Source organism: Myotis daubentonii, chromosome 3 (assembly GCF_963259705.1).
Source record: "Myotis daubentonii chromosome 3, mMyoDau2.1, whole genome shotgun sequence".
NCBI lineage: Eukaryota > Metazoa > Chordata > Mammalia > Chiroptera > Vespertilionidae > Myotis > Myotis daubentonii.
Window position 1 is genome coordinate 49599876 of NC_081842.1, and position 144179 is coordinate 49744054.

The following is a 144179-nucleotide window of genomic DNA, read 5'->3' on the forward strand; positions in this document are numbered from 1 at the left end:
CAGAAAGATCCTCATGGAATGTAAAGGGGGTCCTGTCTAGTCCTGGATGAGGTCCCAGCTGACAGTCAATACCACATTACTGGAAATATTAATGAGCCATCTTAAAAGTAGTGAACTCAGCTAGCTGAAGCCACATCAAGAAGAGACAAGCTATTCCCAAGATGTCTTCCCAAATTGCAAATGCTATTCTGTAAAATGAAAGTTGTTTTTTCAAGCACTTAAGTCCTTGGGTGTGTGGTCATGCAGCAATAGTGAACTGACACAAAACCATGGCTAACTAATCTTTAATCCTTTCTCCCTTCCTTCCTCCCTTCCCCCCTTCCTCCCTTCCCCTTTCTCCCCTTCCCCCTTCCCCCCTCCCTCCCTCCCTTCCTTCCTTCCTTCCTTCCTTCCTTCCTTCCTTCCTTCCTTCCTTCCTTCCTTCCTTCCTTCCTCCCTACCTTCCTTCTTCCCCTGCTTCCAATGTACCAGATTTTATAGGCACTACAAATAAAATTTACAAACAAAGCTTCAATAGTTTGTAGTTCATTGTGTAACACTGCTTTGTGTGTCAACCAATAGTTAGAATACAGCTTTTTAAGTATTCTAATGGTGGTTTGCCTAATATGCAAAGGGAACTTTGGGGAGGGGGATTCTAGTTATACAGTTCTTTGAATAAGTGATGAAATGTAATAATCACTAATATTTTCTGACTGCCTACTATATGCATGCACTATTTATAGCATTTTTAATGTATTAACAATTTAAACTTTATATAACAACTCCCTAAGTAAGATCCTATCCCCCCATTTATAGTTGAGAAAAGTTAACCAATTATCTGCAAATACACAGAGAGATTTGCCTAAACTCAAGAGTCAGAAAGTAGAGATTTGAACCCAAGAAGTTTGAATAATTCAGCAATGCTGTAAAAACATCAGAGAAATGACTTTTCAGGAAGGGAAAAAATGTAATGAATCAGATTTCTATTGATTTCAATTATACTTTATATTCAACAAGGGATCAGAATGTACTAGTCAGTGACTCAATAATAGTTTAATAAGAAAACCTTTTTTTCTGTGCCCATGTTTGTTTTGTGTGTGTGTGCTATAAAATAACTATAATCAACTGTCTATGATGTATTAATCTTTCTAGAGGGTATTTAAATATTCCCATCATATATATGGTAGAATTAACTTGAATTGTGAAATATATTTTCTTGCATACAGCCTGTTTTCTTTTATAGTAGGGTCTCTAAAGAATATATGAAAATCTTTTATTCTGAGGAGGATGAACATCACATTTGACATAATAACAAAATGCTAAGTTAAAAGTTTATCTAGATCAATTGCCATTAGTACCTTTATAATGGAAGTTCCTTAAAATATTAGATGAAATTTAAAATTGATTTTATAACCAGGGCTCTGAGTCATTCAATCTAATAACACAAAACATGCCAATACTTGTACCTGAAATCTATTGGACACACTGTCAAATGCTTTAGTCTATAAACCTAAACAGTCAGCAATATTTCTGACAAAGAAATATGTGTATGCATAAATACATAGACAGAGAAAAATTACACATATATAATCCATTCATTTTCTGGTCTTCTTTTTCCCTTTATGTGTCAAAAAGCAATATAATTTTAGTTTATGTTTTTCCCACAGGAAAAAAAAATACCTAGAATATCACTAACAGCTTTTGAAAAGATTTATCTTCCTTAGCTATCTCTAGACATCTTATCAAGTATAATTTGTCTGGTTATTCTCCTGAAAGCACAGCTTTTATCATGCCACTGCCCTCTACTGAAACTTTCAAGAGCTCCCCATTTCCTACCAAGTTAATCCCCAAACCTCAATCAATCAATCAATCAATCAATCAATCTGGGGCCTATATCAGTCGGCAACTTCCTTCTCAAACTGCCATATATACTATTTTTCTTTATTCATCCCCCTCTGTAAACGTAACAAGCCACCTTCCGTTCCTGGGCAAACCCTAAAATGTTCAATTTCTAGACCTATGTGTTCTTCTTGTCTGTAAGGCAACTCTCTGTATTTGAACTTTATTCTTCTACATCTAAATGCATTATAATCATCTTGCCTAGCATTGTAGTAGATTATAGGAAGGAGATCTATACATCTTAATATATAAAAACCAGGGGCCGTCACAACCTAAACGACCAGACAGATGACCAAATAGCAGGCTGCGTGGGGTGACCAGGCTGATGGTGGTGGTGGTGGGGGGCAGTGAGGGACGACCAAATGACCAAATAGCAGGCTGCGTGGGATGACCAGGTCGGGGGGGGGGCAGTGAGGGGCAACCAGGCAGGTGGGGGGGCAGATAGGGAAGACCAGGCCAGCAGGGGGGTGCAGTTAGGGTAAATTTGATGGATCTCAGCATGGCGGGAGGGAGCTCTGGGCCCCAGCCAGGGTGTGGCGGAACTCTGGGTCTCGCATTATATGGCCGTGGCCGGCCTTCAAACCGGACCCTGATAGGAGGGAGGAGGAAGTCCCATTCCTCGTGGAACCAGCAGTTGGTCAGCTTGCTGTCAGTGGCCTGCCAGCCAGGAATCCCATTCACCTGCACCCTGGGCCCTAAAATATTTTCTCTAATTAATTCCCTTTCAATGTGCACAAATTTCATGCACTGGGCCACTAGTTTGTTTATAAATTGATATAAAATGCCCCATAGTATTTACTAAAGACTTATAAATAAAGAGCCAGATAGTCATTTCAGCTTCTTAAGGGAAACTGAAAAACTGTTCTACATGATTCTGTATAAGTTCGTTTCTCTGGAAGTCAGAAGTTCAATGAAAATAAATAATCATGTCAGTTTGTTCCTTTAAAAATGTTGACCCTCTATGGACTCAGACAATAGTGCAGTGAAGGCCTGGGGATGGTAGATATAGGGGGGGAATGGTGGGAACTAATGGGGGGGAGGGGAAATCTATAATACTTTCACAATAAAGATAAATTTTATTTTTTAATTTTATATATTTTATTGATTTTTTTACAGAGAGGAAGGGAGAGGGATAGAGAGTTTGAAACATTGATGAGAAACATCTATCAGCTGCCTCCTGCACACCCCCTACTGGGGATGTGCTCGCAACCAAGGTACATGCCCTTGACCGGAATCGAACCTGGGACCCTTTAGTCTGCAGGCCAACACTCTATCCACTGAGCCAAACTGGTTAGGACAGGGGTGGGCAAACTTTTTGACTCGAGGGCCACAATGGGTTCTTAAACTGGACCAGAGGGCCGGAACAAAAGCATGGATGGAGTGTTTGTGTGAACTAATATAAATTCAAAGTAAACATCATTACATAAAAGGGTACGGTCTTTTTTTTTTTTTTAGTTTTATTCATTTCAAACGGGCCGGATCCGGCCCGCGGGCCGTAGTTTGCCCACGGCTGGGTTAGGACAATAAAGATAAATTTTAAAAAAAAAATGACCCTCAAAGACTAAAAACAAATTATATAAACAAATAATCATATTTACATATTCCACAAACATTTATTGAACACTTTCTATGCATTTGAAATTATAGAAGGCAATAGGAAATGATCAAAAAATGGATAGTTAGTGAGAATTTAATTATTTAGGAGTAATAAGGCCTAAATATGGTAAAGGTAAAAAGTGACACATTATAAAATAGAGAGACAGACAGACAGAGAGACAGACAAAGAGACATGGCTTTGAAGTTAAAAGGAAGAAGAGAGATTGCGCCTTGTGCCTGCTTGGGAGGATCCCAGAAAGTTTCATGTTAAAACAAGATGTTTCCATTTGTCTTCAGCAAATGCCAACCACAATGGAAAAACATTAAGACAGCTAAGTATAAAACCCTTCAGCATGAATCTGTTTCCATGGTGTCAATTCTATATGTTTATATTGATTTTTTTTTCTTGGTCTCATGAAAAAAGGATTTTAATAAATCTTTGCACACAAAAGTATTGAAAGCCACATTTGCCACAAAATACCAAAGTTCTTAAATATTAGTAAATTGGAATATTACTGTGTATATTCCCACTCTGGACTAGCTCTCATTTGGAGATTTGAGGAATTATTTTTAGACTGTTCCTTCTTAGAAATTACCAATGCTATATAGCTTCATCAGCACAAAATAGTTTCATAAGTAAGAAGGAAAATGCTCATGAAATAAATGTGAAGAGGTGACTTAATGAATCAATTGCAATTTATTTCAGGACTTCTCTTGTGGTTAGTGTTTCTCTGAAAAGACATTCTCCAAAAGGGGTACTTTCCTTCTTTATGTGGATATATGGATTCCTGAGATGAAGGGAGATGCAACAAAGAAGCCCTGCTCAATTAATAAACTCTAGAATGCTGCTATTAATGAAGGATAAATAAACCAGTATAGTCATTATTTGAAAAGTCAAATAAAACAATGGATTTTTTAAAAATAAGAAATCTTTATTTCTTATATAGTGCACAGTTTTAGGCATGATGAATACAACAGTGAAAAAACAAACCAAGTACATGCTCCTCACACATCTCATGTTCCAGATATATAAATTATGAGTAATGGGGCTAGGGAAGGCAAGGTGTAGGAGCAGAAAGAAGATGAAATATATGTGATTAACAAGTAAACAATATTCAAAACATAATTTCAAATAGTGCTAAGTGCTATGATGATAAATAGTAGGATGATCTGATAAAGAGGGAATTAAGACTTGAACCTTAATTTAGGTGGGCAAGGAAGGGAGCCATATATGAAACTTTGATAAATGAACTGATACCTAAGTTATCCATTTACAAAACAATAGACGATGTAAAAATGCAAGCAGAAAAACAGTAAGGGCTAAGGCCTAGGATGGAAAATAGTTTCAAAAATTCTAGAAAAATCAAGGCTAGTAAAACAAATGACTGAGGTTGGGGATGCCACAAAGTGAAATTGTAGGGTTTGTAAATTCATAAAAGACTTTTCAAGGAAGATCATTTAAGTTTGTGTAATGTATATAAGGGGTTTGCATTTTTTTAAAATTAAAATCCTGATTTAAGGCTATTGTAAGGACTTCTGTATACTCTTGTATACATTAGTAAAAATGAAACTTTATTTTTTTTTAATTTTGTTTTATTGCTTAAAGTATTACAAAGAGTATTATATATGTCTCCTTTTTTTTCCCCTTCTTGACATCCCCCCCGGCTTCCCCTACCCCCCAGTGTCTTATGGCCATTGATTATGCTTATATGCATGCATACAAGTCCTTCAGTTGATCTCTTACCCCTCCCCTTCTGCCCCACAACCCTTCCTTAGCCTTCCCACTGTAGTTTGATAGCCTGTTTGATGCTGCTTTGCCTCTGTATCTATTTTTGTTCATCATTTTATAATGGTCTTTATTATCCATAAATGAGTGAGATCTTTTGGTATTTTTCTTTCATTGACTGGCTTATTTCACTTAGCATAATGCTCTCCAGTTCCATCCATGCTGTTGCAAATGGTAAGAATTCCACCTTTTTTACAGCAACGTAGTATTCCATTGTATAGATGTACCACAGTTTTCTAATCCATTCATCTACTGATGGGCACTTAGGCTGTTTCCATATCTTAGCTATGGTAAATTGTGCTGCTATGAACATAGGGATGCATATACCCTTTCTGATTGGTGTTTCTGGCTTCTTGGGATATATTCCTAGGAGTGGGATCACTGGGTCAAATGGGAGTTCCATCTTTAACTTTTTGAGGAAACTCCATGCTGTCTTTCATAGTGGCTGCACCAGTCTGCATTGCTACCAGCAGTGCATGAGTGTTCCCTTTTCTCCGCATCCTCTCCAGGACTTGTCGTTTGTTGATTTGTTGATGATAGCCATTCTGACAGGTGTGAGATGGTACCTCATTGTTGTTTTGATTTGCATCTCTCAGATGATTAGTGACTTGGAGCATGTTTTCATATGTCTCTTGGCTTTCTGAATGTCCTCTTTTGAAAAGTGTCTATTTAGGTCCTTTGCCCATTTTTTTTTATTGGATTGTTTATCTTCCTTTTGTTAAGTTGTATGAGTTCCCTATAAATGTTGGAGATTAAACCCTAATCGGTGATAACATTGGCAAATATGTTCTCCCATGCAGTGGGCTTTCCTGTTGTTTTGTTGATGGTTTCTTTTGCTGTGCAGAAGCTTTTTATTTTGGTGTAGTCCCACTTGTTTATTTTCTCTTTAGTTTCCAATGCCCTAGGAGCAGTATCAGTGAAGAAATTGCTTCGGCTGAAACTTTCATTTTTATATTTACTTAAAAAGCAGTTATTGAGGAACTCCTATATGCTATATTCTGGATTTTGGGGAAAAGGTAGACAGGAGGAGATATTTGGTACTTACTCTCTAAAACTTTATAGGATGATAGGAGAGAAAATATTAAAGCCCCAAGTAATTACATTTGTAAAGTATTTTTGGATATTCTAAGGATCTTTGCAGATAATACAATGTGTAAAATGAGCTCTGAAATATAGGTATGAGTTGAGTGTGTGGAAATGGGAAATGAGGAGTGCTGAAAAATGAATTAAGACAGGAAGTAAAATACAGGGCCTTCTATAAAGTCAGGAAACAACAGTTAGCCAAGTGTTATTGTTACTGTCCATATATGTGAGGCAGTGAAGGGAAGTTATTTCATTTATTCAGTGAATGTTTATTGAGCAAGTACTATGTAGTAACATCCAGCTGCCAGTGAAGAGGGGTGAATAAACTACAAAACCCTTGTTCTTATTATGTAGCAGTCCAGTAGGGGGAGACAAACAATGCACAAATAATACAGACTACAACATGGTGATAAGTGCTTTGAAGGATAATAACACAGGGGAAGGGAAGGCAGTTTGAAGTTGCTAAACTTTAATAAAGAGTGACCAGGGAAGGCTTCTCTAATAAGTGGCAGTACAGCAGAGATCTGAAGGACATGAGAGAGTGATCAAGGGAAGGTCTGAGGAAGAGTCATTAAAGCAGATAAAATAATAGTGGAAATGTTCGAAGTGGGAACATGCTTGGAAAGTTCAAGAAAAAGTACAGAGACTGATATAAGTGAAATATTGGGGTGAATTGGAAAGTGACAGGAGATTAGGTCAGAGAGTGAGGGGATATAGACATGTTGCACCTTGTTGGGAAGTTGGGAAGCCAGTGAAGGGCAATGAACAAAATAGTAGAAAATTTTGACTTTCATTGTCAAGGGGCACTATGAATATTATGTTGAGAAAAGCCAAATAGGGATGGGACGGAAGCAGATATATCAAATAGGCTATTGAAGCTATCCAGCCAAGAGGTGATGATGGCCTGGAGCTGGATGGTTATAGATAAAGTGACGAGAATGATCAAATCATGGAAATACTTTGAACGGATAGGATTTTGTAGTTGATCAAATATTGGAGAAGAGAGAAGTCAAATTGACACCATGCATTTTCGCTCAAGCCACTCAGATGAGGAAGACTCCAAAAAAAAAAAAAAGTATTTGTTAGACAACCCAGGTGTCAGTTGTAGACATAATAAGTTTGGGGTTTATAAACTAAGCAGCTAAATGCATGGGTATAGATAGAGTTCAGGGCAAATGTCCGGGCTGGAAAAACAAGGAAGAAAGCCTTTTCTCCCTCTCTTATTCTCCTGGCCCCAGACCCATAGTTCATATATCTGGAATATGAGATGTATGAAGAGTATGACCTTGGTTTGCCTTTTCCACTGCTGTGTTCATGCCTTATGTGCACCATATAAGAAATAAATAAACATGTGTTATTTTTTAAATCTATTGTTTTACTTGACTTTTCAAATAACTACTGTTAGTTTGTTTATCCTTCATTAATAGCAGCATTCAAGAGTTTATTAATTGAGCAGGGTTTCTTTGTTGTTTCTCCCTTCATTTCTTGGGAGTCATTAGGAGATAATAATATTTAATGCCTTGTGACTAAATAACTCTATAGAGAGAAAAAGAGGGGGGGCTAGAATTGAGCCCTGCAGTCCTATAAAATTTAGAGGCCAGGGAGAGGAGAAAGAACTAGCAAAGAAGAGGCGTGCTAGTGGGGAAGTAAAAGAAGAGCCAAAGGAATTAGTGTCCTGATAACTAAATGAAGCAAAGAAAGAGTAATCACCTGTGACAAATACTTTTAAGTACGTAGAGAACTGAAAAGTGGCCATTGGATTTGGCTTTGGGAATTAACTAGTGACTTTGGCAAGAGCAGTTAGCGTAGACTGGTAATAAATAAAACCTCACCAATAGGACCTAGAGAGAAAATGTGGAAATGAACTGGTGAAAGTTAACTCCTCTGAAAAATTGTGTTGTCAAAGGTGGAAAAAAAACGGGACAGTAGATGCAATCAACCAAAGGTTTTCCTGAAAATGGGAGATAGGTTAGTCTATCGTATGCTGCTGACAGGGTTGAAATGAAAGAGTGAAACTGATGAGATAGGAAAGAGGAGAACTATAGAAGTGATGTATCTGATGGGTCAAGAGGGTTGGTATTCAATGCACCACTGGATAGATAGGGAAAGCAGATAGTATTGGTATTAATATGTGCAGGTGGGAAAATGTGGTAGTAAAAGCTTATAGAAATTCTTTTATAGCTTTTTTCTTCTTAGTGAAATGGAAAGTAATTATATCAGATGAGTATGAGGCTAGGAAGGAGGTGGCTATAGTGATTAAAGGAGAGAGGAGATTTAAAAGAGTTCTCTAAAGGAGTAGGATTAAAAACAAAGTTAATTTCCCTAAATGGATTGTAGATCAGGACAAAAGTCTGTTTGAAATTAGCAGGCAGGCATTTGAAAGTGATATCCTTAAATAAAGTGTGTATACTTTGAAACAAGTAATCAGAAAGGAGCATGGAGGGTAGCTAGAAGTAGGTAGAGATTGGAAGCAGGAGAAAAATTAGTCTGCTGGCATAATCCAGAGCAAAAAGACAAAAACAAAAACAGAAAAGACTGGGTTGCATTCTGTTTTCAGTGTAAACAAGCATATGAACTTTATGCACCATCCCAAGAATTTGTCATTCAAACTAGGTAGATAGGCATATACATAAACAATTTTGATCGGATTTAGTAAGTGCTATGCACAGGTATGAACAAGGTGTTAAGTAGACATAGAATGGATTCAATAATTCTGATGATTCTGCTACAAGCAAACATTAGGGATAAAGAAAAAACTTAATTGAAGCCATAAATTGTTAACTGAAAGATGAGTGGTAATTTTCTCAGTAAAGTAGGTGAAATTGGGTATGCTAAGTAAAGAGAAGAGTAGACTGAAGTTTAAGGAGCATAAAGATCATGACATGTTGAGTATATAGTTCTGTTTTAGATTAACTTCAGCATGGCTGCTAGAGGGGATCAAGCAGGAAATAAGGATAGACTTAGAAGTTGAAGCCAATTATGAAGAACTTTAAATGTCAAGCTAAGGGATTTGGACATTTTCCTGAATACAAGGACTCACTAAAAGGTTTAAGTGTATACTTTGAGAGGTTTCATCTGTGAGTGTGTGTGTTTATGTGCAATGAGCATGTGCACATGTGTTCATTTAAAACAGTGGCTAATGTTTTTTGTTTTTGTTTTTTTCATGAATGAGTCTGAACTAATTTGGTCACATTTTGATCCTCCATGAGATGAGTGACAACATATAGCTGGATTGAATTTACAATATTTGTACATCCTATATAATAAAAGGCTAATATGGAAATCAACCAAACTGCAGAACGACCAGTCACTATGACACACACTGACCACCAGGGGCAGATGCTCAATGCAGGAGCTGTCCCCTGGTGGTCAGTGTGCTCCCACAGGGGGAGCACTGCTCAGCCAGAAGCTGGGCTCACGGCTGGCAAGCACAGCGGCGGTGGCAAGGGCCTCTCCAGTCTCTGCGGCAACGCTAAGGATGTCCGACTGACAGCATAGGCCTGGCAGTCAGACATCCCCTGAGGGCTCCTGGCCTGCAAAAGGGCACAGGCTGGGCTGAGGAACCCCCACCCTGAGTGCACAAATTTTGTGCACTGGGCCTCTAGTTAAATAGAAAAGAACTAGCCTTCCTGTCTAGCAACCCAATTGGAAAACATTGACCGCATCACTATTGCACTTTACCAACTGAACGTGATTGACATTTATGGGATAGGAGCAAAACCAGTGCCTGGCCAATATCATCAGGGGTTTAGATTCTCCTTAAATCCAGTTACACATTGAATAATGGCAAGGGTAGTGGGTGGATATATTTGATAACTCTAAAGTATGTTTCATGTCAGAAAATGTGATAACTCTATTTTAAGAAGAAAAAAGACAAACTCTAACTAAAATGTTACTGTGAATATCCACATATCAAAAAATAAAAGTGGCTATATTATTGTTCCAACTCAGGAATAAATGTAATATCTAGTTGCCCAAAACAGAAGCTGGTCAAAATGTTAGTAGGACAACTTATAGAAGGTAAACAACTATATTGAATGCTAGCACATCTACGCTGATTTTCAAGAGTAGCATGGAACATTGCTGTCTACTTTATTTAGCTTTAATGGTGTTATTGTTTGGTTCAGAATTGATTTCATTTGCATTTAGAAGAATAAACCAAAACTTTAAAACAAAGGCAGCAAGTCTTTCCTCTGTTTATATGCTTATGTAATTTTTGTGACAGAATGTTGTGTGACAAAACCACAGCTTTCAGTGGGTGCATGAGGTTTAAGTGGTTTCATCCCAAACTGGAAGCAGATGTGAAAGCTGGTAAAGTGACCAAATGTCATATTACAAAACCCAAAGAAAACCACTGCTCAGTGTCTTTGTCTCTGCACCAAAATGATGTGTTTCAAGGATCAGCAAAGCAAAGGTCTGAATGAAACTTGTCTTCATTGGGAATTAGGATTTAATCCAAGACCAGCAGAGAATTAAATCATCAAGGGATTTGAATGAAATATTTGCATAGTAGAGTCAGAGGAAACTGTTAACTGTTGACCAAAGTCACAGAGCTTGATGATTCATCAGGTTGAGATATTTTCACTGTTCTACAAACACCATGCTCATATCCTCTTTAATATTCTGCTTCTATTATAAAAACTACCTTCTTCTTTCCCCCCGTCTCATTATAACTTATCACAAATGGTCCAGATCAAATTTATTCACAAAATAATACTTTCTATGAATACTACACCCTTTATTTAAAGATCATCTAATGATTAATCCTCTTATTTTATAAGTGGGAAAATATATCTCAGAGATTAAAAGATTTGTTAAAGGCATACTGTTTAATGGAGATTTATAGTTTCTCTAAATCTCTACAGTTTGAATTACTTATAGCACAATTATAATTTATCATAACCAGAGAAGGACACCTCCCAGTTTGTGAATATCCAATTGTGAACAATATAATCCTATGTTGAACATTGGGGATCTACCAATTAATAATCCTAGGAAATCAGAAACATTCCCCGAGTGGCACCATCTGTTCTCTTCATTGGTATTACCTTCATTGATCCAGAAATAAGGGAGGGAGCAGCACTATTTTTTAATATCTTTAAATTGTTTCAATATCTGAACTAGCATTTAGTTTGACAGGTGCTTTGTGTGTTTTTTTTCTATTGCACATATGCTATTTTTTCTTATCATATTCAAACACCCTAAGTTTTCTAACTCCTACACCTGATCTTAGCCAAGAGGCCAAGAAGTGATCTATTCTTTTCTTGTCAATTATTCAACCAAAGAATAGCAGGATAAGTTTTACTGTACCCTGTACATAAATAAAGTTTTCAAAATAGGTAATGTCAAGTCACTTGGAATCCAGTAGTGATCTAGGAGAGAAAAAAACCCAATAGCCTAATATTATTATTATTATTAGTAGTAGTAGTAGTAGTAGTTATATATATATATATATATATATATATATATATATATATATATACTGTATATACATGTGAACTCACATATCATATAAACAAATAATAACAAAAGAAATTCAGAAAAGTAAACTATTTGTACAAGATCACCCAGGATATAGATAAATTCAGGAACAAATGTGTTCCAATTCTAAGACCAATGCTGTTCCCTTTCCACTTACAAGTGTTGGTAGCAGTGCCAGTAGATTCAGTTTCCCAGGCCAAGGTTGTGCTACCATTTCATCAAGCTCCTCTCTACAGTAGTGATACATCCTTTTCATGGTTCCAACTGGTAAAAGGTTCTGAAAAAAAGAACAAAATAATTGTTTCCTCTCATGAAAATTTTAAAGGCTTTACAGGACATGGCGTGGAATCAGGACACCTAAGCAGCAGCCAAATGTCCCTGGATGAGTCGAGCCTTCTTGCACACATCCTGGAAGCCATGTTGTGAAGTATTCAGGATGTTGTTGAGTTCTCAAATACTCTCTAACCCGAACTCATAAAAGTCTCACAAGTGTTGGATTTCCTGACTTCCCCTAAGGGCTATTGGCTCTAATACACGATTTTAAAATAAATTAGCAGATTTTAAGTAAACACCAAGTTTGACAATACTCATGGATATCAGTATTTAAGGTAATAGCACCACCAACATTAGAAGAGGTCACATATGAGGTTTTCAGGAACAAGGATTAATAGTTTAGTAAATTGGACTCCCATCTCTTCTACAGTGACCTTTCCTTTCTCTAGATTTATAATTTTAGTGAGTATCATTATCATCACTAATATTCACTGTTCTTCAATAAGTGCCAGGTTCCATGCCATGATCTGAGAATATAAAAAAAAAAATTTGAGGGGTATACATAACAATAATTCCAGAATACTTAGAAGACAAGCATATACTTAGAACTTACATTTACTAATTAATGTCTAAATGAGACATGCAACAAAAGAAGTAACACTTTACTTCCATAAGACAAAAATTTAGTTGCAGAGATCGAATGCCTCCTGAATAATGACTTCATAAATCAGTTTATATAGAATCCAAATCCCAAAGCTACAAAAATAAAAATGAAATACAAATATGCAAGTTAAAATATGTGGGGATAAGGACACATTTGTAATACCTGAATCAATCAATAAAATAAAATAAATATGTAAATTATCATCCTTTCATATTTCTAAAGAAAAAAATAGTCACAATTGGGTCTTTATAATACTGATTCTATAGACATTTCGAATGGGCAAATAAGAAACTGGTTCTTGTCTTAACCAGTTTGGCTCAGTAGATAGAGCATCGGCCTGCGGAGTGAAGGGTCCCAGGTTAGATTTTGGTCAAGGGCATGTACCTTGGTTGCGGGCACATCCCCAGTAGGGAGTGAGCAGGAGGCAGCTGATCGATGTTTCTCTCTCATCCATGTTTCTAACTCTCTATCCCTCTCCCTTACTCTCTGTAAAAAAAAAAAAAAAAAAAAAAAAAAAAATCAATAAAAATTAAAAAAAGGAACTGGTTCTTAAACTTTATTCTAATATATTTAAAATCTAGAAAAACATATGCTTAAGAAATATATAAACATTGTTCCTTTTTATATATGTGTGTATACATATATCTGTATATAAATGACTTATTTTTATATAAGAAAAGACTCTAAAACACAAGAAACAAGATAATATATTCAAACATATATTCTGACCCAGAGAAACAAATATCACCTATGTTATATAATCTTTCCTAAAGCATAAAATGTAGACAAAAATCTCCTCAACTTATTATAAGAATCTAGAAACCATGTACATGCACACACATACACTCTAAACAAAGTACCATTTATATACTTATATTCAAAATATGCAAAACAGTATATTTTAAAATCTGGCAAGCAATGAACTAAAAGAGCAATATACTCAGAAAAAAATATAATTTTTACACAATGTGGTAAGAATATCTTCTTTGCTTCATTTGATGTTTGTATATTTTATTAGAATTTTTGAAAAATATATTAGAATTTGCTTGGTATATATTAGATTTTTACTTTATTTCAACTTTTAAAAGATATGTTTTCAGTGTCTCTTGAAAACAGTGTTTATATGCTTATTAATTTCTTAGTTTTAGCCATTTTGAAAGTATCTATCTTTGAAAGCAGAGAAAAACCCTTTTATATTTATTGTGATCCTTATCTATTGATCCTATTTCTGTCATCTTTCCCCTAATTATGCTAAATTTTTAGAAGAGGGGATTTTGATTTTTTGTTGTTGTTTTTTCTTTCAAATATTTTGATAAGATTTGTAGAATTTTCTTTTCAACATTTGTATGCCTAATGGTTTGAAATATATTCTGTTTGCATTTTTCAGTCATAATATTTAAATACTAGAGGCCTGGTGCATGAATTCGTGCACAGGTCGGGTCCTGAGGGGGCAGGGAGCTGGGATGTGATCGGCCCTCTGGGTGGGCAGTAGGATGCCCTTGCTGGCCTGGGATCTGGATCTGTCCCACTGATGTTCGCACCAGTGGTTGGGAGCCACGTAGCAGTTGCTTGTATATCCTTTCTTCCTTTCAGAGCATCTAGAGAGGGGAAGTGGCCACATTGCCCAAGGCCAACTTCTAGGAGGTTGGAGGTGCTGTGGGGATTGTGCCAGCAGTGCTGGTCAGTTGGTACCTGGCCCATTCTCTGGAGATTGGACCTGCAGGACTACTGAGGGAGTGAGTGGCTGCCACTGAGCTGGTGGGCCACCAGGACTGGTTGGTCAGCTGAGCAGCACTTCTGCTGTGGGAGCGCACTGACCTCCAGGGAGCAGCTCCTCCATTGAACATCTTCTCCTTGGTGGTCAGTGCGCATCATAGTAGTGACCAGTTGTTCCGGTCATTCCGGTCGTTCCAGTTATTCAGTTGTTCAGTCGCTTAGGCATATATATATATATATATATATATATATATATATATATATATATATATATATATATAGACTAGAGGCCCAGTGCATGAAATTCATGCACTGGTAGGGTCCCTAGTGGCTGCCAGCTGGGTTCTTCCTCCCTTCCCCCAGCCACCTGCCACCACCACAGACCTCCTTTCCTTCCCCTGGTCAACTGCTGCTGCCTCCACTACCACTGCTGGCCAGGGCCTCCCTCCCTTCCCCCTGGCTGGCCCCACCACTGGTCAAACTCCTGGACAAACTCCTGGTTGAGGGGACAATTTGCCTACTATGCTTTTATTATATAGGATAATTTCAATCAAGTTTTTAAAATATTCTCAACCCTTCATTTTCTGAAAATGTCTTTTACTTTTCCTCTAGGATGTTAGTTTGACTGCATGGTTCTAATTTCAAAATAATTCCTCTCATAATGTTGAAGATAATATTCCATGTTCTCTTAGCAATGGTTGTTACTGCTATTATGCTTCTCTGATAGGTAACCTATTGTTATTGTCACCATTTACTCTTATTGTGTTTACATTTTAAGTCCCTAAACATTACTGGTAATTTCACTATTCTAATTCTTAATCCAATTATTAAGTTTGGCACTTGACATTTTGTATCATCAGCTGTTTTATTTTCTTTTTCTCACTATTAATGATTTCCTCTCCTACATTATCTCTATTATCTCCTTTTAAAATTCCATTTGACTAATGTTAGAATTTCAGGATCTATGATATATTTCTTCTAATTTTTTTCTAATGCTTTCTGTATGTTTGACTTTAAGCATTGAGGACAATAGTTTGTGTCCATTCTCAAAATCAGCCTATTTTTTCAGGTAAAAATATATACATGTGTAAAAGTTCAAAGAAAAGTATAACTAACATTAATATTCCCACCAAACATTAAATATTTTGTCATATTTTCTTGCAGTCGTATTTTACGGATAGACTTGAAGTCTTTTCTAATCACAACCTTCTTAGTCTGTCCTTTCCTTACGTGCTGAGTTTACCACTACCCTGAGTGGTGCATATCACCTCAAACCACTTTACCAATTTTATTTAGGTATGTATCCATAATAATATATAGTTTGTATTTTAAATCTACATAACTGTCATTTTAAATTAGATACTATCTTGCATCTTGTTTTTAACTCAATATTGCACTTTAATATTTAGCTATTTTATGTGATTCAGTTGTTTAAAATACTATGTTATTCTACCATATAGATATACATTATTTTATAAACAGATTTTTTATGAATAGGCAACAGGTTTTGCTACTTTACAAAATATATTATACTTGCACAGAGTAGAGACAATGTTTTGTATTGCTATAGTTTTGCTGAATGAATATTAAAGTTACCATTCTATAAAATTATTGAATGTCTTATTTGCCTGAGTACACCCTACTACCTATCTCCTCAAAAGTATTCTCTTTTGCCCTAGCTAGTTTTGCTCAGTGGATAGAGCATTGGCCTGCAGGCTGAAGGTCTTGGGTTTAATACTGGTCAAGGGCACATGCTCAGGTTACAGGCTTGACCCCCAGTTGGGGATGTGCAAGAGGCAGCCAATCAATGATTCTCTCTCATCATTGATGTTTCTCTCTCTCCCTCTCTCTTCCTCTCTGAAATCAATTATATATATATAATTCTCTTTTGTGTGCTTTGGGTTATGGTTTTCTCCAATCTCATTCTGATTGTATGTTTTCTCTTTTAATAATTCATAAACTATTATTTTTCTTTAATTATATGTTTCCTATTTTCCAATGTTATAATAAGATGATTTTATACATAGAAACATATATACGTATTTTTTACTTATAAATTTTTTTCAGCCCCATCATTTCTGTCTTCTGAACATACAACCCTTTTCTTTAGTACTTGTATGATAACCTCTTAAAGTGTTTTACTGTTTTATTCTTATTAATTTCCCACTGCATTAATGTTATTTTAAAAATATGATGTAATGTTATATCACTGCTCTCTATCCTCAATATTTTTCCATTTCAATTAGGCTAAAATATGAATCTTTACCCTCTCCTAACTGGCCCAAAATGACCCTGTATACTGCTCCTCCAATCTTATTTCGCTCCAACTTTCCCCTCACTTAGGTTGTTCCAGCACTGTAGATTTCTTTTGTTACTCTGAACTCTTGTCTTATAATCTTTACATTTATCATGACCTATGCTTGTAAAACTCTTCTCTATCTTTCTCTAATTTCTTCTCATCATTTTATATCTGCAGAGGAGGAGCTCAAGAAAAGAAATTATTTTCCCTTTCTCCAGAGAGAAAAGACACTGTTGTGTTTTTTTATTATTATTATTTGGTTTTTTTTAGTATTTTATTTTTTTTTAATTTTTTTTTATTAGTTAAGGTATTACAAGTGTGTCCTCATCCCCCCCCATTAACCCCCAACCTCCCCCCCCACACACAAACTCATGCTCCCATCCCCCCGTTGTCCATGTCCATTGGTTTGGCTTATATACATGTATACAAGTCCTTCTGTTGATCTCATAGTCATAGTATTTTATTTTTCATTTTATTTTGTTTTATTGCTTAAAATATTACAAAGAGTAGTACATATGTCTCCTTTTTATTTTCCTCCTTGACCTTCCCCCGGCCTCCCCTACTCCCCAGTGTCTTGTGTCCATTGGTTATGCTTATATGCATGCATACAAGTGTTTTTAAGGACTGTGGCTTCCTGACTTTAGGGTAAAGGCAAATGGTTTTTATAAGTTATTAAGCTGAGCCTCTTCCTAATGGCAGAAAATAAGTTGGAAAAGTTCTTTTGTTTTAAGGACCTAAATGGGAAGAGTCATTGTGGAGGAGATTTAGGGAAAGATATGAATAAATAGAACTGGATCTCAAATTTGAATATTTGAGCCCCATCTAATAAGCAATGCAGATATCAGTCAGTTATCTGTAAACATCAGGACAATGGCCTGGAAGGAATGAAAGGACAGCATTCAGTTGCTTAAGTCTATGCAGGTGGAGGGCAGTAATACTTTTTAAATTGAGTTATGCTGCTTTTGTTTACCACTTAGGGCAACATGAACTGGAAATTTCCTTGGAAAAGGGTCCAGTAATGAGACTATTCTAGGTTGTTTCACCTTATTATCATTTTATCCTGTATTTGAGAAGCCAGAAATGTACCTGGTATTGTACTCATTATTTCCTGTCCCCTCAGGTGACTTTCAAATGACTGTACCAGACACATATTACAGATCCTGTATAAGCTTTCAAACAATAAAGCTGTAATTTTAGAAACAGCAGAAATGTTACCCTGTTCTTGTTCTTCAATTAGCTGGAATGTTTGGGGCTGGAAATCTTTTTGGAACAATCACTCACGCCTAGTTAGTCTTGCTTGTCAGTTTATATGAGAGGTATCTGGGTGCCAGAAGAACATGTCAACCCAGGAATATGATTTTATGAGAAAGCCCATTTAATGTTTATGTCTTCACCAGGATAGTCATTATTTCTACTAGTAAAAGGTTTCTAAATCGGCTTACAATGTCAAGCGTCGTATTCAGGGTACAAGTGTTTGGTGGTCTGAACAGTGAATAAAAGGGGTTAATAGGGATGTCCACTGAGCTGACTGGCTTGCAAGTATGACATACTTTTGAATGTCAAATCAACTTGTAAAAATAACTTGAACTTTTAAACACTTAGGTCTGTATAATAATTTATAGACATGAGATTAGAATCTCATCAAATGCTTTGGAAATTTATTTAGGTAGACTTTATTCCAGGAAAATCTCATCATGTTAGTTTGATAGCTAAAACAGTGTGTTAAATGTTCCAGGCAATTGCCTCCTAACTTGAAATCTTGTACACACAATAACATATTTTTAAATTTTTCTTCTTTTATTCTACAGGGTATTTACACTAAACTTACAGACCCAAAGAAGTAAGAGCAAGAATAAATTCAAATACCATCTGACCCATTCTCTATTTTTACTTGAGAAAACTGAGACCTAGAGTGGGAGAGTGGGTAATATACAGACATTTACTGCAGAGCTAAGAATAGAACACAACTTTCCCATATCCAGAGTTCTTTCAACTGCACCCCAATTCATACTAAGTCTCACTGTATAAAATGTGTTTTTGTCCAAAATGTAAAATTTCATTCATAGATTGTAAATCTCTAGTTCTGGAATATCATTTATAAAAATAAGATAAATTTGTTTTTCACTTTAAAGAGAGTAAAATAAATAAAAGTTTTGAAAGAAAACTGTTAACAATTTTCAACATACACTTAATCAGTAATAATCTCACTGGTTAATGAAAAAAAACACAACCAATTTAATCATTGAATTCTGATAAAAAACAGAGTTTTAAAATGATGGATTTTAAGTATGAAATGAAAAAAAACATGAAAAGATAGGAATCAAGTAGCCTTCTAGGTATACTTATTCAAATGTAAACAGAAATACTTTTATTTTTTTTATTTTAAAATTGTAATTTATTGATTTCTGAGAGGAAAGGAGAGGGAGAGAGAGATAGAAACATCAATGATGAGAGAGAATTATTGATCAGCTGCCTCCTACACATCCCTTATGGTGGATCAAGCCCATAGCCCAAGTATGTGTCCTGACTGGAAATCAAACCCCATGACCTCCTGGTTCAAAGATCGATACCCAACCACTGAGCCACACTGGCCAGGCAACAGGCATCCTTTAAGCATGAAAGGAAACTGGAAATGATGAGGAAAAACACACTTAGAAGAAAACAGCTTCTTCATTGAATCTTCCAGTTTATTGGGTTATGCTGTCAAGCATTATAGTTTAAAATGTCATGCTGAGCAATGTGTAAGGCAGGCAGAGAATTTTTTTGACACGTTATAGTTAAATAAATTAAATTTTAGTTTCATTCAATTATTCAACCTACAAATAATCTAGTTTGATTTGGATTCAAACATACTCAAAGTCAAATCAGTTTCTTCTTTAACAAGGGCTTTGAGGTAGAGAAGAAGCCACAGCAATAAATACCACAGATGACACTATTTTTGGTCACTTATAAACCTATATTTTATTTTTTTTTCTTTTGTGATTCATTGAAATGAAAATTACCAATTTGAAATGGTAAACACATTTAATCCTATCACTCCCCTTTTTCTTTTTTTGTACTTATGTTTAGACTATCTGTATTCTTATGTTTTTAAAGATAAAGGAGCCTGAAAAGAAGTTTATTTTAACCTGAAACACAAGATTCCATGGAAATTTTCAGAGAAAATTGTGACTATTTAATAAATTGTTTCACAGTAGTAGCACCACAAGGAAGGGCCTTTTTAAAGTAATCTCTTAAAGTTTTCAGGTTTATGACACAAGGCTGTGCTGAATTAGATTAAGATGTAAATTATGTAGCTCTATTTTCCATAATAGATGATATTAAAGAGCAAAACAAAGGAAATATATCTGAGTTTTTCAAATCCCTTTAATTTTATTCATTTTTAATATTTCTACTAATTGAAAGCCATTCATATTCAGATTTGTATAGCCTCATTTGACAAATGATCTCTTTTATAAAAAGAAAAATACCTAAATGTAAAGATGTTTGCATATGATTAGTGTATTAATTCATGGAAATCAGAAAACAATATTTAAAAATATTCTTATTATTTATTTTCTGACTTTCTTCCAGCCCATGAAACTCATGTAGAATCTGAAACATTATTGATGAAATAAATGGTCTTTTAAAATAAGTATGTGCCTAATATAGTTGGCATACAATATTATATTAGTTTCATGTATACAACATATTCCTTTTTGAATGAATGAACTCACATATGCTCAAGTTTAATATTAGAGAAAATCTTTATTCAAATTACCATCAATAATATTTTTATTATTGTCTCTTCTAAGTTATTCTTTTAATTCAGTACTTCATTCTTCTAGATGCAGATTCCTAAAAACAAATATTAGTCATGAAAACAGGTAGAGCTAAGAAAATAGCCACGTGCAAAATCTTTACCAGGGTCAAATTTGATAAGAACACAATCAGTGTTTATTGCATATGTATTCTGTATCAGATTATTTGTTAAAATCCTTCCATAGATTTTTTTAATTTAATTGTTAACATGACCTTAGTAGGTGGGTACTATTAAGTATAGTTATAATGAAACTGAGAAAGCTTAAGCAACTTGACAAATGTTACAGAGTTGGCAAGAGGTATAAGTGGTAAGTAGCAAATCTGGGATATAACTAAAATAGTATGATTCCAGTGCCCTAGCCTAGACCACTATATCATACTCCGTTTTAGGTCAGAGGATACAATATAATTCGGAGTGGTGAGGAAAGACATGGCAAATCTAGGTAAATTTTCTTTATATAGAATTTTGAGTTTTTTTCTCTTACATAGGAGTAAAGGGCATCCGCAGAATATACCAAACTGTATATTCTAAAAGAGAATTAGATAGCAATATGCACTATCTAGATAAAACAATTATTTTGTTCAACTTACCTTGATGATCAATTTACAGTTTCTGTCAGACATTTTGTCTTCCTTTCTTGCCCTCATAGTCTCTTCTCCAAACAGTAGCAGGATGATTTTTCAAACTATATTTTATTGATTTTTTACAGAGAGGAAGGGAGTGGGATAGAGAGCTTGAAACATCGATGAGAGAGAAACATCGATCAGCTGCTTCCTGCCCCCTACTAGGGATGTGCCCACAACCAAGGTAAATGCCCTTAACCGGAATCGAACCTGGGACCCTTCAGTCCGCAGGCCGACGCTCTATCCACTGAGCCAAACTGGTTAGGGCAACAGGATGATTTTTTAAGACATTTAACCAAATCATGTCCTTTCCATGCTTAAAATTCTCTATTGGCTTCAGTCACATTTAGAATAAATTCTACTCTTTACTAGGTTCTGCAAGGCCCTACATGAGCTAGCTCTTGCCTTCCCATATGACATCATATCCTTCCCTTTCTCTCCTTAGTCACTTTACCACTCACCCATTAGAATCATTGTTCTTCCTCAAATATGCCCAAATCAAGTGCTCCATGAAAACTTCTTCCCTCAGACAATTAAATGGTTCAATTCATCATTTCATTCAGGTCTCCACACATGATATATCCTTAGAGAAGGATTCTCTCACCAACTTATATAAAATCCACCCAAACTCATCACTCAGTCTCCTTCTCCTGATTTATTATTTTTTGGCTATTTATGTTAAATCATAATTTATTTGTTCTTTTATTTGTAAATTCTATGCAGGCAGGGACTTAAGAGCAGCACTGCTCACTGCTGTGTGTCCAGGGCTCTGACAATGCCTGGCACTTATTAAGCAGTCATTGGCTATACATTTGAAAATAAATTTTACAATCCTAACTTATTCTAAAAATTATATCACTAGGCCTAGGAAGGCACACTTGTTTCCTTTAAGTCATATTGAATACAATTTTAGAGTATAAAGATGTTTAGGAGATAGCAAATTATTTGACGCATACTTACAATCACTATCTTCTGTGCATCTAATATCTTTTCAAATAAAACAGAAACTAATCTATGCAAACAGTCACAGGTTTTATTTGTTCCCCTCAGTTAAAAAATCAGGTCTATGATTAGTTTCTAGTCAATAAAAACTAAGTCATGAGTGACCGAGATAGGTTTCTATTCAGCAATAACTTTCTAACCGGGCAGTTCTCATTGCAGCAAAGATGGGTTTATTTCTCCGCAAAGTAGATCCAAAGAAGCACCTAACGGGTGTCTTCTCTATCAGCCTTTAGGGCAGCCAATCCTTCGGTGCCAAATCTTGCATTACCCTTTTTATCACATCGTTAATAAGGAAAGATGTTTTAAATTTGAGGATCATGTATTTTGCAGCCAAAATATTCTCTGAACTTAAAAGGCAAGCTCAAACTTCCACTACACTGTGATGCTTTTTTTCATACGGAGACATTTATTTTGGGATGCATTCTTCTTGTTAGAAGATTTCTGTCAAGCAAATTAAATATTGTCTTGATCACTCTTAACTAGTTAAATTTGAGCAGAAACATTTTCAACTCAAGATAGGCTAAGAGGGCAGGGTGGAAGATATTTTCAACAAAGAACTGAATTTTAGATCTTATGTTAAAATTAGGAAGCATGCCATGATATCTTTCTTTAAGTAATCATTTTTACAAGAATTCACATAAAACCTGTGAAAAATTATGGTTCCTTTCAGTAGGGTTCAGCGATCATAATGCATTTTCATATTCTAGGCAAGATTCCTCTCTACCCCCTCATGATTTCAAATCTTCTATTCAAAACTGTAATTCATTATCTGCCTTCCTTACTCTCAGCCACTATGGCTTATCTCCTGGTATGAAAATCTGAAGATGAAGAGGTGCCTAAATAGCTCCACTTCCTGAAGATACATTTATATCCCCACACTGAATAGTCATTGAACATGGGCCACCACAGGAAAGGGTGCAACCTTGGACAAGAGAGCTCTTAGTAGCATCACTCTTTAAAAAGTAGGTTTGGGTGACATGATATTTACTGTATCAATGAATCACCTCACCTTGCCATTTTATTTCTTAAATAACTCTCAAGTAAATTCACTTCTTTGTGTCTTGACTTCCACTACCCTAGTCCATCACTAACATTTCCCTCTATAGACCTTATCATTATATCCAGTATATCTCTCTTCTAATTTATTTTTCACCAAGCTATGTAATCTTTATAAATTACTTACTAGACAACCTCTCTCCTCTGCTGAAAAACTTTCAATAGACTCTTATTGCCTTTATGATAAAACATCAGTTATTACTATGACCAAAAAGGCTCTACTGATCATTGCTCTGCATATATCCTCTTTAACATCCTGGAGCCACTAATGCAGCCGTGGGCAAACTATGGCCCGCAGGCCGGATCCGGCCCATTTGAATGAATAAAACTAAAAAAAAAAAAAAAGACTGTACCCTTTTATGTAATGATGTTTACTTTGAATTTATATTAGTTCACACAAACACTCCATCCATGCTTTTGTTCCGGCCCTCCGGTCCAGTTTAAGAACCCATTGTGGCCCTCGAGTCAAAAAGTTTGCCTACCCCTGCACTAATGCCTCCTCATACTATCCTCTGACAATGTTTGACTAAACAAAGACTCTCGAGGGCACCATACCTCACCTCTCAGATTTTCCATACACTGCTTTTCTTCCCATCTCAACTATTATGGCTCATTAGCTTACTCTTTTCCTTAGAGAGGTATTTCTTGAATTCTTTGAATATGCTTGATCCTCTCTTCTCCCTTAGCATCTTTTATTTTGTAATATTTGTTAGTAATATTCAGCATTTTAGTAACTTTTAATTAGTGATATTTCCATAAATATTAAAGTAATACTTAAACAAGTCAGTCCTTTGTGAATTTTATGTCTACAAATATACTTGTGCCTTCAAACTAGATAAGGTTCCCATTATTTAAAGGCACCTAAAATAAATGTTTATGAAAGGAGGAATATATCCTAATAAACAATAAAATCGCAGATTGGCTTTGCTTTTTAATCACCTACAGATAAATTGCTCAGAAATAAACGTAAGTTTAATGAAGCCTTATGGCCAGCTTTACCCATAGAAGTCCAGTCTAAAATATTATAATAATGACAACAAATAGGTTAAAAGAAAAAACACCAGGCACGCCAAAACAAAGCATAACACTTAAAATATTTTGAAATAAGTAGGCTTTTATTGGATATTTTTGGAGGAAGAGAGAAAAAACATGAAATTGCATTACAATGCAACATAACTTTTTAAAGAGATTTTTCTCCTTGTGGCATGGCAGCTGCTACTAAATCCTCCTCCTCACCCTCTCATTATTTATTCTCTCTTTAATTATCTTTATTCCTCCTCCTCTGCTTCCTCTTCCTCCTACTAGGTTTATTCCTTTCTCAATGAAAGGTAATTTAGTTCTATTCATCACCTTCCTTAAGCAAGAAAATAGAGCTGATATATTTTCACCCACCTTAAATAGGGACAGTAGGCATTCTAAAAACTGTAGGTACATTTGCAAAGCTTTATAATAGTATAAAATTTTCAAAACTATTATTTGACACTAGTGCAGATGGAAAAGTCTGTGAATTTATATAATTCCCAGAGTACCATCTCTTTTTCAAATATTTTAGAAATTATATTGAAATGTGTAGAAGTGTGGATGAGCTCATCATTCATTCATTAGAAAAATATTTAAGTGCCCATGTGCACCAGGCTCTCTTCTAGTTTGGGAGAAGACAGAGCAAGCAGCAGATATGTGATCTCAGGTTTTATAGAGATTTCTTTCTAGTGAGGAGAGAAGAAATACATAAACTTAAAAAAATTAAAAGGCAATGTTAATGTAAAAAAATTCCAAGAAGAAAATAAAACTGGATAATAAGTATGGCCAAGTGACTATTAGATTGATTGGCCATGGGAAGTGTCCTTGAGGATGGTCCATTTGAACCAGAAAGTTAAAGGATAAGATAGATTTGGCTTCCACAGATCTGGAAAAAAAAAAAAAAAAAGCACATGGGATATAGTGAGGTCATTGTGTTGAAACAGAGGCATCAATGGGAAAGTGGTTTTTAAACAGTATAAGATAGACAGACATTAGATAACTCATGGTCGGTAGTTCAAATTCAACCCAACATGAGATATAAAGTCGCTAAAGGATTTTGATCATGGAATCAAATGGAAGAAAGGCAGTATGGACTAGTTATTAAGAGCATGGATTTTTTTAACCTGACTGCATGACTTTTGAATCACAGTTCCAAAAAAAACGCTAACTGTATTATCATAGACAATTCGCTTAACTTTTCTGCCCTCAGCTCCCCCTAAAATAGAGATAAATATTTAAAAATCCATTACACTTTCTATAATTGCAGAGTGTTAGTAGCTGACTTGTCTTCAAAGGTCACACTGTATGAAGAAATAATTGCATGAAGGAAAGTCGAAATGGTGAACTAATTTGGAGGCTGTATTAGTTTCCATTGCTGGCATAACAAATTACCACAAACTTAGTGGCTTAAAGCAACACAAATTTATCATCTTTTAGTTCTGTAGGTCAGAAGTCAGACATAGGTCACACTGGGCTACAATCAGTGTGTTTGGCAGGGCTGTGCACCTTTCTAGAGGCTTTAGGGAAACATCCGTTTCCTTGCCTTTTCTAATTTCTAGAGGCCACCTGCCTTCCTTGGCTCATGTTCCCCTTCCTCTACCCTCAAAGGCAGCAAAATCACGTTGGTCTCTTCTCACATCGCATCTCCTGACTACCTACAGCTGGGAAAGATCCACTTTAAGGACTTGTATAATTAATTTGGACTCTCCTAATAATTCAGGCTAAGCTCTTCTCAAGGTCTGTTCCCTTAAACACATTTGCAGGTCTCTTTTGCCATGTAAGGTAACATTCTGATAAGTGGCAGAGGATTAGGGCATGGGCATCTGTGAGTGATTATTATTCTGTCTGACACTGCCTAACACTGATTGTTATTAGGATGACATCTTAGTAATATTTAAGTTAGAAATATTTAGTAATTTTTAATTTAGTGATATTTCCATAAATATTAAAGTGATATTTAAACAAGTCCTTTGTGAATTTTATGTCTGAAAATATACTCTTGGCTTCAAACTAGAAAAGGTTCTCATTATTTAAAGATAGCTAAAATAAATGTTTATGAAAGGAGCAATATATCCTAATAAATACTAAAATCAAACTTAGCTAGAGTTGAAATTAAATTCAGCTTATTTTGTTTCAAATGTAACAGCTCAAGCTGTAATACAATTTCACAGTAATTTTTAGAATAAAAAATGAAGCAAGAGTCATTTTTTAAGTAATTTTTCAGAAAACTTGTATGGTAGCATGATAGCACATGCTTTACATTGACCTTTCAAAGCAAAATAATACAGACATTTTGGTAATCAAGAGCCAATTTCTAATTAAGAAAAAATAGATAATTTAGACCAACCCTATTCTAAAGATAACTAGAGAAAATTTGGTAGATCAATGCATAGATAGATGATAGATAGATAGATAGATGATAGATAGATAATCAATAGAGATAGACAGACAGATAGCTAGGTGAGTCATCTTTTGGGGAGTCCTTGAAGAGCTACTAAGGCAGTGAAGAATTGCTTGCTCAATGTGACTAGGTAATCACGAAGGATATGAGGGTCTAGACGGTAAGCCTAGCATTTTAAACATTTTGCCTCTAGGAATCTATTTACTTTATCAAAGGCTACTAAGCAAAAGGCAATCTGAGTCACCTTTTTGACAATCTTACAGGGCAAGTAGATGTAAATTAGAGTTTAGGCCCTGCTAATGTGGCAGGTCTCTGATAAACTTCTGCTTAATTTTTCTTGAAATTTGGAAGAGATATATCCTAAGAGAAATGGTGCAGTAGCTATAGACTGGCACATCCAAGGACTATAGTCCAACTAAACATCATCTCAAACTTTTTCAAATACACATAATCAAAAATAATTAAGAACACATGGCAACAAGATTACATGAAGTAAATTAATCAGAAACAAAATATAATAGAAGCCTATTCAATGGGGCTCCAGATATTAGAGTTGCCAGACCAAACTTTAAATTATGTTTAATATGTTCAAATAAATAAAATATAAAACTGAAGTGCTATAGAGTACAAATTCTGCAAATAAAATATTTAAAAACTGAAATTGAAAATTTACTGGTAAGATTTAATAGTTTAGACATAATTGAAGAGAAAATGAAAGAATCAGTGACTTTTAAAATTGGTCAGAAGAATACATCCTAAAGAATCATGGAGAAAAAATAAATGAAAAAAAAATAAAGCAGTTTGATAAGAAATATAAAAGACATGGTGAGACAGTCTAATGTATGTATAATTGGAGTTTTAGAAGAAAAAAGTAGAAATACATGATGATAAAATACATGAAAATTATACTTTGCTAAAAGACATGAAATTTAAGAAGGTATAAGAGAAACAAGCAAATTCTTACCTAAGTATATTTTACTGATATTATGGAAAACTTGAGACAATCATAGTATGTAAAAGAAGCTAAAAATACACAAAATGTATTTTAATGAGGCAACAATACTCAATAGAAGTAATAAAATAAACAGTGAAACCTTTCTTTATAGTGCTAAAATAAAATAATGTAAATTTAGAATACCATACCCATAAATACAAAATGTTAAAATAAACATATTCAAGAATTAATAAAAATAATGGTAGCTTTATGTAAATAAAAATTTCCCAATAGATAAAATAAATTACGTTGAGTATTTTTTCAAGCATAAGGAAAATAGAAATCAAATAGAAAGATGATAGACTTTCATATAAATATATAAATAGTTATAACTGAACTAAGTGATCTAATTAAAGGGAAAAATAAAACAACTCAAAAATTAATACGTCAAAAATGTTTATAAAATGTAAGAGTATAACAAAGTTAAGGTTAAAAATATTGTAAAGATATACAATACAAATACTATCCAAAAGAAAGATTTTAAGGTTCATCGGTATCAAAGTAAACTTTAGTACAAATAATCATTATTAGAAATAAAGACATTAAAAGATAAAAGGTATCCATCAGAAGTATATAAAGACATTTGTATACACTTAATGTCATTGTTTCAAAATATGAAGTAAAAGATGACAAATTGCTAAGAGAAAAAGACAGATACATAATAGGTAGCTAGTTATTCACGAGCTCATAGAACAAGCAAAGAAAATAAATTCAGTAAGTATAAACAAAATATGAGCAATATGATTAGCAACCTTCACCCAATGAAATATATAAAGCCCTGCATTTGACACCTGCAGAATATACATTCTTTCAAGAACACATAGAATATCTATAGAAAATGGCCAAACAAAATAATTTAGAATATGTGCTAAATTATTTTGACATACTAAAGTTGAAGAAACATACCTTAGCATGACAGAAAATTTTCTCAGTATTATAGATATACAAATATCATACATATATGCACCAAAAGACATACACAAAATTGTTCATAGCAGCAGTATTCATTATGGTCAAGAACAGGGGGGAAATCAATAGCAGAAAAATGAATATTTAACTGACAACATATTTATATACTAGAATATTATATGGTAATGAGAATAAACTATAGCCAAAGGAAACAATATATATGAATATCACTAACCTAATATTGAATAAAAGAACTAAGTCAAAAATAATATATACTGTATGTTTCCATTTGTATGACATTCAAAAACTGAAGACTAATAAAGGCAAAACAAAAAAGTCACATTAGAATTTGGTACTATAGTTACATTTATTCAGAGGGAAGAAACAGTGAATAAGAAGGGGAATGGGTGCTGGCAATATTCCTTTTCTTGAACTGGGTGATGATTACATAGGTGTTTTCTTGTGATACTTAATAGAACTTTGCAAATATGTTTGTCTATATTCTTTTTCATATATGTATTATACATTATAATTATATGAGAATGTATAATTATATATGTACTAGAGGCCTGGAGCATGAAATTCATGCACAGGTGGGGTCCCTAGGCCTGGCTGGCGATCAGGGCCGATCCAGGCCGGAGAGGAGGTGATGGTTGCCAGGCTGGGCATGGAAGGAATGGATGCCGGATGCTGAACGCCGCCATCATCAGCACCCTGCCACCATGAAGTTCCCTGCCTCCCCCCTTCCTCCTCCTCTCACTGCTGCACCACCACTGAGGCAGGCAGGCTGCGGGCCTATCAGAGCTTAGGAGGTTGGCAGCCAGCCCTGAGGAAGGAGCCAGCCCTCAGCCCCGCTCGGAAAGGGACCTTGTCTGTCGCCACCCACCCCCGGTTTCCTGTCCCAGCCCGGGGTGCAAGCGGTGGCTCCAGTGCTGGCAGTGGGTGGGAGTGCCAGCCTCGATTGCCCCTCAGGAGCAGGGGGAGGTAGAGAAGCCCTGAGGGGCGATTACAGCCTGCAGCTGCTTCTCACACCCACTGACAGCACCGAGCAATCCGGGCCAGCACCAGGCACCAACAGCGGGTGTGAGCGTCGGGTGCAAACAGGGCCAGCACCAGCAGCAGGTGCAAGTGCCGGATGGGACAGCAGCATGCAGAAGGAAAGAATATTCAGTAACTACTAGAGGCTCACCCAGATGACTGTGACCGGTGCCCCGCCTTGGTCTGGTGCCCCCACTCACCTGCTCCACCATGATCTGTGCTCTGCCTCCTGCTGCCAATGTCCATCATGTTCCGTGCACGCCCCCTAGTGGCCAACACACGTCATAGTGATTGGTTGTTCAGTTGTTCAGTTGTTCAGTTGTTCCCCTGTTCAGTCTATTTGCATATTAGCCTTTTATTATATAGGATATTCAGAAATTAAAATATTAGAAAACATAACTTTCTGTAACTGAAATCACTTACTATCAAGCCCCTATGATAACTGATATTAGGAGGTTCTTGACCTTGACATATGAAGTATCTCAGTCTCTTTTTTTAAAAAATTGTCTACATTGGGTAGAGTAGATCTAGCACCAACTGTCTTCTCTTCTTTGGCTTAGATTCCTTCTCTGGCACAGTGGTCAGCATTGCTATAAATTAATCTTGAACAAATATTTAAAGAATATAATATTTAACCAGTGCTACAGTAATAGACTTCATAATACACCTATGTGATTCAGGCCCATATATAAACTGTGCATATGTACCTATTCTATTCCAAAATCAATATTATTTTCCTTGAGAGTAAACTTTATACCTAACTCTCCTTTTCTTGTTTCCTCTGCCTAAAATAATATACTCCACAAACTAGGAATGCATTAAATTTTGTGAATACTAGCCATTGTGATATACTGTTAAGGCAAAGTCTTAATATCTCTATGTTGAATAAGAAGACAATAAAGTTTAGACAGAGAAACTGGACTTACCCATGGGTACATGGAAAGGGCAGAGTTCATAATCAAAGTCTGATTCCATAGCTAAGGCTCTGCCTAACAAATTCCTCAGATTAAAATACCTTTTTAGAATAACTTGGTATTCCATTCAACTCTATACATTTTTTCTATAACTCTATGGCTTTAAAACAAGAATAATATCATACCACAAAAGAAGTAAAAGAGTAATATTTATTTATTTAGAATTAGTGTTAAATTAGTCTTTTGGATACTAATGTGCTTTTAAAGCATAATAGAAAATAGGATATATCAATCAGGGTCCCATCAAGATATATGTATAAAACTTCATCAGTCATTTGAGCAGGTAAAAAATGAATATGAAGAATTTTTAATATTAGAAGGTAGTTAATTACTAAAAGAAATAGAAGAGAACTCCTAAGATCCAGGAATGACAGGTACCAAAATAGAAGCTACTACCTCCAGCCTGAAAGAGAGCACACAATGAAGGAACTAAGAATTAGGAGAAAGGCCTTGCCCCCAAGACTGAAATTTAACCCTCGTTGGAATGAGCTTGGCAACCACAGAAACACATAAGCCTGGGCATGGCCAAGGAACTTGACAGAGTTCAGCCTGCAGCTGGTCTGTGGAAGAGGCCTGACATTGCAAAGGTTTTGAGGAGGCCAGACGTGGCCTATTTAACACTGAGCTACTTGAAAGTGCTTTATTCTCTGGAGTTATAGTCCAAGGCTATAACTGAAGTTACATCCTTTGCTGAATAAAATAGAGGAGGGCCTGTTGGGACTCACTAGGAAAGAGTTTTCCTGCTCCCATCACCTTGTAGTTTCACTCCTGTGCCCTTTATTGATGACAGCTTACATTCTACCAGCTGGCAAGATCCACAAGATTTGGCCCCAGTATCATAGAGAAGGGTGGATGTGGAGCTGAGGAACAGGAAGATGGCAACTGACACTCATGTGGAAGAACAAGTTTGCAGAGCATACATCTCATATGGCTCTTTTAAAAATGGACTCAAGTCATAAGATTAGATTAAAGTGAAGGCATTTTTCTGGCAAAGGGCTAAATTTTTGAGGTACCACGTAGCTGCTTCTTACTAACCTAAGTGGATACTACTGTAGTGTTTAGAAAATATAGAAGAGTGAGTTGGAATCATGTTGTTTATAATTAATTTTTCTCTAGAGAAAAATCAAACCTAAAAGGAGAAATAAAAAATGGGGTTTAGGTGTTAAAATAACAATACCGAATAGTGACCTCTGTTCTCCTTTTACTCAGTGTTGTACGTACCTCTAGATCCCTTCAAACCCTACCGACCTAGGTCTTTGTGTTCCCAGAAGATATTATGCATTTGTTCACAAATGATTCATCTCAGTCATCATGTGCTGGCTGCCATTTTCCTTCTCCACCACTCTAGATGAATGGGAAGAAGATAGCTACTGAGAACGCTACAATCATCATAGGCCACAGAGGCATTACCAAAGCAGCCAGCATGTCGAGTGCCAAGGCCAAAATTGCCTGTGCAGGAGATGACATGATGTCTATGCTGTTGCCAACACATGCCAAAGCATGACATATCCCCTACATTTATTCTGGCCCATTTGCTGGAGAGTGTTACCCACTAGGACTCCTATGTTCACTACCACCATGACTTGCACAGATGCTGTACACCATGCATATCTTTAACAGAAAGTCAGAGACTAGGATCTCTCTTTGTTCTTTCCCCCTCTGATTAGGACTCAAGAGCATGGCCACGAGAGAAGGGATGGAGAAAACAAACCACTCTTCCAATGAGATATAAACTGATTTTTAATACATCTCAACCTGCTCTGCTATTCAGAGTTCTTTCCTGTGAAATTGGTTCCTTATGCAAAGAAATTCCAGATGAGTCCCTACTGTTAAACCAAATATATCTAAACCCACTAGTGACCATTTCTGGTGAAATCTGCGAGTCCCTAATACATAAAAATGACGTTTGTGTTTCCACCCCCAAAATTGAGATTTAACACTGCATCATGTGAATTCTTCTAGTAGCCTTGTAAAAAGCCATCTTTCTTATGTATCTCACTCTCCATCTAGTTGATGAATTTTTCAAGCGCAGAACTTTGGTTTTGATTTTTCTACTCATTTCCTAAGCCCATAGTGCCTAGCATTCATTTGTTGAGTTTCCATGAATTAACAAGTCAAAAGAGCAACATGAAAATCCAATGTTCATCCATATTATTAAAAGTTAATTATTTTGTCTTGGTTTACAGTAAATAATCAAGATCATTTAAAAAAATCTTCACCGCTTTTCATGTCTAATACTAAATAGTTCAGAAAATATTTCCTTAGATAATTATATTTGCAAGTTTTTTCCACTTTTACACTAAGATTTGATAGTTGATGGAACAAGGAGTGCCAGTCATAGCAGTTGCTAACGGTAACATATCTTGAAGACAAACAGGAAGGGAGATCCTGGGGAGTAGCATGGAGAAAACTGTAGAGTTATAGGGAGTATATCGAAGTAAAAATAGAATAATTTAGAAATCACCATCTTTCTTTGAATGGATATCCTGGCAGTCAAAGTCCCCAAACAGAAGCTATTTGATCCAGACTTCCTTTGAAACCACGTCTATTTCATGGAAACTAATTTTTAAAATGCTCAGTGGTTTAGGAACATGAAGAGTCAGTTTACAAATCATCATCCGTTTCATGAAAAGAAAAAGAAAAAGGAATCGTCGAGAACCCAGATTTTAAAACCATATAACGGAGTTAAACATTAAGTCATGTGACAAATTAGAGGGACACCAGAGTAATTTCAACACAGTCAAATCATCAGCCTTCAGGTCTCATGGTGATTATGCTCTCAGCTTACATGCATCTCTGCATTACTGTGGTGTCTTAATAACATCTGTTAAAATACTGACATGTTGGCAATGTGAGGAGAGGACATCCTTCAGTGTACCTATGCCAATAAGCAAATGTCTGGTCTTGTTACTGAGGTTTTGAGTCTTTCTGACTACATATAGCTCATACTTCTCTAATCTCCTTACTTCAGAATGGAGTGCATTTAATAGCTCAATGAAAATAAGCAAGTTGTGATTATCAACTAGTTCATGTAATGTACAGGTCTAAGATAAAATGCTCTAATAATAGGCATGAGGTGAGTTAAGTCAGAACTTGGTAGGAAAGCTATGTTAAATTTATCTTACACATAAGGCAGTCATCTTGTTATTTATTAATTTTTAAAAATTTTCCATTTCCAGGATTAAGATGTTATGTTCCCAACGATTGTATATTTTGGTGCAAATATAATACTTCCAGACCATGCACTTCAATCTATAAAGGCTTTTGTACATCGTGTTTCCTCATCACTTAGTACTTTTACACACTTTTCAAGTCTTAACTCAGTTGTCTCCTATGTTATGAAACTTTCCCGTGCTCCCCAAGGCAGAGGCAGTGAGGCAACTTGCTTCCTGCTCCCACTGAACTTACTGTGGCCATTGCACTTGTTAGAATAACATGCATTTTTCTCTCAATCACAGAAACAGCATGTCTTGCCCCTGTATGCCTTTATTGTTCAGCCTAGTTCTGAACAATTATTTTTTCATAATTGAGAAAATTACTAATTTAAATAAGCCAATCGGCCTCTGGATATTATATTCTAAAATACTTCACCCCAGTGCCATACATATATGCATTTTATTATGCTTCAGACACAGAAATATTTACCACATTAAACCTTTTACATTTTTTATTATAACGGCTTTTTCAAAGCGTTGTATCAGTGTGTATGGCCCATCTTTTGGTTGAGACAGGAGATGTTCATGGACATACAACAGAGTAGAACTGTTCTCTTTTGTATTTAAAAGGATTCCTGAGAACTGCCTTGTCTGCCAGAACTTTACCATCAAAATGTCTTCAGAAACATCACAAACCAGTCCTATTTTAACTTTCAAATACTTCTGAGAAAGATCAGTCATTAATTAATTATCTGTACTTTTCAATATGCAAATTATCTGAGTCTGGGAGAAGAATTTGCCCAATGTGCAACAGAATCTCTGAAATGTATTGGATGTGTGATTTGGAGCCAGGCACATAACTTCACTTTGTCTTACATCCTCAACCTAAAAATTATGATAATGATTGCAACTACCTCAAAATATGGCTATCTATTTTATAAAATTCAATTGAATGTTATAAACATATGATGATAGTATTGAATACATAGTAAACATTTTCATTTGCTTTACATACACTATTAAAAGTAATAATCCATACAGCATTACAGAATAAGTATTGATATCCACCTTCTACAGAAAACTTGCCTACAGATATGTGTGGGTATGTGAGTGTGTGTGTGTGGGCGGGGAGTGTTAAGAAGAATATATCTAGTATAGTAATCTGGTCAAAGTTCATTGTATAATAAGTGAACAGCTAGAATAGGGGGATAAGATAATTCAGTTAATATGGATTTTTTACCAAGTGTAATAATAAAGTTGAAACAATAAACCAGCAATCAGCTTTCAAGAGCTGATATTTTTAAGAAAATAATTTTTTAAATCTAATAATATTTTAGCAAATAACCAAGAAGAGCTCATGAGATGAAATCTCAGAAGAGGCTATGTAATCTTGGCCAAGTTAAAATGGATTATCAGCTTAATTAAGGGAGAAATTACCATTCCCTAACAAAGTCAGGTATAAAGATAGACTGTGGTGATGGAAACAAAGGTGGTTAGATGCTGCTGTTATTGTGAAGGATATTATAATTTAATAGAAGAATCAGAGATGTACTAGAAGTTTTAACTTAATAGTGACAAAAAATAAAATGCTTATGTTATGAAATTCTGGATGAAGAAAGAACAAATCTAAGTGGAAAGGAAATGACTTACAGAAGAAATAATATTTATGTGGAGTTTGGGAATAGACCATATAAATAAATTCTGGGTAATAGTAGATTATTGGTGAATAAGAGATGTTAAAATAATGTTATCACTTACTATTAAGAAATATCACCTTGAGGATCTATTCTATTTGGAAAATATTGAGATACTAGTTAATGTGTATAAAAAAGACATGTCCCTAAACTAGAATCTAAATTCTAGGCAAACTTAAGTTATTGTTATCATGTGATCAAAACACATTAATGGTCAGAATTTAAATAATAATATAAAATAATGTTTCATAATTTATCTAAAAAGTATATCCCCGAATAGCAGTGAAATCGGTAAAGATAAAAATTTAGCTAAAGTTTTGAATTTGTTCCTAAAATGCAACCAAGCTTGGAAGGGAAAACAACCATACCTAGTTTCTCCCTCAATAGAATCTATGCATTAGGAAATAAGAATTGTGTCTTTGTGTATAAATTAATAATATAATTACATTCTATTTTCTAATTACTAAATTCATAATTCTATTTTAATATTTACTGAATAAATTAAGTTTCTGACACCAAATCTGTGGATACTTCTCTTTCCAACCACCTCCCTCTACTTTCTTCACATATCTCACTCCATCTTGGTAAAGAGGAATAATAATTTTTGTGCACTTGCTGATGGAGTACTATCAGTGACAAGCAATTCTGGTTAGTACATGTTCCATAGGACTGAAATAGAGCTCAGAAGTGAGGACCTTTCATGTTGATAGCAGATGCCAGAAACCATGCACCAAAGATTAAAGTTCAATGGCAATTAAAAAGTCAAATAGATAAACCAAATAGTGAGGTGACCAACTAGTGATTTGAGAAACCAGAAAACTAAGGATAGAAAGTTGGGGAATGGACAAAAGGAAAGTGATCTGGAAATGTTCCCGAAATGGAGTAGGAATGACCCCAGTAGCCAACCCCAAGCCAGGTAAGAGTTTTGTGAGTCAGGAGTATCTGGAGTCTGAGAAAAGCAGAAAGAGTACTCATCCCTTTATACCAGCAGCTATGAACAGTATATGCCAGAAAACAAGCCACCTCTTTATTTCCATTTCCATGTGTTAGCTAAGTTCACCTGGCCCATCTACTGGGTTCCCAAAAGTAAATCTCTTCTCAAAGGAGATACAAAGTTGGAGAATCTAAGTTTTCTTTGTGACCCAATAAAGGTGTGTTGATACAGAAGAGAAAACAAGGCTTTTGAGAAAGTAAAAGCTAATTTTTAAGATGTACTAAATCAGATAGGGTGATAATAAAAATTGTGGCTTTTCATCTTAAAAATCACATTTAGTGCTCTTAAATTTAACCATAAACTTCAATATTTACCATTGTGAGTGATTTTTACTTCATTTTGTTTGTTTTATGTCAATAATGCAATTGATTTTTCTTATAATACTTTAAACTATTTTTGTTGTTATTTTGTGATAGACTTTAAGCATGAGTAAAAAATAAGAACAGGATGAATAGTGTTCCAGTGCTGCTCAGACTGGACTGGGTGAATTTTTTTAGTGTATTTTTGTTGATTTCAGAGTGGAAAGGAAAGGGAGAGAGAGATAGAAACATCAATGATGAGAGATAATCATTGATAGACTGCCTCTTCCTACATGTTCACTTCTGGGGATAGAGCCTGCAACCTGGGCATATGCCCTGACCAGGAACAGAAGAACCATGGCTTCCTGGTTCATAGGTCGATGCTCAACCACTGAGCTATGCCCACAGTTTTACCGGGTAAATTGGAAAGTGTTGTGGGAGAGATTGGGAAGGGGATGGCTCTTCTTACACACCCACATACTTTCATTTGTCAATTCTGCACAAAGTTAAACTCTAACTTTATATTCAACTTCATATTACCATGTCCACATTTATAATTAGATCTAAAACTAATATATACATGTTAATGAGAGTTATATAGTTTTGTGACACTTTAGCAGGCAGTGAATTCTAGAAATCTGGCAGACAAATGAGTGGGAGTTTATTTTTGGTAATGAGCAAGATGAGTACAAACTCTGAAACAAAGGTACAATGAGAGGAGTAAGAAACGTACTTTTTTTATATATTCTGGGAAATAATTGGGGAACAAGGCTAAGCATGTATGATTTCTACTCAAGGAAATAGGTCATGGTGATAATTGTAGGTAAGATCATTTTAAGATTGGACTTTGATTTATACGTCTTTTTACATTTGTGAAAGCTAAAAGAGGATGCGAATCTTAGATGTGTAAAAGTTTGTTACTTTTGTTCATTTATGATTTTCATAGTGTGGACCTTAATGGCTTCTTCTAGTCTTGGCCTTTGTATGGTAAGATACATCCTTATTCAAAAAAACATTTGTGCACAGACTTAGTGTTAGGGTGAGATCTGTCAGCAACCCTTCAGGCACCCTGACAAATAAAATACTACAACAGAAGGTAAATCTCTCAAATCATGTTTAAAATATGCTTCCATAAAACTTTGTTTTTTATGCCATTTGTATAGCACTAATCACATTGAATTGTCATTGTGTTTCAAATTAACCTACTCCTCAGTAAGATCTTAAGTTACTTGAGGACACTGGCAGCTATCCCTTACAAATTCATTATCCTCTACCTTAACTTTCTCAGGACCAGGTATAAAAAAATCCAGGGAAATGAAACACACCATAGTGCAGTGGATATAGCACATTCTCAAATAAGCAGTTACACAAATAAGAAAGTTAAAGACACTTAAAAATTGGAAATGACCTTAGGGATCTTTGAGTAAGCTCCTTATTTCAGTCATGAGGAACAGGAAGCCTAGAAAACATAAGACTTGTTCAGGATGAGCACAGATCAGGGGAGATCCAGTCTCTTTTCTGGGTCCCAAGCACTCTAGCCCATGGAAGATCAAATGATACCTGGGAGTCATGGTTCTGATGAATATCTTACTTTTAATCTGTAAAGGGAAAAACTGTGTACTATTTCAAGATTAAATCATGGCTGGAAGCCAAAAGTCCAGTTTTGTAGAAGGCTATGGGATATGATGATTCTTCATAAAGACAAATTTATATCTATTCACTTCAACTATCTATTCACCCGTCATGCACAAAGTCATAAAAACATTAAAAATGCTAGTGTGTGTTGTGGTGCTCATGTGTATGTGTTGGGGTGCTCATGTGAGAGACAAGAGAGAAGGTGTGGGAGAGAGAGAGTGAGAGAGAGAAAAAAATTTGAATAATATCCCCAAAGAAACTACATTAATTATGTAAAAATAAATTAATAAAACATTTAGACATAAATATTGACTTTAAAAAATAAAAAAGGAAAACATTATCTTTACTAATTCTGTTAATATTTTTAGGCACCCATGTCATAGTGGATTGCACCAGTTTTACTTTAGGTAAAGCTTCATTTCACTAGATCCCTAAAGTATTTAATAATCTTGTTAGTGCCATTCCTACTTTCTTGAGGGGTTCTAGTTTACTTACCTTAGTTACAATGGCATATTTACTTGTTTTTATTTATTTTGTTAAGTCTGGAGATTCTTCCCAGTGTAAATCCATAGAGATGAATTTAAAGGATACATAATTCATAGACACTACTCCTCCATGATGGAAATTGGTGGTCTATATGGATGCACACCGGCAATGTCAGGGATACCCAGAGTTGTCAGGGTGACTTCTCAGTGTCACTGGTGTAGAACAGTGGAAAATGATGGTAAGGAAGGTTTTTTAAAAAATGATTTTGGGAAGAAATTCATGCACAAAAACCCCAACTCGCATTTTTACCTGCATGACTTTGAGCATATTCCAAGCCTAGTTTCCCCATGATTTAATTTTGGATAAGATCTACCTTGTAAGATGTTTCTAGGATTAGATAGAGAATTGATAAAAGCTTGTATCTAGACAGTGTGGTTCAATTGGTTGGAGCATTGTCCAGTACACCAATAGGCTTCAGGTTCAATCCCTGGTCAAGGCTGTATCAAAGGCAACCAATTAATGTTTCTCTTTCACATCAATGTTTCTCTCTCTCTCTTCCTCCAAAATAAATAAAAACATATTCTCAGATAAGAATTTAAAAACACACATGAACTTTAAATTCAGAAAAAAAATTGATGAATCTTGGATTTGCCACTCACTGGTTTACTGATTTTAGCTAAGTTTGAGTTCTTCTGTAAAATGAGGAGAGTAATTATCATTTCTCCTTCACTATTTTGAAGTGAGGGTTTAATAATAATGCTTTCTTACTGTAAATTCTCAATTAATTCTATTGATTATTATGATTGTAAGGAAACATATCTATCTCATAGAAGATAATTAATACATAATATCCCTATTATCCTGTATCTACCCCTATAATGTCCTATAACTTCAAGTTAAAACAAATAGTTCCTGACTCAACATGAGATAAAAATACACTTAACATGATAATTGGTGGAAAACTTCCCAGGATATCAGTGATCCACTAAGGAAAAAAAAACATTTATAAAAATGATGCAAATAGGAACAGAAAAACATAAAGTAAAAGAGGGATAAATTTTTCACAACATAATGTGGAGACCATCATGGAGATATTAGCATTTTAATTTTTCCTTCCTTATTAAGGATATAGGCTCCCAGAAAGCAGGGCTACAACTTTTACAGACCCAGCAAAATTTATTCTAGATCAAGTGGGACAGATAATATAATTGTTTAAACACCAGTTTTTTCTTCTGTATAATGATATTATTAATAGTTGCTCATTTTTTTATTGCTTAAAGTATTACAAAAAGTATTACATATGTCTCCTTTTTTCCCCCCCACCCTTTACAATCCCCTGGCCTCCCCTACCCCCCAGTGTCTTATGTCCATTGGTTATGCTTATATGCATGCATACAAGTCCTTTGGTTGATCTCTTACCCAACCCCCTCCTGCCCTCCCACCCTCCCCGGCATTCCTGCTGTAGTTTGACAGTCTGTTCGAGGCAGCTCTGCCTCTGTATCTATTTTTGTTCATAAGTTTATAATGGTCTTTATTATCCAGAAATGAGTGAAATCATGTGGTATTTTTCCTTCATTGACTGGCTTATTTCACTTAGCATAATGCTCTCCAGTTCCATCCATGCTGTTGCATATGAATACTGTTTTATCAAGAGAACAGTTACTATAACAGTACTATAAATTATAAGAGATTTGTAAGTGCTATATGTTGATAGATTATTATTGTTATACTAGAGGCCCAGTGCACAAAAATGTGTGCACTCAGGGGTCCCTCAGCCTGGCCTGTGCCCTCTTGCAGTCTGGGACCCCTCAGAGGATGACTCCCCTGGGGGATTGGGCCTAAGCTGGCAGTCAGACATCCCTCTGGCAACCTGGGAGCCCTGAGGAGATGTCCATTTGCCAGTGGGGAGCAGGGCTAAGCTGCAGTCGAACATCCTTAGCGCTGCTGAGGAGGCAGGAGAGGCTCCCACCACCATCACTGTACTGGCAGCCATCAGCCTGGCTTGTGGCTGAGCAGAGCTCCCCCTGTGGGAGCGCACTGACCACCAGGGGGAAGCTCCTGCATTGAGCATCTGCCCCCTGGTGGTCAGTGTGTGTTATAGTGACCAGTCATTCCCCGTCGTTCTGCTATTAGAGTCACTTTGCATATTACCCTTTTATTATACAGGATAGAGGCCTGGTGCATGGGTGGGGGCTCGCTGGTTTTCCCTGAAGGATGTCCCAGATCAGGGTGGGGGTCCCTGCTGGGGTGCCTGGCCAGCCTGAGTGAGGGGCTGATGGCTGTTTTCAGGCTTGCCACAGCCCCTTCATTGTCGGGGTCCCCACTGGGGTGCCTGGCCAGTCTGGGTGAGGGGCTGATGGCTATTTGCCGGCTGGCCACTGCCCCCAGCCACCCAAGCTCCCAGTGGAGGCTGTCTGGAAGCAGGTATCTGGGATTAATTTATCTTCTATAATTGAAACTTTGTTGCCTTGAGCAAAGGCCACAGCGGGCCAGGGCAGGTGGGAAGCTTGGCCTCTTCCATCACCGGGGCAACCAAGCCATGGCTTGCTCCAGCTCCATGGCTGCCGGCCGCCTTCTTGATTGGGTTATTTTGCATATAGTCGCTCTGATTGGCTGGTGGGCGTGGCTTGGAGCGTAGCGGAGGTGCGTTCAATTTGCATGTTTCTCTTTTATTAGATTAGATTAGTACCTCATTGTAGGCAAGTAATATTTTCCTGGAGGGTGATTGTATGTGTGCACGTGTGTGTGTGTGTGTATGCGTGTGTGTGTGTGTAGAGAGAGAGAGAGAGAGAGAGTGAGAGAGAATTGAGGATATATATGTATGGCAGTTGGTCTCCTAGTGTGGCTTTTGGTTTCTCCAGAATTTCCATGTTCTCAAACTGATAAAGTCAATGATTTAAACTGTTAAAATTTAGCAGATAGAATCTTGTATTTAATGTAACCAGTAGATGATCTTAATGGGGGAAGGGTATTAAGAGTCATGGTATCAAATGGGAAAGGCATTCTAATTCTATCAGGGTTAGCAAACGGTGTGGCTATGCAAACATGCTTTGAAATAAGGCCATCAAGACTAATTGAGGCTCTAGCTCTATAAAATAAAAATGAAAGCTACTGTGCTTTGCTTCAACGGTGATCTGTAAACCTCCAGTCTGCTCTAAAGCCCCTCTTCCCCAGCAACTACATAGGCTCATTGTACCCCAAACATTGAATACATCAAAATTCAATGTAAAGCCAGAGCAACATGAGGAGTTCTGTAGACTTCAGAGGTAGAAATCAGTTTTCTAACGTGGGAGATCAGGGTGAAATGCAAATGTAGCCTTCTGGAATTCACTTCAGTATAAATATAAGGGAAAACATGAGAAGGTTTATGGATGCAGTTCTCAGACCTCTGAGTTCCATTATTAAAGGAATAATTTATACAGATGAAAAATGCAATGGAAAGGTAGAATTTAGCTGAGAGACATACTTTACATCTTATTTCTACAATATAAGTGCTTTCAAATCAGTTTCCACATCTACAAAATAGGAATTATAATAAAAACAATATTTTCAGAAAACATAAATGGAAAGGGATTATTGAAATATTTTTATAATATAAAACAAACCTAAAAATATAAGGAGATCTGTGTTTCCACCTAGCATATAAGTTACCAGACAATGCCACTTTCACAAGGCATGCAAAACAATAAATTTTTTAAGCCTATTGGGGAGTTGAGGTCAATAGACAATCAGAGATAGTAATTTCCAAATGTTTACAGCTTATCTTAGGGGAGGGAGGGCATACAAATGGTTTCACCTTTGGTAGAACATTTAAGGAAGAGGAGGCCACCATACAAGTAATTAAGAAAAAAAAACTTAAAATTTTAGCAAATTTCTAAAGTAAATGTATAGATTGCATGGGCGGTTAGAATTCCTGGAAGCCCCAGGCATAAGTGAAATCCACATTCATTAACTAGGCCTATAATATGCTAAAAATAAAAATAATTAAAAAGCCACACATGATATCAGTGACTTGATTCAGAATAGAAATAATAAATGATTTAAAGCTAACTTAGAAACTATTCTAAATGAAAAACAGAGAGAATAAAGAATACCACGAAAATCAGAACTCCCACAAGGTGGGGGATAATATCCAATGAGCTAACATACATGTAATTGAGGTAACAGAAGGAACAAAAAGAAAGAGAATGGGACAAAATTTTAAAAGATAATGTCCAATCCCCCCCCCCTAAAATTAATGAAAGAAAACAACCAAGAATCTCAGAAGAAATATTTTTTAAAAAACTACAACTAAGCCCATCATAGAAAATCAGTTGTAGCTGACTTCCTACGGACACTATGCAATTCAAAAGAAAATAATAGAACACTAACTTTAAAAACTGAAAGAAGAAAAGCTGATATCTCAGAATTCTATCATCAGCAAAATCATTAAAAAATAAAGGTGAATTGAACACTGTTTAGATCAGTGATGGCGAACCTATGACACGCGAACTCATTTTTTTGGTTGATTTTTCTTTGTTAAATGGCATTTAAATATATAAAATAAATATCAAAAATATAAGTCTTTGTTTTACTATGGTTGCAAATATCAAAAAATTTCTATATGTGACACGGCACCAGAGTTAAGTTAGGGTTTTTCAAAATGTTGACATGCTGAGCTCAAAAGGTTCGCCATCACTGGTTTAGATAAAACATTGAAAAGAAGTTAAAGGAAGTTTTTATGCAAAAGGAAAATAGTACTACACGGAAAAGTATATCTAAGCATACACACACACAAAGAACATGATCAGTGATGATAAGTGTAACTATAAATTTAAAAAATGATATTAAAAACAACTGCAAATCAAAACTAGAAAAAAAGTATGGGGTTTATAACAAGTAAAATTTAAATACCTGACAATAATAATCTAAATATAAAAAATGATTGTGGTAAAATAAAAATAAATTGTTGAGACATTGTTACATTATATGTGAAGTGGGAAAATATGATTTAAAGGAATATTAGCAATATAACAATGCATATTGTAAACCCGTAGCAAGATCTTAAAAATAAATAATAATTCAAAGGCAGAATGAGAGGAAATAGAACAGAGAACACATGGAACAAAAAGAAACTTTTTAAGATGGTAGTTTTAAATTTATCAATAATTGCATGAAATGCAAATGGTCAAAATACACCAATTTAAATTTAAGGTTTACAGACTGGGGGGAAGAAGCAAGAACCAATACTATGCTCTCTATAGGAACCCATCCTATATAATTCTATATAATAAAAGGCTAATATGCAAATTGACTTAATGACAGAACGACCAGTCGCTATGATGCACACTGACCACCAGGGGGCAGATGCTCAATGCAGGAGCTGCCTTCTGGTGGTAGTGCGTTCCCTCAGGGGGAGCACCACTCAGCCAGAAGCCAGGCTGAAGGCTGGCCAGTGCATTGGCAGTGGCTGAATCCTATCCTGCCTCTGTGGCCATGCTAAGGACCCCTTGGGGGATGTCTGCCTCCTGGCTTAGGCCTGCTCCCCATGGGCTTAAGCCAGCAGGTGGATATCCCCTGAGGGGTTCTGGACTGTGAGAGGGCACAGGCTGGGCTGAGGGACTGCCCCCCCTCACTGCACAAATGTCATGCACCAGGCCTCTAGTTTTAAATATAATGGCATATATTAATTATAACTAAAACAATGTGGGGGGGAAATATACCATGCCAATAACAATAATCAAAAGAAAGCTATAATAAACATGTTAATATCAGAAAAGGTAAACTTTAAAATAAGGAATTGTATTAGGGATAAAAGATAAATTGCATAATGATGAAGGGCTATAGAAGAGCTTAAATATTAATAAAGCAAATGCTAATAGAATTAAAAGCATAAATAAAGTAATTAACAGTTGTTCTTAAAGACATTTGTAGTTATACCTCAGTAATTGGGAGAACAAGTAGACAAAAACCATTAAAATATAGATTTGAGCATTATCAGCCAATTTAACTTCATTAAGATGCACAGAACACTCCACTTAATAAAAATAGAATGCACATTATTTTTAAAGTCCAAATGAACAAAGTAGGCAACTATATTGTCGATTATTAAATAAATCTTGACAGATTTAACATAACTGAAAAAATACAAAGTATGTTTCCTAACTATGAAGCAATTAAATTATAAATCAATAACAGCAAAATACATAGAAAATTACCCAAAATTTGAAAATTAAATTATATTTCCAAATAATCTTTAGTCAAGAGTTAAATTATAAAATATTCCAAAGTATATAAAACATAAAAACAGAGCATATCAAAATGCATAAGATATAGCTAGAGCAGTGCTTAGAGGAAAATATATAGTACTAAATGCCTATATTAGAAGAAAATAAACATCTATAATTAATAAGCTAAACATCTATGTTAAAACAACATTAAAAAAGTTAGCAAATTAATTCCAAATCAGAAAAAAATAAGGAAACAATAGAAAGAAGAAATCAGTAAAATAAAATGATGAAAATAGTAGAGAAAAATCAATGAAACAAAGTACTAATTCTTTGAATAGATAATTAAAATTGATAAAATCCTAGAATGACTGATCAAAGAAAAAAGTTTAAAGAAAATTATAACAAAATTGGTAATGAAATATAGGGAATGTCACTACAGATCATACAAATATTAAAAGGAAAAGAGAGTAGTATAACTTTAATTCAATAGTTTAATAAAATGGATCTATTATTTGAAAGATGCAAGCTATGAGAATTCACGTGAAAAAAATAGCTAAAATGATTAACCTTATATCTATAAAAGAATTTGAAGTTTTAGTTAATTAATCCCATGAAGGCGATTAATGGCATAAGTATCTTTATTAGTAAATTATACCAACTATTCCAAGAAAATAATACAAATTCCACAAAAATTCTTTGAAAAAAATAGATAGGATGTTTGTGCTCCACCAAATTATTGTTGAAATCCCACATCCCAGTGTGATAGTGCTAGGAGGCGGGGGTCTTGAGAGTTGATTAGGTCACAAAGGTGGAGCTCTCATGACTTGGATTCCTGCCCTTATGCAATAGGCCCCCAAGAGCTCTCACTTTTCCTGTCCTGTGAGGACACAATGAGAAAACCACCATCTCTGGACCAGTAAGTTGACCCCATCAGTCACCATATCTGCAGGCACCTTGATCTTGGACTGCCCAGACTCCAGAATATGAGAACTACTATATACTATGTTTGTTGTTTAAGCCACTTAGTCTGTGGTATTTTTGTTATAGCAGCCTGAAGGGACTAAGACAAGGGTCTAATTCTTGCTCATCATTATATGAGACCAGCGTAACTCTGATACCAAAATATGAAAAATATATTTTAAACGAAGAAAAAGACCTATATTCCACTTAAATAAAGATCCTTAAAAGTATTAGTTCTTCATAAAAATATAGGAAAGGAAATATATTATGATCAAGTGGTTTTTATCTTAGAAAGGAAGATTATACTTTACCATGTCAATAGACTGAAAATAAAATCATCTCACTAAATGCAGAAAAATATTTTTTTAATTTACAAATTTAATGTTTATGATTTTTTAAAAGCTTTGAAAAAACTAACAAGAGGGAATTTCCTCTACCTGATAAAAGACATCTATAAAAATCTACATTGTTGGGCCAGTGTTTCTTAGTGGTTGAGCATCAACCCATGAACCAGGAGATCACGGGTTCGATTCCCAGGCAGGAGCCATGCAGTAGGCAGCCAATTGATGTTACTCTCTCACTGATGTTTCTATCTTTCTGTCCTTCTCTTATACTCTCTCTCTAAAATCAATAAAAACATATTAAAAAATACAAAACCAAAACTACGTTATTGTATTTAATGGTGATAAAATGAATGCCCTCCCACACCAAGATCAAGAACAAGGCAAGGATATTCACTTTCCACTTGTATTCAGTATTGTACTGGAAAACCTGTTAATGGAACTAGGGAATTACAAACAAATAAGAGCTATACAAATTGAAACAAAATACACAAAACAGTTTTTATTCCAAATAAGAGGATTTTATATATGTAAAAAATACTGTGTAATCTACAAAAAACTGAATAGAACTAATGAATGAGTTTACCAAGATGACAGAATACAAGATCAATATACAATGATAAATTTATTTTTACCAACTCAGAATGTTTGTTTAGAAATTTAAATTTTAAAACAACCATCTATAACAGTATAAAAATAATTAAGGATAAATTTAACAAAATATGTGCAAGATTTGTATGCTTTTGAAAATAAAAATATTGTTACTAGAAATCAAAGAACTAAATAAGAGAAATAAATTTTTATCTTCTCAGATAAGAACATTGATTACTGTCAAGATGTCAATGTTCCGTAACTTGGTCTATAGAAATTTCAATAAAATCTCAACAAGCTATTTTGTATACAGTGATAAAATGATCCTAAAATGTATGTGGAAATGTAAAGGGCCTAAAATATCCCAAAGAATTTTGAAAAACTTCTAGAAATATAACATAGGGGAACATTTTGCAAACTTTGTGAGGGAATTATTTTTTGACTTTTTACTTATGACACAAAAAGCATGATCCATTTTTTGTTAAACAGCTAATTGTACTTCACCAAAATAAAAAATGCTTATTCGGTAAAACAAACTATTATGAGAATGAAAAAACACCACAGAGTGGAAAAAAATTGTAAAACACAAGCCACAAAAATCTTCTATCTAGAATATGTAAAGAACTCTCAGAACTGAATATTAGCAAAAGATTTGAACAAACACTTCACCAAAAGATATAGGAAAGGGGAAATAAGTACACAAATAGTTTCTCAACATTATTAATCATTAAGAAAATATAAATTAAAACACAGTGAAATACCGGTATACATTTATTAGTATGGCTAAATTTTTGAAAATGACAGTGTCAAATGCTAGCAAGGATGTTGAACTCCCACACATTTCAGGTAGGAATGCAAAATGGGAGAGCAATTTTAGAAATCAGTTTTTTCTATTTCCTGTCTAATCTAATAATGGGTAATATGCAAATTAACCATCACTCTGCCACAAAGATGGCAGCACCCATAGTGTCCCGAGCCCCGGCTGCGGAGCGAGGGTGTCTGGGCAGGCAGCACGCCCCAGCCCAGTGGACACGATGCAGGGGGCGCTCTGCACGTGAGCTGCAGAGGAAACACCTTTTCTGACCGCTCATTGGCCCCTGTATGCCACCACTCACAGTGTTCTTGGAAACTTGAGTAGTAAGAATCCAAGAAGGTGATCTAGGGTTTTTCCACCACACTCCTGGAGGAAAAAACTAAGGTCCGCTGCTGGATGGACTAAGAAATGTCATATCCTGCCCTAGCCAGTTTTGCTTAGTGGGTAGAGCCTGGGCCTGCAGACCACAGGGTCTGGGTTTGATTCTGATCAAGGGCATGTACCTAGGTTGCAGATTCCTCCCTGGCTGGGGCCCAGGTCAGGGCTCATGCTGGGCCCCAGCCAGGGAGGAATCTGCAACCTAGGTACATGCAGGGAGGAATCTGCAACCTAGGTACAGGCAACCAATCAAAGTGTCCCTCTCAGATTGATGTTTCTCTCTGTCTTTCCCTCTCTCTTCCAAGCTCTCTAAAAATCAATGGAAACATATTCTCAGGTGAGGATAAAGAAAAAAGAAAGAAATGTCATATCCTATTAAAGACACATCTTGAAAATGCCTAAAGAAAGTTGTCATTTTTTCATGGTGAAGGGACTGGACTCCGTGTTGAAGATACCTCGGCGGCTGTTGCAGCCAGCAGTAGCAGCAGCAGCAGCAGGGTGATGGAGCTGGCACCTTCCCCCGATCAGCCCAGTCACCTCCCTCAGAGGGAGGCCAGACTGTGGCTTAGGCTCATTCCCCATGGAGAGCATCAGGACATCCCATGAGGGCTCCCAGTATGTGAGAGGGGCAGGCTGGGCTGAGGGACCCTGCCGGAAGCCAGTCCATCCTTGCTGTTTCAAGGGACCTGGCATATATGGCATACGGTTCTTAATATGTTTGCTCACCTTCTTGGCGCTGTGTTTTAACCAAAGTCACCTCTCCGAGAAAGGTTGAATCCCCAGGTAGGGATTTTCCCCTGAAGTTAGGGAGGGAATAAAACCCCTCAACTAAGTGCCAGGCGGGTAATTAATCCCTTTAACTACGAACAATCATGCTTAAACTACATAATCTTTTCTCCCTGGAATGGAGATAAGAAACGCCCTAACCTTTGTAATAGAGATTGATAGGATTGAATCAACTGGTATAAATACAGTTGTAACAAGACAGAAAGACTCAGAACTCAGGAGACAGAATTCAGAAGACAGAACCTACACGGAGCCTAGAGACAGAAGAACTTCGCTGGCGAGAGCATGCCGGAGGATCCTGGACAGGGACTGGCCTCGGAGCCTGGAGGCGGAGCCTGGCGAGAGAGCATGGCAGGGATCCTGGACTGAACCTGACTGCGGAGATTGGCAGGAGAGCCTGACTAGAACCTGGTGACTGAACCTGGCTGGAGATCTGAAGCAGAACCTCTCTGGAGATCCAGACCAGAACTTGGCTGGAGATCCTGGCTAGGCTGCTGATCAACTGAACGCTGTCTCCGTGTCATTCTTTCTTCGCCGACTCCGTCTACACCTATGGGGACCCCTGGACCCGCTGGGGTTGGACCCCGGCATATGGCGCCCGAACAGGGACACCTAGGTAAGCGCCCCACACTCGGGACAGATCGGACTCCACCGTAGGAAGAAGGTGGATAGTCTTCGCCGACTCCGTCCACACCTTTGGGAACCCCTGGAACAGGATTCCCCTAGGTAAGCCCCCCTCCCCCATTGAGAACCCCCACACTCGGGACGGATCAGACTCCACCGTAGGAAGAGGGTGGATAGTCTTCGCCGAATCCGTCCACACCTTTGGGAACCCCTGGAACAGGATTCCCTTAGGTAAGCCCCCCCCCCATTGAGAACCCCACACTCGGGACGGATAGGACTCCACCAGGGTGCTACAGACCCCCCTATAGAGGATAAGTAGGGTAAGAAGGTGGATAGTACAGAACTTAGATTGAGAAGATGTGCCATACTGAGTCTAAAGAAAAAAGACTCTGTATTGATCTTTTAACATATATGCTTGCTAGCAGAGGAATTAAGGTTACTCCCAGTCAGACAGAACGTTTTAGACAAGAAGTATGTCCATGCTTTTCTGAGGAAGGAAAGGTAAATGTAATGGCATGGGAGAAGGTAGGCCCAAGGAGCCTTATCCTTAACTCCACTGCAGCCTTTCCACCCCGGGAAAGTGCAGGATTGGCAAGCTCTCCCTGAGGTGATAGATCAGGACTCAGGTAATAGCAGAAAGCGCCAATCCTACTCTTAAAATGGATACAAGAGAGCGTTTCAGGTTTTTCTTTTTAATGCTTGCTTTTAAAAAATAAAAAAGGGGGAATTTGCCGGGAGCCGGTCCATCCTTGCTGTTTCAAGGGACCTGGCATATATGGCATACGGTTCTTAATATGTTTGCTCACCTTCTTGGCGCTGTGTTTTAACCAAAGTCACCTCTCCGAGAAAGGTTGAATCCCCAGGTAGGGATTTTCCCCTGAAGTTAGGGAGGGAATAAAACCCCTCAACTAAGTGCCAGGCGGGTAATTAATCCCTTTAACTACGAACAATCATGCTTAAACTACATAATCTTTTCTCCCTGGAATGGAGATAAGAAACGCCCTAACCTTTGTAATAGAGATTGATAGGATTGAATCAACTGGTATAAATACAGTTGTAACAAGACAGAAAGACTCAGAACTCAGGAGACAGAATTCAGAAGACAGAACCTACACGGAGCCTAGAGACAGAAGAACTTCGCTGGCGAGAGCATGCCAGAGGATCCTGGACCGGGACTGGCCTCGGAGCCTAGAGACAGAGCCTAGCGGGAGAACATGGCAAGGGATCCTGGACTGAACCTGACTACAGAGATTGGCAGGAGAACCTGACTGGAACCTGGACACTGAACCTGACTGGAGAGCCTGGACAGAACCTGGCTGGAGAACCTAGCGAGGGAACATGGCTACAGAACCTCGCTGGAGATCCGAAGCAGAACCTCTCTGGAGATCCGGGCTGGAGATCCTGGCTAGGCTGCTGATCAACTGAACGCTGTCTCCGTGACATTCCTTCTTCGCCGACTCCGTCCACACCTTTGGGGACCCCTGAACCCGCTGGGGTTTGGACCCCGGCAGGACCCCTCACCCAGTGCACAAATTTTGTGTACCAGGCCTATAGTTAAGTCAATATAAGCTTACCACATGATCAAGGGATCCCAAATCTATGTATTTTTCCCAGATGGAATGAAAACATATATCCACTCAAAGACCTCTACATTAATGTTTATGGGAGCTTTAATCATAATGACCAAAAAACTGGAAAAGAAAATGTTCACCAACTGGTGAATGAGTAAGCAAGTTGTTGTGCATCCATCCAATAGAACACTCTCATTAAAAAGAAACAAGGTGTTAATATATTTAGCCACATGCATTGAACTCAGATACATTATTCTAAGTAAAAGAATCCAGATACTAAAGACTGCATACCATATAATTTCCTACAGCCTTCTAGAAAAGGCAAAATTATAGGGACAGAAATCAGATCAGTGGTTACCAGGACGTGGGGGTAGGGTAGGGGTTTGATTGTAAAGGGGCATGAAGAAAATTTGGGTGGAGAGGGTTATTATAGACATGTTCCATATCTTGATTGTAGAGGAGGCTACATACTTTCTACATTTGTCAAAACTTATCAAACTGTACACCTTACGAGGGTGAATTTTGTAAACATAAATTATATTGCAACAAACCAGACTTGAAAAAAATGGTAGGAAGTATGAGAGAATTTAGGTAATGGCACTTGCAGTCATGTTGGTGTTATCACAGTTTTGAGGTTAAATAATGTCCTGGGTCTTTTATCTCCCCCTCTCAATCCCTTTGTCAGTTGGGTTTTACCAAAGGTAATTCCATGGGAGATTGTATCCAGGAAGCAAAGTGAAATCTCGGTTGTTTACTTCAAAGTTTTCTTCCCCTATACATGGCTCTTGATGTAAGGTCAGGCTTCTGCCAGCCAACTTTCTCTATACAGACTTCTCTGTCTCTGGGTCCCTGTAATCACCTTTAACCCTTTCTGGTTCCCCTACATGCTGTCCACATTAAATTCTCCCCGAATTACTGAATTTAAATGCACCATTTTTTTTCCTATCAGAATCCTCACTGATAGAAAGAGCAACAACTCCTGGTCCTATCGTTTTTAAGCGATGAGCACTTAGGCTAGTCATTTCACATATTTGAGCTTTTATTTTCTCATCTGTTGCATATGAATAATGATACCTTCTGGGCAAGGCTGTTATGGGAATGAAGCAATGCTATACTAACGGAAAAACTTTTCATTAATATTGTTTCCCTTTCTCATTTCAGTCTCTCCCATTCATCACTGTTGTTTCTCTTTCTATTTTTTCACATGGTTCCATTTCTACCCTTCTTTTTAAGATAACAGAAATTTTCTATTATGTACAAATGCATAAGTAATTTACATAGGGGTGTATAATATGCAGAACCCTGTATCAATGGCTTAAATGTACCATGGTTTTGTTCCTGGAATAAACTGTTGCTATTTCTGCTGCTGCAGAACAGTTAAGTCAAACTTTTGAATTAGGTCAACAAAATCCACAAATAGGGTGGAATCTTTGGACTGTCTAAGCAGGGACAGATCTGGAATAAATCAGCCACAGATATCACTTGTCAGCATGCTGAGGGAGGCGTTTCAAATAAGGGTGGAAGGTACGTCAAGAATATTGGCTTCTGGTAGCATTATGATGCATCCGTTAAATCTGTATTGAGAGTTTTCCATCATGTGGATTCAAGCTAACATAATCATTTTATGGCAGCAATGTCTAAACAAGAGTCCACAATTAGGCTGTATTTTTATCTTGACTTGTGAACTATCACTGCCAACTACTCAGATTTCAAGCTTGTTGAGACATATGTTATCCCTGGAAACCCTTCATAAAAATGAAGCATTTTACTGTTCCACCAATTCAAGTGTGCTCCGGTCAGTTCCCCATTGAGATCCAAATTAACCATGTAATAGTTCCTATACTGGTGAGTAGAATTTTAAATGGCTTTTTAAGCAAAACCAAAAAGAACAAATTTATTTTTATTTGTGCAAAAACATAATATGGTTTGAATTCTCTCTTCTAGCTTTTTAAATAGTGAGACAGAATGAACTTGTGGGAAAAGACTGGATACGAAATTAAGATCTGTATTTGAAATCTGGCTCTGCTACTGCTTCTAGCTGTGTGATCTCATAAAGTCACTCAGTTTATCGAGCCTCGGTTTCTTTATCCATCAAATGGGGACCTGCTGGTGAGACAAATGAGCTAATAATGATCTAACACATTAGCATGCTACCTTTAGGACTTAATAACACTGTTTTGCAATTTGTCTATGTGAAGTTGCATAAAGAGATAGTAGGAAACGGGAATGGAGAAAAGTTTCAGACAGAGGCAGGGGAATGTTTGGGTTAAAAGGAAATTAAAATACTAGACAACAAGAGCAAGCTAAGAATGATCACAACGTCTGCATTTATAGCCCACATGTTGCAGTTCAGTATTTTTAGGTTTGTTAGTGACAGCTTCCCAGTATAGCAATGTTAATTATGAAGTAGCTGTCAGTTCCACTGACACAGCGCTGTTCACCTGACGGAGCTGAAACTGCTCACCATTTCCATACAGGATCCTTTAATTTAAGGGTCCAAAACATACAACTATAAATCAGTTTTGGTTTCTGATTATAATCTCCCAAAATCTTAGTTTGAAATACCCTAGTGATTTTTTTAAAAAACAAATCTTAGTACAATGAATTTCCAAAATATGGTTTGCAATTATCTGAGCTGGACAAAAACTTCAGGAAGATGTGATGGCTGTAAGGCTGAATGCACAATATTAAATGTATACTTAAATTTTCCAAAGCCCCAACTCCCATTTTTTACTAAAATGCCATGATCAAAGCAATAGGCATAATAAATACGAAGAGAAAGAATAGGAGGAGGAAACAGAGAGAGAGGTTGAAAAGAGGCTTGGGGAAATGTTCAGTGGAAAATCTGTAGAAATGATGTAAGAGAAAGCAAAGGCAGGGATTGGAGTAAGGGGTGTATAACTGAGACTATAAAAACTCAGAGAGAAAACTCACCATCAGGGCTGAGTTTGGGAGAAACTGCACAGACAGGACTCTAAAGTTAGAATCTCCTGACTTTTCACAAGGTAAGTTAAACATAAAAGCTGATAAAATATTAAGGTTTTTCTCCTTTTAGCTATTTTAAAATTTTACATCCTTTTAAATGTTTTGGTTATATTTTGATTTTGTTAAAATTAGAAATGTTTTTGGGGGTAATATTTTCATCTCTAAAATGAGTAAAAAATATAAGATAATTTTGTAATGCAAACTTCAGGTGGAGTTAATTGTTTGCTCAGACATTTCACATTTGTTATATGATTTTTTTGGCGTTTATATTCTATTTCAAGACAAAGAGAAAGGGAACTCAAAATGTTGTTTCTATATGTATGTTAATAGCATTAGTTTGCTTCCATAAAATATGTCCAGTGTTAGGAAATATCTTAATGTATAAGAGAGAACTGTTTATAAAAATAGGTAGAGAGGAAGATTTTTCTCTTATCTTTATTTCTATCAAAATTGGAGTCAATGAAACATCTCTAAATTAATTAAATTCTACATTCTTTAAACCTAAATTACCCTATGTTTTTCTTCTTATGAAACACAAATACACAAGTATGGTATTAATAACAGTTTAGAGTAGACAGATCATGTTTATTCTTCAGTATTTGCTGAAGTACTTCGGCTATTAAATGATTGAATTGAAAGTTAATCTGAAACATGTAGTTGAGTTCTGTTTAAGAACAAATTTAAAATTTTGTTTCAGGTTTTGTTCTGTGGAAACATTGTACATTCTATAAATGCAGTTTAGCAATGCAAACTACTGTTCCTTCAAATTACATTAATAGGTTGTGTACATTTAGAAGTGTGATTATTTGTTTCTGAGTTATTTTTCTAGAAATTAAATATGATTTATGATGATTTTAATGCCCCTATAAGCTGTGGATTTGATAGGATTATATTTAATTTCCTCCACAAAAACATCAGGCATTTTTTGTGTCTCCTCTTTACTTTGGCACTTAACCCTTCAGCAATCATAGAACTTGTGTTAAATAGAGATTCCAGTGGTTATGAATTCAAGTCTCCTCTTTGTAAGTTAATTGTACCATGGTTTCATTCAGTAAATTATTTAAGGTATTTAAGCTTCACATTTGCATTCTCTTCCTCATTTCTCAGGGTTTTGAACTGATTCTTCTGTAAGAAATCATAGAAAGAAGAGAAGTACATATGTTTAGTAGAGTTTGGTTGGGACATCAGGGGCCATAATTTCAATTTCTTGTTCAAATTCTTTCCATGATCTTAATATTTGTATAATAAAATTAGATTAATTGAGCTTGTCTTAAAGGAATAGAACTCAAAGTAAGCAATCCCAAAATATTACCCCAGCACTGTCACTATGCAGTTTTGCAAATTCAGACAAGCCTTAAGCACAGAGTGGGGCTCAATAATGTTCTGGGGAAGCCCCCATATCAGCATTTTTTTCCTACAATATAGAATGAGCAGCCAGTATGGCAGGATCTTGGGGTTAAGCTTTAGACATCATCTAATTTAACCTCCTTGCCAATAGTTCATCTTCTTTGATCCCTACCAACCAGACAACTATTGTTTAGATTCAATGGTGCTATGGGAGGAGCACAAGCTTTGCTTAGGAAACCATACTTCTAATCTCAGTTCTGACTTCACCAGCTTTCACCCAACCTCCTAGGGGTCCCTTTTCCATCAGTAAAAGTTCTCTCCTAGCCCTAGACATACCTCTCCCCAGGCCAGCTCCCAGGTGCTTGAAGATCTCTCAGGATAAAGGCATTTTATTTTTTGGCTGAGCCCTTATTTCCATCCTCCAAATATTTCCCAGGGTACCTCTCTGCAGCAGCGGTTAGCATCACCTGCCAGTAATTGCCAGTTTCTTGGTTGACTTGAACTGGCTGTTGCCCAGCCTTACACTTTCTCCCTAAAGATGTCCTGTCAGCTCCGCCCTCAGCACCAAGCACCTGCTCTCTCCTCTTCTTCACCCATTTTATATCTCCCCTTTATATCCTTCCCCTTGGGCAAGTTCATTGTCTTTGAACCTCACTCTTTTTATCTATTGAGGGTTTAAACTTGACAATTTCTAATGAGTACCCCTGTCCTCTCTAAAATTCTGTATTTCTAGGACACGTAAGTCTCTGAACATGTGAAAAAACACACTTTTAAAATATCATCCAACCCACCACCGGCACCCTGGCTGCTGACCCATGAGTCATAGCTGTGGCTTCCGTGGACCTCTCCCGGGGCTTCTTGGGGCCCCATGTTGGTGGTCGCATTTCCCTGCAAGCTCTGACCTTCCATCCATGCCAGGTCTCTAAGAAGGTTGGAAAGTGATGTGCTCTCTTCCTTGACTTCCTTCACAGCCCATCCCTTCCTAGCTGTTCCTTTTCTTTGTAAAGTGTAGTTTCTGTAGCAAGGTCCCTATTTCCCATAAGACTCATGGTGGCTCTGCTTTCCTGACGCAATCCTGACTATGCTATACTCTCAGGATTACAGAAACTATGTAAAAACCATGATTTTTCACAACATAATGAGTGACTTTTAAAAAGTGAGATCAATAAAAACATATTGTGCATTATAGAATAAAAATAAATTTCATATAAAATTATATTAAAATTCAACTAAATATTCGCTTTTGTTTTTAGAGCTTAAAGCATAATTATGTTTTGGGTGTAACTGAGATTTCTTCCCTTTGTTTCCTTCCCATTATGATATTATCTATAGTTGTATGATAATATTTTAATAGAACAATTATGGCTGCAGTTAATGACAATGTGTAATATACTGCAATGTGAAATAGAGAAATTGCCACTTGTAAGTCTCTTTAGTGAAATTTCCTTCCCCTACTCAATATTATTTTCTATAAAAAATCTAATTTTTTTTTACTTTACTATAATTCTAGATTCCAAAGACTAACTTTGTTCCTTAAAATGAACATGGAAAACAAAGGTTTTCTTTTTTCATAAAAATATGTATTTTTTGAAAAGTTGTTATATTCAAAGGCAATATCAGGATGGCAGCTATTATTTATTGAAAAACTACTTTGTGCCCATCACTTTGCCTATATTACTTATAATCCTTACAATAAACCTACAAAGTAAGTCTTTGCCCCATTTTCCCAATAAAGATATTAAACCAGAGAAGCTAAGTAACCCAGTCAGGAATCAGACCCAGGTCTCTGTACCTTAAGGACCACCCAACGTCTTTCTACCTATTCACTGTATTGTACTGGAAAGTATCCATATATTACCTGAAGTTAGGAAGCTAGAGTTTTTAAAAAAACAAAACAAGTTCTGTCAGTTCATTTATTAAAACAATATAATTAGAATATTTTCCATACAGATCGAACATGACTGTTATGAGGACAAAAGGAGATAGATGAGTACTTGCAAATGCTTTTGGTTTTAAGTTACATACAAAAATTGTGCTTGAAGGAAATGGAACATTCCAGGAAGACTGTGCTGTTAGAGGAGGAAATCCCTGGCAGGGCAATGATAGGGGCTTCTATCCCCACCAGGCTGTGAGCAACAGGGAGAGTGTCTTACTCGCTTTTATGCCCCTGGTATCTGATATAGTGTGTACCTAATAAGTGCATCCTGTTATTATTATAAAATGTATATTTTGTCCATTTACATTTTAAAGAGTTTTTCATTGATTATATTGGTTAGTTTAGTGTAATTAAAATATTTATTAATATTTAATTAAATATTATATATAAGTACAACGTGGGGAGAAGGGTGAAGGAGGTGATGACATTCCACATCATCCTGAGGCTTATTATGCCTTATTCAACTGCATTCATCCACTTATCCCTTTGAAAGCCTTTTCCTACCACATAAAAATTGCCTGCATATCAAATGGCCAAGCAGAATGTCATGTGCAGCTCTTCCAGCTTTTTCTGCCCATAGTTTTAAAGATTCATGTGTTTTTTTTCCTTTATTTAACATTAGAATTAAACAATAAATGCCCTTAACAGGGTTGTATACAATCACACAAATACTTTTCTATTTGTAGGTGACAATAATAATTCATGGATCTCAACATAAATTGATGTGTGATAAGGAGAAATCATGAACTGTACTGGGATAATTATTGGGGAATATTGATGCAAGTCCCTTTCATTAGAATGAGAATCTGCCAGGTGAAACATTAATTGACATACTGGGATTTTGGCATGAATTTTCTCACATATTGCTGCAGGAATAAAACTTGGGCAAATCTTCTCTAAGCTTTAGTTTCCATATCAGCAAAACAAAAATGTTAATATCTGCCCTGCATTCCTGTTTACCACCATATAAGGCTGCTCTATGCATTTATTCAAAATAAGGTTGACTCTATACCAGGCATGCTGTTGGGTGGTAAGACACACTGGTGAATATGACATCATTCTTACCCTGAAAGAGTTGACATTGACAACTAAACACTTTTCTAAACATGCATACCTGGGCTTTTGAATAATGAGATCTTCCTTTAAAGTGTCATTGTAGGTTTCTGCCTTCTTAAATTTTTGCAACTAGTAGTATTATTGAAAATTCCAAATGGGGGGGGGGACTCAAAATTTTACAATTTTGGAAGGCAATAGTGTCTGTAAAAGAATGAAAATGGTACCAAAGAGAATAAAATCAGTTAACACATGTATCATAATAAATTATCATGTTCCTGATTTGTATCATTCAGGGAAAGTCATTTTAAAGCACAGGTGTCTTCCACATTAGGAACACCTCCTCCACAGACGTTCTACTCTATAAGCAATTTGTTTTGGAGATGGAAAAATGCTTTATACTCCGGTGTTTGAAAACGTAAATTGTTGTTCTGGCTCTTCTCCTAAATGACTTTGTGGCTTTGGAAAATTTCCTACTGGCAATTGAAGAGCAATGAGAAAAGGAAAAGGACTCATTCCTGACATTTTAATTAAAACATAAAAATGGGAAATGTTAAATTTGTAAATGTCAATCTGCACCTTCCTTTCAGGATCATCTCATCACATAAAGCAAGATGACCATCACACAATGTACAGAAAATAACAAATTTCACAAAGAGACTTTTATTTATTTATTTTTAAAAATATATTTCTTTATTGATTTCAGAGAGGAAGGGAAAAGGAGAGAGAGATAGAAACATCAATGATGAGAGAGAATCATTGATTGGCTGCCTCCTGTACACCCCCTACTGGGGATCATGCCTGCAACCAAGGCATGTGCCCTTGGCCAGAATCTAACCTGGGACCCTTCAGTCTACAGGCTGACACTCTGTCCACTGAGCAAAGCCAGCTAGGGCAAGAGAATCCTATCTAATAAAAGAGAAACATGGTAATTAGCATACGTCCGCTACCCTTCCCATTGCCTAATCAGGACGATATGCAAATTAACTGCCAGCCAAGATGGCGGCTGGCAGCCAGGCAGCTGGAAGTGAACATGAGGCTTGTTTGCTTCAGTGACTGAGGACTCCAACTTTCCCCACTTGCCTTGCCGGCCTCTGAGCTTGCAGTTTGAAACATTGTAACAAATATAGAAGCTAAACAAAACCCCAGAAACCAGCTTTCAGCGAGCCGGGATCTCAGAGCTAGAGTTTATACAGAGTTTCGATTATAGAATGCAAACAAACCAGATACCTGCTTTCAGCAGCGGAGGCCTAAGAGCTGGAGCCAGAGCTAAACCTGGCCCAGAATAAAAAAATAAATAAAAAAAAGACCGGTTGGGAGCTTCAGTCCCAGCCTGAAAACAGCCCTCAGCCCCTCACCCAGACTGGCCAGACACCCTAGTGGGGACCCCCACCCTGATCCAGGACACCCTTCAGGGCAAACCATCCAGCCCCCACCCATGCACCAGGCCTCTGTCCTATATAGTAAAAGGGTAATATGCCTCCCAGCACCGGGATCAGTGGAGCCGTGAGGCCTCCCAGCACCGGGATCAGCGTGACAGGGGGCAGCGCCCAAACCCCCTGATGGCCCTGCAGCTCTGTGTGTGACAGGGGGCGGGGCCACAACCTCCCTATCCGCCCTGCTCTGTTCATGACAGAGGAAGGCGCCCCAACCCCCTGATCAGCCCTGCTCTGTGCCTGATAGGGGGGAGCTCCCCAACCCCCTGATCGCCCTGCGGCTCTGTGTGTGACAGGCTGTGGCACCCCAACTCCCTGATCAGCTCTGCTCTGCATGTGATAGGGTGCTGCGCCCCAACCTCCTCCCGACGGGCCCTGCTCTGTGTGTGACGGGGTAGAGCCATAACCTCCCCATCGGCCCTGCCCTGAGTGTGACAGTGGCGGTGCCCCAACCCCCTGATCGGCCCTGCTCTGTGGGTGATAGAGGGCGGCGCCCCCCCCCCCCCACGGGCCCTGCTCTGTGTGTGACGGGGTAGAGCCATAACCTCCCCATCAGCCCTGCCCTGAGTGTGACAGGGGGCGGTGCCCCAACTCCCCTATCGGCCCTACTCTGTGAGTGACAGGTGGGAGCTCCTCAACCCCCTGATTGGCCCTGCACTGTGCGTGACAGGGGGGAGCTCCCCAACCAACCCCCTGATTGGCCCTGCTCTGTGCATGACAGGGGGGAGCTCCCCAACCCCCTGATGGGCCCTGCTCTGTGCGTGACAGGGGGCAGCGCCCCAACCCCCTGATCGGCCCTGTTCTGTGCGTGACAAGGGGTGGCGCCTCAACCTCCCCATTGACCCTGCCTTGAGTGTGACATGGGGCGGTGCCCCAACCCCCCAATTGGCCCTACCCTGAGCATGACTGAGGGTGGCATCGCAATCTCCCAATCCTCTCTGCTCTGTGCATGACAGGTGACGGCGCCCCAACTCCCCAATCAGCCCTGCTCTGAGCCCGACCTGGGGCTGCACCTAGGGATTGGGCCTGCCCTCTGCCACCCAGGAGCAGGCCTAAGCCAGCAGGTCATTATCTCCCAAGGGGTCCCAGACTGCGATAGGGCACAGGCCGGGCTGAGGGACCCCCCCTTCCCCCGAGTGCACAAATTTTTGTGCACCGAGCCTCTAGTTTTATATAAAGGGCTAACTAAGCCCATGAGTATTTCTCAGATGTATTTTTGTGAGGCTGATATAGGTGATGTATATGGTCGCGACAGAGGCTATAAGTTGTAATTCAATTGCTCTTGGATGAAATCCTCAGTGATTTTAAACTTCTTATTTGAGTTTATAAGGCTCTAAAACTCATCCCCCACTTCTACCAGTAAAGTTCTAAGTGCCACAGCCACACTCAGTTCCCTTGTTGGTGGAGCCAGTTTCACTAAAGCTGTGGAATAGCAGCGCCAATAAGGAAGAGCCCGCAAAATCCTCGCCTCTGTATTCCAGCGAGTGTCTCAAGCACCTGATTGCTACACTCATCAAAGGAAACTAGAAACAACTCTCTTTCACACCCTGTTTAAACATCATTCATTGAAATACCAAGACTGTCTGGATAATGTCAAATTGTAATGCATCCTCTTGGTTGTTTAACATACGTTTTGCAGATTGTCTCAATAAAGAGCCCCCAATTCCCTCGATGGTTGTTGAGTATACACTTTATGTTCCCTGGAAGGAATTGGCTTCAAAGACCTGCCTACAGCTCAGTAATAATGACTTTTATACCATGTCATTAATCTTTCCACATTACCTTAAAGTTTACAGAATGTTTTCATGCACAATTTAGAGTTCCCACTGAAAAGTTTTTACCTGTGATAAAATACGAAGAAAAATGATGAAGTGTTTTTATACAGATGGCATATATCTTTATATATTTTAGTAAATGCATTAAATATAAATTAAATATTTGTATTGCTCTTATTTGGAAAACCTAAGGCAAAACCATAATAATTTATGCTATTTGTAAATTAATTATATAATTTTAAATGAACTATAATTAATTTAAATTTGGGGGATTCATAAAGTGAGTTTTATTAGACAATTTTGACAGTTTATGCATCTTGTTCAAGGTTACCAGGCCAATAAATAACACAGCAGGGACACATTCATATCCTTCAGCACAATTCTGAGGTTTTTTTTAACCATCACAGAGGTAATTTTCTTATATTGAATACCTACTCATTGACTGACTTTCATTTGTAAGCACTTATTAGTGCATCTAAAAAAGGATTTTGAGTGACATTGTGTAAAATATGAGTGTATATGCAATATTGTTGGTGGTTTTAGATAGCTGAAAATTCCTTTTATTAAAAATTCCTATTTTGTATCAACTAATTTGTATGTCCATTAATACTATTATTTGTGATTATTGTGAAAAATTTTAAATGATCATTTTACCTTCATAGACTATTAACTCTAAATGCAATAGAATAAGAATTCAATAAAATCTTTAAAATTTTTAATATCAATTATGTGATTTTAAAATTTTATCTGATAATACATTAAATGTTATACTATCTTTTCTTTCTCTGAGGAATATGACAGCACATTATGAAGTCTGGCACCTCAGCTCTAACAAATTTTGTTTTGAAAGTGTGGGGGAATCGAGCAAAATGACTTAAGCATAATGACAAAAAATGTAAAAAAACCAACATTTGAAAATAAGTAGATATACCCTATTTCATTCATTCTGATGTATGTTTAACATTTCTGAAATTAGGATGCCTTATACTTGATAGCATGTCATAATTTAATTGGTAGCATTTCTTCTTTCTTAAAATACATTTATAAAATGGGATCGCTTAGCATAAATTATATCTTACAATGAATGATCTGGAGGTCCTCTTGTCGGGTAAAATATTCAAGAGGAACATATTTATGTCAAGACCTAGATGCAATATTATACACAGACACGGCTGACTTGAGGGACAATACAAAGGTTTTTCTAGCTAAATATTCACCTGCTCTTATCATTACCTACAGTGTCTGCACTTAGAACAGAAAGGAACCAGATTTACTCACAGACTCTAAAAAAAGCTAGAAGCAACTTTATAGGTCAGTTATTTTACTCAGCCTACAGAAGAAATTTAAACTTAAAATCATACAGTGATACAGCCCCCAAGCCAAGGCAGTACCTGAGTCTCAGACATCTTAAGTCAGGTCTCTTTCTATGACCACAAGCCATACAGACTTTGTTAAGCATAGTCCCTTTTAAGCCCTCTTTTAAAATAAAAAATTAGACTCTGTTTTCTACTATTCCTAATGCTTTTCTCTATATCAAAAAGGCCTGGGTGACTATAACTTAAGGGACAGGGTAAAGGTTGTACTGAAGAGCATACTATTTTACAGATTTACTTAGGGTCCAAGCTGATTTGCCCCTTATATAGAAGATCATTTTTTAAAAATGTTTTTATTGATTTCAGAGAGGAAGTGAGAGGGGAAGAAAGATAGAAATATCAATGATGAGAATCATCATTGGGCTGCCTCCTGCATGCTCCCTACTGAAGTAATTTTCTTACATTGAATACCTTGTCATTGACTGAAAGCCTTCATTTTTGAAGTACTTAAAAGGGGGATTCAGCCCAAAATTGGGACATGTGACCTGACCCGGAATCAAACCAGTGACCTCTTGGTGTATGGGTCAATGCTCAACCACTTAGCCACAGCTGGGCAAGGCCACCATCATTTTCATAGTAAGAAGATTGTGGGCAGTGTTGTGGACAGGCATAGATTGTCATTGCCTAGTGTCTGAACTTGGGACCATTTATAGCATGTCCTATTATATCTCATTTAAATGCCTATGCTCTGTCAAAGTGGGAAGACAAGATAAAAAGTAATTTAAATTACTTTTAAGTCCTTTACCATTAAGCCCTTTATTTTTTTATTTTTGTTGAAAATAGGGCTGAATAGAGTATATTTTGAATATTTCCAATAAAAAAATAGGGAAAATAATTCCGGAAGTTATCAAGATTCACTCCAAAACTTAGTCTTCTTATGAGTGTGTGGGTTAAATCTGCTATCTATAAGTCAGATACTATTGAATTTCCTTAATCAACTGAGTAATATGTTTTTTTCAACACTAGCCTTCAAAGGTAGATAGTTTAAAAGGTTTTAGTTAAGCCCTGGCCAGCGTGGCTCAGTTGGTTGAAGTGTCATCCCGTACACTGAAAGTTCGCTGGTTTGATTCCCAGTCAGGGCACATGCCCAGGTTGAGGGAATAGGAGGCAGCTTATTGATGTTTCACTCTGACATCGATGTTTCTCTCTCTCTCTCTTCCTCTCTCTATAAAATCAATAAAAAGCATGACCTCATGTGAAGCTTAAAAAAAAGTTTTTAGTTACCGAAACCGGTTTGGCTCAGTGGGTAGAGCCTGCGGACTGAAGGGTCCCGGGCTCGATTCCGGTCAAGGGCATGTACCTTGGTTGCGGGCACATCCCCAGTAGGAGATGTGCATGAGGCAGCTGATCGATGTTTCTCTCATCGATGTTTCTAACTCTCTATCTTTCTCCTTTCCTCTCTGTAAAAACTCAATAAAATATATTTTAAAAAAAAGTTTTTAGTTAAAAAGTTCATTAGATCAGATCTGGCTAATATGCTTCTCTTTTTTATCTTAATTCTCTCTTACTCTAACACCTCCCTTCATCCCAGTTCTTTTGTTTTTAGATCAGTGATTCTCAATCTTTTCTTTTGCTACTGCAACTCACTGAACAGATTTTTTTACAGTAACAATGACTCACTGCAGAATTGATTCTCAATAATAAAAAAATCTTTCTTCATTTTAACAGAATTCTAATGTAATGCTGTTTTAAATACAATGAAATCAATTCCTTTACTACTAAAATTCCAAAGACTTTATATGTCCATGTGCTATCAATGTTCTAAAGGAATATTCAGTATATGCTGTTTCCCAAACTTAAATGATCAAATTTCACACCTCACCCCCTTGTTCCCTCCAGTACCACTCCAGGCACACATTAGATGATCCCTTCAGGATATAATAAGTTCTTAAATGTGCAGTCTTTGACGCAAAGGTTAAGTTGTTACACAGTAAAGATGTTTGTTTATTCAGCAGTATTATCTAAAAAGTGAAAATGCATGCACATTAGAGACCAATTAGCTAAAAATTAATGAAGTACACTGCAGGAAGCCGCCCATTGTCTTCACTAGCAGAGAAGTGCAAACAAGGATCCCAGAATGCTGGTGAACCTTGAACCCATGGCAAGGGCCAGAGTTATGCACGGATTGTCTAGTCCTGACAATGGCGGCTCAAGCTATTTCCTGATCAAATACAGAGTAAATCCTTCTAATATTTACTGACCTTTAAGATAGTCTGTCTGCTACCACAATGACCTGCCTAAGGGCTTTATGTCTATCCAAAGTTGAATAAAAGGTTGGCGAGGCCTGGGCACCAGTGGAAGTCCTTCCCCTTGAGTTGGGCTTGCCCACATGGCCCCCCAATATTTCCAAATTATCTCTTGTCTTGTCTCTTTCATTTGCTAGCGGCCCCTCTCCAGATCCTGAACCCTGAACCATGCAGGACAGGGGGGAACATGCACATTACACACTATATCTTAAGGCAGATCTCATGCCCACTGTCTCTTGAAGCTCCTCATACCCAGAGAAATATTCAAATATTACTCAAAAATTATTGGTGTACTGAAAAAATCGCAAACACTTCCACTTAGCTGTAGTCACACAATGAACATCCTATGAGTGTTTTTTTCTGTGATCTGGGGTATACATGGGCAGAGCAGATTTTTAAATCATGGGCTATATTTATCCACTATCAACAAAATAGGGAAATGGAGCTGAACCTAGTCTTTTCCTTCCCTCCCTATAATTTCCTCTGTTTCTAATTTTATAGCAATCAAGTTTCAACTAGTTAATCAAATGTCTTTTGTGTGGCAGGTGCCAGGGTGTTTGTTTTCATTAGTGTACCAAATGCCATATTTAGGAACTTGGCCTTTTGGTTAACTGGCTACAAGCATGGCTTTAAACCATTAAATGTGTTTATTTAAACTGTGCATGTATTTTTACATCTCCCTATCCAAATAATCAGGATGTGGTTATCTGTAAGATGATACATTAGGACTTTTTTCCTATATACACCCAAGCACAAAAATATATGCCTCAGACATAATCATCAATATGGTAAACACCAGTCATCCTGTGCCATTTATAAGATCGCAGAGATGGAGAAACCAGGTTAGGAAAATGTGCATAAAAATAGTTAAAGGAAATCCACAAGGAAAAGCTTATAAAATTGGGCAATTTTATACTTTGTAACCTGTTTTTAACATGATAAAAAATGAGGAAAGGAAAACATCACAATTGTGGTTTATCTTTGATTGAATGAGAGAACTATTTTAAACAGAGAGGGAGATGCCAGAAATATGAACTAATTTTTAAAATAGTTATGTTTTTAATATATCTTCCTTTTTATTCAGGAAAATCAAAGAGATAACAAAATCAGAAGGAAAAAAATATGATTCAGTGCTTGGTTTTTTTGAAGGCATAGATAATGCAGTTTTTGGATGGTATTTTTACCAGATTGTTTCATTCTTTCTTGTTGTTTTTCTACTCTCTTAATATAGGGACATAATCATGATTTATTCTTTTTATACTTACCATAAAACGCAGTTCAAATATCAACTTTTTAGGAAGAGAACACAGAATTTACTGTGCGTTCCCAGAAAGGGTAGAATACAGAGAAGCAGTTGTGACTAACAGTGTATGACAAGATTCCAAAATAGATCAATTGGAGATATAATGAAGAACTTGTTTAGACTGCATTACATGAAAATTAAGATTATCTTTGACAAATAAATGTTAAGGACAATGCTAAAGTATTTTATCTTCATTTTCAGTCTGTATATACATATGCATGGTTAATACGGTTGCTACTCTGTCTATATAAAACACTTATTTGCCTATTTTATCCAACATAGCATTTATTACTAAAATCTACTGAGGTTTCATAGTAACAATATTTTAAGGAAGTGTCATAAAGAAAATCTTGGGTCATACCAAAAAGAATATAGTTGCTAAAGACATATTTAAATATATAATAGCTCATATATGTTCTTTCACTTATAAACTATAAATACTATATGAAATAAAAAGGTTATACATGAATGAATCCAACTCTCTCAAAGCTCTTATGAAGTGAGAACTACTCCTGACTTCACAAGTATGGAAAATAAAGCGCAAGTAGGTTAAATGGTACGCACTCAAGGTCATACTAACACTGAAGCAAAAATGAGATACAAATCGTTATGCAGATCCATCCTAGAACACCTTTCTTTTTTCTCCACATGATTTTTTAAAGGAAATAGGAGTTTACTGAGACTTCTCATTCATAAAGGTGGACTGGGAGACTTCACAGTGACATATTAGGTGGCGAAGGCAAGCCTATTCTGTTGTAACTCGCAGCCCGTGATCTTCCCTCCCCCATTACCAGTGGCCAAACTGGCAGTCAGCCAATCTGATATAGACCATAGATATGCTTTAATTGGATGTTATAATGGTTTTTAATGTAAAAAAGTCATAAATGTATAAATGCACATCTTTGTGCTTACCATACAGACACACATATGTATGTTAAGTTCCTTATGTTTCCTCCATAATCTTTGCTCCTCACTCCCATGGCAATCATAGTCATGAATCAAATTCCGTTGGTTTACACTTTAATTATATGTATAGATTTCTAAATATGTGGAATTACTTTGTGTACTTCCAGTTTAGTAAATGGTAGTATGCTATATATAATGTTCTATAAAATCTAATTTTCCCCAAAACTATATTTTTGAAATCCATGAAATATTTAGGTCATTTAACAGCAGATACATATATGTTTAAGTCATTTGCTTTAAGTCCATGTTAGGAATATACCTCAGTTGATGAATCCATTTCCTCTTCAGTACGTTAGTTGGGTTGATTCTAATTTTTTAAAATATGTTTTTATGATTTTTAGAGAGAGAGGGAAGGAGAGGAAGAGAAAGATAGAAACATCTATGAGAGAGAAACATCAATTGGCTGCCTCCTGCACGCTCCCTACTGGGGATCAAGCCCACAACCTGTGCATGTGCCCTGACCAGGAATAGAATCTGACCTCCTGGTTCATAGGTCAACACTCAATCACTAAGCTACATAGGCCAGGCTAGTTTGATTCTAATTTATTACTATTCTAAACAATGAGGCTATGAACTTTCAGATATATGTCTCTGTATAAACTTGGGCTCATTGTTACTTAATTTTGTGTCTAGTTGTAGAATTTTATTAGTCAGAGTTATTTAAATTTTCCAAGAACTGATTTTTATAGGCTTTGAAAATATATATCACTTTTAATTTGTTTTTATTTTGTTTATTGTATCTTATAATACAGAATTTTTCAATTTTGATATAAATTTTGCTTATGAAACCTATATATATATATATATATATATATATATATATATATATATGTATATATATATATCAAGGGCCTAAAGATATTTTCCTATTGGATCTGTGGTATCTATGACATTTTTAATTTAAATGATTTTACACAAAGCATATCCTCTTTGGTTCACACAAACCTTACCAGATCATTCTCTCATACCGGACCAATTTTACACATTTCCCCTTAGGTACATGAGGCTGTAATCCCAGGATTAGACAGTCAAGAATAAAATTATACAGTAGATTTCTCAGATTGGGGTTACTTTGAATTAAATTAATATTATAGCTGTACAACTCCAATCTACATTTCCATGGAAATGAAGCCATGATAGAATTCATTCTGGGAGATTGACAGCTTCTATTAACTGTTATTTAAGTTTTACAAAGTAGAAGTTGAGTAATTTAGTTTATCACCTGAATATAATATGCTTTATAGGAGTTTTGTTTCCTATCTTCATATGCCAAACTAGTAGTGTTAACCCTGATATATGTGACCCTTAGATGCTGGACTGGAGGTCGGCAAGTGCACATTTTATCCTGGCTGTGACATTGATGCTGTGGAGCTCCGGAAAGGTGCTGTCAGTGGATGCAGCAACTGAGGTAAGGGGAACTAGCTTAAGGGACCAAATATATTGTCTATGAATATAAGCCATTTCTATTGATGTCATACTTTTATGACTTGGATGAACTACAAAAGGGCACTATATGCAACAGATGAATGAATAAACAGGAAAATTTATATGGGGCAACAAAGTCATTGGGAAAGCTTGGAATCGTAAACATTCATTAATAGTATTTGTTAATAAATCACATGGATGGAAGTGTAAGTCCCTGAGGGCAGAGACTACTAGATTTTGTTCATTTTTGTATCCCTTAGGTCTAATGCAGTATATAGTGAATGCTTAGGGCTTGAATCAATAAGAAGTGACTGAGTGATGAAAAAAAACATCATGAAGTTTAGTGTTTTCTGAATTAATTCCATAAAAATTTATTAGTACTAACTATGAGAAAAATTTATTGAGTACTAACTATGAGCAAAATACTGGGGTAGGCATTGAATAGAGCCAATAAAAGACCAATTAGACATAGTCATTGCTCTCAAATTACTCACAATCTAATATGTATTACAAATATGTTGTAATAAATCTAATACAAAGGAAAATGTAATGACTGTAAGAATCAAAGTATAGCGAAAATGCTATGGGAATGATAATAAAGGTAACAGTTGTTACAGGGAAAGAATCCAAAAGAATGATCCGTTAATATACTAAATTTGAGAGGTGGACATGGAACTTTGTTTAGGGGTGTGTGTGTGTGTGTGTGTGTGTGTTGTTTTTCTTTAATTTCTGTTGGGTACACCTCACCTCTATATGGTTTTATCCTCAAAAGTCTTTCTGGATCATAACTCCATGAGAAATCAAGTTTCATGACAGGCATGTCAGACAAATATAGCAAAAGTCAAATGCATATGATTACACATGTTTGAGGTGAATAGAATCACCTTTCTTGTCTGATAGGCTTTTGATGTTGGAATCAGAGATGTGCAGTCACCACCCACAGCCAGGGAAGAAAAATCAGCAGCTGATCTGGCAGATAAACTCATGCTTCTTGATGAACTTGTGTCTCTGGAGAATGATGTGATTGAAACAAAGAAGAAAAGGAGCTTCTCTGGTTTTGGGTCTCCGCTGGACAGACTCTCAGCTGGCTCTGTGGATCACAAAGGCAAACAGAGGTAAGTAAGTGAACACTTGCACCTACTAAATATTTTGAAAGTCAGTACATAAATATTATGTGTAAACTAGAGGCCCAGTGCACAAAATTTGTGCACTCGGGGTAAGGGTGCCTCAGCCTGGCCTGTGCCCTCTCACAGTCTGGGACCCCTCAGGGGATTACCACCTGCTGGCTTAGGCCTGCTCCCCGGGGGATTGGGCCTAAGCTGGCAATAAGACATCCCTCTGGCAGCCCAGAAGCCCCCGGGGGATGTACACTTGCCAGCGGGGAGCAGACCTAAGCTGCAGTCAGACATCCTTAGCGCTGCTGTGGAGGCAGGAGAGGCTCCCACCACCGCTGTACTGGCAGCCATCAGCCTGGCTTGTGGCTGAGCAGAGCTCCCCCATGTGGGAGCACACTGACCACCAGGGGGCAGCTCCTGCATTGAGCATCTGCCCCCTGGTGAACAGTGTGTGTCATAGTGACCAGTCATTCCCAGTCTTTCTGATGTTAGGGTCAGTTTGCATATTACCCTTTTACTATATAGGATAGAGACTTGGTGCATGGGTGGTGGCCGGCTGGTTTTCCCAGAAGGGTGTCCCGGATCAGGGTGGGGGTTCCCACTGGGGTGCCTGGCCAGCCTGGATGAGGGGATGATGGCTGTTTTCATGCTGGCCACACCCCCATTCAGGGTGGGGGTCCCCACTGGGGTGCCTGGCCAGTCTGGAAGAGGGGCTGAGGGCAGTTTTCAGGCTGGCCTGCGACTGAAGCTCCCAGCCTCTCCTTTTTTTCTTTTTTTTTTTTATTCTGAGATTTATTTACCTTCTATAATTAAAACTCTGTTGCCTTCACTGGCACTCCCAGCTCTGAGGCTGCAGCTGGCTGAAAGCAGGTATCTGGGGTTTGTTTAGCTTCTATAACTGAAACTTTGTTGCTTTTGGAGCTGTTGCTTTTGGAGCTCAGAGCCAGGCCATGGCAGGTGGGGAACCTTGGCTTCCTCCATCACTGGAGCAAGCAAACCTCCTGCTTGCTTCAGCTGCATGGCTGCCAGCCGCCTTCTTTGTTGGCAGTTAATTTGCATATCTCCCTGATTAGCCAATGGGAAGCATAGTGGAGTTATGGTTAATTACCCTTTTTGTCTTTTATTATATAGGATATTTATATATGGATTTATAATAGCATACATGCATATATACAAAACTAGAGGCCCGGTGCATGAAAATTCCCTCAGCTGGGCCTGCCCCCTCTCACAGTCCGGGAGCCCTCAGGGGTGGCAGGTGACCCGGCAATCAGGGGAAGGTGATGCCCCCATCACACCTCTGCTGCTTCCACTGCCGGCAGCACAAACCTCGGCCGGCCTGGTTACCTGAGCCTCGGGTGGCCATGGGTGGCTAGGCAGCCACCATCTGAGGCTTATCTGTGCCTCGGGCCAGCCCTGGTCGGCTGGGGGGCTGAGGAAACTGGGAGACTCCGGAAGCAGGCACCCCAGTGGGGCTGAGGGAACTGGATGCTGCCATCTTGTGGCTGTGAGCACCGCCATCTTTGAGGTTGTGGCAATCAATTAGCATATTTCCTCCTTATTGGCTGTGGGAGCTGCCATCTTTGCGACATTGTGACGGTCAATTAACATATTTACTCTTTATTAGATCAGATATGTATTACATAAAGATTATAGTTATATATATATACACACACATATATATACATATACATATATATACATATATATGTGTGTGTGTGTGTGTGTATATATATATGTGTATATATATATATATGTATATAAAATATATTGGAGGCCCCGTGCATGGATTCATGCACCAGTGGGGTCCCTAAGCATAGCCTGTGGGGATCAGGCTAAAACCGGCAGTCCAATACCACCAGCCACTCTTACCTGCCATTTCTGCTTATCCCAGCTCTGCTGCGTCTGCCACCACCGCTGCTCAGTAGGCTCGCTGCCGCTCTGCTGTGCTCTCCAGGCTGCAGCAGCTAGCCTGAGCCCTGTGTGTGGCACCTGTCGGTCAGCTGAGTGGTGCTCTCACCTTGCGAGTGCACTGACCACCAAGGGGGCAGCTCCTGCATTGACCATCTGCCCTTTGGTAGTCAGTGCGCATCACAGCTACCAGCCAGCTGACTGGTCATTTGGTCATTCAGTTGTCCAGTCGCTTAGGCTTTTATATATATAGATAATTTACATTGAGGTTTCAGCATAATAATTTATTTAAGAAGTGTCATATACAGAGACTATATTAGAGATGTACTCTATCTACTTACCATAGCTCAGCATGGAAGATATTAAGGAAAATTAGCAAGGATTTAATATCCATTTGAACAAATTTTGACAAATAAAGGCTAAAAATAAACTATTATAAAAATTAGGGAATTTTTTTCTCACGAAGATGTCATGTGGAAGCTAATAAATGAGTTTCTTCAGGCAACCAAAATGACTGGAGAAATGTTATTATAATAATTGGTGCAAACATAACTTTAGAACTAAAATGAAATGATGGTTGTAAGAAAAAGAGTGTCATGTGTTATGTGTAATTTGACAACATAGATAGAACAAAGTATCTTCAGGGACAATAGTGAGAGCATATAACATTTAAAATTAGTTTGGAATTGCTTCATGGCTATTAACAGAAATAAAAGATATTACAACAAATATTTGCTTAGGGACATGGAGAAGAAGCAAAAAAAAGATTAGCCACTAAATTTAATGAATTTTTTACCAAAGAATAAAAGACAAAAATTGAAAAAAGAGGCAACTAAGGTTTTTATATAAATATATTACCATAAAAATAACCATAAGAATAAAAATTAAAACTCCCCTATAGGAATGAGAGCACAATAAAATAGAACACAGTGCAAAACTTTATATAAAATATTCACATATATAAATGTTACTTTTCAAATATAAGTCCAAAATTATTGATCATATCAATAAATGTAAATGGATGTAGCATGCTGTTAAAATACAGGTATTTTCAAATTGGCTGACAAAGGAAAATTTAACACTTTTTTGTGTATAAGAGACAACTAAAAATAAAGAGATTTAGAATGGTTGACAATAAAAGAATGGAAAAATTACACAGAAAAAGAAAAAGAAAAAGTGCGTAAAATATATTTCAAAGAGAATGCTAGGAAATAGAAAGAAATATATTAATAATAGGTTTCTTTGGTTCATTTTTAAAATTCAAGACAGATTACCTATTGAAAATTTATAGATGAGATACAGAGGATAATTCATAAAACAGAGCTTATAAATCTGTCTGGAACTCTGAAATTCAATAACAGAAAATATATTTTTTTCTTAAGGGCATATGGAATATTCACAAAATATATCACATCTGATGTGATCAACACCCTGAAGAAATTCTAAATAGCAGATGTATCACAAAGGCATTCACTAACTGAAATGCAATGAAAGTAGAACTTAATAATAAAACCAGAAAACAAGACGGCACTTTTACCTAGAATGACATTTAAACCATGTCATTAAATAAGCCATTGGGTCAAAAAGGAATACAAAATAATTTATATATATTATTGAAATTAGTAATAATGATAGTGTAATATTATGGGCAGATAAAACAAATACCAGATTAAAATCACCAGTATAGTAATAAAAATAAAGTTAACACTACACAGCAAAAATCTAGAAAGAACAGCAAAGTAAGCCAGGAAAAGCAGGTTAAAAAAAGAAAAGAAAAAGCAGAAGATAGGAATGAACAATGATAAAAGCTGAAATCAATTAGTTTATAAAACAAATTGCAGAATATAATAAAGCTATTTTTCTTAAAGTAACAAAAGGACAAACAACTACCTAACCTAATTAAGAAAACTTAGAATGTAAATTCACAAAATTAGAAATGACAAGTCAAAAATAACCATAATAAACCATCAAAACATTCTTTAAAAAAAGAATAGAAAACTACTTGCTCAACTGAAGACCTAGAAAATAATGGATAAATTCACAGGAGAATTTTACTAAATCTTAACTATCAGATAATCTCAATATTATTGTAAATTTTAGACCATGATAAAAAGTAAACTTTCCAAGTTTATTTTTTGAAAGAAATATATTGACCTCTTTACATTTTTAAAAGGAAACTTTAGACATATATTAATATCAATGCACAAAATCATAAATAAAATGTTAACAAACAGAATACCACAACACTTTAAATATATAACATGTCTTAACCAGTGGGTTTTCTTCCAGGAAAGTTGTGTAATTTCATATTAGGAATTCCTTTCATGTAATCCATCATATTAATAGAGCAACGGGGGGAAAAAACATGTGATTATATCCATAAAGTCAGAAAAAGTTTTTGATGGAGTCTAACATTTATTCATTATTTTTTTTAAAGTGAACAAAATAAGGAATGATAGATACTTTCTTGACATGATGTGTTGTGTGTATGTGTGTGTGTGTGTGTGTGAGTGTGTGCCTGAGCTCAAAAGTTAGCATTTTACTCAATGGTGAAATATACTGGAAGCTTTACTAAATAAGGAGCTGAAAGAAATGCCCATTTCATACATTATAATTTAGAAATGCATTTAGACAACAAAAAACACATAATTATAAAAGTAAGAATTAAAACTATGTTTATTTACAAATAAAAAGTTGAAAAACCAAGATAATCAATGGAAACTATAAGGACAAACTCTTTGGATATAGATACAAAGAAGTGCATCTACATATATAAAAATCTAAGCAACCTTTACAACTGAACGACCAGAACCACCAGAACGACCGGTTGGCCAATCGCTATGATGCTGTGATGCGCACTGATCACCAGGGGCAGACACTCAATGCAGGAGCTGCCCCCTGGTGGTCACTGTGCTCCCACAGCCAGCCTCCTGTGGCCCCTCCCACCGGCCAGCCAGCCCCCATTGGCCCCTGGTGCTAAACCATTTGTAGAGACTTGCTTCTGGGTCGGAGTTTTGTACATAGCAGATCAGCTCCCTCCCTGCAATCTATTGAAAGTCAGCCCTCTACACAAGGGTTTGTCTTGCTCCCATCCTCTCCCTACCCTGGGGGCCACCTGCCTGCCATGGTGGTGGTGGTGTGGCGGCAAGGGAAGGAGGAGGGGGGGGGGGGGAGACAGGGAACTGCGCAGTGACGGGGCGCACACCAGCCTGGTGACTGTCGCTTCCTCTCCTGGGCTGGGATGGGGAATCAGGGTTGGGTGGAAGTGGATGTGGACCCTTCCGCAGGGAGGCCGAGGGCCAACTCCTCCTTGGGGCTGGCAGCTAACTTCCTGCCATCCCTCCCCCGGCCCTCTCATGCACGAATTCATGCACTGGGCCTCTAGCAAACATATAAAGCTAATAGCCCTTCTATATACAAAAAGAAATCAGCCTTGCCTGTGTGGTTCAGTGGTTGAGCATAGACCCATGGACCAAGAGGTCAAGGTTTGATTCCTGGTCAGGATACATACCTGAGTTGTGTGCTCTGTCCCCAGTAGGCAGTGTGCAGGAAGCAGCTGATCCATGATTCTCATCATTGATGTTTCTATCTCTCCCTCTCTTCCTCTCTCTGAAATCAATAAAAATATTTTTTTTAAATAAATCAGATACAAGATAGAATACCTCATCTACAATAGCATAAAGATAGGAAAATACCTACATACAAATAATAACAAAGAATGTCCAAAGAACATGTAAAAAACTATAAAAAATAATTCTGTAATTCAAAAAATAGACTTGAACAAATGGAAACACATCTTTGTTCAGACTCAACAGCAGAAAGACATCAGCTCTTCCTAAGTTAAATTACAAACAACATGATTCCAATAAATATACCCTCATTTAAGAAGTTATCATAAAAAAATCATGTGAAAGAATTGAAAAACCGCATACCCAGGAAAACCCGAACAAAGAAGAAGAAAGAAGAGTCCTACCAAATATTTTAAAGTAATTTATTTTCTTTACAATAGCATATTACCAGCTCATGGATAAACCAAAACAAAACAGAAGAGAAATTCAATCGATAAACCCAACTATATATCTAACTATAAGATATTTAAAAAGAAGCATATCATATTAGTGAGTAAAAGGATATGTTTTGAATAAAGCGATTTGGACATATAAAAAAAAGGATAAAAATGATCAAGTCTCAAAATGGATCAGAAACCCAAGTGAAAGAAGAAAAAAATGATGAACTTTTATAGGTACTATAAGAAAACATTGGTGAAGTTCTGTATAGAGAGGGGATAGGTAAAGTCTTCCAAATTCTGATGCAAACTTCAGAATAATTAAGGAAAAAATAAATTTAACTGCATATCTTAAGATGTTTCCATGGCCGGGAAACCATAAAAATTCTAGAAGAATCCAAAGGCAACAAAATCTCAGACATATGCTGAAGCAATTTCTTCACTGATACAGCTCCTAGGGCACTTGAAACTAAAGAAAAAATGAACAAATGGGACTACATCAAAATAAAAAGCTTCTGCACAGCAAAAGAAACCATCTACAAAACAACGAGAAAACCCACTGTGTGGGAAAACATATTTGCCAATGACATATCTGATAAGGGCCTAATCTCCAAAATTTATAGGGAACTCATACAACTTAACAAAAGAAAGATAAACAATCCAATCAAAAAATGGGCAAAGGACCTAAATAGACACCTTTCAAAAGAGGACATCCAGAAAGCCAAGAGACATATGAAAACATGCTCAAAGTCACTAATCATCCGAGAGATGCAAATCAAAACAGCAATGAGGTACCATCTCACACCTGTCAGACTGGCTATCATCAACAAATCAACAAACGACAAGTGCTGGAGAGGATGTGGAGAAAAAGGAACACTTGTGCACTGCTGGTGGGAATGCAGACTGGTGCAGCCACTATGGAAGACAGTATGGAGTTTCCTTAAAAAACTGAAAATGGAACTCCCATTTGACCCTGTGATCCCACTTCTAGGAATATATCCCAAGAAACCAGAAACGCCAATCAGAAAGGATATATGCACCCCTATGTTCATAGCAGCACAATTCACCATAGCTAAGATCTGGAAACAGCCTAAGTGCCCATCAGTAGATGAATGGATTAGAAAACTGTGGTACATCTACACGATGGAATACTATGCTGCTGTAAAAAGGAAGGAACTCTTACCATTTGCAACGTCATGGATGGAACTGGAGAGCATTATGCTAAGTGAAATAAGCCAGTCAATAAAGGAAAAATACCACATGATCTCACTCATTCATGGACAATAGAGACCATTATAAACTTTTGAACAATAATAGATACAGAGGCAGAGCTGCCTCAAACAGATTGTCAAACTGCAGCGGGAAGGCCGGGGAGGGTTGGGGGGCAGGAGGTAGGGGGGTAAGAGATCAACTAAAGGACTTGTATGCATGCATATAAGCATAACCAATGGACATAAGACACTGGGTGATAGGGGAGGCTAGGGGACTGTCTAGGGCGGGGGGATAAAATGGATACATATGTAATACCCCTTGTAATACTTTAAGCAATAAAAAAAAAAAGATGTTTCCATGGCAAATGATATCATAAAGGAATATTTAAAAAGAAATAAATAAGTTGAGCCCTAACTGGTTTGGCTCAGTGGATAGAGCATCAGCCTGCGGACTGAAGGGTTCCAGGTTCGATTCCAGTCAAGGGCATGTACCTTGGTTGCAGGCACATCCCCAGTAGGGGTGTGCAAGAGGCAGCTGATCGATATTTCTCTCTCATGGTTGTTTCTCACTCTCTATCCCTCTCCCTTCCTCTCTGTAAAAAAATCAATAAAATATGTTTAAAAAAATAAATCAGGAAAACATTTGCAACTCATATAAAAAAGAGTGTTAATATCTTGAGTATACAAAGAACTTTTTAAAATAGAGGAGAAAAAGAACAAAGCTATTAAAATGAAGTACAAAATAGTTCATGGAAAAATACAAATAACTCAGTCATATGAAAAGATGCCAACCGTTCTCATAATGAGAAAAAATATATTAAAATTTACTGATATACTGATTTTTATGTGTTAAAATGGCAAAACTCCATAAAAAAAATAGCAAAGCTGTGAAGAAAAGTCACCCGCATCTGTTGCTGATTAGAATGCAAAACGGAGCCAACATGGAGGTGAATACGGCAATATCCAGCAATACTCCACATATACTTATCTTTGAGCTCAGCATTCCTGCTTCTAAAAACCTCACCATCAAAAATATGTGTGAAAGGGTGTACATAAGGCAATTCATTTTGGAACTATTTGGAACTACAAAATACATACATAAAAAGGAGATTGGTTTAATAAACTATGGCATACAATGGACTATTACTATCAGCTATTAAAAATAAAGACTATCTCTATAAACTACAATAAAGTGAGACTCATGAGATTAATAACAGCAAAATGTATGAATGTCAGTTTGGTACATCACTATTTAAAAATGGCAATACAAGTATAAAAATACTTAGATTAGAAAAATGAAAGGATAAATATAAAATATTTTAAATGGTTCTCTACAATGATAGATAGAAAAAGAGTAAAGGGATCAAAAGTTAAAGTTAGACTTATTTGAATGTATCTTGTATTGTCTTTGGAACCATTTAAATATTTTACCTATGATATAACAATAAATATTAACATTTTATACCTAAGTATTTAAAAGTAACTGAATCACACTGTTTTCCACAGAGGCTTCTGTGGAAAATAGTATGGAGTTTCCTCAAAAAATTAAAAATGGAACTTCCATTTGATCCACTGACCCCACTTCTAGGAATATATACACTAAGAAATCAGAAACACTAATTAGAAATGATATATCCACCCATATGTTCATAGCAGCACAATTTACAATAGCTAAGATTTGTAAACAGCCTAAGTGTCTATCAGCAGATGAGTGGATTAAACAAACAGTGGTACATCTACACAGTGGAATACTATGCTGCTGTAAAAAAAGAAAGAACTCTTACCATTTGCACCAGCTTGGATAGACTTGGAGAGCATTATGCTAAGTGAAATAAGCCAGTCGGAGAAAGATAAATATCACATGATCTCACTCATGTGTGAATTATAATAAACAATATAAACTGATAAACAAAAATAGGTCCAGAGACAAAGAAGCATCAAACAGATTGTCAAATCTTAAAGGGGAGGCAGGGGAGAGTGGGTAGATAGAAAGAGATCAACCAATGAACTTGTATGCATATATGCATAACCCATGGACACAGACAATAGGGTGGGGAAGGCCTGGGGTGGGGTGCAGGAGTGGGCTGGGAAAGGTCAATGGGGGAAAAGGGAATATATGTAATACTTTTATTTATTTTTATTTTTTAATTTATTTTTATTGATTTCAGAGAGGAAGGAAGAAGGAGAGAGAGATAGAAACATCCATGATGAGAGAGAATCATGGATTGGCTGCCTCCTGCAAGTCCCCCACTGATGATCAAGCCCACAACCCGGGCATATGCCCATGACCAGAATCAAACCTAGGACCTTTCAGTTCACAGGCTGATGCTCTATCCACTGAGCCAAATTGGCTAGGGCCATATGTAATACTTTTAACAATAAATATTTTTTTAAATAAAATAATTGAAACAAAATATCTTAGATATATTTTCCAGTTAACATTATTACTTCACAATGAAGATTTATTGCAAGTGGTGAAATAAAATAATTTCACTGTATATCCCTAGTGAAATATATGAGAGAAAAAAAGGACTGGAAGAAACAAACCTTAAAATTATTTTTGAGAAATTATATTGCTAGTGGTACTATAGGTCTTGCTATTCTGATTCTTGATTATGTTTTGTGAGGAAAGTAAATAAGTACCTATTTGATATTCTAATTTTGTCATTCTGGTACTAATGAAAACTAGGATTTATAACATGGAATAAAAATAAGATAAAGTTGTAAATTGGACATCCTCCTATCTAATAATAGACAAACATGGTAATTGACCGTACCTTCGCTATGCTTCCCATTGGCTAATCAGGGTGATATGCAAATTAACTGCCAACAAAGGTGGCGGTTAATTTAGATACGTAGGCACAATGCTGGGAGGCGAAAGGGGAAGAACGGAAGAAGTCGCCTGCTGCTGACGGTGATCGGAAACCCAGGCGGCAGGCAAGAGCAGGGAGGCAGGGCAAAGGCGGCCCTCGGGACCGCCCTTGCCCTGCCCCCCAGCCTGTGATCGGAGAACCGGGGCTGCCTTTGCCCGCCCCCAGGCTGGTGATCAGAGAAGCCAGTTGGGGCAGGGAAGAGGCAGCCGCCAGCAGCTGCCTCTTCCCTGCGCTGCCCCCCCCCACCCCGCCATTGTTTGGAGAAGTACCAGTATTTTTTTTTTCAAAGTACCTGTATTTTTAATAATTTCTTGACATGGTAAAAGAATTTTACATTATGATCCAAGGGTGGGGTGAGGAGAAGGAGCAGCAGAGCAATCCAACAAACAAAAAGGGAAACAGAAATGCATGGTGGAAGGGATTTGAAGGGTGGGTAGGGGCATTGTGCAACTAAAATGCAATTAGTTTGTTACTGAGTACTATTCATGGGGAGACAGCATCCTGACTCCTTCTCTATACAGCATATTGGGAGTAAAAATGATGCATCCAGCTGGAAATATGATTAGGGGTTGGAAGACAGACAGGGAAAGAAGAAGTCAGAAATAGACACTGAGAGAGTCACTGGCTGGCTGGCTGCAAATACTGACTCTCCAATAGTGATAGAATAAAAAAATGGGGGATATCTCTGGAAGATTCAAGAGATAGGGGGCAACTCTTTTATGGTTTTGACTTGCCCAGCAGATTTCCACATACACATGTGTACATGCCTATGTTTGCAAGCACACACATATACACATAACTGACTGCCCTCCCTGGAAGCACAGAAGAAGAGGCCGCCAGAAGAAGAAGCTGCCCACCTTTGGTCCAGGCGCCAGCGCCTGCAGCTGGCTGCAGCCCAGGAGATGGACAAGCCACCCGCCTGAGGTCCCAGGCTGAAGCCACCTGGAGAAGCTGCCAGCCCTGTGGTCCAGGGCGCCAGCGCCTGTGGCCAGGGAAATAGGTTCCCTCTTCTCCTACTGCAGTCATTACTTCAATATTCCCCTTCTGAATTTCTGTCCTGTGCTGCAACCCAACTCCACTTTTCATCCAAAGGATAGGGAACAGAGAGAGCAGTGTTAAAAGCTTACATTTTTAAGCCTGTAAGGTTGGTACTTAAACATATAAATGGAAAACTGGAGTCCTTAAGGTAACAAAGGCTACAGAGGACAGGGACAGCGCATGTCCTATTATATCCAGCAATCCATATGGGGACTGAAAACTTTGTAATGATGACAATTAGTGAAGATATGAATTAACTAAAATAGTTGACAGGGACAATTCTTCCATATTTGAAAATATCTACATCAAATCTGTTTAAATAGATTTTCATCTGCATAATATAACACATTCTGACAAGACCACCACCACCACCAATGTGGTCAGTGTTGTGCCGATAAATGTTTAATAACAGAGGGACATCCCCCCATGAGTGCACAAATTTTTGTGCACCGGGCTACGAATGTTAAAATAAAAACTCTTGGTACTTAAATGTCCCATTTTCTAAATTGTCCATAAAACATTCATATTAGTATAAACTCATGTTTCTGAATTTCTATCACCATGAGCTCATAATTTTTAGTCTGTATATATTGAAAGTTCTGCGAAACAAGCACCAATTCAGGGTTAATGAACAAACTTAGTGTCCAGATTGGCATCCCTCAATATCATCTCTCACTTACTCCTCCAAGAAATATTTGGGACAGAAAATGTACAAATTGAGCTTGAATATATTATCATACCTGAGCTTGCTATAATTAAGGATGGGTCAAAGGGATTTAAAAACCAATTACAAGAGGTCCCCACTGGCTAAATTTAAAAAATCTGAGCAGCAATAAACACATTAACAACAATTATAAAATCGGTTTAAATCTCTGAATTTTAAATATTTTATGTTTTATTTATTTTATTGAGAGAAGAAGAGAGAGGAAGAGGGAGATAGAAACATCTATGAGAGAGATGTTTGACTGTCTCCTGCATGATCCCTACTGGGGATAGAGCCTGCAACCTGAGCATGTGCCCTGCCAGGAATCAGGAGAAACAGGTACCTTTTAGTTCATGGGTTCACACTCTACAACTAAGCTACACTGGCCGAGCTTGGATTTAATTACTATAAACATTTCACAACTGTTATTACTTTAATTCTCCCATTAATATTTTTAGATCAGCAAAACAGGTAATGTCATTGTGTCAGTCAGGGTTCCTGCAGGAAACAGGCAGTGTGTTTGAAATAGAGACATTTGAGAAGGGTTTATTCACAGCAAGACTATTTGCCAAAAAAAATAAATAAAATAACAATTAAAAATATTTTTTTAAAAAGTGGGCAAATCATAATGAATGGCACTTGTCTGAATTGTCAGATGCTGTGAGCAGAGTGGTGACCTTCAGTCAGAGGGAAGTAATCTTGCAAAGAAGGAACCAGGCGAAGTTGATTTTGACCTTACTTCCTCTCTCCTTTTAGTCTTTCCTGCCAAGGCCATCATTTGCCTGCCCCAAACCAAGTCAGAAAGCACAGGATCTTTTCTGTGACCCAGAGAGGTTAGCTTCCCAGACTGAAAATAGGGTGAGAAAAGCTGAGAGTGGCTTTGAAGAGCTGATAGAAGATACCCAGCACAAATATACACATTCTATATATTCAGGTCAATAAACACTTTGATCCATAGCATTGTTATTATAACCACCAAATTGAGAGAGAAAGAGGACTCCATAGGACATAATCAGAAAATAATTTTATCCCCCAACCACAAGAATTCACCCCTTTCAGTAGAAGTTCTTGTTTTCTATTTCTCGAATCCAAACAAAGGCAAGTACTATATAGCTCTACTGGTCACACTGAAATAATAAATAACCCTTTGGTCGCTTGTATTAAAATATCAATCATATTTAAGTAATTAAAATAATTATTCTTATGGCTTAGCCCAAACCACAAATATGAAAGTTTCTCCTTTTCAAGCTAGAGAGTTGCAGTGGGAAGAGGTTGCAGTCAGTTTATCCTCATCTCTTCCTCTAGCACAGTGACCTAGCTACTTCTCTCTCCTCCAATGTTGGGGATTGGTAGCAGAGAGGTAAAGAAAAGTGTTAGTTAACTGACACTACCATGACCTGGCTTTAGTGCTCTCTGGGTTCATTAAATGCTCAATGTTAACTCCTTATCAAGGGGTGTTTTTGTAGGGTCATTGCATAACTTTATTAGAAACATTGATATAAATGAAATAACACTTGCCTCCAGCCATGCTTCTCTTTCAGCAGGTCAGTTTTGCTTCTCATCCTACATCTAATGCCTTCATTTGTCACCACCACCAGCATCCTGTTGAGGTTGCTTCACATAACCCCTGGCAGAAAGCCCTTTGGGCAAGGTTCATTTTATAATTAACCTAAACCAACTCTACCCACATGCACCTGCTCTACAGAAAACCCACACCCTTGAGTCTGGTCACAGTGAAGATGTGTTTTATGTAACCATCTCTTCACTCTGGAAGATAGCCAATTCTCACAGCTTCTTGCCTTTTCCGTTTCATAGACTCTGTTCTATCAGGTCTACATTGCTTCAGCAGATATCTGTCAAGCTCTCTGAATGGTTTCTTTGAAACCATTCCTCTCGATGAAAGAGGAGGGATAATGCTCCTGTTCTCCAATAACCTGGTCCAGAGACATTTTCCTTCTTCACCTATTCAACATCGTTCCTTTTATTGGATTAAAGTTGGAAAAACCAGTTTGTAGCAATCTCCTGTTCAAATACTGCTTAAGTCTAGAACTTTACTTTGGAATGCAAGAGGCAATGGCAATACCATTCTTTTTATTTATTTATTTTTTTCTCCTCAGCTTTTTTGGGTTACAGCCAAAACTGAGATACCAAAACTGAGGTAGAAAGAATCTGACATTCACATTCTGGTACAGTTTTTATTTAATTCATACAGTATCCTAAGAAGATCTTATCTCATTTTATTGGCATATTTTCAGGGAGATAATATTATTTCCCTTCCTAGAATATCAGGCTGCTTAACTCTTAAGTCCAATGACTTACACTTAAATAAGCTGCTCTGAAAAAGAAAGTAAAGTTTTATGTGACGAAGACCCTTGTCCAAATCCAGGAACAGTGAGGTTCATTGCAATGTATGTACTGAATAAAAAGTTTTGCGAATATATGGGTTTCAATTCTAAGCCAGACATGAAGTTCAGACTGAAGTTGAGAATAGCAGTTCTAGCTTCACTTTGTCAATTATGATTGCCTTTCTTGATGACAGCCCCAAAGATTAAAGTTAAAAGTCCTAACATATCATTTTTCTTTCTGATTCATTGTAAAGCAATGCTGCAGGCCAAGGCTAGCATAGGTATCTCATGATTTTTGCTATTTCTTTCCAAGTCTTATTTGATAATCCCTGAAGAGATTAGTTCAAAATTGGCCCCATTTCAGAGTGATGAACACTGCAAAAGAATTCAGAGTGTGGTGCCCTATTTCCATGCTTCCTTCCTCCTAGCTGAAAAGCCTGGCAGTACCACAGGAAACTCGCTTGGGGGAAATGAGTTTAGGCCATTTTTTCACAATAGCAGCTCTTGCTTGCCTCTCTGCATCTCAGTGCAACATCAGAATGAGAAAGTCCCATTTTCTTTTCTCCCTACCCTGACTCATATATAAAGGTTTAAAACTTTCCCCAAAAAAGACAATCATTGTTTCCATATATGGACTCTTGAAATGTGCATTACCCACTTTCTCCCTCAAAAAAAATTTTTTTTAAAAAATCCAGGAGGCATTTTTGTGTAAATCCATTTGCTAGATAGAAGTTTCATTAGGCCCTCAGAGAGATTTATGAGACAAGCAAATGGAGATTTCCTCTCCCCTCTTCTATAGCCCTACAGCAGTTTTCAAATTAACCATGCCTGTGTTATTTTACACTGAACCATTTAAATGTCATTATTTGATTCCAGTGCTCATGGTTTGTTTTTGAATGCCTGTTCATGTGGCCCACTCCTTGGAGTAATACTTTAGAAGCTGGTGTCATATCTAATCAGTACCATCACCATACATTTAATAGAATCTTTTTTAAGATTGAATTACCACTCTTGAGAGAATTCCCAAAGTCATAAGTCAACTTTCTCCATATGAAGTAGCACCTTCTTTCATCATTCTAAATGTATCCCACTTATTAAATCTTATCTTTCCCAGCCTCATATTTTCCATGTAGAGGAACTTCAGGTAGTGAATGACTAAAGTCCCTCTTATTCGTACCTTCCCAAAGGAGAATTACGTATTTTTATGATAGGTCAGTGTAGGAGGAGGAGTTGAGCATGTCTAGCTCATCCCCTTTCTTCCTATTTTTATTGGATAACTATGAATACTTGTGTAAATCTGTCTAATCCAGGGAAGAAATGTAAGGCAGTCCTTGTAAATACAGATTAAAGCCATATTCTACATTCAGCTTGATCAAAAAGACATTCTGATTTCTATGCATTGATTATTCATATCTTATTTCTCTGTTGTTTCTCAATGTGGACTTGGGGTCAAAAGACAGTATATATTGGCCCCTAAAAATAAAACATCATCACTCAGATGTAATGTGGTCCCTTATTCCAGCATTCTGGAATTAGAATTTAAACATGACCCTGTTGACTTTGTCATTCTTTCCAGGGCCTTGCTGAGTCCTTCCTTTTAGTCCGTCCTCATCCATCAGTCCTTCCAAGCTCATATATTCTGTCTTCCTATAGTCATTTTTTTATTTTATTAATTTTTATTGACTTCAGAGAGGAAGAGAGAGGGAGAGAGCTATAGAAGCATCAATGATGAGAGAGGATCACCAATTGGCTACCTCCTGCATGCCCTCTACTGAGGATAGAGCCAGAAACCTGGACATGTGCCCTTGACTGGAATCAAACCAGGGACTCTTCAGTCCACAAGCTGACGCTCTATCCACAGAGCCAAACTGGCTAGGGCCTATAGTCATTTCTTAATTCCATCATTTAATTTTAAATTATGATCATCAAGATTGCAGGATTCAGGGGTCACTATTTGTTTTATTGTTTCCACATGTGCTGTAAGATTTTCCTGGAACCCCTAAAATGAGTGCAATCTCTTCTCCTATGGAATCCAAGAGCATTTCAAATCTCACTGTATTCAATATCTATTGCTATGCAAACAAGTTTCCCAGAACTTAGCAGGGTAAGACAATGATAAACATTTATGTCCTCACACAGTTTGTGTGCATGAGGAATCTATAAAAAAAATCTTGCTGGGTGCTTCTCACGCAGGGTCTTCCCCAAGGTTGCAGTGAAAAAGTTAGCCAAGGCTGCAGTCATCTGCAGGCTGTGCCTGGGCTCAGGACAGCCATTTGAAAAATGGCTCACTTGCAAGGCTGACAGCAGGATGTCTCAGTTCCTCACTAGCTGTTGGCAGGAGGCCTTAGTTCACAGCCACATAAACCTCTCTGTAGGACTGTGAAAGTGTTTTTAGGAAATGGCAGCTGATTTCCCCTAGAGTGAGTGATCCCACAAAGCAAGGTAGAAGCTGTAGTCTTTTTTATTGCTTAGGCTGGGAAGTCACACATCATCATTTCCACAATTTATTGTTGGTTACAGAGATCAGCCCTGGTTAATGTGAAAGGAGACTGTATTATGGTAGAATTCGTGGAGCTTGACCACTATATTCATCTAAGCTTTATAAAGTAATAATTTAATTTCACATTTTACTAATATAAATCACTAAACTATTTAAAAGAACATCTTTCATTATTATTACCATATCTCCCCCCCCCTTTTGCATATTACTCAGTGTTGGTGAAGCTGCATGCCGTTCTTAAAAGGAACTAAGCATTTTATTGCCCCTTTAAGATGCAGCAACAGAACAGACTACATATTTTTAGGGAATATTCTCCACACCTGCCGGGGTCCAACCCCAGCAGGTCCAGGGGTCCCCAAAGGTGTGGACGGAGTCGGCGAAGAAGGAATGACACGGAGACAGCGTTCAGTTGATCAGCAGCCTAGCCAGGATCTCTAGCCAGGATCTCCAGCCAAGTTCTGTTCAGGATCCCCAGCGAAGTTCTGGTCTGGATCTCCAGCGAAGTTCTGGTTAGGATCCCCAGCCAGGTTCTGTGTCCATGTTCTCCAGCCAGGTTCTCCAGGTTCTCCAGCCAGGTTCTGTAGCCATGTTCCCTCTCTAGGTTCTCCAGCCAGGTTCTGTCCAGGTTCTCCAGCCAGGTTCAGTCACCAGGTTCTAGTCAGGTTTTCTTGCCAATTTCTGTAGTCAGGTTCAGTCCAGGATCTTTTGCCATGTTCTCTCGCTAGGTTCTGTCTCTAGGTTTTGTCTCCAGTTTCTGTCCAGGATCTTTTGCCATGTTCTCTCCAGTGAAGTTCTTCTGTCTCTAGGTTCTGTGTAGATTCTGTCTTCTTGGTTCTGTCTTCTAAGTTCTGTCTTGTTACATCTGTATTTATACCAGTTGATTCCAATCCTATCAATCTCTATTTCAAAGGTTAGGGCGTTTCTTATCTCCATTTCAGGGAGTAAAGATTATGTAGCTTAAGCATGATTGTTCGTAGTTAAAGTGATTAATTACCCGCCTGGCACTTAGTTAAGAGGTTTTATTCCCTCCCTAACTTCAGGGGAAAATCCCTACCTGGGGAAACAACCTTTCTCAGAGACCTTGGTTAAAACACATAGTGCCAAGAAGGTGAGCAAACATATTAAGAACAGTATGCCATATTTGCCAGGTCCCTTGAAACAGCAAGCATGGACTGGCTCCCGGCACACACCCTAATTTCTACCTTTCTTTCTTGGAACTCAAAAGCAAGATCAATAAAAGTTTGATGTTTCCAGTAATAGGGGGGTAAAGTATTTAAGTTCAAATGAAACACCTATTAAAATTAATAAAGTGCCTAACCACAAATAAGCCTTAACATATTTAAAGGCTTGGCTATCATATAGCACATGTTCTCAGACTATGATGTACTTAAATAATTAAAAGGATAATCAAAAAAAGAAGGTACAATCTCCACTAATTTTTTGAGGATAGCATTATCTGGACAACAATTCAGTCATGTACCAAAAAGAGGATACAGCATTATCATGTTGGGTTTATCACAAAAATATAGTGTAAGAGTGACTTGCTTCAGAAAGTAAATTAATAGAGGTAACAAATTAAAGAAATAGAACCATATCATGAATAAATGCAAGAAAAACATTCAGTAAGATTAAACATCTACTATTAATTGAAATCACCAGTAAACTAATAATAGAAGGGAACTCTTTTTAACCTAGTAAGGGACCCTTATTTAAAAAACTTAAAATATATTATTAAATGATATCACAACAAATCCAAAAAATATGGAAGGTCTTTATGGAGAAAATTATAAAAATGAATAAGAAGGCAAAAGGTAATCTAAGTAAATGATCTTGGATAGTGAAGTTTAATATCATAAAAGTTTCAGTTCTCTCCAAATTGACTTATACCTTAGATTCAATACAATTGCAGGTAAAACTGCAAAAAGGATTTCCCATAAAATTTGACAAATTAAACCTAAACTTTATAAATAATTAGGTATAAATAAGGAAAAAAAAGAACTTGATCCCTATTTTATCCTATTAATAAAAAATAATTTCAAAAGTATTAAGAAGGTAAATGTGAAAGGCAAATCTAAAAAAGATTTTAGAATAACATAGGAGAACCTTTTCACAGCATTGAAGTAGAGATAATAAACAAAATGTAAAAATATTGATAAGAGTTGTGAGGCTTGGGGAGAAATGTGAAGGGATTAAACAAATAAGCAAAAAGAATCTCGTAGACACAAGAGTATGGTGATTACCAGAAGGAAAGGGGGATGGTGGGAGGTAGGAGAGGGTATGGGGGGGATATATGAGTGATAGAATGAGACTTGACTTGGGATGGTAAACACATAATACAATATCTAGATGATGTATTACAGAATTGTACATCTGAAACATATAATTTTATTAATAAACTAGAGGCCTGGTACACGAAATTCATGCATGGAGGGGGCGGGGAATCCCCTGAGCCCGGCCTGCACCCACTCCAACCCGGGACCCCTCAGGGGATGTCCGACATACCACTTGCAATCCAGGACTGCTGACTCTTAACTGCTCACCTGCCTGATAACCCCTAACCACGCTGCCTTCCTGCCTGATCGCCCCTAACTGCTCCCCTGCCAGCCTGATCACCCCTAACTGCCCTCTCCTGCCGACCTGGTAACCGCTAATTGCCCTCTCCTGCCAGCCTGGTCACCCCTAACTGCCTCTACCTCAGCCCCATCACCATGGCTTTGTCTGGAAGGACATCCAGATGGATGTCCAGAAGATGCCTGGTCTAATTAGCATATTACACTTTTATTAGAATAGATGTCACTCCCATAAATTCAATAAAATTTTTACAAATATAAATTAAAATAACAACATTAAAAAGTTTCATAAAAGATACAATTAAGACTAACCACAAATGGGAAAGGATATTTGCACAGTATATGAAACCCTCCTACAAATCAATATTTAAAAGAAAAACAAACCAATAGAGAAAAAGGCATTAGACAAACAGGCACTTCCAAAAGAATAAATTCAAGTGGGCAATACACAAATGAAGAGATGAGCAACTTCATTAGTATTCAGGGAAGGCAAACTAAAACCACAAGGATGTACAATTATGACAGCATGAAGTTGACAAAATTAAAAGAATTGGCATAAATTTGAAATAATAGGAATGTTCATGCACTACTCTTAGATATGTAAATTGGAACAACTTTGGAAAAAAAGTTCTGGCACTATATAATAAAATTACATATAGACATAGCTAGCAATCCTACTAAAAAATTATACTATAAAGAAATTGTTAAGTGCACTACAGGTTTGTGTAGCAACATTTTCAGGTGAATAGTACATAACAATAAAAACAAAAAATACCTCAAAACTTTATCCACTGTAGAATGTATAAATAAGCTGTTATATATTCATACAATAAAATATTATACAATTAAAATAAAGCAACAGCAATTATGCATGTTGACATAAACAAATCTCAAAACCTAATTATTCATTGAAAAAAGTAAATAAGACTTCTAAATACATGCCTTTTATTTTTTTAATATATTTTTATTGACTTCAGAGGGGAAGGGAGAGGGATAAGAGGGAGAGAGCGATAGAAACATCAATGGTGAGAGAAAATCATTGAGCAGCTGCCTCCTGCATACACCTTACAGGGGATCCCCTGGCATGTGCCAGGACTGGGATGAACCATGACCTTCTGGTCAATGCTTAACCACTGAGCAATGCTGGCAGGACTAAATACATAACTTTTAAATACAATTCTAGAACCATATCAACTAGAGAGTTTTGAAGAATATGTATGGATTATAAGGAAAATCAAGGGAATTATTAGACCAAACTTCAGTCTACAGATTACCTCTGGGTCTGAGCCATGAGAGGAAGGGAGCATTGGAGACTTCTAAGGTACTGGTTGCATTATGCTCCTTAATTTGGTACTATCAATAGAGATGTTCATTTTATTTTTCTTTAAACTGAATATTTATAAATTTATAAACTCTTTTGTATGTGTGAAGTGATTCTCAATAAAAGGTCTAAGTACAATTTTTCTAACTTGTTTTAGGAAGTAAAACATTTTCAGAAATTGAATTATAAAAAATATAAATGTTACGAAAATCCTATTAGGAATAGAAAGTCTATATTTTAGTGTGAAGTTTAAAGTTATATTTAAAATAAACAGTCCAATTCTTTCTATATTAGTTTGATAGATATTATTTATCCTTAAACCACTTTCGGAATAGTTTAGAATGGAAAAGGTGGATTGGGTTAAATGGATATCTAATCTAATAAAAGACAAACATGGTAATTAACCGTACCTCTGACATGCTTCCCATTGGCTAATCAGGGCGATATGCAAATTAACTGCCAACCAAGATGGCGGCCGGCAACCAGGCAGCTGAAGCGAACAGGAGGCTTGCTTGCTCCAGTGATGGAGGAAGCCAAGGTTCCCCACCTGCCGCAGCCCAGCTATGAGCTGCACTCTAAGAAACAATGTTACAATTATAGAAGTTAAACAAACCCCAGATACCTGCTTTCAGCCAGTGAGGCCTCAGAGCTGGAGCTGCAACAGTGTTTCCATTATAGAAGCCATAAAAACCCCAAATACCTGCTTTCAGCAGCCGAGGCCTCAAGATGGAGCCAGCCTCAGAGCTGGAGCCAGCTCTCAGCTCAACTGACAGCCATAGAAGGTAAATAAATCCAAGAAAAAAAGAGAAAAGGAAAAGAAGGAGAGGTTGGGAGCTTCAGTAGCCCGCCGCCTGAAAAAGGCCCTCAGCCCCTCACCCAGACTGGCCAGGCACCCAAGTGGGGACCGCCACCCTAAAGGGGGTGTGACCAGTTGCAAACAGCCATCAGCCCCTCATCCATGCTGGCCAGGCACCCAGGCGGGACCCCCACCCTGATCCGGGACACCCTTCAGGGAAAACCAGCTGGCCCAAACCCGTGCACCAGGCCTCTGTCCTATACAGAAAAGGGTAACATGCAAACTGACCCTAACAGCAGAAAGACTGGGAATGACTGGTCACTATGACACACACTGACCACCAGGGAGAAGACACTCAATGCAGGAGCTGCCTCCTAAAGGTCAGAGTGCTCTCACATGTGGAGCTCTGCTCAGCCACAAGCCAGGCTGATAGCTGCCAGTACAGCGGTGGTGGTGGGCGCCTCTCCTGCCTCCTCAGCAGAGCTAAGGATGTCCGACTGCAGTTTAGGCCTACTCCCCAGTGGAAAGTGGACATCCCCTGAGGGCTGCCGGGCTGCCAGAGGGATGTCTGATTGCCATCTTAGGCCCAATCCCCCAGAGAGCAGGCCTAAGCCAGCAGGTGGTCATGCCCTGAGGGGTCTCAGACTGCGAGAGGACACAGGCCGGGCTGAGGGACCCCTCCTCCCCCCCGAGTGTACGAATTTTTGTGCACCGGGCCTCTAGTACAAAAATTTGTGCACTCGGGGGGGTGGGGAGGGTCCCTCAGCCTGGCCTGTGCCCTCTCACAGTCTGGGACCCCTCGGGAGATAACGACCTGCTGACTTAGGCCTGCTCCCGGGTGGCAGAGGGCAGGCCCAATCCCTAGGTGCAGCCCCTGGTCAGGCTCAGAGCAGGGCCGATTGGGGAGTTGGGGGACTGCCCCCTGTCATGCACAGAGCAGGGCGGATTGGGAGGTTGCGATGCCACCCTCAGTCACGCTCAGAGTAGGGCTGATTGGGGGGTTGGGGCACCGCTCCCTGTCACGCACATAGCAGGGCCAATCAGGGGGTTGGGGCACTGCCCCCTGTCACTCACAGAGCAGGGCCCATCAGGGGGGTTGGGGCTCCGTACCCTGTCACGCACAGAGCAGGGTCAATAAGGGGGTTGGGGAGCTCCCCCCTGTCACTCACAGAGTAGGGCCGATAGGGGAGTTAGGGCACCGCCCCCTGTCACACACAGAGCAGGGAGGATCAGGGGGTTGGGACACCGGCCTCTATCACCCACAGAGCAGGGCCGATCAGGGGGCTGTGGCACCGCCCCGTGTCACACACAGAGCAGGGCCTGTGGGGGGGGGGGGCTGGGGTGCTGCACCCTGTCACACACAGAGCCGCAGGGCGATCAGGGGTTGGGGCGCCTTCCTCTGTCACGAACAGAGCAGGGCCAATAGGGAGGTTGTGGCCCCACCCCCTGTCACACACAGAGCCACAGGGCAATCAGGGGGTTTGAGCGCTGCCCCCTGTCATGCTGATCCAAGTGCCAGGAGGCCTCGCGGCTCCGCTGATCCTGGTGCTGGGAGGCATATTACCCTTTTACTATATAGGATAGAGGCCTGGTGCATGGGTGGGGGCTGGATGGTTTGCCCTGAAGGGTGTCCTGGATCAAGGTGGGGGTCCCCACTGGGGTGCCTGGCCAGCCTGGGTGATGGAATGATGGCTGTTTGCAGCTGGTCACACACCCTTCAGGGTGGGGGTCCCCACTATAGTGCCTGGCCAGTCTGGGTGAGGGGCTGAGGGCTATTTTCAGGCTGGCGGGTGACTGAAGCTCCCAACTGCTCCTTTTTTTCTTTTTTCTTTTATTATGGGCCAGCTTTTGTTCTGACTCCAGCTCTGAAGCCTCTGCTGCTGAAAGCAGGTATCTGGTTTGTTTGGGTTCTATAATCGAAACACTGTATCAACTCCAGCTCTGAGATCCCGGCTCACTGATAGCAGGTTTCTGGGGTTTTGTTTAGCTTCTGTATTTGTTACAATGTTTCAAACTGCAAGCTCAGAGGCTGGCAAGTCAGGCGGGGAACGTTGAAGCAAGCAAGCCTCATGTTAGTTTCAAGCTGCCTGGCTTCCAGCCGCCATCTTGGCTGGCAGTTAATTTGCATATCGCCCTGATTAGCCAATGGGAAGGGTAGCGGACGTATGCTAATTACCATGTTTCTCTTTTATTAGATAGGATATATATATATGCCATGTCATACCATTATTTTGTCACAAGAGGGACTACATAGTCAGAAAGTCCAGTTTTCTCATTTGGTCTTAAGAATATTTCTCCTTCTTAACTTTTATGTTCTACACACTGTATGTTCTTATCCGTGTATGCTGACAAGAGTGTAGTACTGCTACATATTATAGAGTGTAGTATTGCTATATATGCTATATATATTTCATATCAGCAAAAATTTTAAGATAATAAACAAGTTTACCATTTCAATTCTGAATGGATAGGAGACTGTAGATAAATTATTTAACTTACTGAACTATAATCATTTTATTTTTTGTGTATCTGCTTTATGGCAATAATTGCTTTCATTTTTCTATTAGTGCTAAATACTTTAAATACTGAATGGATTTTTCATATCTGTTTTATTTGTCTTTCTTATTTGACTTTAAGATACCTATAGACATTTTCAACCAATCCAAATTTGATAAAATGAATCAAAGTAATTATAGATCTATTGATAAAACAAAAGCATTCATGACCTGTGTCTCTGTCCACTTGACCAGTGGTTTTCAAACTCTGCCCTCGGGATCATTCAGTGTGCCTGGAACTTTTTTCAGGGGCCACATAAAAAACTTTGGGGAAGGTGGGTACTACTTCACTGAAATAATTCTTCAATTTACTTTTTAGTTATTGCTGTTTTTTTTATAAATCTTTTATTCATAGAAATAGTAAGTTACCAATAGTTCACAAACCACTAGACTAGATTGATAGGAAAGAATAGTAAAATCAGTTCAAATATTTTCAGATATGTTACTTCTTTAGCTTCTCTCAAGTAAAATGTGAGCTCTCATAACTACTATATGTCTTCTTCACCACAGTATCTGCAATGCAGAGGACAAATTACATGTGGTTATGCATAAAACAATTAAAATAACAAACAAGCATGCTAAATGAATAAACAGCTCCAGAAGACAGGTAGAGCAAGTATTATCTGAATTTAACAAAAAGGAAAGTGTAGCTCAGAATGATAAAAAACTTACAAACACTTACTCTGTCAGTAAGTAGAAGAGTCAGATAGAATCCAAGTCTACCATCTCCTGGCTCCTAATACTTTTTGGATCAGATCTGGGAAAAGAAGGAAAGGGAAGAATGGAACAAATACAGAAGGAAGGGAACAGAGAGTTTAATTTGCTTTCCACCATACCACAACTACCTCTCATTTACTTGAGCAGAAAAAGATCAACTGTAGTAAAGAAAGAAAAATGCTATTTTCATATATTATACCTTCATGTTTGAAAAAAACCAACAACAACACACTGGTAGTACGGATGAATACATGTTATGTTTGAATTTACAATGGTGCATGAGACCATGATATTTCTCTTAAAGTAAAAAGATTGTCTTTCAGGGCACCACTCATGTTACAGGTGCCTTGGGAGGTCAGCACACATGTGAAGCACTACCCTTTTTTCCAGTTGTCATTGCCTTCCTCTCTTGCCCATCCCTTAACCATCTGGAAGGGGCTGGTTTCCCACTTCCTCTTTCTGCTTGTCTGGGACTTTCCCTGAGCACTCTCTTCCAGCCTGAGGTGGCTTCCATCTTACCCTCTCCTGGAGTTATAATGTGGTAGTCAGTGCAGAAATTTAAGGGTTAAAAGAATCAAATCACATCCGTTTATTTTTATTTATTTTATTTTTTTACATATTAACCACATTGCACTTAGCCTTCAACCCTAAATCATACAGACATATGTATTCATTTTTTATTGCTATGGCAATAAATTACCACAAAACTCTGGATTTAAAACAGCAGAAATTTATTATCTCACAATTGTGTAAGTCAGAAGTCCAGTGTATTCTCACCAGTCACTGTATATGATTCGAGAAAACTTTTTTTCAGTGTTCTTTTCAGTTAGGTGCAGCCACATGATTGATTGCCTGCAAATGGGTGGCCCCTAAAATTCCTCCTGCCTGCAGCTCAGTGCTCTTCCTTTTGCCTGTTCTGCCAGCAGGGTACAGAAGTCCAGAGGTCCTGTGCTCTTCTTGGAGGCTCAGGGGTGTTTAATTCCCTGCTCACTCAGTCATTGGCAGAATTCAAGTTCTTTTGGTTATAGGACTAAAGTCCCTGTTTTCTTTTAAGAACTTTTAGAGGCCACAGTAATCCTTGATTCCTGATTCTTTCCTCCTTCCAGGGCAGCAATGGTGAGTTAAGTCCTCAGATTGCACTCTCTGACCCACCCGGCTTCAGTCATTTTCCACCTCTAAGGACTCCTGTGACTAGGTTGAGCCCACCTAGATCATCCAGGATAATCTTTTTATCTCAAGATCGTTATTAATTCTATCTGCAATTTCCCTTTAGCTATGTAAAGAGATATTTAAAGATTCTGTGGATTACAACTTGGACATCCCTTGAGGAAGGGCATTATTTTGACTACCACAGGGAAAGTAAATGAGTAAGAGTCTGTAAATTTACTTATGTGGATAAAAATAATAAAAAAATTCAGGGTGGGGCAAACATAGGTTTGCACTTGTTTGTATGGAAAATAATACAATCTGTATATATAAAAGGCTAAGTGACCGACCATCTGGCCTGTACATCTATACTGGCAATCTATCTATACTAATAAAATGGTAATATGCAAATTGGGCGGGATGCCCTCACACAATGACTGAACAGCAGGCTGTGTGGGGCAACCAGGCCGGCAGGGGGCAGAGAGGGGCAACCAGGCCAGCAGGGGCGGGGGGCAGTTGGGGGAGACCAGGCCAGAAAGGGGGGCAGTGAGGGGTGACCAGGCTGGCAGGGGGGGTTAGTTAGGGATGATTAGGCCAGCAGGCAGAGGGTGGTTAGGGGTGATCAGGCCGGCGGGGGCAGGAGGGGCAGTTAGAGGTGACCAGGCCGCCAGGGAGGGCAGTTATGGGCGATGAGGCTGGCAGGCAAATGAGCAATTAGGAGCCAATGGTCCTAGATTGTGAGAGAGATGTCGACTGCTGGTTTAGGCCCGATCTCCAGACAGTCGAACATCCTCCAAGGGGTCCTAGATTGGAGAGGGTGCAGGCTGGGCTGAGGGGACCCCCCATGCATGAATTTCGTGCACCGGGCCTCTAGTCCTATATAATAAAAGCCTAGGTGGCGTTGTGTGACATCGTCACAAGATGGCCGGCAGGGGAGGGCAGTTGGGGGCAACCAGGCCTGCAAGGGATGGCAGTTGGGGGGGGGCGGGGGACTAGGCCTGTAAGGAAGGGCAGTTGGGGGCAACCAGGCCAGCAGAGGAGGGCAGTTGGGGGTGACCAGGCTGGTAGGGGAGGGCAGTTGGGGGCCATCAGACCAGCAGGGGAGGGCAGTTGGGGGCGATAAGGCCAGCAGGGGAGCAGTTAGGTGTCAATCAGGCCAGTAGGGTAGCAGTTAGGGGGCGATCAGGATGGCAGGCAGAAGCAGTTAGGGGCAATCAGGCAGGCAGGCAGGCGAGCGGTTAGGAGTCAGCAGTCTTGGATTATGAGAGGGATGTCCGACTGCCAGTTTAGGCCCAATTCCTGTGGGATTCAGACCTAAACTGGCAGTCGGACATCCCCCAAGGGTTTCCAGATTGGAGAGGGTGCAGGCCGGGCTGAGGGACACCCCCCTCCCATGCACAAATTTCGTGCACCAAGCCTCTAGTAAAAATAAATAATAATACAAGAATAAACTCTGTTTCAAGTCATTATTTATAATTACATCAGAAGACCTAAAGCACACTGATATGCGTAGCTTCTTGTAACTCTTGACCATTAATTTTATGCTAAATTACAGATCATTTTTTCCATTAAATTATCAAGTTGAAAAATACATAGTTAATTTAATGTCAAGAAATTCAGAAGTGCAATAAACAGGCACCACTTAAGAGGGTATGTCTTTTGGAACTCTGAAGAATGGAGGAGGGGTATGGATAGGTTAAGGATAAGCACTATTCTCCACCCTCCACACACACCCCTCCCACCCCAGATTTATCATCCACTGATCAACTAGTCTCTAAAAGACCATCAAGTAAGTTCTTACTTACAATGTTATCTGCATTAACTAGCAAAACTAAAGGCCAACCTAAAAAGGAAGATGCATGTGAATCAGCTGAAAAGGCTGAATTAAGTTAATAATAATAATAATAATAATAATAATAATAATAATAATAAATGAATGAATAACAAACAAATTGGTTTGCTGATAAGACCTAGTTTTTCATCTGGGCTGTTTGATTTTGGGTAACTTACTTAATTTCTCTAAGCCTCAGTTTCTTCAGATGTAAAAAGGAGGTAATAACACCTACTTCCACAGATGTCGAAAGGATAAGAGATTGTGTCTGGAACAGAATGGGTGCTGATGACTGATAACTATCAGTTATTTCAACTCTCAAAGAAAGCCCCAGGATCTGCAGGAAATAAAAGAACAAAAGTAACAATTGACAACTTGGACTTTAGCTTTAAAATGTTCTCCTTGGTTTGTTTCAGGAAAGTAGTAGATCACCCAAAAAGGCGATTCGGTATCCCCATGGATCGGATTGGTGGAAATCGGCTTTCAAATTCCAGAGGCTAATTGATTCCAATTGTGAGTACAATTTAAATATGTAACAGTACATGCAAACCTTTGATCTATATTTCACAATAGGCTAATTGATCCATCTAGTTTATAATTCCCTCTTTTGATTTCCTAGTTTGTAAATTCATTTTCAAACATTTCCCTACTTAATTAGTATATTGATGCTAAATAATTTAAGTGACATTAAAGAATCCAAAGAATATCCTACTTCACCCTAAAAATGATTTAGGTATTATCACAAACTCCTATATACTTATTGAATATTAATATATAAACAAAGGTTAAAATTCTAATTAGAATGATAAATTACCTTCAAAAATAGAGTAGACATAATAGGTAGCAATCCCTCTATTATGAAAAAGACACTTTCCAGTGACATACACCATTTCATTGCAAGTAACAATACCAGAATTATGATCACATGAAACATAGGAGAGAGAATGGTATAGCAGAAAGAGTATTAGCCATGGAATCAAACATGTAATCCAAATTCTGCTTATATTACTCATTATCTTGTTTCCATCAAGATAATTCATTTCTCTACTAGAGGCCTGGTGCATGAAAATCATGCACAGATAGGGTCCCTAGGCTTGGCGGCGATCAGGGCCAATCAGGGCATTCCGGCCACTGGCCAGGACCTTCCTTCATTCCGTGCCACCCCCTGGTGGTCAGCGCATGTCATAGTGAGCAATCAGTCTCCCAGTCGAACTCCTGTGGGGACAATTTGCATATTAGGTTTTTATATAGATAGATAGCTTATATATTTAGATAATAACACAGTGGTATTGTGAAGATTAAATTAGATGCTAGAAGATATTGGACCAACAATACATGTACGTGATAATACCTTTCAATACAGTTCTGAACATTTACTCTGTGCCAAGCCCTGTACTTAGTATAAAATATGCATTGATTCATTTAATCATCCTGCTCCATAAAGTACATACTATTACTACCTCCACTATCTTGAGAAGTAGGACAGTAAAAGGGGTAAAAGTGCCAGCTGGGGAAGTCAGGTTTTGTGGGTCAAATCCTAGGTCACCTAAATCCCAGTTCATCAGTTACCTGTGAGACCTTGTTTAAATTCTGAATTCCTCCTCCACAAAATGAGAATTATAATAATTTCTACTACATTGCATTGTCCTGAAGAGTAAATGGATTTAAATACATGAACCATTTAGAGTAGTTCCTGGCACATATTAAGTACTCAATAATCATTAGTTATTATTATTATAATACAAATAAGTGGAAAGACAAATAGCTAGTAAGTGATGCAAGTAGAATTCAAATCCAGAAAGCTTAAATCCTGAGATTTTTCTTAAACAATTTATTTAATCATACATAGTATATGTTTTAAACACTAAATGTTAATATAAAATCTCATCTATGTATTTTCTCCCATTAGAGCTTAGAGAGGGTACATCTCCAATCCCAAACAGATAAGACAACCTAGAACTGCTCTGACAACTTAAGACACAGAAGAGAAAACAACTTTTTGCTTTTCTCAAGATAATCCTCAGATTTATGACGTGGAGGCCCAAGAAGCAGCAATCAGTGCTGACCCTGTCCTAATTTAAATCCTGCAGTATTTTTTCCTCTTCATCAAATGCTCTAAACCACAATCAGTCAGTATTTTACCTCAACTTTCTTATCTTCAGAATGACTTAATTAAAATATTTTTTTTCCTCTGTAGGGTTATTGATCAATGAAATTATAAGGTTACTGTGTGTTTTTATAAATACAGGATGACTTACTGAATGCTGCCAAGAACACTGCTTTTGGAAAGCACCATCATTACATATCACATTGAACTTTGTATCTAGCAATATACCAAGTATGGTCACTCTTCAGGATTGTTGAAAATCACCACGTTACATTTGAGTAGGAGCTAATTGCTATTAAAAATCAAGTAACTCCTTGAAATCAGTCACAATCCTCCAGTTCCTTGATGTATTGAGAATGATATTACACTGTGATTAAAATAATTAAGTTTGATTGGTTTAGATATATACCAGGGGTGGGCAAACTTTTTGACTTAAGGGCCACAATGGGTTCTTAAACTGGACCGGAGGGCCAGAACAAAAGCATGGATGGAGTGTTTGTGTGAACTAATATAAATTCAAAGTAAACATCATTACATAAAAGGGTACAGTCTTTTTTTTTTTTTTAGTTTTATTCATTTCAAACGGGCCGGATCCGGCCTGCGGGCCGTAGTTTGCCCACGGCTGGTATATACTCTGTTACCTTAGCCAACCTTGATTATCATCCATTTTAGTATTTCTTAATTCAACCAAAACAGGTTATTATAAGAAAAAAATATTATAAGGCTCTCATTTTTAATATAAATTTTCATATGACGTTTTAGACCATACGAACTCCAAATAGCTACTAAACTATGAAAATGGACTTGAATTAATATGATGTTTACAGAATCACTGTGGGATAAACTTCAAATTAGTATATTACCTCCTTCACTTAACAGACTTTGTTGAATGTTATGACAACCACAGTCTTTATTATTAAAGTCTTGAGATAGTAATATCATAAAAAATTAAGCTTAGGAAAGAATTGAACATCATACATACTTCCTTTCCCTTTTATCAACCATGTGGGTTCACCTGTTCAACCATTTTCTTTCTACTAGAGGCCTAGTGCACGAATTCGTGCACAGATGGGGTCCCTCGGCCTGGCCAGCCACAGGAGGGACTGCAGGAGGTTGGCTGCCTAGAGGGAGGGACTGAGGGAAGTTGGCTGTCTGTGGGAGGTTGGCTGTGGGAGCGCACTGACCACCAGGGGGCAGCTCCTGCAGAGCATCTGCCCCTGGTGGTCAGTGCATGTGACAGCTACCGGCCGGTTGTCCGATCAGCCAGTTCGCTGGTTGTAATGGTCGCTTAGGCTTTTATATATATATAGATTCTTTATTTCCTACCACTATCACCAAGATTTCTCAGATATTTTTTGACTTCCTCATGTGAAGTTTCATGTTTTATAGAGCATGAAAATGAAAGACATAAAATATATATTTCTAATTTTCAAAATTATTTTTTGGTACATTATTTTCTTTTGTCACAGTGTTCTTTTGGATTATATAGAAAATGCAATGCATGTATCTTTTAATAGATAACCTGAATCATTAAAATAATATGTAGTGACTTAGTCATGAATTTAAGTCAATAGAGATTCAAGAACATAGTCTTGTTTAATCCTTTATTTATTTATTTGTTTATTTATTTATTTATTTATTTTGTAGCAAATAAGAACACAGAGACTATGAGCGGAAATTTTGATTTGCCCCAAATTTTACAGGCCCTCAAATAGAGCAAGATCCAGAACCAGGTCACTGGTCTTCTAGGCCAATATTCTCTTTATGATCTATATGGTCTTGTGGATGCTAAATTATCATTGCTATGCTAACATCACTGATTATACAATTCTAAAACAAACACAGTATCTCAGACTTTGTAAGAATCTTGGCTTCACTTTTGTGGGAGAAGATGTATACCCTTTTAGAGCAGGTTCATTTACGGGTTTTTACTTCTGCATTTCACTATAAGTCTTCACACTAAAAGTGAAACTATTGCTAATCATGAAAGTTTTTCTTGGTTTAAGGTCAACTCTAGAAACATCTCATGTGTTATCTAGTTTTCAGGAAAAAAATGCCTAATCTCTTCCGTGATATGTGTTTAGAAAATAAAATAACCTAATATTTACTCAATATTCTTCTCAAAACATTAATCTATTGGCCCAAAGTTTGAAATTTTAATCGATCCAAGCTCCAAGCAGCTCAAATTCAGAGAAGTATTTTGTCTAGGTTTCATAAATTCTGTAGATGCAAGTAACAAGTTCTAAGTCTCTGCCATGGAAATCAGGACTCCTACTTGATGAAATCTGGTAGAAATATAACCATTAGTTGTGCTCCCCTGGGCCATCACATGCTTTAAGACTTGAAGTAATGTGAGGCAAATGTTGCTGTATTATACTGGAAATTTTCATTTTAGAACAACATTAACATGTTAACATCAAGTTAACATCTCAACTAATAGAAATATCATGTTTAAATGCCATTATATAGTTGGTTCTTTAAATAGAGCAAAATATACAACAAATATCAATGTGTTATCATAACAATAAATAGAAGGTAGTAGTCAGATTTTTCTTATCTTTCTTTTGTTTATCACAGCAATATCCTTTGAAACAAGATTGAAATCTCAAAAGAAATAGATTATAGCAGGTACCCAAACAAAGAAAGTATGGCTTGAGCACAAGTACCTCATTTATACATTAAAAATGCTCTTTGTAATGCATTTAATCAGAAATTACCATTTTTCATGTTGTTTTTGCAATGAAGATATACCACATAAGTAAAAGCCATAATGAAACACCAAATAATTAGAGTTTTGGCTCTTCTCAACCACAGTTGGTGGATTTCCCCTTATCTTCAGAGTTCTCCTTAGCTTTAACCATTTCAACTTTCATTTTTGCAGATGTGACTTCCTTGGGTGAAATGTCACAGAAACACGGAAGATGCTTCAGATGTTCTTCACACTCCTTAATGATTAAACTTTGAAGGAACTGACCTTCTGCAATTTCTTTCCAAAGCTTGAACTTAGGTCCATCACATCCCAGTGTTGTTACAGCCTTAAGTAAATTATGCAGATCATTTCAAAGCATGGATATTTTTTAATTTACATTTTAGTTGTTCAGGAATAGTTACATGACCCCAAACTTTATTTTTCTAAGAAATAGTCAAACAACACAACATAGTGAAATGCTTTCTATATGCATTTACCTTTTACATTTATGCAGTTGAAGAATAACTGAAGACTAATTTGTTTCTGTAAAATTTAGGTGCAATCTGTCAGTATTGGGGAACAAAAAAAAGACAATGCTGTGCATTTTCTCTTTAATGCTTTTACTTTTTCTTATCCTTTGTCTATGAACTTCTTGGGTAATAATTATGAAATTAGCCTTCTCATATTATATTCAAATTTCAGTTATTTTCAATCAAATAATACTCATCCCTAGTTCTAGAAATAAGCAAAAGAAATTCTCTGAGCAAAGAAAAAAATAGCAATAATTAAGCCCATAAATTTTAGTCTTCCAGAGAACTGAGAAAATGCCCGCAGGTCAGAGCATATTGACTTGTAGTTAGGAAGTGAAGGATACGACTCATCTGTCAAGCTTAGATAGCCTGTGTCTCCTAATAACTTTCCTTTTCTCTCAATTACAACTGATAATTAAGAGCAGCAGTGGCTGATTACGAGAACTACTCACAGAAGTAACAGATGAAAGTGTGGGGAAGTCAAAGAATATCAAGTAGTAGACCATCAGGATAGTCTGTGGCCGGTTTAAATACACATAATTTTAGCACAGTAAATTTTAACATTAGTACAATAATCCATCTTTTTTATATTACTGACTCACCTAAGAAACTGTTTAATCTGTTTCATATACTGTGTTTAATGAGGCATTAAAGAGTATAAGTATTGGAAAGTGATTTCTTTAAAATGATCCAAATTATTTTTAATTGACCTATCAAAGCATAAAGTTTGGTAGTCTGGAAAGTTTGATTCTCAGCAATAACTGTGATGTTACTGTAATTTAATGTTTGTGCATTGGATATGGTTTCAAAACACAAATATAACTTATTTGTGGTCCAGAGATTTAGCATATTAGGAGAAGTTTATAAATTCTCTGAAAACACTTCCTTAAACCCCAGTAATCAGTGCCAAACAGACCTGATTTAAAAAAAAAATTGGCCAGAAAAGCAATTTACTTTAGCATAAAATGAAGAATGCAATGAAAAGGTATATTTACATTGAAAGAAGAAGAGAGAAATGGGTAGTTGTTAATTCTTTAACTAAAAAGGAATAAATGTACAATCTGAAGACTAAAATAAGCTCAGAGAAACATACAAATGAACATATGTATTTAGAATACGTAATGGTTTTGTATATAACTTCTTAGATTTAGAGAAAATTTTCCAACTGCTAAAAGTCAAATTTAAAGTTTAAGAAAAACAGTGAATGAATTATTATTTTAATTGTGATAGAGAGGCTGTAGCAAAGAAAGATGCATTTTGAGAAAGCTCACCAATTCTGTTTTTCATAAAATTGCATGAGAGAGTTAGTAGTGCTACACGGGCAGATATTCTGCAGGAATCGCTATTTGAAAGATTATTTAAGAAGTTATAATTTCTCTTGCCCACTTTTCCCTAACCTTCTGATGAATTGTAAAATGTTCCCTGTTCTTTGGAAGCGTTTTCTTTCCTTTTTTTTTTCCCCATTTGCGTATTTGTGAGCTTGTAATCCACCTGGGTGCTACTGCTTCATGCTTTGACAAAAGGTATTCAAACCTAATTTAACCTAAATATTTTTTCATGATGAAGATTTAAGTTGAATTAAATCCATTGATTTTCTATCTTTTTCATTTTTTAAATTCAAAATTATGCTTATGGCATCCAATTTAATTAAAGTAAGAGGTCACAATATATTGATTTATACTCTATTCTAATATGTAATACACTTGTCTCATAATATAATATATGCACAAGACTCCCATGAAGCAAAAAATGTTTTCTCCACTTGCAACTATATCATTTCATATTTTAATTTTTACCACTACTTTATACTGAGCAGAAAATAAATCAGCAGCATACTAGTTTAAAATAGGATATTCTTTTAACATAGCATAAAATTAAGACAAAATTTCTGTTAGGCATATGACGAGTCATCTCATTTATTTGTCCAAGGTATTTTATATTACTAAATCCAGTTATATTTCACAGAAAAGTCACTAGAAAAGACTTTTCATTTAGTTTCAAAAATACATTACCTTTTTTTCTCTTTGTTCCTGTGTGAACCTTCATAAAGCAAATTGTGAATATAGATTTCTGAGTTCTCGCATCAATTGCATGATCAATTTTTTAATGACAGGATATTGATTCCTGGCTACTTTTACTGACACTATAAAAAGTTTAGCAAATTCAACCTTTAATCTCCAGATAGCTTTAGGGAATTAAATGTCTTAAAACCAATTACTAAATGATAACCTAATGGAATCTTCTAAATGGAAGAAGTGTCAAATGCTTTTGAATGACATTACCCCAAAAGGTTCAAAATGCTTGAATATTGTTCAACTGCTCCAAAGTTAATAAACATGAGATGATGAAAACAAGATATCTTGTCTTTCTTTATGATCATATATTTGTGTTCACAACTGGTGTAAATAAATGGGAACATTTCGGGCATTATTGAGCAAGTAATCCTTATGTAAATTAGAGTGTCTCCTAACAAGTGTATACATGGCACTACAAGCATTTTACTGAACTTGGTCTGTTTTATTCATTTTTTTTTCTTTTGTTACTTTAAGCAACTGTTCATTTTGTCTTTTGTTTTATCTGTAAGCACCAAATAATTAATATTATATAGATAAACTGCATTTCCTCGATATTATGAAGTAAGGGAATATGTGTAGGCTATTATAGTCATTAATACTCTTTAATTATAAAGTAACTTTAATTATAAAGTTTCTGTGCCAGCACAAGTGGAAGACAAAATTAAAGTTGAATTCCCAATCTTGCATTGATGAAATAAGCAAGAGCAGTTAATGTATAAATGTTGGGGTGAGGGGAAATCAAAGAAAAGCCAATGAATTTTTGTTGTTTGTTGTTTATTAGCACACTGAGTCTAGTCTCTTTTAGACATGCTGAGAGTCCTAGGTAATTTCTGATAATGTGAAGGAGGCAAAGATGAGTATTAAGAAACCGAAAAGTGCATTGTTATGTAAGAAAGTTTTCTTCATATCTATCTCTGAGATATCTAATACTACTTTCTTCAGAGTCCAATAAACAATACATTTCTGCTCCTTAGTAATGTATTCATTTAGTTGTAGTGATAACTGTCCCATTTCACAGGAAAGAGATAATTACACAATCATGAAAAGGAGAAAGACACTAATGCATATTTTTCACATAAATTGAGATAATATAACTTATTTTCATTTCCCAAGATGCTTTTTAAAATATTTTAATTAATAGTTTAATAGTATAGTCATCACTGGACAAAACTATATGTGGACTATGAATTTATGGAAAGCATACAATAGATATAGCACTCTCAATTTTAGCTCTACAAAGCCATTTTGATAATCCCATGCCATTCAAAGTGCAACTAATTTATCATTGTTCACAACATAAATCTTAAGGATATAGTACACAAAATAAATGCCACAGTTCCTTTATGCTTGAAATAACTACAGTCTTTAAGCTATAGAGTGAGGAGATATGTCTTGTTCTAGTGTTAATATTTTTGCATCCAGAGAAAAAACTTTAGATACAGTATTTCCAAAAGCTAGCTAAAAATAAAACAAATTACTTATTAGGAAGATATTTGGTAAAACATTAGATTTTAATAATTTTATGTGTGCTTGAGTATGAGAAAGTATTATATACGGGATATTCAATCTGGTACTTATTAGCCTCATGTGGATCTTTCAACTAATAAGAATTAAATAAAATTTGGAAATTCAACTTCTCCATCATACACCACATTTCAAGAGCTCAATAGTGATTTGTAGCTAGTGCCTGCCAGAACATGCAGTGCAAATTAGAGAATGGTCTCATCATCACATATAGTTCTATTGGACAGCACTATTATATTATAACTAGGGGCCCAGTGCACAAATTCGTGCACCTTGAAAGGAACTGTGGGCCGCAAGGCTGCAGTGGGCACAGGGGCAGGTCTCGTCCCATTCTCCGCACCCCCTCCTGGCCCCTCCCGCTGCGGCCCCTGGTCCCCTGTCTGCCAGCAGCCCTGCTCCTGCTACCACCACTCCCATGTGCTGATGGCATCACTCACACCCACTGAGGGTGCAGAGCGATTGGGGCCAGCACCAGCAGCGGGTACAAGTGGGGCCAGCACCTTCAGCGGGTATGAGCGGTGGCTGTTGCCCTGATCACCCCTCAGGAGCAGGGGGAGGTGGAGAAGCCTTCAGGAATGATTGGGGTTTGCAGCCACCACTCACACCCTTGATGGTACTGAATAATTGAGACCGGTGCTGGGCACCGGCAGTAGATGCAAGCAGTGACTCCAGCTGTGGGTGCAAACAGGGCCAGTGCTGGGAGCAGGTGCGAGCACCATGTGGGACCATGGCGCAAAGAAGCAAAGAATTTTCAGTAACCACCAGAGGCTCGCCCCAATGACAGCGACTGGAGCCCCGCCTTGGTCTGGCACCCCCGCTCACCTGCTCCACCATCCCGCCACAGCCAATGCCTGCCATGTTCTGCATAGGCCCCCTGGTGGTCAGCGCACATCATAGCAACTAGTTGTTTGGCTGTTTGGTTGTTCCACCATTTGGTCTATTTGTATATTAGCCTTTTATTATGTAGGATAATGTAATATGTATTATAATACATATAATACAGTTCAGAGAATATAGTAGGTTGTCCTATTAGATGCACCCCTCTATTTTATAGTTGGAAGTAACTGAAATCCCAGAAGGAAGTCACATAAATAAGCAGTAATATATGTGTTCCTATTTATTAGGGGAAGAAGAAGGAAGACAGTTTAAAGTTCTGTTTGCAAACCACCAAATAATTTTAAGTATTTTTTTTTTAATGTTGCATTTTTTAAAATTGATTTTTGAGAGAGAGAAACATCGATGTCAGAGAGAAATATCAATTGGTTGCCACAAGCCTCAAGCACATGCCCCAACCAAGGATAGAACCTGAAACCTGGGTATGTGCCCTGGCTGGGACTTGGGCCTGCAGTCTTTTGGTGCGCAGGACGATATTCCAACCAACTGAGCCACACCAGTCAGGGTGATATTTTAGTAATTTTTGAGTCTTCACAATCTGGTCATAAAATGATGTTTCAGAAAAATCAAACCAATTCAATCAATATTTTAATCTTCAAATATATTAATAAATTACATTAAATCTTCTTTGGACTGATTCTAATTAATTGCCTGACATACAGTAGCTTCAATTTAAAAGGTTTGTGAAGTTAAGACCTCAGGGAGTTGGGTCTTTGATTCACTATTAGTTAATAGGATGCACAATGAAAGAATTGGAAAAAAACACACACCTCAGTACAGTTAAGACACTGAAACAAATGATAAATATCTACCAGTTCCCTCCCAAACTCCCTCTGCAGATTGTCACCCTTGTGTTCATAACCATTATACCCACAGTGTTATGGCAGCACTCAGAGTCGATTTTCATTTCTACAAGAGGCACTCAACCCATTTTGTTTCTTTAAACAAAACCATGTTGGAATTCTATGAAAGGAGAAGTTTATTTTTCAGCATTAAACTGAAGAGCTTGGCCTCTTTAATACAACCTTCTTTTCATAGTGTGCTTTCCATCCCTTTGGATATCTTTGAATAGTACCGCCTGGCAGAAAAATGTAGATCTGCTCATCATATCCAAGACTTAAGTGACATGAGCAGTTCAATTAAGTATGCCATGGAATACAGTTTGGGAGAATTTTCAGACCTGGTTGAAGGGAGCTGTCCTTAATGAAATCACCATTAGAGCCAGCTCCTCGATGCTTTTCTATCATTTACATTTATGTGTAGGAAAGCCTAGTGTCATTCCAGTGTCACATCATGTCTGTCTGGTCATTCATCATACTATTTTTTGCATAATACTAGGTGTTAGGTATATTTTAATGAATGAAAGAATTTAACAAGTGTTTATCAGCTATATATTAAATAATTAAAGCAAATTACAATATCTCACAGTAAGTGTAAGTTACTATTGCCTTAAGCTTGATTTCTGGGTCCATTTAATCCTCATACATTGTTATTTATGGTAGTTTCCAGTTGTGCCAGTAGAAGCACACTTCAAATATAATGTGGACTGTTTCGGTGACCTAATCTAGGCATATAGCTCATGTTTATCACCACAAATATTTATTTTGTTCCTACTACATACATATATGTTTTAATATCTCCTTGCTTAAAGACAAACAAAATGCTTTCTTTCCCCACCTCAAACTCCTCTTTCTTTATATCTTAATATTCCTTAATATCCCTTTTTTAGCCTTTAGAACAAAAGTCCTCAAAATAACTGTCTATTATCAATAGTTCCTATTGTTTTACCATATCTCTTTAACTAAAAGTTCATCAAACGATTCTTTTCAAAGTCATTAATAGCCTTTTCATTGATGTTCAGATGAAAGGTCTCAGATCTCCTCTCACTGGATCTATCATAGCTTCAAATATAGTTGAACGATTTCTTCCTAGAAACAGGCTTTTTTTTTTTTTAATTTGACTTCTGGGGCATCTCTCTTTGTAGCCTCCTTTTCTGGTAGCTGTTCCTACTCAGTCTTCTTTGCTGATTCTTATCTGCCCAATCTTTAAACGTGAAGTGAACTGAGACTCAGTTTTAGTTATCTTTCTTTTTATATCTAGAGTCATTCCCTAAGTGGTCTCATCATATTGATATGCTGGTAACTGTCAAATTTATATTTCCAATCTGGGCTGCTTCCCCAAACTCCAAACTTATGTATTTAAAAGTCTATTCAATTCACTTTGGGGAAGATTTTATTACACACTAGAAGCCCAGTGCACAAATTCATGCACCTTGAAAGGAACTGTGGGCCACAAGGCTGAGGTGGGCACAGGGGCCAGTCTCGGCCCACTCTCCACACTACCACCCAGCTTCTCCCTCTGAAGTCCCCAGTCCCCTGTCTGCCAGCAGCCCCACTCCCACCACTGCTACTCCCATGTGCTGACAGTGCCGGCCCCACTCGCACCCACTGATGGCACAAAGGGATTGGGGCCGGTGCCAGCAGCGGGTGCAAGCAGGGCCAGCTTCATCAGCAGGTGCGAGTGGCAGCTGCTGCCCCGATTGCCCCTCAGGAGCAGGGGCAGGTGGAGAAGCCCTGAGGGGCAATCGGGGCCAGCAGCCACCTCTCACACCAGCTGACAGCACCAAGAGAGCAGCGGTTCAGGCACCGGCAGTGGGTGCAAACAGGGCCAGCACCAGCAGTAGGTGTGAGCGCTGGGTGGGACCACAGCACATGGGAGCAAAGAATTTTCAGTAAACACCAGAGGCTTGCCCCAGTGACAGCGACCGGCACCCCCACCTTGGTCTGTCACCCCTGCTCACCTGCTCTAACTTCCGGCCGCGGCTGATGCCCACCATGCTCTGCGCTCTGACACCTGCTGCCAACACCTACCATGTTCTGTGCGCAACCCCTGGTGGTTAGTGCATGTCATAGTGACTGGTTGTTCAGTTCAGTTGTTCAGCTGTTTGGTCTATTTGCATATTAGGGTTTTATATAGAGAGATTTCATAATAAGCCCAAAATATCTGTGGTAGGGATAGGATGCTCCAACTAAACTTTGTGCCTCTCTGGATGTCCCAGGTATTTCCCTAACCCCGTTAAGTTAGGTGAAGATCATGTGCCTCATTCTGGCATTTAAAAGTGAGCTTGTCTCGATTTTTCTTATTCTGCTCCAGGGGCACGTGGTGTAGGCACAAAGAGAAGGAAAATGGCTAACATAATAAGGCTTCATATAAACACAAAATAAATCTTAAAGCAAGTAACATTACTAAGATTTTAAAGTTATTTTATTAATGTACTTTTCCTCATTTATGCCAAAATACAATTTGATACCTTGAAGTAAGGTGCTGCTCTAAGAAGAACCTAAATTGTGGCTCAGTCTCAGCAACTGGTTAATGGCAGACAAAGAAAAGGATATCATTGGCTGGAAAAATGAAGAGAAATTTTACAAAGTAGCAAAATAAGTGGTACGACTGACATCTGTTACAGTTCAGATGCAGATTGTGTTTCTCTTAAACACATGGAAGAAAAGGTTGGAAAATAGAATATTGGCAGTATTTTTAGGTTGATGTTGGGTACATATAGCAAAGCATTGCAAGAAATTAATGAGTGTAGGAAGGAAATGGTATCTTAGCAAACAAATAAAAAGGGAATAGAGTTCAGAAATAGAAAGTCTTGAACTGTTGAAAGAGCTAACTGTTTCTATATCCCAAACACTATAAAATGAAATTTAAAATGACTGAGTGACAGAGGCTTAGTAAATATCAGTTGGAATAAAGAACACAGGGCAAAAACCAGACTTTGTAGCCTTTAAGGTATTTTCCAGGTAGTATCAAGGCAACTGCTTCTAAGTTGGGGGTGAGGATGCAAAATAATTAAAATTGTGTGTTTTTTAATCTTGGAAGATAGCAAATAGTTGGGAAGCTTTCTAAATTTTTAAAATTACATTATTGCCAGAGAAACTCTAAATGAAAAATGTCTATGACACTTTAAGGCAAAATAAAACTAACCTTCAACATTGCAAGAGTAGGATGCAACTTGAGAAAACCATACAATCCTCCAGAAGGAACTATTACCCATATAGTGCATAAAATCTGTCTGGGAATAGTGATGAAAAAGCCAAAACCTCAGAAAGGGTGGAGCCAGCAGAAACAATACAATGGGCCAAGGACTCTTCCTAGACCTTAGCAGCCCTAATCAAGAAACCTTTTTCCATCATAGGGTAGGGGAACTTTACAATATCTACTCAGTGAGATTTCAGAACTGCTGAAGGTCAGCATTCTAGATGTTGTGTGTCTCTGGTTCTTTTCAGTTATGAATGGGATTATTGATTGTGGTTATCCTGTCCCTGATCCTCTGCCAATTATTGGATTTGTGGAGGGTGAATAACTTGTCCTTTAACACATGTGTGAATGAAGAGGAGTCACACTGTATCTGATAAAGACTAGTCAGTATCTCTTAAAGAGCTTGTTCTGTACTGGGTGAAGTCAGAGAAAGGGATTTAGTGTTGTCTCTAATGAGAATGGGTTAAGTAGAGTCTATATGTTTAAGAGGAGATTAAAGGATTGACTATGGTTGAGGAAGTGCTCCCAAGTATCATATATACTTCCTAACAGTTAGACACCCAGCCTGTCTTGCCAATATTTTGGTGGCAGCCCAAGTGACTAATTCTGGCCAATGGACTTCAGTAAAAGTGACACCTATCATTTGTGAACTGAGGCAGTTGAAAATTGGGATGAGTCTTCTCTCCCTCTCCTCTGTCCTGGCAATATTGGAGCAAGCAAGATATAGCAACATTCCAGATGGATATAGACAAAATAGAAGAGGGTCGTATTACATGCATTGGACTTTATATTTAGACTTTATTATATTAGGCCTCTGAAATTGGCTAAACTGACTATGGGAAGGTCCAATAAATCTCTATTCTGACCCTCTGTAGCACCAAACAGTCTCTTCCTCCAGCTATACATGGCTCAGAACTAGAAACTGCCCTTTTCTTCTAGTTGCTCAGAACAAACACTTTGGAGTCACTTTTGGAACCTGCCTTTTTAAAATACTCTATGTAATATTAAAGAGCATTTTGTTGACTTTTTGTTCAAAAACATATCCAGAATCTGACTCCTACATATCAATTCACTACTGCCAGTCTAATCCAAACTACCACCATTTATCATATGGGTTATTAAAGTAGCCTCATTAAAGATTTTTCTACATCCATTTTGCCCATCTTTTATAGTACATTATACATAAAACATCAATAATGATTCTATCAAAATTTCTTTCATATTCACTTGCTCAAAACTTTCCAGTGAATTCCCTATGATACCTAGTTAAAGCGGAAGATTTTAAAAATCCTGAAGGTTCCCTCCATTCCATCTTTCAGTTCATCTTCTACCACTCTCCTTCAAGCATTAACTAAGTGACTTAGTAGTTGGGTTATTTTCAGCATATAATTTAACCCCTCTAAGATATAATTTTCCCACCTATAAAATAAGCCTCATAATAGCTATCTTATGGTGTTTATGGTGAGAATAAAATCATAATTATAGTAATAATGATTAAAATGATAAAAGATTTTTACATACTACTTACTGTACTAGTATGTTAGATATTAGTTTAAATGCCTTTCATACATTAACTTATCAAATCCACCCAGTGCTCTCATGAACATTATTATTATCATTTGAATTTGGAGCAAAAAAAAAAAAAGAAAAAGAAGAAAAAGAAGAAGAAGCATAGGAAGGTATATAATTGCCCAAGGTCACATAGGTAGGACATCTCAAAGTTGTTAAAATTTGAACCCAGGTAGTCTATCTCTAGAGCCTATATGCTTAGCCATCACATTTTAAAATATTAAAATATAAAATATCTGGTATGTGCTAAGTGTTTAAATAATATTAGTTCATCCTCTTTCCTTGTAAAACTAACTTTTTACGGAAGTGAAATCTGGGAAGAGAAGAATGAGTAAAAATAAAATATGCCTTAGGGAATCTTATTTCATCCCATGAAAAGAGGAAACATACATACATTTTTTCAAATAAAAGAACTAATTCAGCAAGAAACAAAAATTTCCCAGGAAATGTTATGAAAACTTACAGGCATTCAACAGATGAGTCTTTCTAAAATTAAATGTTATGAATCAAGCCTTGGTCCAAGCATTAAGCAATGAGGGTTGTCCTTATTTATATGAAATGCTCTAAAATTCTGAATTGACTTAAAACTGTATGATTTCTATTTGTAATCTTCCTAGTTTCAGTGTTTAAGCCAAAATAGCAAGAGTAGGCCACAATTTTAAACAATAAGGGTCTATTCCCGCTTTAACCTGGAATGTGTGACCTTGCCACCCACTGTTAACATGACAAAGCTCAGATACATTCATAGGAGAACACTTTCATTGTAATCTTTTTTTTTAAAATATGAGCATTGATCTTGATCAGGATTAAGAAATGTCAGCTTAATTTCTTCTCTCTTAGAAATAATTGCAAAAGTAATCTTTTAGAAGTCAGTTTTAAATTTTGAAATGAAAACTTACCTTGTTTATTAGAATGGGAAGAAGTTAGACCAGATATAGCATAGGACATCTCAACAACTTTTGCCTCCATGAGTTGTTCTTTTAGCTTTTCCAGCTGTTAAAAATCAAATATGATCATTATTAGTCTTTAATAGCAACCATGCTGTTTCTATTAAAGGAGAGGAAGGAAATATCAAGACAGGAAAAAGACAATATGAAAGAAAGGAGAAAAAATAAACTGAAAAGGAAAGAAAAATAATAAAAGAAAATAAAAACAAGAATTAAATAGAAAGAAGAGGAAACTTGTATTGAGAGACTGTCTGGTAAAGGTACACAACTCAACAAGAAATCAGAAGAAACAGGGTGAGGGTGAAAGAAGTCCACTCTAGGTTTAATTAACCCTTTGAGTGCCAACCAATATCCTAGGAACTATGCTAAATTTGCCAAGGCATTTTTGCTGATTTTACAGTTTAAGGAAAAAAAATTATGATAGCGCTCCCGGCACTTTTGGTGAAAGACAGGAGGAGCACGATCGCGCTCCCCGGCACTATAGGGGTTAATGGGGAGCCTGTAAACACAGCTTGTGTAGTTGGACTTGATTTTATATTACTTATAATGAGCAGTCCTTTTCCAAGGAGCTTCAAAGAGTTATGTGAATACTTTGATTTTCTCAAATATTTGTCCTTTCTAACAGGAAGAGAATAATATTTTCAGGTCTTAGAGTTTCTACCCAGAATGCAATCCATGTGAATTTTTTGTAAACTGTCTAAAAGGAGAGTTCAGCCTGGTCTACTATGTCCTTGCTGAGGGCCATAAATCTTTCTCCCAAACAGCCACACGGTTTATAGATTAATGGATTTGCATGCAGTGGTATTTGAAAGAGTTTGGAACTAATCAAATCCTATGATTTTTAAATTTTCTTCTTAGCATTATCAAGGAGTGGGGCAATAGGGTTGCTAAAGGGATTCCTGTCAGGCGGCCAAATGCAAGTCAAGAAGGCAGCAATTCAGGCCCCTGAACCAGCTGCTACAAGCAAAATACATTTTATACGTTTCATTTTCTGGGACCATATAAAATTTTGTTTGGGAAAATGTATTTCTAATTTCTAAAATAAAAATAACTTTTGAAAACCACCAATCTAATTTTAATCTCCTATTTCACAAATGAGGATAATACTTAGGTCTAGAGAATTTTAATTTGGCCACAGTCTCACAGTTAGGAAATTGGAGAGGTAGAACTAGAACCCAGATTTCTAGACATTTTATCACATGATGACTTCAACTATAAGTTTTACATTATAGTATTGATAATTTTAAAAACTGTTAAAAGACATTGCCTTATAGTTATTATTAAAACTGAATACATAAGTATTTCACATTCTCACCTGCTCAAATTCTTTCAATTTGTTAGCCAATTCTAATCTGCAAGACACATTTGTCAGGTGAAAATGTAAATGGCAAATAATATTTAATTCACTGCAGAACACATAATCAGGATTTTATGTGGAAGGGAAAGTTAATTTTTATAAGATTCATAATATAAAGTACCCAATAATTTTTCAATGTCTATAATATTGAAATGTAATCACTTAGGTCATGAGAAAATATCTAATTTCTAACACTAAACATAAATTTTTCTAAAATAGACAACAAGGAAATTCTTGTGAAGGGATTAAGCAAAACCAAACAACCACAACAAAAAACCCTACTAGACAATAGTATAGTGACTATCAGAGGGAAAAGGGAATAAATGGTGATGGAAGGAGACAATACAATATACTGATAATGTATTATAGAACTGTACCCCTGAAACCTATGTGATTTTATTAACCAATGTCACCCCAATAAATTAAATTAAAAATAGAAAAAGCAGACCACAAAGCTTATTGATATAATTTAATCAAGAAGGAAATGCCCTCCCTGACCGGTTTGGCTCAGTGGATAGAGTGTTAGCCTGCGGACTAAAGGGTCCCGGATTCAATTCCAGTCAAGGGCATGTACTTTGGTTGCAGGCACATCCCCAGTGGGGGGTGTGCAGGAAGCAACTGGTCGATGTTTCTCTCTCATTGATGTTTCTAACTCTCTATCCCTCTACCTGCCTCTCTGTAAAAAATCAATAAAATATATTTTTTTTTAAAAAAGAAGGAAATGCCCAAAAATATTAATAGGAACTCCCTCTACATTGTACATTTTGAGTGTGAATTTTCTTTTTCAGAATTTCATTAATTTTCTGCAATGGGCATATCTTTAAGTTTTAAAACCCTGCATTTTTAAAAAGTATTTATTTAGGTATTATTTTGTCAGTACATTGTCCCATGAACAGACATTTAAAAAAAATAATTCAGATGTTTCCTTCAAAAGGTGATATATTGTCATAAGCCACAATATCTGTCATTTCTTGAAGAGTCTGATGCATAATTATACATTGGATTCCCCTCTTCCTCAAAGAAAAAATATCTCAATTGATGTAGCCCTCATTTTTCAATGGGCTCTAATCCAACAATTTCCAAAATTGAAAAAAAAAGCTGATTTTAAAGGGTGATAATTTAGCTGTCACAAAACTGCAGTTAATTTGTGATATCTTTAGTGGAAATTTACAAACAGATTTGAAGCATTTAATAATATTCTTGAAGAATTTAGTAAAAATAAATAAATATTAACTGTACAGTGAAGGTTCTATATATGAGAAGAAAGTATGAGTAGAGATAAGTATTTTATAACTTAATGATTTCTGATCCCATTAGGGCCTTCTAACTGAACAAAATAGGATATTAATATTTTTAATAGTGTATTTTTGGCACAAATATAAAACAAGAAAAACACATAAGCTTTCCATGAAGCATAAAAGAAGTAGTTATTATTTTATTCAATATAAGTTAACATTTAGAAAAGAGCAGCTCAGAAGCTAGAATAGATCTATTATTTTTTTAATTTATAAAATCTGTACTTTATTCTTAACTCACCAATGTTGGACAGTCTTTGAAAATCAAAAATTTTATTCAGTGGAGTCAGCAATAGTTCTTCATTATTTGTGTCCTATTTATCTAGAAATAATTCATTTCCTGTAATGATTAACTTCATGTAATGAAACTTCCATTTTCAATCTGTGTCACTGAAATTGTTTCTAATGAAATAGGTTTTACGGTAACTATCAATCTGCATGCTCATAAATAAAAGGAGTGTAGAGAGAGATGTATAATGTAAACGAATGGGCTGTTTTAAAGATCATTGAGTGTATATAAACACTCAAAGAGAGATTGAGAGATTGAGAGAGAGACATGATGCCTGAAGTGGCATCTTAAAGTTTACCTGTGTTTGTAAAATTGCAGGCAAATTTTACTTTGTTTCTTTTTCATCTGGTTTTGAAATTCTCTACTATTGTATTTAACATAAAAATATAAATTAAAAATTATTTTTAAAAGAAAAAATATAAATAGCATAAGACTTGGAGATTTTACTTTATATACACATCTAAATGAGACGTTTTGTGTTCTGGGGATGGTTCCTAAACCATGCAAAGAAACCTTGTGGAAGAGATCGGATATGTACTTTTGTCAAATGGAGATCTTTCCATCTTGGGCTATTTACCTCGCAATCCATTCATTGATCAGATACCAAACTCTTTCAGCACTCTAAAAACAGAAATATCACTCAAATTTTCCTAACCATTTTTATTATGGAGTAGAGATCAGGGCAATAGACTTTGTTCAAGCTATAAAATATGAATGTTCAATAAGATATCTATCCTATGTAATAAAAGGCTAATATGCAAATCAACTGAACTGCAGAACTACTGGTGGCTATGAGGCGCACTGGCCACTGGGGAAGAGGCTCAATGCAGGTGCTGCCTCCTGGTGGTCAGTACGCTCCCAGAGGGAGCACCACTCAGCCAGAAGCTTGAGCCGGGCTTATGGCTGGCAGGTGCAGTGGCGGTGACGGTAGCCTCTCCTGCCTCTGTGGCAGCACTAAGGATGTCCGGCTGTCGGCATAGGCCCATGGGGAGCAGGCCTTAGCTGGCAGTCAGGTATCCCCTGAGGACTCCTGGACTGCGAGAGGGCACAGGCCAGGCTGAGGGAACCCCCCGAGTGCATGAATTTCATGCACCAAGCCTCTAGTTAACAAATAATTCAATTGAAATAATAGTTTAATACAAAAAAAATGAACTTTTGTGAGGTGGCCTGAAAAGAACCAAACCTTTGTATTACATAATCCTATATAATAAAGAGGTAATATGCAAATTAACCATCACACCCTCACAAGATGGCTGCCTACAACCAGGCCAGCAGGGGGGTTAGTGAGGAACAACCAAACAACTGATCAGCAGGCTGTGTGGGGCGACCAGGCTGGCAGTGGGGGGGCATCTGGGGGGACCAGACCAGTGGAGGGGTGCATTGGGGGTGACAAGGCTGGCAGGGGTGGCAGTAAGGGGTGACCCGGCCAGTGGTGGGGGCAGTTAGGAGTGACTAGGCCAGCAGGGAGGAGATGACCTGGCTGGCAGCAGGGGGTAGTTAGGGGTGTCCAGGCTGGCAAGGGGTACAGTTAGGGGCAATCAGGCTGTCACATAGAGGCAGTGAGGGGCAACCAGGCCAGCAGGGGGAGAGGGGCACTTAGGGGCAACCAGGGAGGCAGGCAGGCAGGTGAGCAATTAGGGGACAGAGGTCCAGGATTGTGAGAGGCCTAAACAGGCAGTCAGACATCCCCCAAGGGGTCCCAGATTGGAGAGGGTGCAGATTGAACTGAGAGGACCCCCCATGCACTAATTTTGTGCACCAGGCCTCTAGTTTTATATAATCGTTCTTCCCTCCCTTTTTCTCTTTCCTTATACCAACTGATAGAGGGTGGGCAGACGCTAGATGAGCGAGATTGATGTTTAGGAATGAGAATATTGTGGTTTCAACTAGAGAAATAGCTCATAACTTTAATAGATTCTTTCTTTAAATCATTTATTTTTGTCTACAAATGTCAGTTAATGAACTTAAGTGGCTAATAAAGTAATAAAAATGTTGTTAAAGAAGAAAATGTATGACTTGGGAAAGGGGATAGCATTTTTCTACATTTACCAAACACAATTATTGCTCAGTTCTTCAATTTCCTTTACTTAGTAGAGATAGAAATTATCTGTGAAATCCTGAGATTATTTTTTCTGTTGTGTAATTATATAATGTTAATAGAATATCAGTGGAAATTTTGCTTAAAATCAATTATACAAAGATCTTCAGTTTATTTTAAGAGAAAGACATGACTATGCAATAATGTAATTTTATTACAGTTGTATATTAAAATGTTAAATAATAATATAAAATATTTTCATTGAAAAGATAAGGTACATTTATAGCCAGATTATAATGAGTATTTGTTATAGAAAAAGAATTTCTATAAGAGAAACAGATATATTGCCCTGAATTTAATTCATAAGAATAGGGAAAGGATAATTAGGAAAGTGTAGATTTGAAGCTTGTATTTACTTAATTCCAGTTTACATCTCTGCATATTTAAGTAGAACATTTTTCGAAAACCAAGTTAATATATTTGTCTTTCTTTATAGTTTTGTTTCCAGTGATTACACCGAAATAACTATCCTCACAAATTCTTGCCACTACTTTTTTAAGACAACCATCTTTTACAGGAATCTCTGAAGAAAAGTATTTTCAAGAAATTTAAAGAAAAAAAAAATTTCTTCTTTTTTTAAGTTCAGAATGTCAGCATTTATTGATTGCATTCTTTCACCAAGCATAACATTTATTAATTTAAAATAATGTTTGAACTATTTTAGATAAATAGTATATTTCATTTAAATGAAAACATTCACAGTCTATTGGGGATTTTACAGGATCCCACATAGATATGCTGCTTTATTATGATCCAATAAAATATGTTTTATAACATCAGTATATGTTTTTAAAGTAAGATATTGGCTAAGAAAAATAATAGAAAATAAATATTTTTATTCTTCTTTTCACTTTTAGGTTTTTTATTACAGATAGTATTACAGATGCTCCCCACTTTTCCCCTCTTTCCCCCCCTCCACCCTGTGCCCACCCCACCCCAGGCCTTCCAAACACTATTATATGTATCCATGGATTATGAATATATGCATATATGTTCTTTGATTAACCTTGTTCCATCACTCTATCCCCTCTCCCCTCTGAAATAGTTTTCTTAAAGATATAGCTTTGAAAAAAAAAGACCACATGTACTTTAAATACATTTCTATCTTTTAAATAAAAGTTAATATTGATAAAGGATATATTTGAATAAAAAAATACCTGAGTTAGATGCACCTTTAGAACAAAGGATGCAAAGAGTGATTGCTTTTGCCAATACACACACACAAAAAAAAATTGATTCATTACTACTTGAGATGTAGGTGTCTCCTTGCCTGCCATTCTAATATGAAGCTTTTTACTAGATATAGACAAGAAATTTTGCCAGAAAGAAACCCAGAAAGGCCCCAAACAATAATATACCACAAAATAAAAGTCCCACAATTGTCTTGGTCAAGGTATTTGCTCTTCCACATTTTGTGGGAGGCATTTGCCCATTTCCAAGGTTATTCGCTGTGGCATGTATTTCTATGGCCTGGACAAATAAAAGTTGGCAAACTGTACATTTGTCTTGCATATTGTCTAACATAGAGAAGAATAATGACCCCAACTTTGTAGTCCATCAATAGACAAATTAGTATTTAAAAAATGTTTTAAATGATTAAAATCAGTCAAACACTTAGTTGCTTTGAAATAAGTGTACATGGAGAGAGGTTCACCCTCGTCTTGAAGAATTTAGACCAGAAAATAACCTAACTAATAACTCAATCTTCTCTATGTACATAGAATGAAACTGAAATCAAGGGGATGCCAGACAGAAACCATTCTAAAATGTTGCTAGTGATGTATGCATCTCAATGTGTGGCATTCTGGGGTTGGTCAGAGGTGTAATTTAATTGTAATCTACCAAAATGCTTTAGAGTTGGATTTTTCTGTATTTCCCATACACATAAAATCAGAATTTAATGTTACCATTAATCAATATCTCAAGTTTGCAGAATTCTCTGTGAATGCCACATTTTTCTTCACACATTTACACTGTGTTAAGAACATTGAAAAGTCTCATTATTTTACTGAAAAAAAAAACACACAAAAACAAAAACAAAAAACAAACAATAGAGGCTTACCAAATGCAATGACTTTGGTCAAAGACAAAATTTGAGTGCCATAGATAAAATCCAAAATGATTGATTCCAAGACTTGTATTTAGGTTTTTCAGACAATTTGTTTCTTAATAGGGAATGTCTATAAATAAATAACAAGAGTTTATACAGCTTTACTTCTACTGCCAAAAGAACTGCTCTAATTTTCATTGACTTTTAAAACCACACTTGAGACAACATGGTCTAGTAAAGTTGAATTAGATCCAAAAGCAAGAAACTAGATCCCTTTTCCCAACCCAGTGTCCTATAAACAATATGACATTCTATTTTGGTTCTTCCAAATAAGACCAAAGTAAAGGTTAGCTCCCTCTTCCTGACAAGGAAGTCAGTTGGATGATAGATAGCCCTAGAAGTTCAAGCTGGAGTGAATATCGGACAGTACTATTTTAACTTACTATTTTTAAAACATAAAGAAATACATAAAATTTAATGAGGCTAAGTTGTTTGCCTAATAACCCAGCATTAAATCTAGCTCCCCTGATTCTCACATTAAGAGTAATTTTCACTACAGAATGCACTGAAAATTTTAAAGAAAGATAAATACAAATTATAATATTACAAGAGCAGAAATGTATTTTCCCTAACTCTCTAGGAACATATTTATAGATGTTACAGACTAAATTATTTCATTTTACATAAGTCCCCTAAATATGTTAGAAATCTGGTAAACACAGTCAATGCATAATGTGGATGTTAGGACCATCCTTCTGAATGTACTGGGTAGATTTCCCCATGTGTTATTATCCTCAAAATTCTTCAAACGTAACTTTCTATCTTGATGTGTTCTTCTCTGAGCCCCACTTATTTCACAAATAGTTTACTAATAATTTCATTGAATTAAAATTTCATTTTTATTTTCCCAGGATGTACTTTTGGGATATGCAGAGATTGCGTGATTGACTATATTACTATTTATACAACCCCCATCTGGAATAGGCATGAGAAAGAGTTGCCATTTGATTAGAAAAAATAAAGTGTAGTTGAAAGTAATTTAATACAATGTTGGTTAAAGTTAATTTACTTGAGAAAAACAGCATCACATATTACTTTTAAGTGAAAACAGCAATTACTAAAGGGATGTTTGATGATTGAATTATATTAATGCCTTAAAACATTATTGCAATAATGGCAGAAAAATCAAAGTGATGCAAATATGAAGATTAGGATTAATTTACTCACCTGTAGGATTTTTTAAAAATATCTTTTTATTGATTTCAGAGAGGGAGAGAGAGATAGAAACACCAATGTGAGAGAGAATCATCTATCAGCTGCCTCCTGCATACCCCACACTGGGGATCAAGCCCACAATCTGGGCATGTGCCCTGACCAAGGAATAAAATCATGACCATTGAGCCATGCCAGCTGGGCACATCTAAAGGATTTTTAAATTCATATATGTGTACCTTGGATAAGATATAGCCATCAATGTGCCAATTCTAAATGACCATTACGGGTAACAAAGTTAGAAGTCTAAAGCAAAGAGTGGTTGAAAGGATCTTGTTCCTATTAAAAATCTTCTGTGCTAAGATGTTGCTGATAGGGGTGGTGGAAATAGTAGGGCACTAGGAATGCTAATAGATATTATTAATCACGACCGTTCTGTCTTAATCAACCTGATCTGGTTGCTGTGTTGCAACGCTGACCGCCTCTGGGAGTTTGCCCCAGGAATGCAATCCATTCTCTGATTCTGGGAGTGGGATAAGCTGTTTGCCGGCATAAAAAGATTAACTACCTTGTCATTGGACATCAAGATTCTTTGAGCAGACACACTGACCACAACCCCGCAGCCCTCATCCTGCTATACCCTTCCTCCTGCACGTAGCTTTTCTTCCTTATCCTATCTAATAAAAGAGAAACATGGTAATTAGCATACGACCGCTACCCTTCCCATTGGCTAATCAGGGCAATATGCAAATTAACTGCCAGCCAAGATGGTGGCCGGCAGCCAGGCAGCTTAAAGCGAACATGAGTCTTGCTTGCTTCAGTGACGGAGGAAACCAACGTTCCCTGCCTGCCTTGCCGGCCTCTGAGCTGCAACTCTAAGCAACTATGTTACAAATATAGAAGCTAAATAAAACCCCAGAAACCTGCTTTAGTCCTCCTGGCTTCAGCCAGCAGGATCGCAACATTGTTTCAAATACAGAAGGTAAACAAAGGCCAGAAACCTGCTTTCAGCAGCGGAGGCCTAAGACCTGGAGCCAAGCCTCAAAGATAAAGCTGGCCCAGAATAAAAAAGAAAAAGAAAAAAGGAGCGGTTGGGAGCTTCAGTCACCCACCAGCCTGAAAACAGCCCTCAGCCCCTCACCCAGATTGGCCAGGCACCCCAGTGGGGACCCCCACCCTGAAGGGTGTGTGACCAGCTGCAAACAGCCATCATACCCTCACCCAGACTGGCCAGGCACCCCAGTGGGGACCCCCACCCTTCAGGGCAAACCCACTGGCCCCACCTGTGCACCAGGCCTCTATCCTATATAGTAAAAGGGTAATATGCCTCCCAGCACCGGGATCAGCGGAGCCGAGAGGTCTACCAGCACCGGGATCAGTATGACAGGGGGCAGCGCCCAAACCCCCTGATGGCCCTGTGGCTCTGTGTGTGACAGGAGGCGGGGCCACAACCTCCCTATCTGCCCTGCTCTGTTCGTGACAGGGGAAGGCGCTCCAACCCCCTGATCAGCCCTGCTCTGTGCCTGATAGGGGGAGCTCCCCAACCCCCTGATTGCCCTGCGGCTCTGTGTGTGACAGGGTGCGGCGCCCCAACCCGCTGATTGGCCCTGCTCTGTGTGTGACGGGGGGAGCTCCTCAACCCCCTGATCGGCCCTGCTCTGTTCGTGACAGGGTATGGAGCCCCAACCCCCCTGATGGGCCCTGCTCTGTGCGTGACAGGGGGCAGCGCCCCAACCCCCTGATTGGCCCTGCTCTGTGCATGACAGGGGGTGGCGCCACAACCCCCCAATTCGCCCTACCCTGAGTGTGACTGAGGGTGGCATCACAACCTCCCAATCCTCCCTGCTCTGTGCATGAGAGGGGGCAGCGCCCCAACTCCCCAATCGGCCCTGCTCTGAGCCCGACCAGGGGCTGCACCTAGGGATTGGGCCTGCCCTCTGCCACCCGGGAGCGGGCCTAAGCCAGCAGGTCGTTATCTCCCGAGGGGTCCCAGACTGTGAGAGGGCACAGGCCAGGCTGAGGGACCCCCCCTCTCCTCCCGAGTGCACAAATTTTTGTGCACCGGGCCTCTAGTCCTATATAATGAAAGGCTAATATGCAAATAGACCGAACAGTGTAACAACCAGAACAACCAAACAATAGGTCGCTATGATGTGTGCTGACCACCAGGGGGGGGGGGGGGTGGAACATGGCGGGCATTGGCTGTGGCAGGATGGTGGAGCAGATGAGTGGGGGTGCCAGACCAAGGCAGGGTACCAGTCTCCTGTCATCAGGGTGAGCCTCTGGTGGTTACTGAAAATTCTTTGCTCCCGCGCACTCCAGTCCCACCCAGCTCTCGCACCTGCCCCACTAACATCCGCAGCAGGCACTGGAGCTGCCACTCACACCTGCTACTGGTGCCTGGCACTGATCCCAATCACTGGGCACCATCAGTGGGTGTGAGCAGCAGCTGCTGGCCACGATCACCCCTAAGGGCTTCTCCACCTTCCCCTGCTCCTGAGGGGTTATCAGGGCCAGCAGCCACTGCTTGCACCCGCTGACAGTGCTGCCCCTGCTCACACCACTGCTGGCACTGGCCCCAGTCACTCCACACCATCAGCAGGTGCAAGCAGTGCCGGTGCTGTCAGCGCATGGGAGCAGCGGCAGTGGGACCAGGGCTGCCAGCAGACAGGGGTCCTGGGGCTGTGGCAGGAGGGGCCGGGCAGGGGTGCAGAGGATGGGCCAAGACCCACCCCTGTGCCTACCACAGCTGCATGGCCCACAGTTCCTTTCAAGGTGCACAAATTTGTGCACTGGACCCCTAGTTCATATATAATAAGCCAACTGGTAGGAGATGTTAGAACAATTTTTTAAGGTGCCATACCTGATGGTCTCTTCTGTTGCCGGCAATTCAAATGAATGCTTAAAAAAGATTCAACCTTGTTTCTGCTTATTGGCTTAGTGGCAACAGGCAGTAATGGGCCTGTTGTGTCCAGTGTCATTACCAGACTAAAGGGATCCATTTGCCTGTGAGCACCAAAGCCCAATAAGACACTAACAGGGTTTGCAGCTAAGAAATAATGGCTTATTTTTTGGAAGGGGCCCCCTCCTACCCTGATATAGGTGAGCTCCCCAATGTTTCCAGGCGATGGGTTACATAGAGTAAACTCATTAATTATGGCAACTAAGGGAATTAACCACGGTCTGTAAGATAGGAGTTGTTGATCACTGCATCTGGTCCTGATGTCAGCCATGTAGTCAACCTCAGTATTGCTTCATCTGATTTTGCTGCTTTTCTGGGCCTGGAGCTGAAACACAGCAGAGGCCTAGATGTTATCTCTACATTGACTAAAATTCTTCCTTCGTGGTCACCAGTCCCAAGGCTTTGTTTCTAAGATTATTTGATGCTGAGTCCTGAGTCCTCAATGAATAAGGGAGTAGACATGCAAAGAAGAAGGAGGCAGATGAGTCAGGGTGCTGGATGGGGCCAGTTTGAATCAAAGGGGGAAAAAGGAGAACATTTCATATTAAAGGACTGAAGTTTCTGTGCAGTTATCCAGGTCAAGATGAATATGTGAATGGCTGGGGAATGCTGTAGAGCTCTTTAAAATGGTGGCAAGTGTGCTTCAACTACAAATGATCTGAACAGAGAACAGAAACTTATAAAATGTAATGCATTCTGCCAACATGATTCACTACTGGGAGAAGGGACGGGTTTGAAACTCAGTTAATGACAGGAAGAACCTAATCTATATATATCATACCTGCTCATTTCACTAAAAGCAGGCATTTCTATGCCTGCCCATGCACTCAGCACACATACACAAGCGTAAAGCAATAGCTAGGAATGTAGATCATTTGGTTAGATTTTCATAATTTGTTGTTTAACTTCCTGATTTCAAGAGTAATTTAACCTCAAACCAAGACTGCGGGCATGCAAGGCAGGTAAAATGCCTTTCATATGAGTAATTTAGAGCCAGATGGAAGTCTTCCTGACAGCGATGTTATTTGCAACCATCACTTCGTTTTAAACAAACAAATAGATTAGAGTTGGGAAGAGCTCAAATTTGAAATGAATGATCATGGCAACATTAATGTCTCACTATATTGGAGAAGGATGCTTTATTTTGCTGCAATCAGCACTTTTAAAAATTAAGACTAAGTCTAATTAATTCAAAGTTGGCAAATGTCTAGTCAATTATTCTCTTTAATACTTACTTTAATTATGATGGTTTTCTTTTTAAGTCAAAGTCTTTCAGTATATCTCCAATTCCAATTTCATGGCTCTGAATGTAATAATGACCTCTAGCCTTGGCATTTACTTCTCCTATGAGATTTTAGATACATTAATTCTAACACTGTCTTGGTTCCAAATGCAGCACATAATGATGTTAAAGGGTGCAGTGACTAAACTTTTCACTAACTCATTGCTTTAATAAATTACCCAGATAAAATCTAAACCACGTAGCATGCTATTCAAGCTTGTTTTTCCTTCACAGGCCAATTTTTCACTCCATGTCCTTGTCGGCCAGTCACATTAGACTTCCTTTTCAAATTAATTTGTTTTTCAATTAAAGGTTGGCATGCAATATTATATTAGTATCTTGTGTACAACACAGTGATTAGACATTTATATAACTTATGAAGTGAACACCCCCAATAAATCCATATGGAACCATTTATTATTACAATATTGGAGACAATATTCCTTATGTTGTACTTTACATCCTTGTGACTATTTTGTAACTACCAGTTTGTACTTGTTGGTCCCTTCACCCTTTTCACCCATTCCCCCCAACCACCCTTCCATCTGCCAACCATTGATTTGTTCTCTGTCATCTATGAGTTTGTTTCCATTTTGTTTTTCCTTTTTTTTTGTTTTTTTGTTTTGTTTTGTTTTTTTAATTCCACATATATGTGAAATCCTATGGCATTTGCTTCTCTCTAACTTATTTCACTGGGCATAATACTCTCTATTCCACCCATGTTGTGGCAAATGGCAAGATTTCATTAGTTTTATGGCTAATAGTCCATTGTAAATATGCACTGCTTTATCTTAATCCATTTATCTATAGATGGACACTTATATTTCTTCCAAAAATTGTCTATTGTAAATAATGCTGCAATGAACATAAGGGTACATATATTTTTTTGAATTGGTATTTTGGGTTTCATTGGATAAATAATCAGAATTGGAATTGCAGGGTCATAGGGCAGATCTATTTTTAATTTTTTGGAGTAAACTCCATACTGTTTTCCACTGTGGCTACACCAATTTTCCCACTAACAGTGCACATGGATTCCCTTTTCTCCATATTCCCACCAACACTTGTTTGTTGATTTATTGATGATGACCATTCTGACAGGTGTGAGGTGATAGCTCATTGTGACTTTAATTTGCATTTCTCTTATGATTAGTGGCATTGAGCACCTTTTTATATGTCTACTAGAGGCCCAGTGAACGGATTTGTGCACAGGTGGGGTCTGGCCAGCCCACCCTGATGGGAGCCCATCAGGCCGGGTCAGCCAAGGAGAGGGGCCACAGGCAGTTGGCCAGCTGGCCTGCCCTCAATTGGGGTTGGGAGGGCTGATTAGGGGCCAGGCCAGCCAAGGGGAGGGGCCGTGGAAGGTTGAGGGTGGGGAGATAGGGGCCCTGATTAGGCCAGTTGGCCACTGCAGTGTGTGTCATAGCAACCAGTCATTCTGGTCATTCCAGTCATTCCGGTCATTCTGGTCACTTGGCTTTTATATATATAGATTGGCCATTTCTATATCTGCTTTGGAAGAATATCTATTTGGGTCTTAAGCCCATTTTTTTAAACTGTACTTTTTTTGGGGGGGTGTTAATTTCTAAATATATCCTTCACTTTCTTCACTGGCAGAACTTTGTTGACATATCTCTGTATACCCAGACTCCTTTATTATTTATTTATTTATTTATTTATTTATTTTATTGCTTAAAGTATTACAAAAGGTATTACATATGTATCCATTTTATCCCCCCGCCCTAGACAGTCCCCTAGCCTTCCCTATCCCCCAGTGTCTTATGTCCATTGGTTATGCTTATATGCATGCATACAAGTCCTTTAGTTGATCTCTTACCCCCCTACCTCCTGTCCCCCAACCCTCCCCAGCCTTCCCACTGCAGTTTGACAATCTGTTTGAGGCAGCTCTGCCTCTGTATCTATTATTGTTCAAAAGTTTATAATGGTCTCTATTGTCCATGAATGAGTGAGATCATGTGGTACTTTTCCTTTATTGACTGGCTTATTTCACTTAGCATAATGCTCTCCAGTTCCATCCATGACGTTGCAAATGGTAAGAGTTCCTTCCTTTTTACAGCAGCATAGTATTCCATCGTGTAGATGTACCACAGTTTTCTAATCCATTCATCTACTGATGGGCACTTAGGCTGTTTCCAGATCTTAGCTATGGTGAATTGTGCTGCTATGAACATAGGGGTGCATATATCCTTTCTGATTGGTGTTTCTGGTTTCTTGGGATATATTCCTAGAAGTGGGATCACAGGGTCAAATGGGAGTTCCATTTTCAGTTTTTTAAGGAAACTCCATACTGCCTTCCATAGTGGCTGCACCAGTCTGCATTCCCACCAGCAGTGCACAAGTGTTCCTTTTTCTCCACATCCTCTCCAGCACTTGTCGTTTGTTGATTTGTTGATGATAGCCAGTCTGACAGGTGTGAGGTGGTACCTCATTGCTGTTTTGATTTGCATCTCTCGGATGATTAGTGACTTTGAGCATGTTTTCATATGTCTCTTGGCTTTCTGAATGTCCTCTTTTGAAAGGTGTCTATTTAGGTCCTTTGCCCATTTTTTGATTTGATTATTTATGTTCCTTTTGTTAAGTTGTATGAGTTCCCTATAAATTTTGGAGATTAGGCCCTTATCAGATATGTCATTGGCAAATATGTTTTCCCACACAGTGGGTTTTCTCGTTGTTTTGTTGATGGTTTCTTTTGCTGTGCAGAAGCTTTTTATTTTGATGTAGTCCCATTTGTTCATTTTTTCTTTAGTTTCAAGTGCCCTAGGAGCTGTATCAGTGAAGAAATTGCTTCGGCATATGTCTGAGATTTTCTTGCCTTTGGATTCTTCTAGAATTTTTATGGTTTCCCGTCGTACATTTAAGTCCTTTATCCATTTTGAGTTTATTTTTGTGTATGGTGTAAGTTGGTGGTCTAGTTTCATTTTCTTGCATATATCTGTCCAATTTTCCCAACACCATTTGTTGAAGAGACTATCTTGGCTCCATTGTATGTTCTTGCCTCCTTTGTCAAATATTAATTGAGCATATTGGTTCGGGCCGATTTCTGGGCTCTCTATTCTATTCCATTGATCTATATGCCTATTCTTGTGCCAGTACCAGGCAGTTTTGAGAACAGTGGCTTTGTAATACAACTTGATATCTGGTATTGAGATCCCACCTACTTTGTTCTTTTTCAGGATTGCTGCAGCTATTCGGGGTCTTTTTTTATTCCAGATGAATTTTTGGAAAATTCGTTCTAGATCTCTGAAGTATGCCGTTGGTATTTTAATGGGAAGTGCGTTGAATTTATAGATTGCTTTGGGTAGTATGGACATTTTAATGATGTTGATTCTACCAATCCATGAACACAGTATGTTCTTCCATCTGTTTATGTCTTCCTCTATATCTTTTTTCAACATCCTGTAGTTTTCTGAGTAGAGGTCTTTTACCTATTTAGTTAAGTTTATTCCTAGGTAGCTTAATTTTTTTGGTGCAATGGTAAACGGGATTGTTTTTATAATCTCTCTTTCTGAAAGCTCACTATTGGTGTATAGAAATGCCTCAGATTTCTTGGGGTTAATTTTGTATCCTGCTACATTGCCAAATTCATGTATTAAGTCTAGTAGTTTTTTGATGGAGTCTCTAGGGTTTTGTATGTATAATATCATGTTGTCTGCAAATAAGGACAGTTTTACTTCCTCTTTTCCAATTTGGATGCCTTTTATTTCTTCTTCTTGCCGAATTGCAATGGCTAACACTTCCAATACTATGTTGAACAGGAGTGGTGAGAGGGGGCATCCCTGTCTTGTTCCTGTTCTTAGGGGAAATGGTGTTAGTTTTTGTCCATTGAGTATGATGTTGGCTGTGGGCCTGTCATATATGGCTTTTATTATGTTGAGGTATGATCCTTCTACTCCCACCTTGCTGAGAGTTTTTATCAAAAATGGGTGTTGAATTTTGTCAAATGCTTTTTCTGCATCAATTGATATGACCACGTGGTTTTTTTCTTTCAATTTGTTTATGTGATGTATCACGTTTATTGATTTGTGGATATTGTACCATCCTTGCATCCCTGGGATAAATCCTACTTGGTCATGGTGTATGATCTTTCTGATGTACTGCTGGATCCGATTTGCTAAGATTTTGTTGAGGATTTTGGCATCTATGTTCATGAGGGATATTGGCCTGTAATTCTCTTTCATTGTGTTGTCTTTACCTGGTTTTGGTATTAGGGTGATGCTGGCTTCATAGAATGAGCTTGGAAGTGTTCCTTCCTCTTGAATTTTTTGTAGTAGTCTGAGGAGGATAGGTTTTAGTTCTTCCTTGAATGTTTGGTAAAACTCCCCTGTGAAGCCGTCTGGTCCTGGGCTTTTGTTTGATGGAAGCTTTTTGATGACTGCTTCAATTTCTTCCATAGTTATTGGCCTGTTGAGATTTTTAGATTCTTCCTGATTGAGTTTTGGAATGTTGTATTTTTCTAGGAATTTGTCCATTTCCTCCAGGTTGTCTAGTTTGTTGGAGTAGAGCTGTCCATAGTATTTTTTAACAATCATTTGTATTTCTCTGGGGTCTGTTGTTATTTCACCTCTATCGTTTCTGATTTTATTTATTTGGGTCCTCTCTCTCTGCTTCTTGGTGAGTCTGGCTAGAGGTTTGTCAATCTTGTTTATCCTTTCAAAGAACCAGCTCTTGGTTTCATTGATTTTCTGTATTGTTTTTTTGGTCTTTATGTCATTTATTTCTGCTCTAAGCTTTATTATCTCCTTCCTTCTCCTCACTCTGGGGTTTTCTTGTTGCTCTCTTTCTAATTCTTTGAGTTGTAGAGTTAGATGATTTACTACCATTTTTTCTTGTTTTTTGAGATAGGCCTGTAGAGCTATAAACTTCCCTCTCAGGACTGCTTTCATTGTGTCCCATAGGTTTTGGATTGTTGTGTTTTCATTGTCATTAGTTTCCAGGATGTTTTTAATTTCTTCTTTGATCTCATTGGTAACCAATCAATATTTAATAGCATGCTATTCAGCTTCCAGGTGTTTGAGTATTTTGGGTTGTTTTTATTGTAGTTTATTTCTAATATTATGCCATCGTGGTCTGCGAAGACGCTTTTTATGATTTCAATCTTCTTGAATTTGGGGATACTTTGCTTGTGAGCTAATATATGGTCTATTTTTGAATATGTCTTATGAGCATTTGAGTAGAATGTATATTCCCTGGCTTTGGGGTGAAGTGTTCTGAAGATGTCTATTAAGTCCATCTGATCTAGTGAGTCATTTAGGATTGCTGTATCTTTGCTGATTGTTTGTTTAGAGGGCTTATCCAGTGCTGTCAGTGGTGTATTAAAGTCTCCTACTATGATTGTATTGTTGTCGATCTCTCCTTTGATATCTTCCAGGAGTTTTTTATGAATTTGGGTGCTCCTGCATTGGGTGCATATATGTTTACCAGGGTTATATCTTCTTGTTGTATTGATCCCTTTAGTATTATGAAGTGGCCTTCCTTATCTCTTGTTAAGGCCTTCACTTTGAGGTCTATTTTGTCCGATATAAGTATTGCTACCCCAGCTTTCTTTTCCTTTCCATTTGCCTGAAAGATATTTTTCCATCCTTTCACTTTCAGTCTGTGTGAGTCCCTTCTAATGAGGTGGGTTTCTTGTAGACAGCAGATGTATGGGTCATGTTTTTTTATCCATTCAGCCACTCGATGTCTTTTGGTTGGAGCATTTAGTCCGTTTACGTTTAAAGTTATTCTTGAAAGGTACTTGTTTGTAGCCATTTCTTTTTTTGTGTGGCTGTTTTCTTTTTGAGCTTTTTATTTCTTATTTTTATACCAGTCCCTTAAGCATTCCTTGCATTGCTGGCTTGGTGGTGACAAACTCCCTTAGCCTTTTTTTGTCTGTGAAGCTTCTTATTTCCCCTTCAAGTTTGAATGATAGCCTTGCTGGATAGAGTATTCTTGGATTCAGTCCTTTGCTTTGCATCACTTTGTAAATTCCAGTCCATTCTTTTCTGGCCTGATGTGTTTCTGTTGAGAAATCATTTGACAATCTAATGGGAGATCCCTTGTATGTAACTTTCCGTCTCTCTCTTGCAGCCTGTAAGATTCTCTCTTTGTCCTGAACATTTGCCATGGTGATTATGATGTGTCTTGGTGTGGGTCTTTTCGGGTTCACCTTGTTTGGGACTCTCTGGGCTTGTGTGACTTTTTTCTTCCCCACCTCAGGAAAGTTTTCTGATATTATTTCTTCGAGTAGGTTTACTAATCCTTGTTCATCCTTCTGTTGTTCTGGAACTCCTATTATTCGTATGTTGTTTCGTTTCATGTTGTCCCAAAGCTCCCTTAGGCTCTCCTCCTGACCTTTAATTTTTTTCTCCAATTGCAGTACATTTTGGGTGTGTTTTGCTTCCTTGTCTTCTAATTCACTAATTTGGTCCTCCGCTTCTCCTAGTCTACTGTTGATACTTTCAATGGAGTTTTTCATTGCAGCTATATCACTCTTCATTTCTTCTTGGGTCTTACTTAAGTTGTTGATTTTTTCATCTGTTTCTTCTAGCTTCTTCCATATGTTATCGATTTTTTCATCTGTTTCTTCTAGCTTCTTCCATATGTTATCCATTTTTTCATCTGTTTCTTCTTGCTTCTTGCAGAGGTTGTCGATTTTTTCCTCCATCCGGTTTATGCACTCTAAGACCCTTATTCTGAATTCTTTATCTGTCATGTTGCATGCCTCTGTATTACTTAGCTGCTTTTCTGGAGAGTCCTCCTTCTCTTTCCTTTGGGGGTTTCTTTGTCTACCCATGTTTGATCTCACTGACATATCTAGATGTTGAGTTGTTCAGTGGTTGCTCCCTTGGTGGCAGTGACTCCTTGGTCTGTGGTTGCTCTTCGGGCGGTTGCGGTAGCAGCTGCTCTTCAGTTGGCAGCAGCTCCTCTGGTGGGTGCTGTTCACAGCTGTGGTGGCTCTTCTGGCTGGTGGGGCGAGGATTCACGTACAGCTGCTGTTCCTCAGCAGAGGATGTGGTGCTCAGGGGGTTGCTATTGCTTGGATCTGCTGCGTTGATTTAAAGGCACAAAATACAACACAACAAGGCACCACGTACCAGGCACTATACACAAATATATTCACGATATTAATAACCCCAAATAAAGGTGACCACCTAAATTAAGAGAATTAGGGGATAAGGAAGAAGGAAGAGAAAAAGATAAAAGAGAAAAAAGAAAAGAAAAGTAGGGACCAAAAAAAGGAGTGCAAAAATGAAATTGGGAAAAAGGAGGGGGGAAAATAAAAGCGAGAAAAGAAAAGAAAAAAAAAGTGAAAAGAGAGAATGAAGTGGAAGAGGGGAAGAGACTTTATATATGAGGAGAATACTCCTATAGAACAGCCATTAATCCCAACAAATTCCAGCAACAACTCCCTGGATATGAATGCAAACTAGAAACAACCAATAATATAACGATGAAAATAGAATGGAGAACACTAATCCCAAAATGAAATAAAGAGAAAATAAAATGGCACTTTAAAAAATGGTAAAATGGTAGCAGTAATAATACTGGTTAAAAATAAGAAGGTAGTAATTAAAAGGGTAAAATCAGGTGATGGAAAAAGAAGAAAAAAAAGAAAAAAGAAGAAAAAAAAAGAACAGAAAAAAAAACAAAAAAAAATTGGTTTCTTAGTTAAAAAGTGAAAAAAGAAAAAAAAATTGCAGTAGTGAAGGTCCTTCGGTTCTTCTATTCTTCAATGTGGCTCACCTTAGACCTTCCAGGTATTCAGGAGAGTGTTGAGTTTCCCTGCGATATACTGTTCCTCTGTGTTGTAAACCACAGTCCTTATTTTAAAGCAGGCCGCATTTATTTCCCAGACTGCCTTATTTTGTGTTTAGCAAAGAGTCAGTTTGTGGGTCAGCCTCTGGGTGGCAGTGTTCTGGGGTTGGCCTCTGAGGCTATAGGGCCTCTCTGTCCAGTGGAAGTTCACTGCCCAGAGCTGACTGTGTAATAGTTAGTTACTGGCGCTATGTTGTTGCTGGGATTGAAAATCCCTCTATAGGCCAGACCCTGTTAACTCCCAGGGAGTGATCAGGTTATCTTAATCCTTGATCTCATACAGGGTGGAATCTGGGTGTGGCTGTGCTCCTTGCCTGGGGGCTGGGGGGAGGAGTCTCACTCTCCGGAGAGGATGGCTGCCCCAGTCCTGGGCTCAGGGGTGTCTCAGCACTCAATTCACTGCCACCTCTCCCGGCTCCCCCTCTCTCCTCAGTCTCTCCCCAGATTCCACTCCTCCGCACACTCTCCCTCTCTTCAGCACAGGTGAGTGTCTGTATCCGAAATGTCCCATGAACAGGATTCAGTGAAAACAAACAAACAAACGCCTGGCCGCGGAAACAGGGAAGGCTTGGTTTCTGTAAGCTTCTTCTCTTACCGGGACTGCATGGTCAGGTCAGCTCTTCAGGCTGCCCCCTTTAGGCTCAGTCCTCCGTGATCACAGAACCCAGCTCTCAATTTCCCTGGCGGCGCCAGGAATCCCGCGGATCTCCTTTTTCCTGTCAGGGACTGTGCCTGTCCCAGGGGACGCGGCTGTCTGCCATGCGGTCTCCCTCCGACTCTCTGGGCTCAGAGGTCAGGCAAACTTTCCTGCCCAAATCCCTGGTTTTTTTACCTTTCCAGGGGAGTTCTGCTCTTCCCGGCTGCAAACCCTCTCACCAGCTGAGCAATTTCGCCAATTCGGTGTGGGTGTTACTAGTTTCAGCTGCTCATTCCATTTGCTCCGGGACAAGACCTGGGATGCGTCTGCCTATATCGCCGCCATCTTCCGTCTCCCGACTTACGAGTTTAATTCCCCAGACTCCTTTATTACAACAGCATTTTACCTTCTCACTCTCAAGCCTTTAATCAAATGATACCAGCTCTTTTAGTCATCTAGTTTTTTTTAATCTGTCTCTCCTCTCTTTCTTTCATTACAGTATGTGTTTGTATTTCTACCTCCACTATTAAATTTCAAATAGTTTGAGAGCAATTATTGTCATAATCACTTCTGTCCATATTTGCAAGTATCAGAGTGATTTGAAATAAAAATAAGTGAAAACATATTTGATTTTTAATAAATAGTAACTGAAATTTCTGATAATTTAAAGGCAAAAATGAGCTAATGTTTTTAAATTTGTTATCTGGTTTTAAAGTTACATGAGTGGAAAGAATAATTGCAGTTCTTTATGTTCCTATTTTTCATTGACCCTAAAAATTCAAGAATAAACAATGTCATTGAAACTTGATCCTCAAAGTTTATCACACTACAGTGTTTCAAAACCTTCTGTCATTTAAATATACCTTGATGCTCTCTTATTATTTATTTAATAAGTTATTTAGATTAGCTTTTAAAATATATATATATATATTTTTATTGATTTCAGAGAGGAACTGAGAGGGAGAGATAAAACATCAATAATGAGAATCATCCATCAGTTGCCTCCTGCATGACCCCTACTGGGGATCAAACCTGCAACCAGCGCATGTGCCATGACCAGGAATTGAACCGTGACTCCCTGGTTCACAGGTCTATGGCTCAACTATTTAGCACACCGGCCGATTAGCTTTTTCAAATCTATTTTAAAAATTCTATCAGTATGAAAAATGACAAATCAGTATCACTTGATAGACAAAAATATATACATATGAAAAATAGTATAATTACAAGTTAAATATTAAAGAAAATGTAAAAATAAGATATAAAATATATTGATAATAAATCTAATAATCCAAAATGAAGAAATGGGAATAAATTACCCAATGACATGGTAATGTTAAATATGAGTCAATAGTTAAGACATTATAAACATTAAAGCTCATGGTTCCTTAATTTAAAAAAAATATATAAATATGATTGTTCAATTTTTAATTTTGCTATTAAATAGCACAAGGAGCCCTTATTTTCATGGGATTTGTCATTTTAAGGGAGGAAAAATAATTCAGATGCCTTATCTGATAAGGTTGGGTACTGATGACTCATTTCCAAACAAAATGACATGTAAGACTTTTGTTCCACAAACTTTTATTTCAGGAAATCTGATGCAATGTCTTGAATTTTTTTTCTGTTATATTTTAGTTGTTGTTGGAAAAATGTTGAAAAATAAGTTCCTTATCCATGACCATTTCCATTCTGGAAAAAAGTCTGCAAAGACCTTTTATTAAATCTTTTATTTGTTTCTTCTTAATAATCAAATTATTTTACCAAGTTTTTCTCATGAGTGTATAACCAAATAAATTGTTCAACTAAAAATACATTCTCAATATTGATTGTATAAGACAGATAATGAAGTTAGAGTATTTGTTTCTAGAGCCCTTAGTATACATGGTAATATTATATAGCAAGGTTATTATTACCTTTTATTGAACAGTTAGCCCATGCCAGGCCTTGTTCTATATATAGTATTTTACTTAATTCTCACAACGGTCCCTCACAATTATACTTTGTGTGTGTGTGTGTGTGTGTGTGTGTGTGTGTGTGTGTATTTTCACCTTTTACCACAGAAAAAGGAAAAATTGGTGGATCCAAAAGTGAAACCTAAATCTAATCAACTGCAGAGGCACACTTTTAACTCAAGTTGTTTTTACTCATAATTGGGGAAAAGCAGAGTTGGAAAATATTAACTCAATAACAGATGCCCCAATTTTAAAGAAAATTTACAACAAATATTTTAACTTCACATATTAAAGAGCAATCCTTTTTGATCACTTAATCTGTATTTCAATTATAACATATAAAGATTTCGATTTTGTAAATGAAGACAATATCAAGTTGTAGTACAACTAGAGGCCCAGAGCACAAAATCTGTGCATGGGAGTGGAGTGTCCCTCAGCCCAGCCTGGGCACTCTCGCAATCCGGGACCCCTAGGTAGAGTCCTTAGGCCTGGCCAGCAGTCAGGGCCTATCAGGGCTTTCCTTCCCAGGGCTGCCAGCAGCTGGCCCCGCCCCCGCTGCTGCCACTGCTTGCCATCTGTGCAGCACTGCTCCCCCTGCTCACCACCCCCCACCCCCCCACCCCCCTACCCCCCGCCACCAGTTGCCTCCCTGTGCGGGTGACAGGCATGGGATGTGATCACTTGGCTGGCCTGGGCCTCCCTCTGTGGGGTGATTGCTGGCCATCCCCACACACCCGCCACAGCGTCACTGGCCAGTGTGGGGCCCTCTGTGGGGCCATCGATCACAGGGTCCCCAGATTGATCGCTGCAGCGCTGCCAGCTGGGTGGCCTGGGCCTACCTCTTTGGGGTGATCATGGGGAATGACAAGGCCCCCTGTGTGAGTATGTCATAGCATGGTCATCCGGAAGGTTGTTGGGACAGTCATTCTGCTGTTAAGTTGTTCAGTCGATTTGCCTATGATGCTTTTATTATTATAGATTTGCAGATAGCACTAAGATTCAGTTGCATCTTAACTCTCATAATGAGTGACAAGAAAAGCCCAGAAAGCCAGGGTCCATATACAGTGAATCCATGCTGACTCAAATACATTTGAATACTTACTTCCTGGATCTATTAAGCACTTAGGCTGTTTTCTTCCAGTAAGTAGAAAAATAGAGAGATGCTACCACTGCTGCCACTGCCCCTACTATGGAGGCTGCTGGTGAGGTGAGCTCTGGTCCCTCTGCCCCAGCCAGAAAGCCAATCCAATGCTGGATCTGGTGGTGGTGCCCAAGGGCTCTATGGGGAATAGCAATGGAAATTCATGTTGAGAATTTCTCTGGCTCAGGCAGTAGCCATTCTTCAGAAGCACTGTCCCATCATCAAAATGTCCAGGTTCTCTACAGTGAACAGTCTCCTCTAAGCCATGACCTCATCCTTAACCTGAGAGAGGATGGGATCAAACTACTGTTTAATGCTTTCAATCAGAGACTTAAGGTGATTGAAGTATATTATTTGACTAAAATAAAGTTAAAATATTGTGGAATACATTTTAACTCTCAGACCATAGCTCCCACCATGGAGCAGATTGACCAACCTTTCGGTGCAACCCATCTTGGAGTGTACCACTCCACTGAGCAGCTCTTCCACTCAACTTCAGAGGACTGTCTTCCTCTTTTCAGTTAGACTCGCAGACAGAGGCACCCAAGTATGAGCCCAATGTTGCCCATGGTCTGGCTTCTCTCCAGATACCCCACAGATCAACTGTGAAATAAATGAACATCTACAGTGGAAACAGCCTACAGGATACCAAGGCTCCTGTGATGACCCCGAGCTGTTTCCTGGACACTGTGTATGCTGAGAGTGTAGATGTTCTTTGAGATGGAACTGGACCCTAAGGTTTACAACTTTGCCTACTTGTTGCAGGTTGTGGACCTGGCCTGTCAGCAGATGCCAAGATGAGGGTATTTGAACATTCAGTGTATTTTGGTGATTCTTGCCAAGACATTCTTAGCATGCTTGGTTCTCCACACAAGGTCTTCTATAAGTCAAAAGACAAGATGAACATTCATTCTCCTTCCTCTCTTAAACAAGTTCCATCCAAGTGCAATGACTACAATTTAAATGACTTCACTCTCAGAGTGGACATCCTCTTTGACTCAAATACACACAAAGTGAAAAAGTTCGTCCTTCACACCAATTATCCTGGGCATTATAATTTTAACATTTATCACCGTTGTGAGCTCAAGATCCCAATAGCCATAAAGAAAGAAAATGCAGATGGTCTGACAGAAATATGCACAACCTATAGCAAGTGAGACAACACCCAGGAGCTCCTGGGTCACCCTGTGGAGAAGCCTGTTGTTCTTCACAGGTCCTCCTCCCCAAACAACACCAACCCATTTGGCTCCACATTTTGCTTTGGTCTTCAGCTGATGGTCTTTGAGGTTATGCAAAATAACCACATTGCTTCGGTGACCCTGTATGCCTCCCCCCCCTCCCCCCCACAGACCTGGTGCCCATCTGAAAACAGCAGAGCTTCCCTAGGGACATCACCACCCAGTTCTCCTGTGGAACTGTGCATCACATCCTGCTCAGGGGGCTTTCATGTGACACCTGTGGGTTTTCTTGGACACCTTGCCAGTGTTAAAGGGCTGTTGTGATGTTCTGAGATGGAGCTCAGGCTGGGTGCTCTGCCATTGGGTGAGAGACTCAGCTATTCTTCTGTCCATCTTTAGCCTGGTGGTGCCAACAGGGAACACAGACTGTACAAAGAAGCACAAACTTTGAGCCTTGATATCTGGGCCCAAGAGCTCTCAACCAACACTTAAGGAGGCAGGGTTCTGTCTCTGCTATCCCACACACATTGGAAAACGTGGGACTCTGTGGCTGGGGATACAGGCACCCAGGACAAAGACAATGCCCTGTCTTTGGCCCAACATTGCCACATGACCTTTAAGGCAAGCAGGTAGCATGTCTATAGTACTTGGTTGCAACTTTTGCATTACATCCATTTTAGTTACTTGAGCCAGCTGTTGCCAGGGTGGCCCAACTGCCCTTCCTGTTCCTTTCTTGTGTGCGATCTCTGCCAGGCCCAGTAGACAGATACAACTGGTTGAAACACAGCTTGCTTTCATCGAGGTATGTGTTCAGGCCTGTTCCCACCCTTCTTGGAGCCAGCCTTCAATGTTGCCTCTGTCCTACTATGCCCCAACCTGGCTGGCAGGGTTGCATGTTTCCATCCTATTTGCCTATTTTATTTAATGTCAAAGTTTTAGCCAAAGGCATCTTCCTCCTTTGTTGTGTTTCAGCGTTCTGTTCTGCACTGTGGCCTGATTCCCTTGCCCCAACCCTGGGCAGTTGTCCCCTGGCTGGGCCTATTCATGGCTCAAGGCCTCTTGGGACTCAAGAAAGCTGGGATGCTCAGTTTCTTCATGGGTCTTGCTAAGGAAAGTAGCATATGTGCTTTAAAAATATTAAACTTTTGAAAAGAATTGAGAAGTGAAATGTATAATTTTATCCCATTTTTAATATTTTGGTCTAGCAACTCATGATACATAGATGACAATTTTGTGAGTTTTTCAACTGTGTGTACAGATTTTTGTAAATATGACTCTTTTATAATTAATTCATAAACAGCCTCATCTTGTATAATTTAATGATGAATGTGCAAGGGACCTGCCCCAGGTTCCTATGTGATTCCTGGGCCTACATCGAGGCTTGTGTGGCACTCTTGTGACTTTGTGATTGGCTGGTGTCTTCCGATTTGGACTGTGGCCTGGCCAGAGAAACCCCACCCCCACCCCACACAGCACACTACTGGGTCATCCAGGACTGATCTCATCCCCCTGGAATGGGGGAACTTTCCTCATGTCCTGCCCACACCTCTTCTCCAATAAAAACCTATGCCCTCAGCAAAGGATCACCATGTGCTATTGCTGGGATATTTCTACTAAAAAAAAAAAAAAAAAAAAGAGTAATTATAGTTTGACCTTTCTCTGACCCTGTTAACTCTCAGTAGAATTCCTAACACATAGTTAAATGCGTGTATGAAAGTAGCAGGCAGAAGGAAGAAGCCAAAGCCAAGCCAGAACAAAATTTTTTTTTTTTTTCATTTAAAAGAATTCTGAATTATATTTGTCAAAATAAAGTAGAAATATTTAGGTAAATACTAGAGGCCCAGTGCACGTAATTTGTGCATAGGTAGGGTCCCTAGTGGCTGTTGGCTGCCGGCCAGCCTCCCCCGGCTGCCTGCCACCACCACCAGCCGGGGCAGGACCAGCTGGGAGGAGGGGCCATGCGGGGGTTGGCTGGCTGGCCAGCCCCATCCCCTGGTGGAACTCCTGGTCAAACTCCTGGTCGAATTCCTAGTTGAGGGGACAATTTGCATATTAGGCTTTTATTATATACTAGCGGTTCGATGCATGAAATTCGTACAAAGGGATCCCCCCTCACAGTTCCACCCTAGCTTTATCCAGAAGGTTGTCCAGTCATTCTGCTGTTCGGTCTAATTAGCATATTAGCTCTGTATTATATAGGAAGATCTTGACATTTTTAATAAATAGGATACTTGTCTTTTTATTGTTGTCAAGAGTTCTTTATATTCTGAATACTAGTTTCTTATCAGATATATAATTTTCATACATACGTTTGAATTGTATTTGCACTGGATTGTATTTGCACTTCCTTAAAGCACAGAAGTTTTTATTTGGATCACATCCAATTTATCTATTTTGTCTTTTGTTTTATGTATTTTTATTTCCATATCTAAGAAACCATTTCCTAATCCAAAATAATGAAGATTTATGCCTATGTTTTCTTTTAGAGTTTTATTGTTTTAGCTCTAAAATGTAGACCTTTGATCCATTTTGCATGAAGTTTTGTATGTGGTATGAGGTGGTTGTCCAACTTTATTTTTTCACATGGGGATATTTAGTGTCCCAGCACCATTTGTTTATATAGCTCAATTGATATGGTTTTATTTATGGATTCTCAATTCTATTGTATTGATTGGTTTGTCTATCTTTCTGACTGCACCACACTCTAGATTAATGTAATTTTATAGTAATATTTGGAATTGGGAAGTATAAGATTTTAACTTTGTCCTTTTTCAATATTGTTTTGCCTTTTTCGGGTCTGTTGCATTTCCATATATAAAGGATCAACTTGCTAATTTCCAGTAAAAGAGGCAGCTGGGATTTTGATGGGAATTGCATTCACTTAGCTGGGTTTAGGAAATACTACGATTTTGAAAATATTAACTCGCCCTAACCGGTTTGGCTCAGTGGATAGAACATCGGCCTGTGGACTAAAGGGTCCCGGGTTCGATTCTGGTCAAGGGCATGTACCTTGGTTGCGGCTCATCCTCAGTGGGAGGTGTGCAGGAGGCAACAGATCGATGTTTCTAACTCTCTATCCCTCTCCCTTCCTCTCTGTAAAAAATCAATAAAATATATTTTTTTTAAAAAAGAAAATAGTAACTCTTCCTATTCATGAAAAAGGGGGCCTTCCTAATTGTTTAATTTGTTTCAAAACTGTTTTGTAGTTTATGGTGGATTAACATATTACCCTTTTATTAATATAGTTATTTAAAACAAGTGTTACTCTAATTTTGTTCAGTTTACTCCTAAGCATTTTTACCTTTTATGCTATAATAAATGGAATTGCTTTCTTAATTTATTTTGCATTGTTCATTAATAGGATATGAAAAACAATTTTTATGTTGATCTTATATCTTGCAATGTCATTAAATTCATTTATTAACTCCAACAAGGTTTTCTGTTTTATTCAGGTTCCTTAGGATTTTCTATATGGGAGATCATGTCATCTATAAATATAATGTTACTCTTTCCTTTCCAGTCTGGGTGCCTTTTCAGCCTAATTGTTCTGTGTGTAGCCTGCAGTACAATGTTGAGTAGAAATGGTGAGGGCAGAGTGACTTGTCTTGTTCCTGATCTTAGGAAAAAAAGCTTTCAGCCTTTCACCTTTTGGTGTGATATTAGTTCTGGATTTTTTGTAAATGCCCTTTACCAAGTTTAGAAAATCCCCTTCAATTCCTACTTTGTTGAGTGTTTTTATTATAAAAGAATGTTAAATTTTATAAAATGCTTTTCCTCATCTATTGAGATAATACGATTTTGTTTTTTATTCTGTTAATAGGGTGTACTACATTGATTTTTATATGTTAAACAAACTTTGTATTTCCGGGGTAAATTTCATTTGGTCATGGTGTATGATCCTTTGCAGAAGTTATTAAATTCATTTTGCTAGTATTTTATTGAGGACTTTTGCATCTAAGTTTATATGGGATCTTGTGCTGTAGTTTTCAAGCCCCCATTTTTGTGGCTATCTTTGCAGAATCACTTTGGTTGACCATGCTCTTCTCATTGAAAAACTCCCTGGTTTCTTCCAATTTTGCTAGGTTTTTTTTTTTTTTACTTTCTTTTATAATTTCCTCCTCTTCTGACCTTTAAAAGATGAACTTTCTTAGGGTTTGTTTCTAGTTTCTCTTTTCATATCATGTTTAATCTTTTCTAGGAAATACATGACTGTGATCACTATCTATATGCCAGTGATTCCCAAATGACTCCCTAGGTCCTCACCCTTCTTCTGAGTATTTACCTGTATTTCTTAGAAGCTTCTCAACCACATCCAAAATGGAACCACTCATTTCACTCTAATGTTTCACTTCACTTCTAATGTTTACTACCTGAGTAACATGGCCATTTGCCCAGTTATTCATTCAAGAAACCCCTTTTTCTCCCTTACTCCCCATTGTTTCCAACCAATTACAAAGTTCTTTCAATTATCCTCAAATATTTTTCAAATCTTTTCACTTCTATCTTTCTTGCCACCTCTCTAGACCAAGAAGCTATCATCTGCACTGCTGAAATGCCCTGATTCCCAAGCTTCTTTTTACTCACTGTTGCTCTCCTTAGAGCTATTTTCCATGAAGCTTTAAAAGTAATGTTTTGTAACTGCACATACTCTTACTTAAAACCCCTCAAATCTTTCTGTTACACTTAGGATAAAGATTGAAAGTCATACAATGGTTTATAAGGTCCTGTGTTATCTGCCTGTAGCCACAGTTCTTTAAGAATGTCAAGCTACTTTCTGCCCTCAAGGACTTTGCACCTGTAGGGAGGTACACTCCACTTCTCTCTCTCTCTCTCTCATCCTCTCTCTCTCTCTCTCTCTCTCTCTCTCTCTCTCTTTCTCTCTCTCTCTCTCCATCTTAAGCCTCACTAAAAATTTTCATT

General features: G+C 37.9%; 2 protein-coding genes and 1 pseudogene across 2 annotated transcripts; 2 read left to right on the top strand and 1 right to left on the bottom strand.

The window, feature by feature from the left end:
* The first annotated feature begins 54029 nt into the window (after positions 1–54029).
* OSTN (osteocrin) lies at positions 54030–105278 on the top strand. Its single transcript, XM_059687386.1, has 5 exons — positions 54030–54137; positions 68862–68960; positions 69878–70092; positions 98029–98125; positions 102601–105278. The coding sequence occupies exons 2-4, from the start codon at positions 68862–68864 to the stop codon at positions 98111–98113; spliced, it is 399 nt and encodes a 132-aa protein (XP_059543369.1). The 5' UTR covers positions 54030–54137; the 3' UTR covers positions 98114–98125; positions 102601–105278.
* Positions 105279–106445: 1167 nt separating this feature from the next.
* UTS2B (urotensin 2B) lies at positions 106446–116999 on the bottom strand. Its single transcript, XM_059691656.1, is given in 4 exon segments — positions 106446–106471; positions 113941–114034; positions 115304–115340; positions 116866–116999. Coding segments are annotated over 4 exon segments (291 nt in total).
* Positions 117000–138188: 21189 nt separating this feature from the next.
* LOC132229250 (phagosome assembly factor 1-like) lies at positions 138189–139467 on the top strand (annotated as a pseudogene).
* Positions 139468–144179: the final 4712 nt, after the last annotated feature.

Bases quoted from the DNA above. Each gene is read 5' to 3' on its own strand.
- OSTN (XM_059687386.1), top strand. From the start codon at position 68,862: ATGCTGGACTGGAGGTCGGCAAGTGCACATTTTATCCTGGCTGTGACA. The intron at 68,961-69,877 runs GTAAGGGGAACT...CTTGTCTGATAG, and splicing joins CAGTGGATGCAGCAACTGAG to GCTTTTGATGTTGGAATCAG. The intron at 70,093-98,028 runs GTAAGTAAGTGA...GGTTTGTTTCAG, and splicing joins GATCACAAAGGCAAACAGAG to GAAAGTAGTAGATCACCCAA.